At 44.7% G+C, this 144,179-nt stretch overlaps 1 protein-coding gene, 1 long non-coding RNA gene and 1 other non-coding gene across 3 annotated transcripts; 2 read left to right on the plus strand and 1 right to left on the minus strand.

Moving 5' to 3' along the window:
• Positions 1–9,615: 9,615 nt before the first annotated feature.
• LOC142021332 (uncharacterized) lies at positions 9,616–30,194 on the plus strand. The gene is made up of 3 exons (XR_012647665.1): positions 9,616–9,654; positions 12,536–12,657; positions 30,094–30,194. It is a non-coding gene; the product is annotated as an uncharacterized LOC142021332 (long non-coding RNA).
• Positions 30,195–34,320: 4,126 nt separating this feature from the next.
• Positions 34,321–84,428, plus strand: TGFBI (transforming growth factor beta induced). Its single transcript, XM_075009353.1, has 17 exons — positions 34,321–34,484; positions 43,850–43,948; positions 57,183–57,247; positions 59,404–59,561; positions 61,125–61,289; positions 63,672–63,818; positions 64,865–65,006; positions 66,687–66,899; positions 68,510–68,647; positions 69,652–69,797; positions 70,551–70,687; positions 71,855–71,985; positions 75,857–75,981; positions 76,307–76,409; positions 78,968–79,047; positions 81,724–81,748; positions 83,087–84,428. Exons 1-17 carry the CDS (start codon positions 34,363–34,365, stop codon positions 83,125–83,127), a joined length of 2,037 nt encoding a protein of 678 aa, XP_074865454.1. The 5' UTR covers positions 34,321–34,362; the 3' UTR covers positions 83,128–84,428.
• LOC142021419 (small nucleolar RNA SNORA64/SNORA10 family) lies at positions 80,629–80,754 on the minus strand. Its single transcript, XR_012647685.1, has one exon. It is a non-coding gene; the product is annotated as a small nucleolar RNA SNORA64/SNORA10 family (small nucleolar RNA).
• Positions 84,429–144,179: the final 59,751 nt, after the last annotated feature.

Raw genomic sequence — 144,179 nt, forward strand, 5'->3', positions numbered from 1 at the left:
AATTGATCTTCTCTATACTAAAGACAAACCCATAGACAACCCTGCTGGGATTTTAGCGAGTGGGGAACAGAAAAAATACTTCCTCAGTTTCTGAATTGCTGAGCCATCTCTGGTAAGCTTAAACCTTATTGCTTTCAGCTGACTGGCCAATAGTGCAGTTAGCAGTATTTGCATGAAGCCCACTAGTTATGAAAAGTTCCTTCCCATCGAGTAGGCATCCTAACGAGATTTTATTTTAGTTTTTTGTGTCATGTCCAATTTTCAGCTGGCAAAACTGGAAAACTGAATATTTCAGGGCCAACTCTGCATCTGTTTGTGCATTCTCAGCTCCCATTGTTGTCAGGGAGTTGAGGCCCTGCCCTGAGTCCTCTCAGGAACAAACCGGAGCCCATTAATATATTGGTACTCTTTCTTGCACCAAAGCCAGGGCCACAATTCCATTGACTTCAGTAGCCGCTGGATTCCACCATACCTACACCTGGTGACCAGTAATATGTATCCCGAGGCAAGCAGTTATTGTTCTGTGAACTTTCTCATAAGGTAAGCAAATGTGCCCCATCTTGCCTCACCCAACCCCCGCACTAAAGGTTGAAACTCTTCAATCTGGAACTGTCATCCAGTAATGTCCGTAACCTGGCATGATTTTACTTAGCTGAAGCACCACTTGTCATAGGTGTGGTCAAGTTTCCTGTGGTCCCATAAACTTTGTTTACAGCCACCAGTCCTGGTTCTCAGTGTTTTGTGCTATTATTTAGCTCTAATTTACCCCTAAATGTCTTCTGTGAGTCCAGCAAGCAGTGAAAATGTTGGTAATGTGCTGGACAATATTGACATCCCATGGTCTGGCAATTTTTCTCATCTGGCACTGGTCAGGTCCCAATGGTGCCAGACTAGAGAGGTTCAACCTGTTGTAAAAGAGCTGGTTTTGGTGCATGTGTGGAGGGCAACAAGAGGAGGGCACTTGATTTATCCTTTCAGTGGGTAACACACTGCACTTTTACTCATGAAAGCATTATGTCTACTTCAGGAGCAGCAAAGTTAATAGACTTGCTCCAAATTCCTAAAGGTATTAGTGCCAGCAGTATAATAATAGACCCCAGGAGCTTTGACTCATTGTAGTTTCTTGGGGTAAACCATTAGATCACATCATCCTTCTTTCTCTTGCATGTTAAAATTAGGGTACATCTTTGGTAAATGAGTGTCATAGCATAAAGTTATCTGTCAGCACAATGGATATTTAGCTTAGCTAGGTATGGAAGAATTGACATGGATAAAATAAAATCATTCCTTATTCCATGCATTTTTCTAACCAAATCTGAACCAAACCCATTTGGCGCTTGAGAACGTTCAGGTAATTTATTTCCTTCATTGCCCTTCCTCTTTGTTGCCTCACTATTAGTTCGTTGCTCTGATGAGAGCTTGAATTGGGGAAATAAAGGTAGCTATTACTCTGCCAAGCTCTGCCTGTTAACCAGGTTCCATCTCTGGTATGCCGAGGTGAGACGTGCTCAAGGACTCCACATTTGCATCAGTTGTGGAGGTTCTGAAGTTAGTATCATGGAAGGCTGTTCTCGTGGTATTCTCAGTCTGAACAGAAATGAAGGAGACGGCATTCTTGCGGAGGTTCATGCTTAGATTTGCAGACTTAAGAGGCTCATGAAGACTCAGAATCTTGAATGCTGCTGTGATGGGCAATGAACGGGAGCCTAATAATTAACTGCTAAAATGTATAGTCTCTACCAAGCCCTGAGCAACTTCATCAACATGATGCTGGTAGTTAGTGAGTGATTACTTTGTGCTCACAGATTAAAGTGCATACTAGCTATCTCTTTATCAACTGTATCTTAGGTTACATCTTACTTGTGTTTGCCCACGGAATAGAAACCCTGCAGTATGAATACATGAATTAGACTGTCACCTTGTGTAAGAGACTACACTATAATCCTGTTACATTTCTTAATAGAAAATTCAAATCCTAACTCATCTGTAAATATTTTAGCTTAAAAATTGCAAAGCAAAGTTTTCTCTTCTTGGAAAAACCTGCATTTTTTTTTCCACTGTCTGTCTCCTATTACCAATTGGCTGCAGATTATTCATAACAGTTGCAATTAATTGCCTGTATTGAGGCCTATGAAGTGTCTGATTTGCTAGATTGGCTACATTCAGTATGTTTCTCAAAAGCAGTGGCTTAGTCTTTCCGAACAATCTGTTCAAATGTTTACCAGTGATATAATTTCCTCACTTTTGACGCTCATCAGAGGCAGCACATTACAACTAGTTTGGTCTCCTTCATATCCCAGCGGCAGGCTTAGCACACATTTTATCTACTTTAAACAATAGCTATGCTTGCTGTTCAGTGTCCTCAAGCTGGAGGCTCAGATTCATGATATAAATAATATGCACAGTTGGACACCCACATTAAATATGTATGATGAGATCACTTCCAGTAAAATCTTGAAAAACCGTAATGTGAAAAACATCTGCTTGTGCATTTGATTCAAACTTGGAAAACTTGGACAAAGGGACTATATACTTATTAATATGGGCTGTGTTTTATTGAGAGTTCCATTAAATTTACTTATTGCACATCAAATGCAGAAACTTCTGTGACCTAGTTCAAAAGAATTAGCTATAATATCCAGCTTTGAAACATCTTCTAATTTAGTCCTGAGATTCTCCTTCCTACGTACTCGAAATAGAATCTATCCATAGATGGAATGACCTGCTAATAGTAGTGAGCGATGTTTCCTGTGAGCTGGGTGCTTATGTGACTGCTCAGGAGAGATTCAGATACCAAACAGAGGATTAGCAGAGTGCCCACAGCTAAGTTTTTGTTTCTACTGGTGGTGGATATGCACATATCTTGGTGCATATAAAAATTAATTCCACCCATGTATGGAAAAAATCTGCACACGCATGAAAAAGATTAGATGGAATGTTGGTAGTTAACAGTGTTCCCTCCAATTTTTTTCATCCACAGGCAGAATATGTTAAGTGCACCAAGGCATGTGTGGATGTGCACCAACAATAGAAACATACGATGCCTTTTGTGGGTGGCTATAGTGCTCCGTTAATCAGCCAGGCAGCACTTGAATTTCTCCTGAGTGGCCGTCCAAGTGCTCAGCTCACAGGGAATATGGTAAAGTAACAGGTGTCAGCTAGAGGTACCCCTTATAGGCAGGGTCAGCTTCAGCCACTTGGCACATGATTCTTGATTTCAGTGAACCAGTACTTGAGCTAGATTTTGCCCACTGTATATGGAAGACATATGAAACAAATGAAATATTTTTGGTGAATACCACACATATGGAAAAATCTCTGGAGAAAAATATCCTGACTATAATTGCTTGGAAAAGGTATTTGGAAAGGCGCTTCCCAGGCTATCATGTGTTGTGTACATGTAGCTAGTTTTCGCTAAGGTGCTTGTACACAAATGCAAGAAGCCTGGAAAACAAACAGAAGGAGCTAGAGGCCCTGTCACAGTCTAAGAAATATGATGTGGTTGGAATAACAGAGATTTGGTGGGATGATTCACATAACTAGAACACAGTCACGGAAGGGTAATAACTGTTTAGGAAGGACAGGCAGGGGAGAAAAGGAGGACGAGCTGTGCTCTATGTGAGGGAGCATTTTGATTGCTCAGAGCTCCAATATAAGGAGGGAGAAAAGCCAGTTGCGCGTCTTTGGGTTGAGCTTAGAGGTGGAAGCAGTAGAGGTGATGTTGTAGTTGGTGTCTGTTATAGACTGCCAGATCAGGGAGATGAGGCAAATGAGGATTTCTTCAGACAGCTAAGAGAAGCTTTCAAATTACAGGCCCTGGTTCTCATGGGAGACTTTAATTATTCAGACATTTGTAGGGAGATCAATACAGCAGCACACAGACAATCCAGGAAGTTTTTGGAGCATGTTGGGGATAACTTCCTGGTACAAGTGCTAATAGAGCCAACCAGGGGCTGTGCACAACTTGACTTGTTGCTTGCAAACAGGGAAGAACTAGCAGGAGAAACAGAAGTGGGTGGCAGCCTGAGCTGCAGTGATCACAAGATGGTAGATTTCAGGATCCTTAAAGAAAGAAAGAAAGCTGAGCAGTAAATTACAGACCCTTGATTTCAAAAAAGCAGACTTTGACTCCCTGAGAGAACTGATAGGTGGGATCCCCTGGCAAATGAAGATGAAGGGGAAATGAGTGCAGGAGAACTGGCAGTATTTTAAAGAAGTCTTGCTGAAGGCATAGGAACAAACAATCCCGCTGTATTGTAAAAAATACAAATATGGTAGGCAACCAGCTTGGCTTAACAGGAAATCCTTGCTCAGCTTAAACTCAAAAAGGATGCATGTAAGAAGTGGAAACTGGACAGATGACTAAGGAGGAGCATAAATATGCATCTGGAAAATGCTGGTGAGTAATCAGGACAGCAAAGGCACAATTGGAATCGCAGCTGGCAAGGGATGTGAAGGGTAACAAGAAGGGTTTCTACAGGCATGTTAACAATAAGAGGGTTATCAGGGAAGATGTGAGGCCATTACTGGATTGAGAGAGGTAACCTAGTGACAGATGATGTAGGAAAAGCTGAAGTACTCAATGCTTTTTTTGCCTCAGTCTTCACGGACAAGGACTGCTCCCACATTACGGTACTAGACAATGCAGGATGGGAAGGTGGAGGGCAGCCCTTGGTGGGGAAGGAATGAGTTAAGAGCTACTTAGAAAAACTAGATGTACACAAATCCATGGGTCTGGATTTAATGCGCCCAAGGGTACAGAGGGAATTGGCAGGCATCATTGCTGAGCCTTTGGCCATTACCTTTGAAGACTCTTGGAGACCCGAAGAAATTCCAGATGATTAGAAAAAGGCAAATGTAGTGCCCATCTTTAGGAAAGGAAAGAAGGACAATCCATGGAACTATAGACCAGTCAGCCTTACCTCAGTACATGGAAAAATAATGGAAGGGATCCTCAAGGAATCCATTTTGGAGCACTTGGGAAAGGGGAAAGTGATCAAAAGCAGTCAGCATGGGTTCACTAAGGGCAAGTCGTGCATGACCAATCTGATTAGCTTCTATGATGAGGTAACAAGCTCTGTGGACATGGGGAAGTCAGTGGATGTGATATACCTTGACTTTAGAAAAGCTTTTGATAGTCTTCCACAACATTGTTGCCCATAAGTTAAGGAAGTATGGATTGGATACATGGGCAAGATGGATTGAAAGCTGCCTTGATGGTCAGGCTCAACGGGTAGTGGTCAATGGCTCAATATCTGGATGGTGGTCTGTTTCAAGTGGAGTGCTCTAAGGCTCAGTTCTGGGGCTTATGTTGTTCAACATCTTCTTTAATGACCTAGATGGGGGCTTGGATTGCACCCTCAGCAAGTCTGTAGATGACACCAAGTTAGGGGGAGAGGTAGATACATTGGAGGGTAGAGATAGTATCCAGAGTGACCTGGATAAATTGGAGGATTGGGCCAAAAGAAATCTGATGCAGTTCAACAAGGAGAAGTGTAGAGTCTTGCACATGGGATGGAAGAATCCCAAGCATTGTTATAGGCTGGGGACTGACTGACTAAGCAGCAGTACAGTGGAAGGGGATCTAAGAGTTAATGGTGGGTGAAAGGCTGGATATGAGTAAACAGTGTTCTCTTGTAAACAAAAAGGCCAACAACGTATTGGGCTGCATTAGGAGGAGCATTTTGAGCAGATCTAGAGAAATTGTTGTTCCCCTCTATTCGGCACTGGTGAGGCCTCATCTGGAGTATTACATCCAGTTTTGGGCCCCCCAGTATAGAAAGGACGTGGATGTGCTGGAGCAGGTTCGGCAGAGGGCTACGAAAATGATTAAGGAACTGGAACACATGACCTATGAGAAGAGGCTGAGGGATTTGGGCTTATTTAGTTTGCAGAAAAGAAGAGTGAGGGGTGATTTGATAGCAGCTTTCAACTTCCTGAAGGAGTGCTCTAAAGAGGTTGGAGAGAAACTTTTCTCAGTAGCAACAGAAGGCAGAACAAGGAGCAATGGTCTGAAGTTACAGGAGAGGAGTAGGTTGGATACTAGTAAAAACTACTTCACCAGGAGGGTGGTGAAGCACTGGAATGCATTGCCCAGACAGATGGTGGAATCTCCATCCCTCGAGGTTTTGAAGTCCTCACTTGACATAGTCCTGGCTGGGATGACTTAGTTGGGGTTGATCCTGCTTGAAGCAGGGGGCTGGACTGGATGACCTCTTGAGGTCCCTTGCAGCCCTATGATTCTATGATGAGTGGAACAAAGGAACAGGCATTGGTTCAGTCTTCTCCTTCCTATCAAAAGATCTGTCTGGATTGTTTTCCCTTTCTTCTAGTTTCCATAGGGAGAACTCTCAGAGATGCTTCAAGCTTGTTCTACACTGTGCAAGTAAGCTGATAGTAGATACTTAGTCCTAGCTACGGCAGTTGCATTGCTAAAAATGACTTATTTGCAATTGACTTCCCTCGCCAACTTCAGAGAGGGAGGTTGATGGGAGAGGATCTCCTGTCAACCTCCCTTACTCCTCCTGAGAGTGAGGAGCATAGGGGTCAACAGCCCCTCCTCCCCAGATAATTTGATTTCACGTGTCTCTAGCGAGCACAAGAAATTGAACTCCAGAAGACTGATCCTGACCAGGTTAATCTTTCATGTAGTCTGGATGTATCCTTACTTTGGAGAAGGCGTTATGGTCCCTTTGTAGGGTGACTAGATTGCAAGTGTGAAAAATCAGAACAGGGAGTGATGATTAAGGGTCTGGAGCACAAGACCTATGAGGATAGGCTGAGGGATTTGGGCTTGTTTAGTTTACAGAAGAGAAGACTTAGGGGTGATTTCATAGCAGACTTCAACTTTCTGAAGGGGAGCTCTAAAGAGGAGGGTGAGAAACTGTTCTCTGTGGTGTCAGATGGCAGAACAAGGAGTAATGGTCAGAAGTTGAAGAGGGAAAGGTGTAGGTTAGATATTAGGAAAAACTTCTTCACCAGGCGGGTGGTGAAGCATTGGAATGCGTTGCCTAGAGAGGTGGTGGATTCTCCATCCCTTGAGGTTTTTGAGTCCCAGCTGGACAAGGTCCTGGCTGGGATGACTTAGTAGGGGTTGATCCTGCTTGAAGCAGGGGGCTGGACTAGATGACCTCCTGAGGTCCCTTCCAGCCCTATGATTCTGTGATTCTGTGAGTGTGGTGGGTAAGAAGAACATACGTGAGACAAAACCCTGAATATCAGAACTGTCTCTATAAAATTGGGACAACCCTATCACTTCGTCTCTGTAGAGATAAATTATTTAGAAATAGTTGTGAGCACAAGCAGCCCTTCCCCCCATGCACCCTGCCTGCAAATCAGCCTGTCCCAGGACTAAATGGAGCATTTTCAGTGCCTTTCATGGTACACATGAGCCTTGTCTCTGGAAATCACTACATGAGAAACAAGTGTTTGGAAGAAGCTCAACCTGGAGAAAAGAGCTGGTAAGTGAGGAAAAGACCAACTTTGGCAGTTCCTCTGGGAGAGGGAATGGTCTGCATATCTCTCCAGCAGCCCTCTGTGACTGAAGAAGGTGCATATATAAGATCCAGAGGGAGCAAGTCATCTCCACAGAAGTGAAGGTTATTGGTGATGTGGGACTCAGATTGTGGGAACAGGAGAAATGCAGGCAGTCTGTGTCTTTTCACCCAAATACATCTAGAAATTGTTTTATCCACTAAACATGTTCTGTGTCTATGATCTATATGTGTCTTCCCCTGTGCTTCATCATTTTCTTCTGTTTGTAGATTATTTATAACCTATTCCTGATGCCTTCAGAATGCATGTTAGAAGCATGAGTGAATGCTGCTGCAGGTGTCTCCATGTAGTATTTCTCATTCTCCAGAGCTGCGTCTACACGTGCACGCTACTTCAAAGTAGAGGCAGTAACTTCGAAATAGCGCCCGTCACGGCTACACGTGTTGGGCGCTATTTCGAAGTTGAAATCGACGTTAGGCGGCGAGATGTCGAAGTTGCTAACCCCATGAGGGGATGGGAATAGCGCCCTACTTCGACGTTCAACATCGAAGTAGGGACGTGTAGACGATCCGCGTCCCGCAACATCGAAATAGCGGGGTCCTCCATGGCGGCCATCAGCTGGGGGGTTGAGAGATACTCTCTCTCCAGCCGTTGCGGGGCTCTGTGGTCACCGTGTGCAGCAGCCCTTAGCCCAGGGCTTCTGGCTGCTGCTGCTGCAGCTGGGGGTCCGTGCTGCATATACAGGGTCTGCAACTAGTTGTTGGCTCTGTGTATCTTGCACTGTTTAATGAAAGTGTGTCTGGGAGGGGCCCTTTAAGGGAGCGACTTGCTGTTGAGTCCGCCCCGTGACCCTGTCTGCAGCTGTGCCTGGCTCCCTTATTTCGATGTGTGCTACTTTGGCGTGTAGACGTTCCCTCGCTGTGCCTATTTCGATGTTGGGCTGAGCAACGTCGAAGTTCAACATCGACGTTGCCGGCCCTGGAGGACGTGTAGACGTTATTCATCGAAATAGCCTATTTCGATGTCGCAACATCGAAATAAGCTATTTCAAAGTTGGGTGCACGTGTAGACGTAGCCCAGGACACAAATTTCATTGTCTAATAGATAAGGCTTCAGACTAGTGAGAAATTAGCTAGTATCTCAACAGCTGCTCAACAAGACTCATTCTATGTGAGTAGACTTGTTGGGTGTGTTCAGAAGTCTTAGAGCAGTTGACTTCAAAGAGAAAGAGGTCAGCTAATGCTAGGGGCTAATCATTGCTGTATTTTTCCTGCAACATGACCACCTTTTCCTGATGTCCGCTGCGTATATATTGAGTGCAGCGGGGAGGTTATCAGCTAATCTTGCTTGTTTCTCCACATTATCTGTGGCTTCGCTTTGTATTTCTCTCCCTCAATAACTTACTTTATTTCTCCTTTTCTCCCAATTTATTCCCCTTTCTCTTCCTTGCACTTTGTTGTCTCTCTCTATTCCTTTTCATTTTATTTTGTCACCCCCATTTCCCTTCCCTGCACTACAGGGAAGATCAGCCTGGCCACAGTCAATCTTCTGTAGTTCTATTTAGTGTGTCTAGTGGGGACACACTAAAAAAATTTACAGAGTGCCTTTGTCAGGTAGCAGAAATTGCTCACCTTAATTCGACCTTCCCCTGTAGTGTAGACCTGCCCTCATTCCTTCTTTCTCCACTTTTCATTCAGATTTGTTCGTTTGTATGCCTTTTTCATGGGCCAGCGTCATGCCTGGGGTAATTAACCTGAATTCAGCAGAGTCATGTAACAGATGAATATAGTGCTGTCTCTGGGAAGGAAGTGTTCAAAGGAACTATATTAATGCAGTCAATATGGTGCTTGTTTTCTGTCTTCAGAACAAACAACCAACAGTATGAGAAAGCAAAGCAGCAATGCAGTACATTAGTTACCATGGCAGTGATGCTGTTCAGCAAATTGCGTAAAGGAAAATTCTGCTTAAAGGGAGAAAGACATGAATTAAAGCTGTCCCTTGGCAGGCTTCACTTAGAAACTGTGTTTTAAAAACTGTCTCTCTGTATAGCTCTAGTTTTTCATTTCTCAGCTGACTGCCCCTTCTGAAATGTGGAAAATGTTTGGAGATGGTGCCATGCTGCCCAGCCCTACTTGAAGGCCTACTTACAGCTCTTCTGAGGTAATTCTCCCGCATATAAAACAAACCATATCGTTTAAGACTGCGTTGTGCCAGGTCTCTGAGAGCTGCCCAGAAGTCTGTCCTTTAGATTTGTGCCGCTCTGTGCAGGGAAGGGGGCAGCTGGGGAGTGGGCTGTGGGGGCAGGAGCAGGGCAGGGCAGTATCAGAGTGGGAACTGCTGCAGCACACCCACATTTTACATGGGTTCCTGGCTGCCACCTGTCACTCCACTGCCCATCCTGCAGCTGCCCTGAGCCTCGTCCCTCAGTGCTGTCTGGGTCGTCCTCTCCTGGAGACATGGCCCTGCTCCCGGCCCCAGAGAGGCACAGTGGGTGAGCAGCCACTGGGCCCATCCCATGATGGAAGTGGGGAATGGGGCTGACCACTGGAACTGGTGCTGCCTGCACCTTGCTGTCCCATCCTGGGAGCGGTGGTTCTAGGCTTAAGCAGCACACAGCTGTATGCCCCAAACCTAGTGGTAACATAAGTGGCTATGTATTCTGCTTATGCTAAAGCATGGCTCTGGCTGCACTAAGAATCAGCCCCCCACCCACCCCAATACATGCCTGGTGCTGTAACTGTATCTGACTCCTAAATAACAATATTCTCTCGACTCCTACAAACTGTACACCCTGAAAGCAGAACCAGGTTAGCTTTCACTTGGCTTATTTCACAACTGCAATCTCACCCCATTTCCCAGCAAAGGTTTAGCAGATATGCATTAGGCTAGTCTTTGTTTGCTCTGAACCTTCATTAGTCCTACAGATTAAACAGCAGTACATTACTCATGTGCACTGAAATAATTTAACCTAACCCTTTCCCACACAAATTATAGATGAACCCTTATTTCAGAGCCAATATTTGGTAAGCTGGGAGATTCCCAGCTTGTGGCTTTGGCCCAGTTCTGATGGAAAGAAAGTACAATTTGTGATTAAAGCATCCAGGATTTTTTTAACAGGTTTGTCCACATGCTTGAGCATTTACGCTGTGGAAAAATCCTGAATCTCCTAATCCTTTGTGACAATCACTGGGAGGCTATGGAATTTGGCATAACAGGAATGAAGAAACCATGATTGGATCCTTTTTGTTATATACCTTGTCATTTGGCCTAGGGAAGTACTGCAGCATTTAAATTGGAAGACTGGGCTGCAAGAAATCTGATGAGGTTCAATAAGGACAAGTGCAGAGTCCTGCACTTGGGCCAGAAGAATCCCAAGCATTGTTGCAGGCTGGGGTCCAACTGGCTCAGTAGTAGTTCTGCAGAAAAGGACCTGGGAGTTGTAGTGGATGAGATGCTGGGCATGAGTCAACAGTGTGCCATTGTAGCCAGGAAGGCTAATGGCATATTAGGTTGCATCAAGAGGAGCGTTGCCAATTGATCCAGAGAAGTGATTGTTCCTTTTCATTCAGCTTTGGTGAGGCCGTATCTGGAGTACTGTTTCCCATTCTGGGCCCCCAATTATAGGAAGGATGTGGATACACTGGAGAGGGTCCAGCGGAGGGCGACCAAAATAATTAGGGGGCTGGAGCATATGACCTCTGAAGAAAGGTTGAGGGATTTGGGACTGGTTAGTCTGTAGAAGAGAAGACTGAGGGGGGACTTGATAACAGCCTTCAGCTTACTGAAGGGAGGTTGCAAAGAGGCTGGAGAGAGGCTGTTCACAGTGGTCACAGATGGCAGAACACAGAACAATGGTCTCAAGTTGCGGTTGGGAAGGTCCAGGTTGAACATTAGGAAAAACTTTTTCACTAGGAGGGTGGTGAAGCTTTGGAATGGTCTACCCAGGGAAGTAGTGGAGTCTCCATCCCTGGAGGTGTTTAAGTCTCACCTTGAGAAAGCCCTGTCTGGGCTGATCTGGTGGGTTTGGTCCTGCATAGGGCAGGGGGCTGGACTTGATGGCTTTTTTAGGTCTCTTCCAGCTCTATTGTTCTATGATTCTGTGATATGATTCTATGATTTATCTATTCGCCTTGGAGATTCATCACCTGAAACCTAGGTCTCCATGTGTGGCCACCTTGTAAGTCCTCATCTAGATTTGTGGTGGGGCCAGTAATACCCACTTCTCAGAGCTTCAGAATGTCTTGTTTCCTCCCTTTTGAGAACTTTGGAGGTACTGATACTGGATGTCCTCAGTGATTCATGTGTCTGTGTAGAATGTGGGCCTCTGGGGCTTCCAAACAGGCTGTTTTGAAGTGAGCTGTGTAAAACTGTGAAAAGAGAGAAATGCAAAAATGTATGGGTGGAAAGAAAGTCCACGAGGACAGCTATGAAATGACAAGGCTCTCAGTTGGAAACTTTCATTTCCTGGGTAGCAGCATAGGTACTGTTGCAGAATTAATGCAGTCAGAGGCAAGTTATATTTTCTTATAAATTCAAGAAGATTTAAAGAAGAATAAGAAATTTCTTATTCTTTTTGCTTAAAAAATGACAAGAAAAGGCAATATATGGGCATATCCCAATCTTTGTTGAGATCCATTGGCGCTTCTCCAGTGGCACAAAAGGAACTTAAAAAAATCTTCCCTCAACGGGCAATTGAAGATTCATGGGGAAATGTTCTGATGGTGTAGCTGGCTCCCTGCCACCTCTTCCTGATTATCCCAGTTTACTGGGAGAGGAGGGTGTACGTTGGAGGTGTCAACTGGCATGGCTAGAGTATATTCTGCTTTAGTAATTCTTGCATGCATAACAGCCTCTAGAAAGATGTAAGAAGTCATTGTTTAGACTGTTAAAAATTCTGCTGAGGTCAGAACTAGCTGGACCCAGCCACGTTCAGCCCCTTTATACCCTTGTCCCTTCACAGGAAGTGAGCCCACAGTTTCCATATGCAGATATCTTAGGGCTCACAATCCATCCACTGATGGTGTTTATGACATCTGTTTAGATGCAATAAATCAATCTCCAGGCACTCTCCTGTTGACTGCAGTATTCTACCAGGACAAGAAGAGTAGGCAGAATTGATGGGAGAACAACTTCAACTGCCTTTACCACATGGAAGACGCTACAGTACGTACATCGACTTCAGCTGTGCTATTTGTGTAGCTGAAGTTGCATATCTTAGATCGATGAAGGCTGACGAATGTAGCCTAGGCCTTAGTGGTTGTCAGAAATTTTACAGCAGAATGTCTGTTCATCTGAAAACGTTCATTCATTGAAACTGGTTGTAAGAAAAGTTTGGCTTCAATGAATTTTCAAATTCCATTTTTTGACAAAATAATTGAAATTGTCAAAATGTCTCCCTTTGGCATTTTCAAAATTCACAGATATGGGAGTTATTCTTCTAAATTCTTTTTTTATTCAAAATATTAGTTAATTTATTCTAAAAAGATTAATCATTTTAAAGGTCTACATTGAAACAAAATGACTTGATTAATTCGTCTCCTTTTTTTCAGATTAGTAATGTGTGACAATTGTCAAGATTTTGACTTTTCATCCCAATTCAGGAGAAGAAAGTTTTTTCAAATCTTGGAAACTCTTACAGGATGGAAACTCTTACATTTTTCCCCTAGATTTATTTTTACTCCTAAATAGATCTATTGTTACAGATGAATTTAGCAATATGCTTTTTTACAATTATACTATTATAAATGTAAGCACTTTTGTGTTTGCTAAAAACAAACAAACAAAAAACCTACTACAACAAACCCCAAGAAATGCAGGCCACATGAAGTCTGAGCGTCTTCCAGAAATTACTGTGCAGTGCATTTCCTCTTTCTCACTATTTCCATATGAGTTTGTTTCCAAGTTCTGTGCATAATACTGACAGAGTTAAGATTGTAGAATATGATGTAGCTTTTTTATTGTAATTTATGTTCCAGAGGAGCACAATTAACTGATTTTATGCTAATCTACAGCCTAGCTTGGGACTAATCAGCAATTGCATTATCATCAAGGAGTACAAAAAAGAAACGAATCTAATCAACCACATTTAAACTGTTTCTGTAGAATTATGAACCTAGTCAACCTCCTTCTTGCTGCTTTTAAAGGATCTGGATATACTTACCACTGCGAAGTACTGTATATTGTACCAAATAGGAGAAGTGAGACTTTGGTATTACTTCCTAATATATTATATTTCTATATTCTTGAGTCTGATCTTAAATCAGTACTTTTTTTTTTTCTTACTTGCTTTCCCCAAACCTTAGATCCAATCATGCAAACCCGTTGTATGTGGAAGTCCTCACTGGCACCACTAAGATTCCTTCACACAGTCATTTTCCAGTCAAAGATCTGAAAAGGGGCTACCATTCAGAAGTCTTCAGTACGGGTTGCAAAATGTTTCATTGGAGCTGTGCAAGATTCTAAACAAACTGTGATTTATACTTCCCCATAAATGAGGATTTCCAGTGATGTGCACTGGAAGAGTACAGTAATTCCATGTAAACTAGTTGGTAAGTCTGTGAACCACAAAAAGGTTGAGAAAACTTAACATGCTGGTTTGGCAGACAAATTACTGGTGATCAGTAACTGGAAAATATTTCTCCAACCAAACTGTCTGCATGCTGAGTCTGACTCATCTAAAAGCAGACTACTAAGACAAGTCACCTCTCAGAATCAAAGACCTGGCTAGCCTAACACACAAATGTTCTTTTCAAGTAGCCACATTACTATATGCATAAGGCATGTTCTTCTAAGCCTGCTGTGGGTCATTTTCCATGAAGGCACAACCAAGGCATGATAATCCCAGCTACTACATAATATCTGCTCTACATTTTCATGTGATTTAAGTTAACTTACTGCAAACTATATATAAATGGATGGTAGGCATAGTTAAAATGCCAGCCTCCTATAAAACAACAACAAAAAAATAATTCTGCTTCTTGCTATAATGCAATCCAAACTGCTATGTTCCTTTCAAAAGCTATTTTGTGAGCTAAAAATATCGACACCCAACTTTGAGATATGAAAGACCTGGGGCCAGATGAAGGCCTAGTTCACACTATGGATCAGAGTTGATCCCAGACACATATCTAGAACTGACATATCAGGATCGACTTTGTTCCCTGGTGTAGATCAGGGATATTGGTGCTCGAGCTGATGTTCCTTACTTCGTGCTTCAGCGTGTGGAGTACCAGGGTCAGCAGCTGAGCCCAGAGAGATCAATTTTGCCGCCTCTTCAAACACACAGCAAAATCGATCCCCAGCAGATCAATCACAATGCGCTGACCGACACACACCCCTTCCCCCCCCCGTAAGCATAGACATACCCGAATACTGAGTAGCATTTTACTCCCTGACTTACGGATGCATTTCGGTGGGGCTGAAGTGCTACTCAGTATCATTAACCATATCAGAGTATTTATCTTTTCCATTAAGTTACCTGATTTAGTCTTGGACACTCAGGAACCTCTGATTATTTTGGGGCTTATAGGGTGTGGCAGACCAGAAGTTGCAGCTGGCAAATACCTGATGGAGGGTGAACATATTGGGTATTGGAGGAACTCCTTTTTGTTCCCCTCTTAAGTTCCCAGAGGGTGCAGACTTGTAGGCTGGATAGGCAGCTGGGGCTTTTTAGGAATCAGCCAGCCACTGCTTGCAATCAAGCACCTGCTACCAGTTAAGGTCTTCAGACTCCCTATAAAAGGTTTTCCCTAGGCAACGGGGAGAGGAGAGCGATGCCCAGAGAGGAGGCTGGAGGGCTGAGAGAAGGGCAGCGCAAAATAAGTCTGAGTGAAGCCGAAGAATGCCAGCCACAAGGTACCAGAGGGAAGTGGTGGGTGCAGAGGCCCAGGGAAAGGTCGCTGCTGTGTGGTAGTGGTGGAAGGCCTGCTAGCTCCCTCCCTTCCTAGGGTCCCTGGGCCGGAGTCCAGGGCAGTGGGTGGGACTGGACTCCCCCACCCTTCCCCTTGAGGGGTACCCAACTTGGGCCAAACTGGGGTGGCCCGAGACCAGTGGAGAGGGTCTTACTCCACCCCCACTCAAGACTGGCCTGTGATGAAAATGGCTTGGTAAAGGGAGACCCTTGCTTTTGGGAAACCCCAGGGCAACAAAGGGGCCTCTCTGAGGCACACAAGGAGCCACCTGGAAGCACAGGACCCCTAAGAAACAGATGAGGGGTCTGTTACAAGGGGGTTATAAAAATGAAAAAAATGAGGAATAAGGGTTATTTTAAAAATGAGGGCTTTTCCAAAGGAACTGCATCTACACGGCTGTTTTTGCTGTCGGAAAAGTCTCTTCCAGAAACACAATTGCGTGAGATTATTCAAATAAAGGGTGAGATTTGTAAATCAGCACTTAATTTGCATTTTCACTCTCCCTCATTTGCATTCCTCCTCCAAAAGGGTAATGTAGTATAGACATGGCCAAAATATGTATTGAAATAGCCCTCAGCTACTTTGACATACAGCAGCTACACTGGTTGGCACCCTGTGTAGGTCTGGAGGGCCCCTATTTTGAAATAGACCCTATTGTCTGTCTATACAACCCCCATTCCAAATCTCTTCTTCAGAATAGGCACTATTCTTCATAGAATGAGGTTTATACAGCTCAAAATAAGCTGTCCGCTATTCCCAAATTATTTCAAAATAGCTGTTTTGCTGTGTAGACGTTCACAAAGTTATTTTGGAACAGCAACCATTATTCCAAAATAAGTTTGTTGTGTAGCCACGCCTGTAGCTCCATTAACTTCTGTAGAGCCATGCCATTTGACTCATACATCATGTCTCACTACCTGCCTTGAATGCTTCTGTGGGGATGTTGTCTCAACCAGCTGCTTTTCAACTTTTCAGATGGGCAAAGGCTTTTCTGATTGCTTCTTTTTTAGGTCTATTGCTGTTAATTTGCAGCGGGTATACTTGCAGGGGGTAACTCTACAGATTCCATGTGGGCAGGGTGGTTTAGTAACTCTTCAAAGTGTACCTTATATCTAGTGAGCTGCTCACTTGAGTTTAACAACACATGCACCTACTTATCTTGTACTGGCTGATCCACCATATCCCATAACCCAGCCAGCTTCTGTGTGATGTCATACAGCTCTTTCAGGATTCTCTGTCCTGCAGCTTGTTCTGCTTGTTGTGCAAGGTTTTCCACAAAGTTCTTCTTGTCCCATTTTAAAGGCTTTTAACTTCTCTTTTGGCTTTCTGAGTACAGCCTCCAAGCTTCCGCTTTGGCTCCTCTTGTTTTGTTGTTATTAACGATGCTTTTCTGTCCTTTCATTCTGTTACCTTTCTCAGAGTTTCTGCTGTGATCCACTCTTTGTAATGCCTTGCCCTCTTTCCTAATGTTTTATCATAGGTCTGTTTCCAGGCTGCTTTGGTGTCTTCCCAAATTTGTTCCATGCAAACATCTTTTGGGGTGAGGTTGTCAGAAGTGCATATCTGTTGGACAGCTCCATTTGGAAACTGGGTCTTGTCTCAGTATCTTCCAGCTGCTCCGTGTTGAATCCCAGTCCTGGCTTGGTGGCTTTTGTGGTGTACCTCTTGAACTTAAACTTGAGTTTTATCATGACCAGATTGTGGTCTGAACCTACCTCTGTTTCTCTGCTAGTGTGGATGTCCTGCATCAATCTTCTGAAAGAACTGCTGATACAGATGTGATCAACCTGCATCCCCCTGCATAAAATTGGAATAATACTTATATTCCTCAAAAGGATATTGTAACAGCATTCCTTAATGTTTGTTAGGCCTTTGACATATTTGAATGGGAGGTGCTATATAAATACAAAGTGTGATGAAGTTTATATCGTAACTAAACTGTTGTGATTTTTTCTCTTCCTGGTTTCCATACCATTAATGTTAACTAGTTTTTTTCTGATACGACACTCTTAAATGCAATGCAAACAGCATCTCAGTCTCATGTTGCGTCCTAGATGTCTCCACTTTGGGATGAAAATTAAAAGCAGCCTTGCCAGACAGACTTCAGTAACAGCAAGATGTCACCAGTAGGTGCTCAAATGGATTTGAATCACATCCTGCAATTGTGCTATGCTCTACAATATGTTTCTCATTTTTGTTAGCAAGGTATTTATTAGGCAATAGCGCAGTGTGGTCTATGCTGAAAGGCAAGAAAGTAGAAGGGACTCTTAGAAGGTGGAGTAACAGGAGGAAAGAGTGTCCTTGTTTAGTGAGAGACCTTCTTTACAATTCAGTCTCCTCACTGATTTTCCTGGTTGGATCAATTTTATGTTACAATTTTTTGCTTTTGCTCCCATTAAACTGATTGGGGCCTTCCACTGTAAAGTGGTCTGTTAGTTAACTATTATTCTTCGTTTAAAAACTTGGACAGTGAGTGGCATTTAACTAATCAGATTTTTTAAAGACACCTTAATTATTATATGCAGGCACATGCCTGATATCAGTGAGGGAGCCCAGATGCTTATTTGGAACATGTTAGCAGCTCTTTTTATGAGTTAATTTCCTGGCAAACACTCAAAGTGGATGTAAATCTTTGTACCATGATTTAGGCCTAGTAATGCTGCTGGGAGAGAGGCCTACCTCCACATTAGAGCAGGGCCAGCTTTTTGCAGTGAACAATGTATGGAGTTTATTTTATTTACCTTATGATAATAGTATCTGGATGCTACAACTGAGAGCAGAGCTCCATTATGCTAGTCATGTAATTGTCCTTGCCCTGAAGAGGTTACAGTCTAAACTTGGAAGCCAGATGAAATATGGGAAGGGGGGGTGTTATATCCATTCTCCCCATGGGGGGAAGCTGAAGCACAGAAATTCAGTGACTTCTCCAAGGTCACCTAAAAAGCCTGTGACACCTCCATAAATTGACTCCAGATCTCCTGATTCCCAGGTCAGTGCCTTACGCACAAAACTAAACTTCCCCTGGATGAATCACAGAACCATAGTCCTAGGAAGGATTCTGAGAGGTTATCCCACCCATATACTCATGGCAGGACTAAATATTATCTGTGACAGGTATTTGTCTAACTTGCTTTTACAAATCCCCACTGTGCCTGGTTTTTTGTTTGCAATTTATCCATGACTAGGCAGACTTTTACAAATGTATATGTTATTCTAAGTTACTCAGAGAGTGACTTATGTGTACATATTCTGCCTCCAGATTGTTTGTTTATCAACTATTATTCACCATGACCATTACAATAAGTATTTGCTATTTTTAATTTGTGTTGTGTCACATGAAATTGTTTCTCCTCCATGGATAACTCACAAAACCCAGATTGCTTCATAGATGGCTGTGCTAAAATTCCCATCCTGAATGCAAATACATGATCATTCATAACTCTGCCACTTTCCCAGGACCTTTTAAAAAATCACAGCAGAAGATTCATGGAAAGTGAAACACGAACTTCCAAGTACTCTCAAATCCAAAATTCATGAAGGATTATTTCCACTCTACTCCATTCTTTTATTTCTCAGATGTTATTCATAGATGGTTTATGTCTTTTTGTCCAAACTTGCTTCGAAAATTGGGATTTATACTCCGAGTACAATGATTTTCTGGGGCAAAAGTCAGATATTCTGGGTAATTCAGAAAGGAGAAAATTATGTATTTTCATAGCCATTGCAGTAGAAACTCGTTCTCTGGCCTCACTTTCCTGCATGACCACGCAAAACAGGGTCAGTCTCCAGTTCTGACGTATTTTTATCTCAAACATTTTTCCTCAAGATTTATTCAAATTTTTCTCCCCTCCAAATACTGTATTACTCCCCACAGTCCAGCAGGTTGGGATTACTCATAACTCACATAATCAGCGATAAACTGAGCGGCCGTGTCTTTGTACGATTGTGCTGTTATTTTTTTTTTCTTGATTATTTCTCCAGCTTCCTCCCAATCCATCAGAACCAGTCACCTCAGAATCTTTGCATCCCCATGAGGTACAAACTCTACTCTAAATCATGAAGGTTGAGCTGAAATCACACACACACACACACCCCTCTCTCCCCCATTATAAGGTACACCTAAAACAGTTAACAGCACTACTCAGCTTTGGCCCTAATTCACCAGATCATTCATATTGAGGCACACATTTAAGCATGAAGTTAAGCTTGAAGTTAAGCACATGTTCCAGTGCTTGATTGAATAGGGATGGGCATGGACACAGCTATAATTAGCCTTTGTCATTACAAAGGGAAAATTTGGTAGCAGGCATTAAGATTAACTTTCTAACTGTCAGGGTGGTTAAGCTCTGGAATAACTGGCCTAGGAAGGTTATGGAATCTCCATCATTGGATATTTTTAAGCGCAGGTTACACATACTTCTGTCTGGGAAGATCTATATGGTGTTTGGTCCCGCTATGTGGCAGGGGATGGGACATGTTGACCTCTTGGTGTTCCCTCCAGTTTTGCTCTTCTATGATTCTATGACTAAGGCCACCATCATTTGTAGGCAGGGCATGGATTTGGCTGGTATGGGGTAATATAGAATACTCAATCCCCTCTCAAACTGCATTCTTGGCCCCCAGAACCCCAGCTGTCCTTTAAACTCCCCCATTAAATCCTTAGGTGTTATGGTTGTGTAAAAAGTCTCTCAACCATGAACGCAGTATAACCAGTGCTGTGAAGAGCTTGGGAAAATGGCTCTAAGAGATGTGAACAAGGTGTCTAGGAAAGGCCCAGGACCTTTTAAATACAAATATTATGAACTTTTTAATTCCTCATAAAAGAAAGGAGCCAGAGGATCACAGAGCTGCACAATTTACTGTAAATGATGTGTCTTTTGGGTGCCACATGTGTGTGGCATTTGGGTGAGGTGACACCATTTCCTTTTTTCTCAATAGGAAAAGAGCCACATCCCCTGGGCCCCTTTTGGCTCCCCAAAGTACAGGGCCTGGGGCAGGTGCCCCTCAACCAACAGGACAGTTCTGACAGCTGCTGGCCCTCAGCCTCTTCCTGCCATGGCACTGTGGGACACATGGCCCTTCATGCCCCTCCCACTCATGCACTTCTTCAAGTCTCACTGAAGGGGAGCCAAAGCTAAACAGATCAGTAGGGCATAGAGAACACACCCAATCAGCTGTCTTACTTGTTACTGAAATATCTTCAGCCTTTCAGATCTTGCAGAACTTTCTGACTGCAGTGGTGGCTCCTCTGACTCTTCTTTTTATGTCATCTTCACAATTCCCATCCTTCACTGCTAGCCCTCCAAGGTATACACATTTTCCCACTTATTCTAGTTCTTTGTCCAACCTCTTTGTCTTGTCCTCTAGTTGCTACATTTTTTGTTTTCTGTGTTGATGGTCTGAGTTTTTGATTCTCCTGCTCTACCTTATTATTTTATGCTCTTGCAAAGCTGCCACAATGCTCGTATGTGATGGAACAAAGTTTGAAATGGCTTTCAAAAGTCAAAGGACACAGGAAAAAATCTTTCCAAGCAGAACACTAACTTCATGATAATGAGCAACATGGCCATTAAAAGAACTTTTTAAAAAGACTTTGGCACAAGCCTTAGTTTGGCATGTCAGACCAACATCTGTGCCAATGTAGGATGAACTACTACTGATTATCACTTTTTTTCATCTCATGTGGTGGTGGTAGTAATGTGTGGGGAGTGAGCCAAATGGATTTTACATCCATCCCGCGGGCCACCTGGCCAAAGAACAAGATTATACTTCTCTGTGGATGAAACCATTTATCCTTACTGTCAAGACAAATGGTTTTCAACTATACCTGTTAACTAAGGAAAAAACAGAAACGTAATGCATTTTAATATTGTTTGGCATTTATAGCCCAAGGTTATTTTGATCCAGAAGTGCTAGAATGTACTGAATTGCTAAAGCGAAACCAAAATGGTGACACATTGCAGGTAAGCAATGCAGCTCAGATTTCAAATAACACTAGATTGATCAAAATTTACTATGCTTTTCATCTAATAATTTTTGAATAATGAAACAATTTAAGAGAATGGTAATACATCTGCAGGTCTTCCACAAGCAGAAAAAGAAGTGAAATTCATCAAGAAAATATGTACCATGAATAATTCTCTCATCTCTACGAGTCAGCTCCATAACCACGAAGGTGTCTTACAATTCAATCAAAAGAGTATAATGCCGTTGGTATAACAGGTTCACTAAATACAGGCAATAAATAAACTTCTGGAGACATGCTTCTCCTAAACAACCTGTTGCCTGGATGCTGATTCAAATCAGTGCTGAACTCCCGTCCATTATAACCTATGTGAAAATGTCAGTCCAGGTTTTCCTGTGAGTAAAACAGTTTTGCTCACCGTGCTGACTCTCCCTATGTAACAGATTATCTATGTCAGTGAATACCGTACACATGCAGCTAAGTAGCTAAGTATACGGTGGGACAAAACTCTCTCCCATTGTTGTGTGTAATTCCAATTAACGTGCATGAAAGTTGTACCTGGAAAAATATTTTTGTCAAATATCCCACTGTCTTTATTGAGGCAAAATTCCCATCAAAACCTCTGGCAGCCTTACCTGGGTAAGGATTGTAGCATTTGTCCCATACAAAAGAATATTCTGCACTCTGTTAACGTGTGGTAGCTAACTAATATGGATCTATTGTTTTCAAACAGGTATTAAAACCTTAAAATTTTCCACAGCAAAATAGCTTATTTATCCAGGACATCTTGGGTCTTTGGGGTCAACAGTCTTTCTCCAAAGATGAGATATTTAAACTTAGTAACAATACAGTCTAAATTTTTCACTTGCTGGTGGGGTTCAATTAATAATAAAGCAGAAGGAAGAAATGTTCCCTGCAGTATTACTTTAGAAAAATTACCGGAGTGGAAGAAAATCTCTCTCTCTCTCTGTGTTCTGCCAGGAAACAGTAGCTGTCATTAATGAACAGGGAACAACTTGTCAGTAGCTTACATCAAACATGATATGTTTGCTGCTGCAGACATCTGGATATAGTTTAGTAGAAAGGAGGCATTAAGGTCTGCTCCTTGTGATACTGCTTCTCTCCCCCCACCCCCCTTTGAATCATCAATTCACATCCCACAGTTTGACTTTGAACACAAATATTGAAAATAAAGGACCCTGATAGAAAGTTTATAAACCACCCAATTTTGGAGCATTTTTTTATCGGCAGAGTGTGGAACGACTGTCATAATGAAGTAAAAAAGCTGCTGAAGCTATGCAGAGGGAATTGAAAACTGGCTTTGGGTAGCTGGCTCTGTGTCACCTGTTCTTGGCCACATCTCCTTTTGAATTCTTTTGCTCCAGCTTTTCTCAGCGAGGAGAAGAGCTGCCTGGGCGCTGTTACTGGCTGTGTAAGCTCAGGCATCCACAAAGCTGTTTGTAGTGCTCATCTGATACAGTGGATGACAGCTACATAAAATCCTAAGCTAGAATCTTCGGCTGTCAAAATCATAGGACTGGAAGTGACCTTGCAGTCGTGGCAAGTGAATGTATTATCTGGACCAGGGATTCTCAAAAACTATTTCCTTCAACAAAACTTTTATTTTTAAGTGATTTTTTTTTTTCAATTTAATAAAAATCCATTTTCTGTCGAAGTTTTGGTAGAAAAGTTTCAGCCTACCCTAGTGCTGACTTTCTGCCCTTTAGATGATCCCTTCTGCTCTATGGTGGTGAGCAAATACTCCTCCGGATCCTTTGCTCTACAACTTTGTGTGTCCATGGCCTTGCTCCCAGTCAAAGGCTTGGGTCTGCATATCTGTAAATCCTGACTCACTCTACCCAATCACCATTGAATGGCTGGTAACTGGAGGCACTATTTTGTGTACTAGCAGCAAACTTAGCCTGTAGGAAAGTACATGTGATGATGAAAAACCAATAACTTTGTCCCGGGAGATGTTTTTCACCTTGCTTTAAAGATTAAACCCATAAGGTTTACAAGACAGTCTGGTAAATCTTTACCCCTCCTAGTATAGGAAATGCCTTACGGCTGCCATTTACTGGCAAGGAAAACATATCCTCACTGGTTTTGCTATGGCTGTATTGGTGTTTAGCCAGACCAAATGGATTCTGAGCATAAAAGTACACTACAATGGGGAGTCTACCCAGCAGGGATCAATCCACAGGGCATTGATTTATTGCATCACTGAAGATGCAATAAACTGATTTCTGAGTGTGCTCCCATCAACATCAGTACTCCAGCAAAATGAGAAGTGTAGCCAGAGTTGACAGGAACGCAGCCCACATCGACCTTACCATGTAGAAGACACCTGAATGTCGTCTACTCCATTTGCTTACCAATAGTAAGACAAGGCCTGAGTCAGAACATCCCTGAAGTATAATAGACCCAGAAACAAAACAGTTCCACCTGTGTATTTAAGAGTCAGACAAGGGTAAGGGTTGAAGATGCCAAATCGTGGTGAAAAGCAAACTCTGAAGAATAAAAATAATAATAGAAAATCAGTCTGTCTTGATCTTGCTACAAAATACAACTAATTCTACTGGAATGGTACCAGATTAGAGCAACAGTTGACCGCTTGCTTTCTAAATGTATCAATGGAAACAGCTTGTTCCTTGGTTTTAAGAGCTCCTTACATGTTTCGAGATGTGGCTTGATTTGCTTGTCAGATTTCTAATTGCTTTGAACTAATTTAGGATACTAGGACTTGATGTTAATCTAAAGAAGTACAAGGTTCTTTGACTATATGTGTACCTACATCGACCCTTGGGAAGTTTAAATGGGTAAAGCTGTGCCTGCCTTACTCAAATAAACAATAGGACTCAATAGGGGTACTTGCCTGAATAAGAAGAGGAGGATTTGCTCCAACATGTCCTGTTGTGGCATGTGCTGGATCTTGTTTAAAAGCTTGAATGGTTCCAGATTCTGTCTCTGTCTTTGGAGTCTGCCAAAGTCTGGGTTGGAGCTTTGTCATCATCCAGGCATTGCCCTCTTATTATCCTATCTGTGGCAAAGGCTAGAGCCTCAATTCAGCAGAGCAGTTAAGGTCATACTTACCTTTCAATACAGAAGTGCTTCACTGAGTAGGCATGGACTGAGGTGTATGCTTAACGTTACGTGCATGCTGAGGTGCTTTGCTGAAACAGGGTCTTGAAGTTTTCCAAGGCTCCTTGGAAGCATCAGGCTCATGTTCAGGAATTTCAGGGGGCAGGGTAGGTTGGGCAGATGCTGTTTTTGGAAATGTGGACCTCGATTTTTTTTTAATATAAATGAGTTCAAAATAGCCATGCAATAAGTGTACACAAGAGAGGTTAATGAAAAATCTGAGTGGAAACAGTGCATGTAAAATGATTTTGTTATAATAAACATGTATACAGTAATAAAGGTTTTATACAAATTACCTTCTGGGATCTTGCTGTAATATGGTAAGTGAAAAACAGTATCCCCTTGTCCCCGTCCCTTTTCTGTTGCGAATGGCCAAGGGCATGTTGGGAAATGTAGACCCTTTTCTGCTCCATGGCCAGCTCTCTAGGCATGGAGCTGGCAAAGGAACTACTGCTCCCAAGATGCCTTGGGTTACCCCATCATGCTCTGCAGGCTCCCCCCAGCACAGTGCAGCAAGGAGGAAGGGAGAGAAAACAGACTGGGTGACGGGGTTTTGTTCACACCTTTCACTATCCGCCTGCATACAGGCTTGAGCATTTACTGCATTGCAAATTTAGACCCGAAAACTAGCAACTGGCTTTCCCACAAGGAAGAAGGGGCTTAGCAATTCTATACCCATGACATAGTCATAGACGAGTGCTAAGTACAGCTAGGAATATACTGAGCTACACTGAAGATGTCGCAATGACAAAACCACACATCTTGAAAGCATGAAGGGATTACATGATTTAGATAGGTAATCCTTGCACTGAGAATCCAGCTGACAGAGAAATACACATGGACTTTTTATGTTGGCTCACAATGAAGCCCCTCTAGGACCGATAAGCTACACGGATCCAGGTGTTTCTGGAAACAGCTTTATCACTGTATGTTAAGCATATACAATGAAGAAAATAATTTCTTCATTACATTTTCTTTACATATAAAGCTGCCAGATTACTTCATAGGTAGGCATCCTTCAGTCTGCATAGACTATGGATCGCGCCCTTTAAAGTTTCAGTTGAGGACTTCATTTACAGCGTCTATTGTGACTATGAAGACCCACACGAGAGTGACAGTCCTTGCTGCATCTCTTGCAGATGTAGTGGGTGTCTGGCAAGTCCTTATTGTGCTTTCTGTGCGCTCGCTTCTGCTCTGCTAGCTGTCTGATCTTCAACTTGCCCTTCTGAAGGCCCTTGTGTAACCCCTGCCTCCATTTGCTGCGGTCATCTGCTAGTTCTTCCCAGTTGTCCAGCTCGATGTCTAACTCTCTGAGGTCTCTCTTGCAGACATCTTTGTAGTGCAACTGGGGGCGTCCAGGAGGTCTTTTGCCAGAGGCTAGCCCACCATACAGGATGTCTTTTGGAATCCTTCTATCATTCATCCTGTGGACGTGGCCAAGCCAGTGGAGCCAACGCTGCCTGAGGAGGGTGTGCATGGTTGGGATTCCAGCTTGCTCGAGGACGGCAGTGTTGGTCACTCTGTCCTTCCATGATATTCCAAGGATGCGCCTGAGGCAGCACAAGTGGAAGGCGTTCAGCCTCTTTTCCTGGCGGGCATACAGGGTCCAAGTCTCGCTGCCATAAAGGAGGGTGCTGAGGATGCAGGCTCTGTAGACTTGCATTTTGGTGTGAGTGTACAGCTTGTTGTTATTCCACACTCTCTTGCTGAGTCTGGACAGAGTTGTGGCCGCTTTTCCGATCCTCCTATTTAGCTCAGTGTCCAATGACAGGGTGTCAGTGATGGTGGACCCGAGGTAAACGAACTCGTGGACAACCTCTAACGTATAGTTGTCAATGCTGATGGGGATTCAGCAACATCCTGACCGAGTACGTTTGTCTTCTTTAGGCTGATGGTAAGCCCAAAGTCCTTTCATGCTTTGGAGAACTGATCCAGTAGTTCTGAAGCTGGTCTTCTGTGTGAGACACTACAGCAGCATCGTCTGCAAACAGCATGTCTCTGATGAGGACTTCTCGCACCTTAGACTTAGCTTTCAGCCTTGCAAGGTTAAACAGTTTCCCATCAGATCTTGTGTGCAGCAAGATGCCCTCTGTTGAAGATCCAAAGGCATGCTTCAGGAGGAGTGCAAAGAAGATCCTGAACAATGTCGGAGCAAGCACGCATCCTTGTTTATGCCGCTCCTGATTCTGAAAACGTCCGATAATGCGCCGTCATATTGGATGGTTCCTTTCATGTCTTCGTGGAATGACTGGATCATCTTGAGTAACCGTGGAGGACAGCCTATCTTGTGGAGCAGTTTGAACAGACCATCCCTGCTGACCAAGTCAAAGGCCTTGGTCAGGCTGATGAAGGCTATGTAGAGTGGCTCCCTCTGCTCCCTGCACTTCTCCTGCAGCTGCCTTAGAGAGAAGACCATGTCAACGGTAGACCTCTCTGCACGGAATCCGCACTGCGATTCGGGGTACACCCTCTCAGCAATCTTCTGGAGTCTGCCAAGGATGACGCGAGTGAACAGTTTACCAGTGACACTTAGGAGGGAGATTCCACGGTAGTTGTTGCAGTCGCTTCTGTCTCCTTTGTTCTTATACAATGTTACAATGTTAGCGTCGCGCATATGCTGTGGAACCTCACCCTCTTTCCAGCACAGGCACAGTAGCTCATGTAGGGGTTCCAGGAGTGTCCCCACGGCACACTTGACTACCTCTGGTGGTATACCATCCTGGCCAGGGGCCTTTCCTGCTGCAATGGTGTCGATGGCTCTCTCCAGTTCATCTACAGTCGGTTCTTGAGATTACTTCATAAATATACTCATAATAGATGAATACACAGTAGGGAATACACTCTTGCTCTGGCAAAAGTATAGACTAGAAAAACTATTAGATTTTCACCAACTCTAACTTCAGTAAGGAGACAGGTGATTGTGAAGATGTCTTGTGACCATTCAGTAATTAGGAACCAAATCATTTTAGATTTCCAGCTACTGAGATAAGTTAACACAGAACAACCAGGATGGTGGTGGATGAAAGGTGGTGAAGCACTGGAATGTGTTACCTAGAGAGGTGGTGGAATCTCCATCCCTAGAGCTTTTAAGTCAAAAGTCCTGGCTGGAATGATTTAGTTAGAGTTGGCCCTGCTTTGAGCAGGGGCCTGGACTCAATGACCTCCTGAGGTCTCTTCGAGCCCTACAATTCAATGCTTCTATGGTGGAGGCCCTCGTGGTTTTGGAAAGGTCATATGTGAACATAGGGTGGAGCTGGGGAAAAACTTTTATATGTAGCACTGTCACTCAACAACCCACACACAAATTCTTGAATGAAACATGGAGTCCTTTCTCTGGAGGTTTACTCTGGAGTCCCAGCCTGGCCACATAGGATGAAATCCTGGCCCCACTGAATTCAACGGGATTTTGCCATGGATTCAGAGGTGTCAGGATTCCACTCACGACTAGCAGGAGCGCAGAAGCAGTGCCCTGGCTAAAGCCCATTTCTAGCTATCATACATGTTATTGATATGGAATGGTCATGTATCTTTTTGGCAGGAAATAGCTATTCTCCTTGTACTTCAGAAGAATCTTCCGCTTTTTGTAGTTTAATTAGAGCTAATTAATGTCATTTTTCCCAGGGAAATAACACTAGATCATTATAAAGTAAAAAAAATCAGATTTCAAAGTGTATCCTCCCAAAATACCACTCTTTTACACTTTGGCTCAGGCAACTGGAAAATTTACTCTATACTCCATTACAAATTGGCCTACAGCCAACCACAGCAGATTAGTGCACTAACCTTAGGCATCTATCAAACTTTTAAATCAGTTGAAGTTGGCCAGAAAAATCTTTCTTTGATCCATTTTAAAGTCTGAAAACTTCACTCTCAAAGTGGTATTCTCTGCCTTGGTCCTGTGCAGTTCTTCAACGGTTGTGCTGATAGGCCTAAATGCAAATAAATACAGTGATTTAGGGTAATATTGGCTGTGTATTTTCCTTAGGTTCTTGATAGTCTGTTTATTGAGATGTGTATGGAGAGGACTGAATCAGAAATAAAAGAAAACTAATGAACCCTAGAAATGCTTGGTAAGAACTATTCTCAGTCTTGTTCTGTCTTCCTCCCTAATCCTATATAGGGTTAGGTGGGTAAATAGCCCTGTTGCATCTGAATGGAGCTTGAGTACCGTGACGTTACATTGCTAAATAACTTTAATGTATCACCGCATTCAGATAATGAGGAAAAATAGAAAACAGATAAACGACCAGATTATTAAAGGGAAATCAGCCTCACTGCTACATTCGTGTAATATTAGAAAATACAAAGGCATCTTTCACTGGCATTAAATTAACTAAACAAAATACACTTCACTTTGGTTTGTAGTTTGGGTTCAGTTTTATTCCCCACTTTTCATTCTACAGTTACATACCTGTCTGACCAAAACTGCAAATGGCTTGATTTATTAGTCTGTAACATTTTGTAATGACATTAATAAAATGTCTCCTTCAAATAACAGGTTACATTTTTTGTACATGAGGTTATTCTGCAGACTTGGCAGAGTTTGTAGAGAAAGCTAATATTGTTATGCCCATACTGAGCAAATATCTGATGCGGGTAGTATTCTATGTAATAGTACTTTACACTTACACAGTGCTTCACAGCCATGGATTTGACAGACATTGGGGCATAAACCTGGTCAATTCCCCCTTTGCAGCAGCCTGTACATGTCTGGGGCTTGCAGAAGGAAATTAGGATTAGATTGTTTCCTCTTTCAGCAAACTCTGGATACATCACAGAGAGTTGGCTGGAAAGAGAAATTTACTAGGATTATATGATCCTAATCAGTTCCCTTTTATAGATGGATCCATGTGTAAAGGCAAAAGTTTGGTGCAGAAAAGTATCTATAATATTTTTAACACATGGAGCCAGGAAAGCAGGCACAAAGGAGTGGGTCTGTCTGTGTCTGCTTCTATGCACGCATTTTTATGGTTGAGAGAGGGAAAGTTTAAAAAGACATAAAAAGGAAAGGAAAAGGGATGGGGGCCTAAAAAGGGGGATATTTACATTGAAAACAGAAGAGAAAGAGAGACAGGAGCAGGGAGAACAGAAGGACAAGACATTCATTGTCAAATACTGAAAATAAATATTAATGATTTGAATATTTTACTTAACTTTCTTCTGGGAAATATCTGGGGCTTGGATTTTTAAAGAGAGGGCCAAATATTGTTTCTCCTCATTCAGACAGATGGCCTTATTGGTGTCTGTGACCCACATCCTCAGATATATTTAGGTATTCAGTGGGAGGATATGGGTATTTGTGCCTGATCAAATTCTGTTAAAGTCAATAGGAGTCTTTCCAGTAACTTTAAAGGGCTTTGGATCAGGCCTCATTATACCCATCAAGTGGATAACGGATTAAGTAGGTTAATGGTGAGTGTGCTAGAAATTAGAGCATCAGACACTTCACCCTACTTAAGGCAACATCACATGACATGAGCCTTTGAACAATAAATGGTTTAGGGTCCAATCCATCAAATACTTAGTAGATAGAGAGCCTAATGCTGCGAATTGTTCCATTGACTTGAACCTAATTATTTGCAGGATCAGGCCCATGGTACATTGCTCAGTTGGCTGTGCACGCTGTTCAGTCTGATCTTCTGCCATCCACAAAGACTTTGTCTTGTTAAAGGAACAGGCCCAGGAACTAGAAGTTCAACAACTGCTCTACGTTTCCTGAAATAACAGAACTAAGCCTGAACTTGTGGCTGGCATCATCTCTCTCCAGCACAGGCATTCTGCTGGCATGATGACCTACACAGTCAGCTCTCTATGGAATGATGAGTATGGCACGGTCTCCTGTGTCTACCATCTGTAAGGGGACCATGTGCAGATAAAAAAGCTGAGAAAGACGTATGGAGATGAGGCATTGGCCAAGGGCAAACGTAGCCCCCAAGTCTGTTTGCTTGTCCTATGTGGAGCTTCCCAAGTGAATAAAGTGAGCAGGGTTTGGTTCCCATGACCTTATGGTGGTTGTATTATGATACTAGAGGCCAGAGCTCAGCTTATTTAAATCAGAATTGCTCCATTATGCTGATTTAAATCAGCTGCCATTTTTCTCCCACGGCTTTACTTGATCCTCCCAGGTGCTGAATTCCCAGCTCCTGCATTTCACGGGTTGGAGTCTCTTTATTCGTAAGCTACTGGTTAACTTGTGTATTATCAGAAACCTGCTTTACAAAAACAGCTGTCTCAATGTTTAGGTAAGTGCAGTACAAAAATAGCAAACAACTAAAAAGTAAATCCCTATGTTTTTATTTGGCTGTTTTAATTTTTGGCTGTAACCAAAACTTGTTTGCTTCATCTGCAAAGATGCTCTGGTGTTTTCTAACTTTTACTGTCACCTGTTGATGGTGATGAGAATTTTCTCTGATTTTACAAATGTTAAAGGAATAAAATGAATGAAAGACTATTTAGTGGCCTTCCGCATCAATTTGGTCATTTGTTAGGATGTAGTCTCCCATTGTTAAAACAAGCAGAGGCTGAAAAATGCTCAAGCAATCTTCAGTGCCACTATGAAAAATGAGCTCTGTATCGAAAGTTGAGGGTAATCCGGAAAAACATAGCACTTGATAGCAGCACTACTCCCAACAAAGATTAAAGTGGGATTAAATACTTTCTGGAAATGAATGTGGCTGTGTCGACTGTTTACAGGGATGGCAACAGATTTCACCAGGCCCTGGACAATGTGTCTCTGTGGGGGAAGACCTGGTTCTGGGCCTCCCAGAAGGGATGTACCTCAGGCAGAAGGGGCGGACCTAGAGCTGGCATCCCCCAGCCAGGCCTCTGTCAGCGGTGGATTAACATAAGGGCAAAAGGGACAGTTCTCCCAGGGCCCCCAGGAGTGAGAGGCCCCAAGTATCCATAACTCCATTTTGGTTCAACAATTTGCTTTATTGGAATAAAAGAAACGTGTCATGTCATTCTTGTTTTAAAATTAAAGTGTAATTTTATTATGCATCGGGAGCAATAATAAGCATGAATTGATTTTATAGCATAAATAATGATGTCACATTACTATTTTAATACATTTGGGGGTCCCTAGTAACTGTGTTGGCCCAGGGTCCCACCTGTCTTTAATCCGCCCCAGCCTCAGTGCCTGCTGAGGCTCCTGCAGCATTTTAAAGGGCTCAGGGCTCTGGCCACTCCTGCTGCCATGGTAGCAGTAGTGGACACCCAGAGTCCCAGGACCTTTTAAATCACTGGTCCCCAAGGCAGCTGTCCCCTTCAATCTCCCATCAGCAGCCCTTTACTGTATATGCTTTAAAAGTACTGACTATTGAAAATAATTATGGCCAACCATGTATTACTTGTCATTTCTATGCTGTTGATAGAATCAAAGCATGCTAGGACTGGAAGGGACCTTGAGAGGTCATCAAGTCCACCCCCCTCGCCTCGTGGCAGGACCAAGTAAATTGATCTAAATTAAGTATTTTCCATTTCAGTTTCTCCAGAAATCTGTTGAGTTAGTTAGATCAACATAGAAATAACAAGTAATACATGACTGGCCACTGGCCTTCTGCTTTTCCTCCGCAGCTCATACAAAAATGTCAATATTTATGACTTAAAGAGTTTGACCCTTTCGGCCTTCGGAGTTGTTTACCACAGAAAAAGCTCTCCAAATACTGTCTTCGTTATTGCTAAAGGCTTCTTCTCTTTGGCTTGGCGTTACTCCTTGAGATACAGTAGATTCCTCTTGCCTATTTAAGCAGTGGCCATTTCTGGTGGCTGCTTAGTCGAAAAACACGTATGAAAGCCCTTGGGTGAGTGCAGGTTCAGATATGACTGTTTCAGGGGTACTCATGTGAGTGTGTGGCAAACCAACTGGGAATGTATTTCCATTTAACCTTAACATCTCTCTGCATGCTTAAAAGCAAAAGGTAAAAGAAGCTCAAGACCGAATGGTGGTAAATCAAAAATAACACCCTGCCCCCGAGGCGATTCTGCAGCTGGGGCTCGTGGGGGCATGGGGGAGTGCTGGTCATTTCTTTGTTCTCTGTGAGGAAGGCTCAGGAGTTGAATGTAGGAGGAACCATTCTACACTTACCCTCACGCATGGGGAGCTGCAAAAGGGGTGGCTATGCTGGCTTTGCACAAGTCAGGCTATAGCTATACTAGGCAATGTAAGTTGATTGCAGATATGCAATCCTAGCTACAGTAATTGCATAGCTTGAATCAACTTATCTGTGCTCAGCTTACTTGGCTGGCCCTATTGTCCTTGGCTTTCTGTCCCTTACTTGTCCCATTTTGCGAGATCGATTTTGCACATCCCCAGCAGACGCATGAACGCAAACCCAGAAAGCGGGTCGGTCTTCCAGGCTCATGTAGAGTTGGCCTCATAATTAGTAATGTGTAATAGGCTATGTCCACACTACAAAATTGTTGACCTCACTTATATTGGCATACAGCCAGCCCTGTTATTAAATCCCTTGTGTGTGCACGCACTTGGCTCTTTGTGTCGGGGTGCACATATGGATTGTATTGTCAGTGTGGGGTATTGCGGACAGCTCCCAGGCAGCAGGAACAGTTGGCATAAGCTATGTTGTCACTGTGTTGACTGCCCAGGGAGGTGGTGTTACTAAGTCGGCAGAGAGAGGCCTTGATGTCAGCAGGAGACAAATTTCTGTCTGTGTCAATGTTGCATGTTTTTCAATGATCCTCTTTAATATAACAAGGTCAAAATAAGTAAAGTTGAAGAATTGTGTTCGCACAGCCACAACATTGCACAAGGAGAGTTCACATTAGACCCTAAACGGTATGTGATGATACTTCCACGCCTAGGTTGATGCCAGGTGGTTTATGCTGACCTAACCATGTAGTGCAGACCACATCAAAGAGGCTTCAAACTTCAGCTTCCATATGTGAAAAAGGAAACCTGGAAAAATTGATGAGAAACAAAATCACATGCCAGTCTGGTCTGAAAGTCACTGGAAAAAGAGGCCTTTTGCTGCGTGTAAAACAGATCCATGCTCTGCCTGGCACTATGTCATCTAAGAAAGAAGATGCCCCGATTCACTCAGCTAGTCCCAGGAGGAAGTGCTCCAGCAGGTGAGATATGATCCCTATGTGTGGGTTTTGGCTTTCTTATCACTTGTTATTTTTCTCCCCTTACTGCCAAGCCAGACCAGGATTCTCATACCTAGAGGTAGGTTTATTTTGCTGCAGATCTGCAACCCTGTTCTCATCCAGCTTCCCAACTCCTCCCCCCCCCATTATTTCCCTTTCTCTGCTCCCCTCCAGCCCCATGGGAGGGTAGAGACCGGGTGGTAGCTTTGATCTGAGCAGAAAGGGTGACAAGATCTGGGTGGGGGAGGAAGCGCAACTTAGGGCATTCAGGACTAAGGAGCAGAGGAGGAGACAGAGTGCAGGCAAGATCTGAGGGGAGGGAGAGAGGGTGGGGGTTTAGATCCTGGTTCTCCCCCTCTTCGGGCTGGGTGGGAGCAGGACTCCCACACAGCTCCCGCCGCTTGGGCTGCCGTGTGAACGCTCCCGTTCCGGTTTCACTCCGCCGCCGGGGGAGGATTCTGAGCTTGAGCAGCGGGCGCCTTGCAGTGTCCCATCGGCCAGAGGCACAGGGGGCTGGCGAGGTAGCAGCCGGCTCCCCTCAGCCTCTGCAGGCGGCGCGGGCAAAGGGCAGGGCGAGGGCTGTAGCTCCCGCGGGCGGGGGGGGGCAGCTGTTTGTGTCCCGGGGACCGCGATCTGTAGCCGGCCGTCCCCGCCCCCTGCCCAGCCCAGCCCCGCTGCGTCCCGTACTTAACCGCGGCCGGCCGCTGCGCCGGGCTCTCCCTTCCCGGGCTCTCCCCGCGGCGCGCCATGGAGCGCGGCGTGCTGCTGCTGGCGCTGGCGGGCGCCCTGGCGCTGACCCTGTGCGGGGCCGCTCGCTCCCCCTACCAGCAGGTCCTGCAGCACAGCCGCCTGCGCGGCCGGCAGCACGGGTAAGGCGAGAACCAGCGCTCCGCTGGCCGTGGGGGGACGCGCGTCTGCAGCCCGCCCGCTCCGGGCTGGGCGGGGGGCCCCGCTGCGTGCTCTGCCCCAGGGTAGCCTCATGCAAACGGTAACCATCGGCCCTGGGCGCTTCAGACCCAGGGCTTCTTTATCCCCCCCCTCCCGTGCTTGCAAGTACTGCGGGAGGCGGTGTTAAGGCTGGTCTGCCCTTTGTTTTGGGACACGCAGACTGAGCCCCAGCCAATGCAATAGGTGAGGGAGATGCTGCCCGTGATCAGGACTAGCAGGGTGTGTGTGCACGCCCATCCAGGACAGGTCCTGTGAGACTTTGTGCCCTTGTGTACATAGGCGCTGGAATCAGACTCCTAGGGCTGGAAGGGACCTCCAGAGCTCATGGAGTCCAGCCCCCTGCTTCAGGCAGGATCAACTCCAACTAAGTGATCCCAGCCAGGACCTTGTCAAGCTGGGACTTAAAAACCTCTAGGGATGGAAATTCAACCACCTCTCTAGGCAACGCATTCCAGTGATTCCCCACCCTCGTGGTGAAGTAGTTTAAAGGTGCACCCCTGTCTTGAAATGCTTTCTGTTAGATCCAGGTTTTCCAGTTGGGTTCAACAGCTCTCAGCACCCCACTATAAAAATTGTGCTCGCATCCCTGTATGTGTGAATAGTAACAGAGAGCTAGCCGTGTTAGTCTATGTACTATCAAAACACAAAAGCAGTCCAGCAGCACTTTAAAGACTAACAAAATAATTTATTAGGTGTTGAGCTTTCATGGGACAGACCCACTTCTTCAGATCACAGCCATATGGAAGAAGTGGGTCTGTCCCACGAAAGCTCATCACCTAATAATTATCTTGTTAGTCTTTAAAGTGCTACTGGACTGCTTCCCTATATGTGTGTATGTGTTTTCACGTGCTTTGAAACTTAGAGCACCCTGGGATAAAGGCAGCAGTTGCATCCTGGAATAGTGGTAGAGGATACCAAAATTCAGCTTCTCTCCAGTCTGGTCAATGTCAGACTACTGGGGGATGTACTGTCCTCAACCAAAGATGAGTTTAACCTTTCTGGGCTTTGAAGAAGGAAAGAAAAATGTTGGGAAAAATTGACCAGGATGCCATTTCAATGGGAAAACAAAAAAATTCCAAATTTTGCCAGCCCCCTTCATTTCGCACCTAATGTCTCTTCAGTAGCTTTATTAGTGGCTGTAAGCAGCGTTCCTTCCGATGCTTTGCATCTCTGGGTGGAATAAAGTTTGTTCTGTGCACTGAGGCATGGGTGCACGTGCACCACCAGTAGAAACACACACTGTCGGCTGTGGATGCTCTACTAATCATCTGGGCAGCTTCTGAATCTCTCCTGCACAGCCACCCAAGCGCTCAGTTTGCAGGGGACGCTAGTTGCAAGGCACCCTGAGCTGCATGGGTAGAAAGTGCTTGCATAAAAGCATAGATAAAGAAATACTGTTACAAGGAACAAATGCTGGCAAAAGTAATAACGTTTGACGGGTGGACAATCACTTTTGTGGGGGAGCACTCCAAGATTTTGGTAAGTGGTGAAGGGCTGCACTTATCTTTGGAGGGGGTGCAAAGTCTGGGATGGAGGTTGGGTGCAGAATAGGGTGTGAGGTCTGAGGGGGATTTTGGGAGATGGAGAGAGTTGTGGCCTGGGGCAGGATCTCGGAGGTGTATGGCCCAGGGGAGGGGATGTAGGAGCAAGTGCAGAGGCTGGGAAGGAGCTGGGGTGTGGTACCAGGGACAGACAGGCTCTGGCTGGGAGGCACTTACCTAAGCAGTTCTTGGTTAGCAGCACTCTCAGGCAGACTTCCCTGCCTGCCAGCAGCCCCAGACCACTGGCTGTTCCAGGGTTCAGCAACCCCCGGCATGGGGGCCCAGTGTGGCATGTGAGTCGATTTTCATTGCCACCCGAGGCAGGAGCTCAGCCCCACCCATCCTGCCCCAGGCATCTGGAGCTTGCTCAAACCCATGCTGCCTGTGGGTTAACAAAAGCCCAGCTAATGCTTCCAACCACCACCTAAACGGTAAAGCTCTGCATCTTCGTTTATTAATGACGCTGTCGTAAGTAGAACTATTAGTGACTTTGAAAAGTATCACTGGCACTCGGACTGTACATAGAGGTCAAAATGTCAAATTCAGCACCCCCACCTCGGAAAGGTTGCTGACCCCCGGCTATTCCATGTGTGTCTGTGCTTGGGGGAGGGGAGAAGGGCTTTGGGCACTGCTCCCACCCCCAGCAAAAAATCTTGGCTCCTATTGTCTGGAAATCAGCAAATTGGAGCTGGCAATTTGTGCTCTGCCCCCAAACTGCACACTTGCCAGGCTGGGGGTGGGGGCGCAGAGCGGGACTGGCTGCTGGACTCAGCTTGAATAACCAGCACATTTTATTATCCAGCATCCCTGGTTCCCTGGGGAAGCCAGATAATAAAGCTTATACTGTACTCTGAAGTAAAGTCAGACATGTTTTTAACTAATTTTTCCCCAACTCCACGGTAGTGTTTCACGCAAACTGTTTCAGTAGATCTTGAAAGCCTTCTTGACGCAAGTGATGAGTTTTTTTCAGTTGTGTGTTTTCCAAAGAACATCCAAAAATGAACGTAGACACCTTCTCCTGGACACATTATTAGAAACACAGTCCTGATGCTGGTTCTGTTGGCACAGAAGCATCGTTAACTATAATGCTAATTGTGAAATCTGTGGTTTGTGACACTGACTCACATGCAGGCCTGCCAATGGGGTGGGGTTGGGGAACGGGGAGACAAAGAAAGAAACTGCCCTGGGGCCCAGCAAATTGAAAGCAGACGGGGCTCCCAGCTGCCACTGCTGCTGCTGTGGTAGCAGCAGGGGCCAGAGCCCTAGGCCCTTTAAATTGCCCGTAGAGTCCTGTGCGGTGCATTCTGGCCAGCACTGGGGTAGCATGGGGGAGCCCAGGTGGCAGCAGAGGGATGGCTGTGCCAGTCCAGCCCTGTCTGCCCAAGGCCTCACCCCTTCTGGGAACACAGAGCTGCTCCCTCCTCTCCCATGCACATCTTGCCTACGGGTCCCACAAGTCTGTCAGCAGGTTTGTATGCACCTCTCTTCAGCTTTGACCGGGACATGCATAGAACCTTGAAATGGACACAGAATTCAAATGGCTCATGAGCCTTAGCAGCTTGATGTTGATTAGTGAAACTTAGGTCAGAAGGGTGGTGAGACCCAAAACCCAAAAAATATATTTTGTCTCCTTTTTTTTTTTTCATTAAAAATGGAGAAATATTGCAAACAATGTCACCTGGAAGCTAGAAGAAAGTGCTCAGATTGGGCTGGGGTAACTTACCTATCATACATGAAATGAGTGTATTTCTCATAAGACTATTGATTTCTGGACACAGAGGAGAATGTTACTGCCAATAAAACCAACAGAAGTAGAGGTAAACTTCTGCCACTGCTTTGTTAGCACCACTGGCATCTGTGATCTTGTGAGAACACATTTTAAGAAGAGTTTTTACAGAGGAAGTGATTCTCATGCTGCTATCAGTCACGGGCTACGTCTACACTAGCCAAAAACTTCGAAATGGCCATGCAAATGGCCATTTTGAAGTTTTTGGCTAGTGTAGATGCGGCCACGCTGATGTAAATCCGATGTAGTTGAAAGCTGAATTTGGTCCCCTAGTCCCTTTCTGGTGGACCGATCTTTATAAAAGCAGTTCTGTTTTGTCAGCATCAAGTAAGAGCAAACGACCTACAGGTTGAACCTCTCTAGTCCAGCACCCTCAGGACCTGACTGGTCCCTGAAGAGAGGATTTGCCAGACTACAGGAGGTCAATATTGTCTAGCACACTCCCAACACTTCTACTGCTTACTGGGCTCTTAGAATATATTTAGGGATAAATAAGAGCTAAATAACTGCACAGAACACTGAGAGCCAGGACTGGTGGCTTTAAACAAACCTTATGGGACTGTGGGAAATTTGGCGACTCCCATGACAAGTGGTCGTCCAGCTAACTAAAATGATGCCGCATTACAGATGTTGCCAGATGAGAGAGTTCTGGATTAGACAGGCTCAGTCTGTGTTTGGATAGATGTGTCAAACAGATGCATCCGTAGAGAAACAGCCAAAGGATTCTTGGAGGTAAAGAACACTTATTTATCACTAGTAGAGAACTTAGCAGGGTCAGATTCTAGTTATACTTACTTGTGCTGTTTACCTCCTTGTTCCAGGAGTAGTCCTATTGAAGCTAATTGTACTACAGTCGAATCTCACATTTACAGTCACCTGACTTGTGAACTGGTCAGGCAACCACACACCTCATTTGGAGCTGGAGGTACACAATCAGGCAGCAGCAGAGGCCCTCTCTCCCCCCAGTAAATACAGTACTGTGTTAAACGACTTAAAGAAGCAGCATTTTGCCTCTGAAGAGTAAAGTTTCAAAGCTGTACTATGCCAATGTTCCTTTGTAAACATTTGTTTAGAAGTATTATTCAGAATTATGAATGACCTCCAGTCCTAAGGTGTTTGTAACTCAGCGGTTCCATTGTAAGTGCATGAAAAGATATTACTCAATAGGCGTGAAGAAGGCAGAACTGGAGTTAGAACAGGGGAGGCCAGTAAAAAGAAGTGATGGCCTGCCAGGGTTGGTGCCTGGCAGGCTGCTGCTGGTATATTTATTTGTGTCTCTGCAGGTATTGGGCAATCATAGCTCTCATTGGCTGTGAATCGCCATTCGTGGCCAGTGGAAAGCCGTGGGGACTGGGACAATGCTTTCTGCTGCTCCCATTGGCTGTGAACAGTGATCCTTGGCCAATGAGAACTGCTGTTGCCTGATACCTGTGGAGGCACTGGTAAATACAGAGGCGGAGCCTCCCAAGGACTAACCCTGGTGGACCAGATCCTGCCTGTGGGCCAGTATTTGTCCACCCATGAGCTAGAGTAATAAGCAGAGCTGGAAAAAGTAACCCACAAGTTACTTGAGTAAAAATACAGCTGCAGGGGGGCGGGGGTGGAGTGTACTTAAGTACAAGTCACCAATGTCCCTTTGGAAAACTACTTAGTGAAAGTGCACATGCATGCACACACGAAGGTCACATCTTTATTGTACTCAAGTATCCAGAAGTGAAAGCAGCCACACTTTTACTCAAGTAATTGGGCATACTTTTTCCACCTCTGGTAATAAGTGACAACTTAGGAACATTTTTAAAATGGGAGCATGAGGCAGATCTGTGAGTAGGGTTGCAGCCAAGAAATGGAGAAGGTAAATTAACACCAACACAGAAATATTTGTTTGGAAAAAAGTATTGAGTGCCAGTAATGCATTTCCACTGTCATGAAATAAGTGGTGACTTACTCCATTGAAGGCAGGGTGGTAAATCATTATGATCAAAATACCTGCTTTATTTTTTCAGACGTATCCACTATGTGTGTGGGTTTTTCCAAATTTTCAAGGACAGTCCCTGTACCAGGAATATTAGTTAGGAACCTATGGGCGAGCAATAAGTGTTAGCCAAAAGGAAACAAAATATATCAACTTGTTTCATTGCAAACTCTTGCACGGCTTAGGTAGAGGACTTAAGTGTAGAATGCCAACAGATATATTTAAACCGAGACTGGTCAGAACACTAAACCGTACATTGCCCAGTTTTGTTGAGGGCAGGGTCAGATTAAATCTTCTGGGGGCCTATGGCTATTAGATTTTGTGGGACTCTCCAAGGTGCCAGGGAGAGGAGGGGGTTGAGGCAGGTGTAGAAGGGGGTGTGGGATCTGGGGTGGGGCTGAAGTGTTGGAGGTGTAGGAGTGGGCTCCAGGCTGTGTTAGAATTCAGAATGCCGGGTCTGGACAGGAATTGGGTATTAGAGCAGGCTCAGGGCTGAAGATGGGGTTGGGGTGCAGGGGCATTTACCTGGAAGAACTCCCCCTTGATGGGCAGGGGGATGCTGCTGACCCCACCTGCTGCCCCGTGCTTGCCTGCAGGCACCACCTCTTGCAGTGGTCATTAGCCTCGATCCCCAGTGCTTGCAATAATGCAGCTGTAGCCTAGCAGGAAGGAACGGCAACATGTGAAGCTGCCCTCCCTGGCCAAGCAGGGCTGGATATCGCATGGTCATGCAGGGACTTCAGTGGCTTCAGCCCTGTGCTAAGGAGATGTCAAAAGAATACCTGAACTTTTGGCAGAGCAGAGATATTTTTTTCAGAGTCCCCCTTAGCCTGGGGCCCTGGGCTGAAGCCCCTAAAGGCCCTTGCTGAATCCAGCCCTGGCTCTGGGGGTCACTGAAAGCCCAGAGAAGTATTTTTTCCTTGCTGGGCCTTAACCTGAAGCTGCACAGCATTGTGTTGATAAATCAAAGCCTGAACAGCCCCAGCGTGTGGCTTCGGTATTTTAGCTTTAAAAGGATAATTGTTTAATATGAAAACAGTACTCAGAGCACAAAGTATTACTTCAGCAGCCTCTTAACAAGCAGGGAACAATTACAAAGGATGCAAAAGAAATGCTAAAACTAGTTCTCCAGCAGCCAGACATGTGGAAGATGAGTACTGGAGGGGCTGTCTACAACCGATCAAATGCGCTGTAATCAAGGAGCAATTCGGTTGACATGTGTAGTAACCAGACTTGCTCACTGCAGTACAGGTTGAACCTCTCTAATTTGGCAAAAGAGAGATTTTGCTGGACCACAGGAGGTCAATATTTTCTAGCCCATTGCCAGCACTTCTGCTTCTTACTGGGCTCTTAGAAGAGCTTTAGAGGTAAGTTACAACTGAATAACAAGACAGAACACTCAGAGCCAGGACTGGTGGCTGTAAACAAACTTTACGGGATTGCTGGAAATTTGGCCATACCCATGATAAGTGGTTGTCCAGCTAACTAAAATCATGCCAGATTACAGATTTTTCCAAACTAGAGAGTTCCGCATTTGAGCGGTTCAACCTGTGCAGGGTAGCCTGAGTCAGAAGATGCTGGGATATTGGGGGGTTATACTTTCAGGGATGGATCCTCTACTGCTAGTCAGTGGCACAGCTGCAGTGAAGTCAGTGTGGGTAGACCAAATTATGCCCTCTGAAGAGCTGGTAGTCTGATTTAGTTTTAGTAGACTTTAATTTCCCACCACCCTGCATCCCTAACACCTTAGATGTAAAGTGCATGGAATGCTCTGAAGCAGAAAGGCACTGTTTTTATTGGAAGTGTCAGTCATGATGGAAACTGTGAGCTCAGCTCTGCAAGGCACAGAGGAGCCACAACTTCCACTGACTTCACTAATTCGTATTAAAGACAGGGAGACCAACCATTGTGGAGAACTGTGTTTTTGTGTGATAGTGGGAACAGGAAGCACACCTGTGGCAGGAGGACAAATCAATACCAGACTACAAAATCTCTTGTGTTAAACTGGACAAGTAAGCATTGTTTAAAATTCCTCAGAGTGTAAGTGCAAACAAGGCCATAGTATATTTTCCTGAGTAACATGAGATCACTGTGGTGTGTCCTCCCTTCCCTGACCCTCCCCATATGCACACCAGCTTTGTGGCTCAGTGAACTAAAGCTCAGCTGATTCGTGCAAGGTACAGAGCACTTCTAGGGAAAGAAACTGACTTTCAGTGGTCTGCAGGAGAAGGCCATTAGTAGGCTGCTGCTGGAATTCTTGCAAACCGATGACTGACAAAAGCGAACAATGTGTTTGAGCAGGATACATTGTGGGCTTGATTTTGCCTGGTCCTGAGTAGTTTCAGCTCCTCTTAGCTTAGATCTGAGTTGTGGGTGTTCACTATGTCTACAGATCAGGACGGGGGCTGTAGTTTGTGGAGCAGACATCCCATCCCTAATGACAAAAGACTTACCATGCTTTTGTCCATTTCCTACTACTCCTGAAATCAGCATGGCTTAAGGTACAGAATTACATATGAAACTATTCTTCAGTTAGCAGAGACTTTCTGGAATGTGCTCATTCCTGTGAGCTACTGAGCACCTTGGTCCTGATACCTTGACTTCAGCAGGACTATTTATGTGCTTAAAGTTAAACATATGCTCAAGTGATTTTCAGGAATGGGACCAGAGTCTTCACATTAATTCAGACTATGAAAAAATTACTGTGTTGAAAGAGTAGCACAAGCTCATTATTAGTAACACAACAATTCTAATTTTATGAGCAAATTAGTTCGTCTAGTCCAGTACTGATATTTTTAATTTAAAAAGTTATTTTAGATACATTTATTTAAGTATCTTCACTATACTGTCAGTCTAGTCTTTATCTGGATCTTGTTTTCCCAAGTATCTGTCCATAAGAACATAAGAATGGTCATACTGGGTCAGACCAAAGGTCCATCCAGCCCAGTATCCCGTCTGCCGACAGTGGCCAATGCCAGGTGCCCCAGAGAAGGAGAACAGAAGACAAGTGATTTATCTCCTGCCATCCATCTCCTGCCCTTGTACTGAAGGCTAGGGCACCATACTTTACCCCTGGCTAATAGCCATTTATGGACCTAACCTGCAAAAATTTATCGAGCTCTTTTTTAAACCCTAATAGAGTCCTGGCCTTCACAGCCTCCTCCGGCAAGGAGTTCCACAGGTTGACTGTGTGCTGTGTGAAGAAAAATTTCCTTTTATTAGGTTTGAACCTACTACCCATCAATTTCATTTGGTGTCCCCTAGTTCTTGTATTATGGGAAAAAGTAAATAATTTTTCTGTATTCACTTTCTCCACACCATTCATGATTTTATATACCTCTATCATATCGCCCCTCAATCGCCTCTTTTCCAGACTGAAAAGTCCCAGTCTCTCTAGCCTCTCCCCATATGGGACCCGTTCCAAACCCCTAATCATCTTAGTTGCCCTTTTCTGAACCTTTTCTAATGCCAGTATATCTTTTTTGAGGTGAGGAGACCACATCTGCACGCAGTACTCAAGATGTGGGCGTACCATAGTTTTATATAGGGGAAGTATGATATCTTTTGTCTTATTATCTATCCCTTTTTTAATAATTCCTAACACCCTATTTGCTTTACTAACTGCTGCTGCACACTGCGTGGATGTCTTCAGAGAACTATCCACTATAACTCCAAGATCCCTTTCCTGATCTGTGGAAAGTGGAAGCATGAGGCAACTGTAATTTTAGCTGTCATTTTTTATTGCTGAGGTGTATGTGAAAAAAGTCAGCATTCAGAAAAGAAAAAAATCTTTCTCAGTTTAGTTTAATTTATAGTAGTCATTATACATTCTGATGTCTTAGGTAAATTGCAGCTATAAAATATTCCTTCTTCGTAAAAATCAAAGTACTGCTTTCAGACCTACGAATGATGGTGTAACTCTTTTCATGTTATCGTCTGAATGACAGAGAAAGTTACACTGTTTCTTCTGTCTTTCTTTATCTATAGCCCCAATGTGTGTGCGGTGCAGAAACTTACTGGAACAAACAGGAAATACTACACAAACTGCAAACAGTGGTACCAGAGAAAAGTCTGTGGAAAATCAACGTAAGTACTTGAAAGGTATCCAGAAATCTCCTTAAAAGCTTCAATGTGGATACATGCATCAGTCTTTTTTGGCTTAAAGTGAAGTGTTGTTATGAGAAAGAAACAACTCTGGACAGCAGATTGCAGGGGAGGGCTTCTCGTTTATAAGCACTTGAGAGCAGTTCAATGGAATGCAGCCAACCTCATTCTAATTGATTTTTAAGCAGTACATTTTGGGGTAGGGCACTCATACTTACCCAACATCTTCTCATTTGATAATTGGAATGAAAGACAAACTCCCGCTAGACACAAACTCCTGCTAGAATTCTCAAGAGTTGGGAAATATTGGACAGGTTAAGGGGTACTGGTGCTGAGACCTTAAAGGGGATGTATGTTGTGTCATAGTGTTGGTACTGATACATTAATTTCATTCTAGGTGAATCAGGCATGTTGACCAGAAGGAAAGGGGGGCACAACTGCTCTTTAAATCACCACTGGAGCCCTGAGCAGGGGCTCTGGGTGATGTTCCTGGCTGGTTCCAAAGTTAGGCGGGGTGGCAAGGTGCAGCTTGTACCGCACTGAGGACTAGCTGGCCCCAGCCTGGTCCCCTCTACCCAAGACCCTGTGTCTTCTGGGAGCCCAAAGGTATCCTCCCCACCTTGCCCACGAGCTGGGCAATTTTATTAGCCCCCCTCTCTGGTGAATAAAACCATGGGGGAGCCTCTCATTTTTTATGCATTCTATGTTGAGTGTTCAGCATTCACTTGCTCCCAAAGAAATCTTTGAACCTCATGATTTCCCATCTGTAAAAAGTTGATAATGAACCTCAAGCACTTTGATATAAAGCCCAATTAATTATTAAAAATGGTGGGAGGCATTTTTCTGTGCTTACAGAGCTCTCAGTGATGTAATGGAGTATGTACAGAAATAAGAACCTAACTGTTCCTCTCTCAGACCTAGACTCCATATTGCTTCTCTATAAAGAAGCAGCTCAGAGCTGATGGATGTTGGGAGCCCCATAAAATGTGTTTATATATTTAGCTATTTCAGTGAAGGAGAAAAACCAAAGTGAGAGGGGGCATTCAGTTTAAGGTAATAGTTTTCTGATCAGTCTTCCAGGAAGAATTAATTAGGCTTTCAGATCAGTTCTATGCCCAAGCCTGCAAATATTTAATATTTAAGTGGCATAAAGTAATCCATATAACCAACCTCAGCACAGTCGTTTGAAAGGTGCAATCTTTACGTATTTAAAGATATGTGTGCCACGGGGTGGGAACCTTTTTTTGGGTTGGGGCACCACTGAGCCATAGAAAAATTGAATTGGTCAGGTGGGCCACATGGAAGCGAGAGGAAAAAAAGTAAAACTTAACCCCGAGAGGTGAGCACATACACACAAACCCACCAAACACTCTTTTAGGGTGATATCCTTTTTTCAGGTAGTATTTTAGTGTGTTGTCTGTGTTTGCTTTTCCTTGCTGAGCCTTGTTATGTCAGCTGGAACTGAAAACGTAGCTATTCATAACTGGTTTTCCAGAGTCACATCTGTCAATTTGGCATACAGGCAGTTCTTAGCAAGAGAAAGCTTCAAAAAAAAAGCTGCTTGTAGATGCATGAAGTGCCAAATGTTGATGCGATTTTCAGTACATGTCTCTTCACATTTGGAAATTTATCAACACCTATATAGAGTCCAAAGAATCAGAGCAGAGGGAGATTGTTGTATTAGCCATAAGTTCACCATTGGTTTGCATTTCCATAAGTTCATGTTGAAAGGCTTCAGTAGGGTGACCATACCTCCCATGGCCACATACGGGATGGGGGAGGGGGTGCTCCCAGTCCTCCTTCCCTGAGCTTTGGGGAAGTGGCAGGAAGGGACCAACCAGGCAACACCCCCCTCACCGCACCTTCCCCAAGCCTTGGGGAAGCAGCAGAGGGACAGAGCAGCCAGGGCGCTCCCCCTCCACCAAGCCTCGGGGAAGGGGACAGTAGCTAACCTGCTGGCGCCCTCTGTTGTGGAGAGCACATACTGATGCACAGTACGTGCTCTCTGGCAGGCAGCTGCGCCTGTGCAGCAAATACAGGACAATTAGTCCCTTTTATAAAATAAGTCGGGACACCTTTTTGGCATCCCAAATACGGGCCTGTCCTACTGAAAACAGGACAGACAGTCATCTTAGCCTTCTGGTGCATCGAGTACTTCTACATACAACAGTCTGGAAAAATGTGAATTCCAGTTCCTTTGATCACAGGTCTTGAAAATCAGACACAAGATTTGTGAGGTAAAGATGAGCACTCCTGGTGTATTCTACTGTAGATGCAGGTGGTTGTTCCTGAAGTGTAATGTGCCAAGTGGCCCTTTTCAGTTGCACTTGCCACAATGTTAATTTAGCTTTTAACGAATTGTTGTTTGAAAGAAGGGTAGTAAGAACCTGGTTAGTCCTTTGCAGTTTGACGTGGCGCTTTGACAAGTGTTGAGAAATGTTGACGGTGAATGACAGGTTCACACAGCCACTTGGGGTCATTCAGCTCAGCCACAGGTTTTCCCTTCCTCTCCATGAAACGTGTCACGTCATTCCTCAATTCATAAAACTGCATCAGCCTACTCCCTGGGCTCAGCCCTTGTACTTCACAATGATAAACTTACTCACCAGACTCTGCTTCAAGGTCTTTCAGTCGCTCTTTAAACTGATGGTCATTTAACCCTTTATCTTTGATAGACTTAATGCTTGATACGGCTGTGGACATTATGTTGTTCAGTCACATGGGCTGTGCACACAGATTGTCTTGGTGAATGATTCAATGACACTCAATTGTTGCTTGGCTCAAGACCAACACGATCCATTTCTTTCATGAGCAAGGCTACTAATCCCTTCTGAGACTAATGGGGCAGCAAGACCACTCAATTATTCAAATCGTAACTGAACTCTGTGCGTTGCGAGTGTCTTCACCTCTGATGGTATCATGTATTGGTAGTAAGGAAAGTAAATGCTCTTCAGTCTCAAAACCTGGTGTGATTCCTTGCAGGAAAGTAAACTACGGGGCTGCATTTGTTATGTCTGTTTTCTCTTCAACAGCCAGAGCATAGAACTCAAAATCAGCTGCAGAATCTTTAAGACATTTCAATCTCCTGAGCCATATAATTCATTCTATCTGACACTGTTGACGCAAGATAAATTCACGCTGTCAAATAATCTGAGTTTCTCTGGTGCCAGTAAAGCTGCAGCAAGGCATTCCTTTGCAAACTCACCAAGTGACTGAGCCAAACTTGTTTTTTTTTCCCAGTAAGATCACTCAGTGCATAACTTGTTTGCATAACACTGTCTATCTCCTTTCATGGTTTTGTAAAAATTGTTTGCTTCATTTACAAATGCTTTTTGAGTTCTTTAATTTTGTCAGCATGCAGCTGTCCATGATCATCTTCATATTCGGTATGCTTTGTGTTATGGTGTCTTTCTAGGCTTGACATTTTTTTTCCAAGACAGAAATTGCTTCTCCCCCAATCAGGCAAATGGTCTTGCATTTCACCTTCTAAAAAAGTAGTCATTTGTTCATTTTTCATTAAAAACATGATGATCCATGTCTATATTTCTTCTTTTGCTCAAAGAAGCCATTTTTAATTTGAAAAGGGTGGGAATCTTTATCTGCAAGCAGTCACCTGCACCATCAACTTGGGTGCAATGAAGAAAGCCAGTATGTGCTCAAAATGCTATTACAAGAAGTTTAAAAAAAACCTGTTGCAGCTGCCTCAGCCAGAGTTGTGGGTCAGAGGCTTGCCCATCTGTGTTGTCTTCCACTTGCTGTCTTTTTCCTAGCACCCACCCTGGAAAGGGATTTGGAGTTCCCCTTCCCTTCCCACACAATTACCGGCACAAAGGGGGAATCCAGGCACATCAGTAGTTTAAAATGCAGTAGCACTACTATATTAGGGTCCACTTGAGCAAACACTACAGGTTGAACCTCTCTAATCTGGCACCCTTGGGACATGACCAATGCTAGGTGAGAGAATTTGCCGGACCACGGGAGGTCCGTATTGTCTAGCAGTATCACCAACAGTTCCACTGCTTACTGGGCTCTTAGACATTTGTGGTAAATTACAATTAAACAACAGCACAGAACACTAAGAGTCAAGACTGGTGGCTGGAAACAAACTTCATTGGACCATGGGAGACTTGGCCACACCTATAAGTGGTCATCCAGCTAATTAAAATCATGCCGGATTATGGATGTTGCTGGATGAGCGAGTTCCCAGGTTAGAGAGGTTCAGTCTGTAATGAGGATTGTCTCGTAGCTAGTAAGAGACTAGTTATGGTAAGGAGCAGCTACTGGATAGTATGTTTTTGTAGGCTTGGATACTTAAATCATATCATTTTGGACCATTGCTGCAAAATACCTTAGTGTTTGTACAGTACAAACAATTGTCTCTGATGAATAATAATGGATATTTCAACACGTAGATTAAATGTGACTCCAGCCATCTTGTCTGCTTTGTTGGTGTTCTTTGCTAAAAAAAAATGGATTGTGCTGCTTGGAGGAAATTAGATTATGTGGGATATGACAGTGGGCAAGATGTTTAGTATTACTTTGATTTAATGAGCGAGAGCTTAGCTTTGGCAATTACACAATTTTCCACTTTTGGTTATGTAGTTAATCCAAAAGCAAAAGTGTATTTTATTTCTTTCTCTGTTTAGACTTTCCTAAATCTGATGACAGCAGTATTGGATCCTTAAGCTTTTTGAATCATGAACATAAGACAAAAGTAAGGAGTTTAATTAGGAAGAGACAGAGAGCCTTTAAAAATCATTGGCCTGAACACTTGTTCCTGGGCTGAATTAACATTCTTCTTTTGTCTGTTGTGATTTCTCCAGCTCAGGGAAGAACAGCTCTCTGGTTCACTTTATAAAGCAAAACATATGGGGTTAATTGCAGGAAATTATTATAAATGGATCTTTATTTGGTAATGTGTGCTTCAGCTTCATGTTATTACTTTGAAAAATACACTTAAATTTTAATTTTGGACCCTAAGAACACAACAGTGCAAAACAAAGGCTAGTAAATATGGGGAAGCTCTGTAATTTTACTGCTTATTGAATTTTACAGCATAGTCTCGTGAAACTGAAATCTGACTGAATAACTCTAAAGCGTTTACTTGAAACTACTTGACTGGGAGGGCAGGAAATTGTGGTCAGAAGGCATTACAGAATGTATGACAAACGCTCTTTGTATGAGGGCATTCTGACGGGCTTGCTTATTTAACCTGCATAGTTGGCACGAGCCTTGCTGAGATGTAATGATCTGTAACCAGTGATCAGACATCATAAACATGCACTGAATTTGGCCAATTCAACTGCTGTTAAGTAGCATACCACCAGGTTGTTCTGTAAATTGTGAAGTGTATTTCATGGTTTTTGTTGTACACTATGTAACATGTAGCCCTATAAGAACAAAACCATAACTGAATGCTTACACTGGTTATAAACACTCCTATAGACTCATTTTGGATTATGGTCATAATGGGCAAACCTCTGCCTAAATCATAGAATCCTAGAATGCTAGGACTGGAAGGGACCTTGAGAGGTCATCTTGTCCAGCCCCCTGCCCTCGTGGCAGGACCAAGTACTATCTAAACCATCCCTGATAGACGCTTATCTAACCTGTTCTTAAGTATCTCCAGAGATGGAGATTCCACAACCTCCCTAGGCAATTTATTCCAGTGTTTGACCATATGTGGGTTTGAATGGGGGTGGGTTGCATGAGTATAACAGTGGGCAGAATTTTACCTTGTGTCTGGAGCTTTTCATTTGCTAGAAATGTCACTAAAAACTCTTGTGTTACAGTTGTCTTTCTGCAGTTTGATCTGCTTGACATGAACAGTATAGCTATCAACAACTGTTGTATAGATTAGCATGGGCACTTTTTTCCCCACTCTGAGCCAGTGTCTCCTGTTTGTTGAGGAAGGGAATAGCTCACTGGTTAGATTACTGGCCTTGTAAACCCAGGGTTGTGAGTTCATCTGTCAGGGTTAGGTGATAGGTCCTGCTATGGGGGTATTGGACTGGATTTGATGGGCTCTTGAGGTTTCTTCCAGTTCTATGATAGCGTGATGTATTAGAGTTTCCTCCCTTGCCAGCCTGACACACTGTAGTTTCTGTTTCCTGGTGGCCTCTGTCAAGTGTGACGCCCCTGTCCACTGAAGGAAAGACCTCTAACCGAGAGAGAAGAGACACAGATCCCATCCAGTGTATGGCACTAAGTGGGTTAAATCTTTATCTTTGTTTAGGGGTTGTTACATCAAGTTTTTGCTCTACGCGGGTCACAGCTAGCTGTGGGCCAACATGACTGGCTTAAGTGAGTTAGCAGAGCTTAGCTGGAAGACTGCCCAGGGATTTGAAAATGCAGCTTACCTGAGGTGGAAGCAAATTACATCACTGTGCTGAGCGGCAGGGAGGTCTTGGAAAGCCCTTACTGCTAAGTGCCCATCGGTCTGCTGTGCAGGCAGAGCAAAAGTTTTGGGAACAGCCCAAGAGGGTGTTATTTTCAGGTCTAGCTGCAAAAGACCAGAGATCACTTGGTCTAGTCCTTCCTTGGGGTAACTCCACTGAGGTCAGTGCAGGTTGAACTTCTCTTGTCTGGCACCCTCGGGACCTGATCGGTGCCAGATGAGACGATTTGGTGGACCATGTGAGCTCAATATTGTCTAGCAGCATTCCCAACCCTTCCACTGCTTACTGGGCTCTTGGAAGATATTTATGGGTAAATTAGAGATACAGAGCACTGACAGCCAGGACTAGTGGCTGTAAACAAACTTTATGGGACCATGGGAAACTTTGCCATACCCAGAAGTGGTCATCTGGCAAATTAAAATCAAGATGGATTATGGATGAGAGAGTTCCAAATTAGAGAGGTTCAACCTGTAGTGTTACTCCAGCAATGGACTGAACCCACATTTTTTTTACTGCCTTTTAAAATGTACTTCTGTGGAAGCTCTAAGCCGAGGCACAAACATTCAAATTGGAGATCTCATTAACAAGCAAATCATGTGTAACATCCCCCCTCTCCTGGACTGCTCCCTTCATCTCCACTGCTCACCCCATTGGCAGAAGCTGGAGGAAGTAATCAATCTGATTCCATGCCCTGAAGCACAGAATCTGAGTCTGATGGATTAGGAGAGCCAGTTTGCTGTCTGGAGCCTTCCTCCTAAGAATTCCTCTTCCTGCTTGCAGCACCTAGCTGTTTAAAGCCAAGGCAAGTTAGCTGATCTCAGCTGCTACAGTCATAAGCTACCTTCTCTGACCTCCCCACAAGGCAGACTTCCAGTAGCCAGTATTTAAACCCTTTAGGGCTTTTATAGATGAAAATCAACACCTTGGATTGCTCCAGAACCAACAGCTCTTAGGGGCAGCTCTGGAGGAGAAGTGCTACATCCTACAGCTTTTAATATTAAACGGCCCACCTTCTGTACTGACTGAAGCATCTAAGAATGTGTTGTGGCATCCTAGATAGCAAATTCCATGTTGGAGAGGAGGCTTATACTGCATTTTTTTCTCTTCCAGCTGATACGGAGATGGCCACTCTACCACAGAAGGTCAAAACTCTGTCCCTGATAGTTGGGATTGGTAGCATGTTTGAGGCTATCATCCATTGGCCAGTGGAAGTATTTGGTGCCCTCTGATTGGCTGCTGATGGGGAAGTTCCTTCTACAGTCCCAGCCCGGTCTCCCCTGGGAAGACGTTATGTCAGCAATTTAAAAATTCAGTATTTGACACAGCTGGTGCCTCACAGCTGAGGGGTGGCCCTGGCTGGTAGAGTTGGCCATTCACATCAGCCAGACACAAGAAAGGATGGTGGCTGGGGAGAGATAGGGATACTCCATTTTTTAAACTGAACATGAGGTACTGAAGGAAAGCAGTCAGGAGACGGACAGCAAGGTGGGAGCACAATTGTCTTTAGCAGAGAGTGGCTTCTCCAGTCACGTGGATCTGATAAGTGATGCCTTCCTACAGCTGCAGGGCTACTTGACCTGGAAAAGAGGCTGGTAGACAGTGGTACTGTAGGCACCGCCACTAAAGCCATTAGCAAATTCCAGCAGTGCCATCCTGGGGCAGGGGGAGTGGGACAACCTCCCAGTGCTCCAGGTTTGGGGCCCAAACAGTCCTTCCCCACTCCAGCCCCACCCTGCCCCCTTACCTCCTCCCCAACCGACTGGCCTGGGGATTACCTGAGTCAGGGTGTGGCAGCAGGCGACAGCAGCAGCAGGGGGGTCGCCTCTCCTCAGGCTGCTCCCCGCACTCACCACATGGCGTGAGTGGCGGCCTGCTCCCCTCTGCTCCCCACTTACCCTCCTGGCCTGTTGAGGCCTGGTTCCCTGCAGACAACAGGGAGCGGAGGCCACGTCCCGCTGCCAGGGAGAAGCGGAGCTCAGCAGGCAGGGAGGGAGCGGCATGGCAGAGCGAAGCAGAGCTGGCTGCCACTGGCACTGAGAGGTGAGTGCAGAGGGACTGGGGGGAGGTGACCTGTGCCGCTTCCGCACCCTGCCCCAGCTAATCCTCCCCCGTCCAATCCATAGGATGCTGGGGCTGCCACCGTGGGGCCCTCACAATGGAGGGGCCAGAGGCAGCCGTCCCACCTTGTCCTATGGATGGGACAGCTCTGCATTCCAGTTGACTGTTTGACTCTTGAGGAGCCCAGTGGTCCTCTCCCTTGTGGGAAAGAGGCTCCAGCCTTTATTTGCTGATACATCTTCACCACCTTCAACAGCCTTTCCCTTGCTGGAGGCAGCCTCCAGCCGTGTTACCCTCGGATGCATTTAGACCACATTCTGCGATGTGCAGCAGTGGCTTCCCGTGGTTAGCCATAGCTCGTTTGTCGGTAACCAATCGGTAACTAACCCTTTTAACGACTACGTCAGAGCTCCGAAATCAGCCGTGGTGTGCTTGGAATGCTTTCTGTCGAATCAGGTCCCTGCTTTGGATTACAGTCTGAACTGAGGAAGTGTTCTAGACTTGAGTCAGTTTCTTTGGTGGAAAAAGAGAAATCAGAGTTAGGTGGTGTTACGGGGGCAGGGAGACGGGGCGGAAGAGTGTGTGTTACTAATGAGCATGGCCAGTAGGATAGCTGAGAAGTGGAACAGCTGGGTGTTAGGATCCCAAGCAGTCAAAGGAAAGGATTGCTTTAAGCAAATTCTTTCTCACCTGGAATATGTAATGTCTAGACAATCGGTCTGGATTTGCTTTGTAATGTGGCTAGGAAACCGTGACACACTATGTATTTGCTGCTCCCACGGAAGTGCAGGTATTTGTTTCATTTACTGACTCCTAATTACCCAAAGGAATTCTGTTTAAATTCAAAGCATTTTTGCTGTTGTTGCTGGTTTTTTTTTTTTGGCCGGGGGGTGCGGGGGGGAGTTGTTTTCAGTTTGTTTTTTTGTTAACACTGTTCAAAGTACAGCAAAGGCTGAGGGCTTTGGATTTTCCCTTTTTTGAACCCAGCCCTTGGAGGTGCAATGTCAGACTTGTAGAGCTGGTCTTTGGGCTGACGAGCCAGGTGGTCACCCAGGGCCACCGCTTTCAAGGGGCCGCCAAAAAGCCGGTCCTGCAAGTTGGTCTGGGCTACTGTCTCAGCAGCCAGCTTTCCCCGGGCTGCACACTCCTGAGCAGGCACTCTGCTCCCAAGCCAGCTACCGCTGTGCTGCCTGCACTACCGGGTAGCCCCTACCACGCTGCTGGCGCTCCATTCTGGGCCGGACCCCAACATGCTGCGCGCTCCAGGATTGGGCCGGCTGCTGGGTGCGGCGCTGGGATGGAGCACTGGGTTATTGTGTTATTGTGGGGGCTGCCATTTTCAAGGGGCTGCCAAAATTTGCCCGGAGCTGCCAATTAGGTAGGACTGTCCCAGCAGACTTGCCTCCAATCCAATTATATTATGACATTCAGGAGACTGGGAAAGAGTCTGCTAAGAGAAGTGTCTGTTGTTCTTTGCTCTGGTGCCACTAAGATCAAATTGGTTTGTCCCCTTCAAACAGCTGCAAAGGTAAACTAAAACAAATAGGTAAATTCTGTTCTGATTTTTACCCCTGTTAACATAGAGACACGTTTTCGAAAGGGTCCAGATCTGAAAAATAAGGCTTCTGCCTGAACTTAATTCTTATACTGTAAATAAGTGGCAGATTCCCAGGTTGATGTTAATTGCTGTCAGTCAGTGTAATGTCTTGATTAACAGCCAGTGATGTGAGGATCTGACCCGTTGGTGGGTTTTGTTTTGAGCAACTCGGCAGGGAGTAAGTAGATGGCAGTTAAATGAAATCAACAGTTCTGTGATCAGTCAGGGGTTCAGTCCTTGCTATAAATCCTTGGAACTTGACCAATTGCTACCGGTGACTAGTGCACATATTGCAGTAATTTACATAACAGTTGCAGATGTAAGTTAGACATTTCCGATGATTCTTCTGGCGCCTTTTCTCCACATGAGTAAAATATTGCAGACTCCCCTTCCTGCTCATTGTAAATAGCTGCAGTCAACGAACACATTGGCTCTGCCTGTTAACAAAGTTCCAGAGCTCTGGGTGAAACCAAAAGCTTTCGTTGAAGCTTGGTGTGAAGGGAAGAGTGAGGCTGACGACAGGGCTGAGAGAAACCTGGAGGCTGCTTGGATAAGGTAAACCTAACAGAACCGCTGTGTGATATTCAGGCAATGATTAAACATGGTGTACAATCCCAGGAGGTACCCAAAGAGTTTGTCTGAATGTGCTAAAGTAAACTGGCATGTACAGCTTCATTCCTTACCAACTAGGCACCAGGGACTGCTGCTCAGTGCTCCAAATGTTGTTTGAGACGTAACTCCAAGCCAAACCAAGTAGTTAAAACTAAACTAAAACCTAATACGTTTTCCTCTGCCTCAAATGTGTTGTATTACCGTACGGTGTCAATCAACTTATACTTTTTCCTGCTATAGAGGAAAATAGAATTCAGCTGTGGGCTTTATAGGAGAGGAATAGTCGAAACAATTGTTGTTACTTCTTGGATGCATGGCCTCACCTCTTGCGAGGAAGCAACACTGCATGGAGACTTTTGTTGCCAGAGCGTAGTGTAGTTGTAATGATTTTGGGGTTCATTAAATAACAAACCAATGAATGAGAAACGAGTAAAACAGCAACCTTTTGGAGGCAGGGTGCCAAAATTAGACCTTTGCCCTCTATGTACAGTCTGAGTGCCAGTGATACTTTTTAAAGTCACTAATAGTCCTACTTAAGACAGCTTCATTAATAAATAAATGAAGATGCAGAGCTTTACTGTTTGGGTGGAGGTTGGTAGCATTAGCTGGTCTTCTGTTAACCACAGGTGGCATGGATTTGAGCAAGCTCCCGGCTGAATGTGGGAGGAGTGGTGGGGCTGAGCTCCTGCCTCGCATGCTGATGGAAATTGGCTCATATGCCACTCTTTTTTACCCGTGCTGGGGGTTGCTGACCCTTGGAATAGAACAAACTGGCAAGTGTCTTCAATGAATTGCAGTAGCATTGTGGTGTTCCCAGGCTGCCCCCAGTCTTCAGGGACAGCATTGATGGAGTGTTTCTATAATCTTCTACAAACATATCTCTATGCTAACAGAGAAATAGCCATGCTAGTCTCTATACTAGTTAGTATTGCATGTATCTACCACCTGTGCTCTGTGTGGTGGTTTAGGATGTGTTACTTTGATCTAAAAGTGGGGAGCTGGGTTAGGCTGTAGCTTCACAAAAACACAAGCAGTCCTGTAGCACCTTGAAGACTAACACATTTATTCATTTGGTAATGAACTTTTGTGGGTAAGACCCACTTCTTCTAAAAGGGGCATCTTGTATAGTGCACGTTAATGCATTTGGCATTGCATGAGGAAGGAGTGAAGGACTTACATGAGGAGGAGAGAAGTGAATATATAATGGCTGTAGAGTGCAATCTGTTGAATAAAAGGGTATTGACACTCCTTTGCAGCTAATCCACAGTGCATGCCATGGCCTTAACGAATATGAGGGGAGAAACTGGCTGTTAAGCTGTAAGCCAAAGATTAATCAATGCCTGTTTGCCAACCTTCATTTCCTTTTAGTAATTCCATTGTTATGACCCGGCAAGCAACTGAAATCCACCAGACCTCTTAACAATGAACAATTCACAGAGAAGGGGTTTTGTCAGTTTCAGCCCCCTGCTGTAAGCCCAGTAGGAGCTGGCAAGGAGATCAGATAGAGTGTACAGTGTGAATGCACCGGCTTCCAGCACGGTAACATACACCTAATATGATGCAGACAAAGCCAAGTCCAGCTGGCTACAAGAATGGGGTAAACCAAACCCAGGTCTGGTCAAGCACAATACAGGTTCAGCCTCTGTAGTTTGGCCTTGCATACTCTGGCAACATTTGTGGTCTGGCATTCCCCTGGGCTGGAGCACTCCCAAGGAAGAGTCCAGTCCAGCAACTCCTCCGCCACGCTCCCAGAGCTCCAGAAATAGCTTATTTGCGGCATTCAAGCTCAGAGAGGAAAGGAGAGGAGTGGGGATAGGGGAGACTCTCAGTAGAAGAGGCAGGGCTGCTGCAGAGCCCAGCTGGGAGTGCAACCCCATAACTGTGGGACTCACTGCCTCTTCCCTGCAAGTGCCTCCCTCAGCAGCGGACCCGATAAGCTGTGCTCTTGGGAGGCCACCCAGGAGAGGTTCACATGTTGCCCAGCTGGTTAGCAGAGAGCCTACAGCTAGGTTTTTTTGTTTCCAGTGGTGGTGCACATTTGCATAGGTGTTAGTGCACATAAAATTATTTCTCACATGAAAGGAAAAAAATCCACACACGGATGGAAAAGATTAGAAGGAACATTGGTCTACACTATAGACTTATATAAACTATCCATATAGCTGAGTGGTGTATTTAGACTCTCCTAACTGCTGGTCTAGACAGCACTGTGTTAGGATTCTCCCATCGTCATAGCCACCAGCTCTCATGCCAATGGGAGGACATCTCCCATCAGGGTAGAAGTGATTTCACTTGAGCACTACATCAGCACAGCTGCAGCAATGTACGTGCCCTCGTGTAGCATTGGAAGTGTAGACTGTGCCCAAAGAATAGCTAGTTATTTCACCAGGAATGATCTACTTTAGACCCTCCGCACAAGGTGTGTTGGAAGTGTAGACAAATGTAGCGAACAGCAGTTGTGCCTCCATGGTGATCTTGGTCTGCCTGAATAGAAGCTGCAAAGATTAAGAAAGTATTTGTCCTTATCTGTTGTGTCTGTGTCCTATTACAGAGTGATCAGCTACGAATGCTGCCCTGGATACGAAAAAGTACCCGGAGAAAAAGGCTGCCCAGCTGGTAAAAATGTGTTCTATTTATATAGCTGCTTTATAATTCTACAGCTTGAGCAGGGACAGTTGTGCAAAGTGAAATTGATTTCTATGCATTGTGTATGATTTTGTGCACTCATCTCCACCAAACGAAGAACAATGTTATGGATCACATTAGCTACAGTATATGCAAAGTTGCAGAGGCATAGCAGTGTTAGTCTGTTTCACCATAAACAACAAGGAGTCACGTGGCACCTTAAAGACTAAAAAATGTATTTGGGCTTAATCTTTCGTGGGCTCTAACCCACTTTGTCAGATGCAACGTGCAAAGTTGTGAGAAAATGGTCTGTCCACTTAAAACTATTGAACACAATGTTTCTAAGTATAGTTTGGCTGTTAGAAACTACTCATTCCAAGGAGTACTGTAACTCATCTGGAGATCTAATACAAAACTATCTACAGTAACGCACAATTCAGGCATGCTTATTATTTTGATGAGTATGCATTTAGCAAAATATTTGATGAGAAGGTACATTTTAGTGACTTCAAAACAGAGGTGGGAAATCCACTGGATGCAGTAAAAGGAAAATGTTTCTGCTTTCTCATCTTCTTGGAGTCATTCCTAAATGGTGGGAGTTGTAGTATTTCGTCTGAACATAGTAGATCAAATTTGCTGCTGGTACAAATTGGAGAAGCTCCTCAGAAATCAGTGATGCTCTGCCAAAGAGTCAGCCCCTGTGGAATTGGAGGCTCATGAGAGAGAGGGAGGGTGCTTGCATTAGATTCAGACAGCTGTATGCATTGGTCTGTCCTACTGGAAGTAAGTTTAGCTGATCCCGTGTTGCAGCAGCACAAGCTTGTGCAGTCTCCATATTAATAAGAGTGCCAGCAGTTAACTCTGGAAATGGACAGTGTTTGCCCAGAGTTGGTGTGTTTAGACTAGCAGAGGGTGCATTCATTCAGTATATCCCATAGACAGCTTCTGTGGGAGTTAAGGAGTCCTGAGGGAGTCCAAGTGGAGATTAGAGCAGCTCAAAGAGAAGATGGTCTCGCCACTCTCCAGAAAGATACCCCCTGGGATGCAGTGTGCCACCAGTTGCAAGGAGGTATATTTTACATCTCCTAAGACCAAAACTTATGAAATTGAAACTCCTGAATTTGAACCCACATCTCTAAATGTGAGCTTATGGGGGAAATGTGAAACCTTGGGCCTGATGACAGACCTAGGCTATGTCTACACTACAGAGATCTTTCAAAATAAGTCCTTCTGGAAGATCTCCTCTTTCGAAAGAGTGCATCCACACACACAAAAATGGATCAAAAGAGTGATCTGCTCTTTCAAAAGAGAGCGTCCACACGGACGCCTCTCTTACGAAAGAACAGGCCAGGGATTGAAAAATCAGGCGTCATGAGGACTGCTCTTTCGAAAACAAAAGTGTCCACAGAGCCCCTCCACGCATTTTTCTTTAGAAGGAAGCTTTTGAAAGATGGTGCTGTTCCTGAAATGGGAGTGGAAGAGCACTTTTGAAAGGAGTGCCGCATTCTTTCAATTTAGTTTCGAAAGAACGCTTTTTCTGTGTAGATGCTCTGCTGGATGTTGCGAAAGAGCCCCCTTCTTCCCAAAAATATTTCAAAAGAACTTGCTAGTGTAGACGCGGCCATCGTGAAACTGTTAAACCTCTTTTGGTGCTTCAATTTATAACTCCAGTTACCTCCGGCTGGATTTGCACTCTAGTTTTCCACCAATGTAAATCCAAAGTTCTCCACTTAAGGTTGTCATTTCTGGATTTATGCTGCCGTAATCAAGATCAGATTCTGTCTCTGTTTTAGGACCTCAGTGAAGGATAAATTGATATTCTACTACCCGTATATATGTGTCGGACAGGGACAACATGTCAGAAAAAAATTCCAGGATGGAGGATGAAGCTGTGCCAGCGAACAGACCATTGTGTGATTTATATTACATCTCAATATGTCTAAGAGGGGATGAGCTATAGCATGGGAAAGAATGGAGCAGACAGACCTGTATCAAACGATTCTCCTGCTGTCTGAGCTCGCTGATGTGTTTCATTTCTAGATATATTTTGGCCAGCAGCTGTTTTGATTTAAGCTGTGTGCAATGAGGTAGGAATGGATGCATGCCAGAAATACTATGTTATCAAATTGGATACTTTCTTCTTTCAGCATTGCCACTATCAAACATCTATGATACCTTGGGGATTGTGGGAGCGTCCACCACCCAACTGTATTCTGACAGCTCAAACCTGAGGCAAGAGATTGAAGGACCTGGAAGTTTTACATTCTTTGCCCCAAACAATGAGGCCTGGGCTGCTTTACCTGCTGTAAGATTAAATCCATGTTCCTTTTCGGTGTCTCGCCAGCTGTTCTAGATTTTCAGCACAGTCCTCAGTCTGCACCAGGGGTACAATTCTGAGAGAGGCAGTGTTAAGATTTCAGCATAGGAATTACTCTACGGGATCAGAGCTCAGTCCATCTAGTCCTGCATCGGATAACAGATCTCTCCTTTTTTCCCTTGTTAGGTCTCATGATAATTTCTAACAGATACTGTCTTAAGCTCTGTAGCATGAGTGTTAATATCCCTCCCATGGCTTTTTGTAGATTTTTAATTAAGATAACTCAGGATATTCTTGTTAAACATATAAATGTCCAATCTCTTGTTTTGAGTTCTTGACCTCAACAACTTCATGTGACAGCGAGTTCCAGTGTGTGCATCAACCCTGAGCCAGAGAGACCATGCATAGCAAGGGTTGCCAGCCTGCGGCTCTTTGAGCCATTAAATATGGCTCCTCCTCGGAGCCACGCTCCAGAAGTGCCGCCCGCCACTCTGTGCACGCACCCAACGCTTGGTGGGAGAAGCTCGTGGCTGCAATGGTGGTGGTGTCATTGTCATGAAGTTGGAGCAGGGGGCTGAGGGTGCCTGTCTCTGGGGGAGGGGGAAGTTCTTGAGTTAGAGCAGCGGGAGGGGCTGGGGGAGCCTGGCTCTCGAGGAAGGGGAGGTCATTGAGTTATCGCGGGGCAGCTGGGGGATGCCTGTCTCAGAGAGGGGGAGGGCATTGAGTTAGAGCCAGGGAAGGGGCTGGGGTACCTGGCTTTCGAGGAGGGGCAGGTTATTGAGTTAGAGTGGTGGGCCTGGGGGTGCCTGGCTCTGGGAGAGGGGGAGGGCATAGAGTTACATGTTATATATTTATCTATCTACAAATAAATATGTAATATGTGGTTTTTTTGCATTCTGTCCACGTGGGTCTTAGTCCCTAACTGGGTGGCCAGCCCATTCTCTTGCGATCTTTTTTCGATCATGTGCACCTATTGTACCTAGTGCAGTGGAGTTCCAGTCCTTTGTTTGTAGATTTTCTAGGCATTGTCGCAACATAAAGGAGGATTGTACATGACAGGTTATTGCTAGCCACGTTCAAAGTTATGTCTACTTTTACATGAAAACTGGGCTTTCAAGTCCAAGACAAATATGTTCCTTAGATTTGCACAACTTTCATTTTAAAGCCAATGTTTGAAGGGTTAATTTGCTGCCATCTATTAAGATCAGTATTTTTCCTCAAAAGTTTGATTAAACAAATTACTTAAATGTGTTTCCAAGGAACTTTACACTGACATGGGGTGCTGTAGAAACCTATTTGGGAGTAAGGATTCATGCTGGCAGATCATTGTGCAAAATCAGGTCTGCTTCTGTTGAATAAATTTGATTTACACTAAATTTAATGGTATCAGAGGGGTAGCCCTGTTAGTCTGTAGCTTCACAAATGGCAAGCAGTCCTGTGGCACCTTAGAGAGAAATGAATTCATAGGGTGATGAGCTTTCATGCATAATACCCACATTTTTAGTGGTGCAAAGTAATTTTCAGGAAATATTTGATTTTGCTTATTTTCAGGAAATGTTAGATTCTTTGGTCAGTAATGTTAATATTGAACTACTTAACGCTCTTCGCTATCACATGGTGAACAAACGGATCCTAACAGATGATCTGAAACATGGCACATCTCTTCCTTCAATGTACCAGAATATTGATCTCCAGATCCATCACTATCCAAACGGGGTAAGTGAATTACACATGCTACTGTAACAATGGGGGCCAAATCCTTAAATGGAGTACATGGATGCAAGTAACATTCTGTTACCCCAGAATGTTGATAGTGTTTTTTACCGGTTTGTTTTTTTGTTTGCTTGTTTGTTTAGTTATTATTGTTTGTTGTTTTTTTGGGGGGGGGGCGGTGGGGGAAACATTAATGATAAATAGAGCAAAAACTCTGAGGAAGAGATTCTGATTCAGGAATCAACTCCCATTGATCACAATGAGAATTGAAGGCCCTTCTGCATCTCACAGGATTGAGCCCCAAATTAAGTGAGTGTACTAGCTACAACCTGTAGTAGATTCAGCTTGATTCTGTTCTGTTGTGGAGCTCTATTTAGTGCAATGTGGGATGGAGTGAAGGAGCCGATTCTGAGTAGAATTTAGCAGCCTGGACTGACAGAAATATGAACAGGTAGAAGGGTGTGTGTGTGTGTGTGTGTGTGTGTGTGTGTGTGTGTGTGTGTGTGTGTGTGTGTGTGAGAGAGAGAGAGAGAGAGAGAGAGAGAGAGAGAGAGAGAGAGAGAGAAAATAATACCTGGTTCGGTATGTATGGGAGCTTGTACAGAGTTTTTATACACAGAGACTTCCGTAGATGATGATGCAGTAATGTTATACTTGGGCACACATGGTAATGTTTATGTATTTATATGTACTCCATACTATAGTGAGAGTGGTTTTGCTGCAGTATAATTATGTCAAATAGGGTTTAAGCTTTTGGTCACAGAACTAAATTCCAGGTGCATTATTAAAGCATAATTTCAGTCATTACTGTATTAAATATAAATTTAAAGAGGAGTTAGATTCATTATGTAGCTACCCTTCTAGCAAGTATGAATTAGTGGTACCTAAAGGTATCTGAAAGCAGAATCACACTGCAGTTATAAAGGATGACAATATATTTGAGAAAGTCTGTTTGTCTGTTCAAGAACTCCTCCTAAATGGTAAAAGTTAGGGCCATCACATCTGGCATGCAGCTTCCTCTTACTTACTTAAAGCAAGGTCAGGGGTTGTGCTAAGACAATGGGATGTGCCTGGGATGGGATTGCTTTTTACAAAATCATACAGAAAAGAAATGGAATCACCAGACAGGTGAAAGGGGCTGGCTGCCCCCTCCTCACGTCTCCCCATCTGGGACTGGCCCAGCCTCAAGGTATCCTTCCAGGAGGGCAGGGGGGAGGCTGAAACTCCCCACCCTCCACCTCCCCATCCTCCGATTTGTACAGCAACTTTGCTGTCTGTTCACCTTCATCAGGGAGCTATGGGAAGGTGCACAGTTTGCTGCACTCCTCTCTCTGGCTGGGAAGCACAAAGGACAGATGACACTGGACCTGCCCAAGCCAGGGGCTATACACCCCTTCCCCAGGTGTTGGCCTGGCCCCAAGCTACTGCACAGAAAGAGGGATGAGGTAGTCATTTCTCCACAGGGCAGCCTGTATACTGAACCTCTCCTCCCTACCTCCACCCCAGAGCAATGATTTAAAGGAAGCATGTGCCTTTTCATTTTATTGTCCATAATAATAAAGGAATCAAGCAATGCTGGGTAAATCTTCCTGCTCAAAATATAAATGAATGGCATCATTCTAAATACATTAAACTCTTTTTTTATATCGGGCAGCCCCAAAAGCTGGAGGTTTCTGGATATTCTGGATAATAGAGAGATATACTTAGCAATGCATGATACTAAAGAAAAACAAGATTAGATATTAAGAAACAAGCAAAAATGTATGCAGAGTACTTTATTTACCAACAGCAGTAGTATTGTGCACTGTGAACTTACGCTGCAGTTGCTGCATTTGTCTGTATTTACTTTCACTATACTGTATTTGTAGGAAATGTAACTGAAATTTACATATGGTTAAAATGCCGGTTATCTGAGAGTTGGGGATGATAGAATGCTGGATATGAAAGAGTTTACTATATAGACTTTGATCCTGCAACCCTTATTCACCGGCCTAATTCTTGTGTACAGGCAAACCGCAGTCACTGGATTGTTCACTCGAGGAAGGTTGGGGCCTATAGTACAGTACAATGTTAGCTCAGCCTATAATGTTTTGTATGTCCTGTACATGGGACTGGTGAACCATGCTGCCTGTTGTTGGGCTTCAGAGGCAACAAACAGTAGAGTTACCCTATGGAAGAATGGCTTGTAATGTAATGGGTCCTAAGAGCAGTTGCACAGAAGGACATTGTTGCCTCTTGATGATTAGTAGCTTGGCATCCTCTTTGAAACAAAAGATTACACTGATTCCATTACCTCCTGGTATTAATGCCGTTGGTATGCTGTGATTTTTTTTTTTTCCTTTTAATGAACTGAACTCGATCCTGTCTGGATCATCTCGTCTGCAGATTGTGACGGTGAACTGTGCCAGACTGTTGAAGGCGGACCATCATGCCACCAATGGAGTGGTCCATCTGATAGATAAGGTCATCACCACCACGACAAACTCTATTCAGCACATCGTTGAGACTGAGGAGAGACTTGAAACTCTTCGGGTGAGTTCATCTCAAGTGTTCACAGTGTGATAGTGGATGATTTCAAAGGTATCCAACTCCATTGGATTTCAGTGAAACGTACGTCACCAAAGACTTGGCTGCACTTTGAAGTTTTACTGCTTTAACTTTGTCAGCAAAGTTCTTATGCTGATATAGATTCCAAATTAGAATAAGTGAGGCCACTATAAAGCATCATACATTGGTATAGCTGTATCTACACTGAAGCTTTTACTGGTACAGGCTGAACATCTTTAGTCCAGCACCCTGAGGACCTGACCGGTGCTGAACGAGAGAATTTAACGGACCACGGGAGGTCAATATTGTCTAGCACATTACCAACACCTCTGCTGCTTACTGGGATCTGAGAAGACATTTGGTGTAAATTACAGCTAAATAATAGCACAGAACACTGAAAGCCAGGACTGGTGACTGGAAACAAACTTTATCAGTCTGTGGAGAAACTTGGCCGCATCCATACATGGTTGTCCAGCCAACTAAAATTGTCCTGGATTATGGATGTCACTGAACTAGAGAGGTTCAATCTGTATAACTGACAGTAACAAGTTGCACCTCTTGCTGACAGTTACATGGGTAGAACTTTTTAAATGCATGCCAGGCCTCCCGCTTGTTTTCTTGTGAAAATCCTGGCATTAGATGTTACTGTTCAGAAACAATGACCCAAATGATTTAATAAATGCCAAACCAAAGTACTGGTTCTTAATGTACATCTCATACAGTGAGTTTTAACTTTTAAACACTGGCACTTCCCAATTAACCAGGTTAAGGAGTTGAGCCAGTGCTGTTTGAAATCATCAGGACCCTCCTGAAACTGATGTGTTCCAAAGATTGCCTGCCTGAAGGGCAAGACACTGCTAAGTATGTAGGGCCAGTTTTTGTAAAGGTATTTAAGGGCCTACAAATGCAGATAAGCACCAGATGCTTTCAAAGGTCTGGTCCTTCACCCAGTCTGAGCAAAAACTGTGAGTTTTCCTTCTTTGTGCTCTTGTTGAGGGTATTCTAGCCTCTCACTTCCCATTTCTCTCAAGGCTGCAGTGGCTGCTTCTGGTCTTAATACCTTGTTAGAAAATGACAGTCAGTACACACTGTTGGCACCAACCAATGAAGCCTTTGAGAAGATCCCACAGGAAAGCCTGAACAGGATCCTGGGGGACCCAGAAGCTCTCAAAGGTAAGTGACCATTTATCAAGGGTGTCGAGAGAGAGAATCATTTTTGATGCTCAAGTAGGTGAGAAAATTGACCTGTGATATGCTCTGACATAGACTGGAATAATCCCCTTGAAATTGTTTTTTTATGTAAATGTGGGATGGCACAGCCTTATCTTTAGGCCAAAACACAGGGAACTGTCCCCACACTGCACCCAGCTGTGTGTTAGCAAGGCACAGGAGAACACCAGGGGGAAAAGAAATGACGCAATGCATTCCCCACAGCAAGCAGCTGGTTCACAGGGCAACTGAGGATGGGATTTCCGAAGTTGTTAGGGAGTTTGGCTCCTTTAGAGATCTCTGCATGAGTGGGGACAGGATCAGAAGTCACAGGAAGCAACTCATCCTTCAGCTCTACCATACTGCTACAGAGCCAGTGTGTGTGATTGTACTGGGAACTCTGCTTTAGGGCATTCAGAGGACACAAATGCTCTGCCATCCATCTCTGCCCGCACTGCATAATGGATCTACAGCTCTTCTGCTGTATAGTAGACCCTGTGCCCCAGGATTTGGGCCAGAAAGAATGACTGTCTTCAGATGACAACAAACGCATTTGTTGGGCCACAGTGTAGAGGTGATATAGGGTTTCTCTTGCTGTAAACATCCAGGTTGCGATTTTTAGGATTTTTTTAGCTTTGCTCATGTAATCAGTTCCACAGCTACTAGGCCATCTAAATGGCCATGTCGATGCAGATCTTTGGACCCAACCAAGCTCGGCATAGTGTAGGTTCTGGGGCATGGGCTGAGTCACCTTTGCACTGCCTCCAGCTTGTGGCTGCTTCGGTCCCAGGTGTAAGTTAGAGCAGTCTCTGAGCTGCTTCTGATGGCCCCTTAGGAACTGTTATGTGGCCAGGGATTGCATGCCAGCCACCAATTTCATCTAAGATTGAGAGGAAGTCACATTAAGCCTAGTTGGGGGAAATCTCTACCTGCATCTCTTTGGGATACCAGGGTAGCGCAAAGAGGAAGTACACAGGGGCTGGTGTCTGGCCTTTATCTATCTCCAGCAGAAGATCATCAGGTTTTTACTAGAGAAATTTTATTTCTACGGCCAAATCTTACCCTCAAATAGGGTACAGTAAATCTGGAGAAAGTCACTGAAGTCAATATAACTCCTCCCAAGTTTCCATTGTTACAGCTCTGGATGGTGTTTAGACCCTTACCTTAGACAAGAATGAAGCCTCTGCTATACTTAATTACTTCCTTAGCAGCTTTGAGTTGAGTGGCCTCAAAAAGAGGGGGGCTTCTGTTAAATTTAATTACAGTTGCCTGCATCTTACACGCTCAAGATTCCACTTCTAACCCCGATGGTAATGGCTGTTTGTTTACATGCATAGATGGAGAATTAAATTCTAAATCTTCACTAATGTAGCAGAAACTAGAGCGTATTCTATATAAAAACTCCAGAGTATTGTCAGTTACTCCTTTTTTGCAGAGTTCGTCCCTTGCAGTGGTCTTAGTCCATAGGCTGTAAAATCTTACCAGTTATTGCAGGCTTTGTTGTATGAAGACCTGTCCCAAGCCCTAGCACAGTGGGGTCCTGGTCCTGGTCCTTGATATGACTTGTAGGCACTGTCAATAATAATTTCCAAGCTGGCTTTCCAAACCTCTGTTGGGCGTTTCATGGGCGTTTTCTCTCTACAGACCTGTTGAACAATCACATAGTGAAATCAGCCATGTGTGCTGAAGCCATTATTGCTGGCTTGTCCATGGAGACTCTAGAAGGTACCATGCTGGAAGTAGGCTGCATTGGTGATGTCCTCACCCTGAATGGAAGGCCTATCGTTGCGGAGAAGGATATCCTAGCGACCAATGGTGTGGTACACTTGGTTAATGAGCTGCTGATTCCAGACTCAGGTAAAATCACTGGTCTCTATGTGTGTGTGTGTGTGTGTGTGTGTGTGTGTGTGTGTGTGTGTTGGGGGGGCTGGAATATTTGGAGTGTTTTTAATGTGTAGTAGGGCTTTAATATATTTTGTGATTCGAATTTGAACTCATTTCATGTAATTTGATGTAACAGACATCCCCATCTAGCAACAAATGTCTGCCTCCCCAGGCTGTTTTCCCTCTCTTTTTTGACAACCAGGTTCAGAATAAATTTTGTTACATGCACCAAGGCATGCGGGGATGTGCACCACAAATAAAAACACATGCTGCTGGCTGTGGGTGCTCTAGTAATCAGCTTAGCAGCACCCGAATCTCTCCTGGGTGTCTGCCCACATGCTCGGCATACAGGGAACACTGTATGTAAGCCTGTACAGTAGACCCCCGACTTACACAATTTCAACTTGTGCACTTCTTGGAATAACACAAGTCGAAATCAACAATTACTGCCTGGCTGCTGTGGCCTCCTGCCAGGTCCGGCTGCACCGCCACTGCCTACAGCGCACCCCAGACGTCCTTCCCTCCCGCCGGGCCTTGCTGTACCCCAGGCCCCTCTTCTCAAAGCTGCCCATCTGAAAAATTCAGGGGCTCAGCAGCTGCAGTGAAGATGGTGGCAGCTCTGTGCCTCCCACAAGCTGGCGTGGCCATGCCGCTAATAGCGCTCACCCTGCTGTTCTCACTGCCCTGGTCCTGCTTCATGGCTCCCTACGCCAGCTGGCAGGTGCCAGGAGCCACAAAATTGCAAACCAGGGCAGCTATTGCAACAGGGTGAGTGCTGTGAGCAGCGCCGTACCAGTTGGTGGGTGCATAGAGGCACCACTATCTTAGCTGTGGCTGCCAAGCCCCTCTGCCTCTCGCAGCCCAGGCCCAGGGGGATCTGAAGGCAGCAGGACACTCTGCTCCCTGGGCTAGCTCTTTGCCCATCCCCATCCCAACCTACACAGAGTTGCCCAGGAACTCAACCTGCATGTGAGTCAAGGTTTTACTGTATTTGTACATATAAATTAGGTAACTATATGTGTCAAGGGGTAATTAGGTTCCAAATTACCTGATTTGCATGTGCAAATACAAGGTTCTTCGAGATCTTTAAGGGAGGTTTACATTGGTGACTTCCTTATACTCCTCCTGTCCAACTCTGCTTTGGAAATCTGTTTTTTGATAGAATTTGATATCCTTACAGTTTAAATGGGATGTCTTATTTCAAGTTCTAAGGTTCTTTGATGAAGGACTCAATGGAAATAACTGAACAGAGGGCAAAGGGAAGATGGTATTCTCATCAGTCAAAAAACCAAGGCTGGAATTTCCAGACATGCCTAAGACATTTGGGACATTCACCTCCCATTGAAATCCAGTGTCTAACTCCCTTGGGTTGCTCTGGAAATCCCCGCTCAGACATGTTGGAAATCAGTAGCACTCCTGAATGATCACTTTTGTATCCAGTTGCTCTCCTGCAATAGTCACAGCTCACAAGAATGTGTGTGTAGGGGCAAACAGGCACTGCTTCTGCTGACACACATTGTTAAAGCGTTCACCATTGTTTTTAACACAGCTTTTCTGTTCTTTTTTCTTTCCCCTCCTCTTAGCTAAAACTTTGTTTGAGCTGGGTAAAGAATCTGATGTTTCAACGTCTATTGAACTTTTTAGACAAGCTGGTCTCAGCGCTCATCTCACTGGGAAAGAGCATGTGACGCTTCTTGCCCCAATAAACACTGTGTTCAAAGGTAAAACTTTGGTGATCTTCAATATGTTCCATTGATACTGGTCACAGACCTATTTCAGGGAGGAACCAGAGTTATACGTACAGATTTTTCTCATAGCTTTCCTCATGGAGGTCTCTGCACATATACACACAGCGGGGCCAATAGCCACCTGGGCCCCAGGGCAAGGTGGGAGGGGGGGCTCAGCTCCACACCCTGGAAGAGGTGGGGCCAATGGCAGAAGGGGCGGGGCTTAAGGCAGTCAACCCTAGCACTGCTCAGGCTGTGGTGTCATCCTCTCCTGCCCCCTAAGTGACACAGACTGGCAGAGCAGTGCTGTCATGGCATGCCAAAGGAGCTGAGGCCAGAATTCTGGGTCCCTTTGAAACTCTGGGCCCCTGTGCAACTGCCCCATTTACTCCCTCAGCGGCAGGCCTGTGTACACATCACCCTCTTTCACACTTAAGCTGCTTCTGTTGGGGCACTCACTGACTACAGCTACACTAGTGAGTTTTGCCAACAAAACCCCAGTTTTGTCAACAAAACTGGTGGAACGTCCACACGCAAAATGTGTTTTGTCGACAGTCTGTTGACAAAAGTCGGAACTTCTGCAGACAACCTTCTGCCTCTCCCAGATCAGGAAAACTGCCTTTGTTGACGGGTTCTGTCTACAAGAAAGCTGTGTAGATGCTCTGGTGGGGCCTTCTCTCGACAGACAGGGCATCCAGGTCAACGGGCAGTCCTGTCTGCTCTGCTTCCCGGTGCCTGTTTTGTCAACAGTCCGGCTGCTCTGTTAACAAAGCGGAGCGCTCTTCCGATTTGGCTTTTGTGTGTGGCTGCACTCTATCAACAGAAGTTTTGTTGTGGAATCTCTTCCAGTGGCGACTTCTGTCAACAGAGCGCTGTAGTGTAACAGTAGCCAGCATGTTCTTGAGACTGAAAAGTGATACAGCTTTGTTTATGTCCTTGTAGTGCCTTGTGATACTGTTAAAATGAATCACTGTGTGTTGAAATGCTTTTATCTACAGATGGGACTCCTCCTATCAATAGCAACCTGAAGAATTTGCTTCTAGATCACATTCTTAAAGAACAGCTTTCTTCTAAATATCTTTACCATGGACAGAAGCTAGAAACTCTGGGTGGCAAAGAACTGAGAGTTTTTGTATACCGGAACGTGAGTCCCGATTTAACTCACTTTCTTCATTTGACACAGTATTGTTGCTCTATAAGGGCAGGTGCTCAGTGAAATAGGATCAGTGGAGTTCCAGGTTTATAGAGTTCACTGATAACACATCAGGAGTGAAACCCTGGGTGCTATTGAAGTCATTGGGATGTTTGCCATTGAATTCAATGGGGCCAGAATTTTAACACAGATCTGCATACTCATTTTAGGGTCTGAAATTCAGGCTATGTCTACACTAGTCTAGAAGATCGACCCACTCAGAGTTACTCTTCCAGGGTTTGATTTTTTTCTGTCTGGTAGCTATGTGCAAAATTGACCTCTCAGGGTCACAGTTGACCCCTGTACTCCTTGCATGACATAAGGAACGAAAAAGGTCAATTGGAGAAACTCTCCCCTCGACTTTCTTCAGTAAGGATGGCAAACTAAGCTGAGCGCAGATACATTGATTCTAGCTATGCAATTGCTGTAGCTAGTATTGAGTATTTGCAGTCAACTTACTTTGCCTAGTGTAGATATAGCTTCAGGTTCTGTCCTGCCTTTCCGACCCATAATCGTCTATAAGAAAGATTCTGGAGGCCTCATGGTGCCCTCAGTTATGTCTGTTAAGGGGTAATTTATATAATAATAGGAAAAAAGGCAACCTGCATGAAGTGTCAAGGTGAAAAATACAACCAAATAACATAATTAAAATATTCTACTCCTCGAACTCATTGTAATTTCTTTTGTCTTAATTTATATTTTCAGAACCTCTGCATTGAAAATACCTGCATTGCTGCCCATGACAGGCGAGGAAGGTTTGGCTCCTTGTTTACAGTGGACAGAATGTTGACTCCCCCAGTAGGAACAGTTATGGATGTTCTAAAAGCAGACCAGCGCTTCAGGTGTGTGCTCCCATTGCTGCATGCACCTTCTGGAAAGTGCTTAGATACTACAGAGATGAGCACAATATAAGAACCCCTATAGAACAGACCATGTGAATTGTTGTTCTTGATGTTAGCCTTACAATAGCAGCAGAACCATCAAAGCAATTTGTTTTACAGATTTGTAGTCATTACTATATATAATCTCTTGTTAATTTAAAACCCTCACTCTCTGGGTCATCACCTTGTTGTGATGAGTGGGCTTGTGTGTTCCAATGAACCTGAGAACAATGCCAAAGGGAGACTTATGCTCCCAGCAGGGTCACCCATGACAGCAAGGTCAAAGGGAGGGTCTAGATGAAGAATGATCCCAAAAGTCCTCTATGGCAGAAGAAGCAGAGGCTAGCAAGGGTGATGTTACAATGGTTGTGAAGGTAGCTCAAGGCAGCAGTGGACAGGAGACTTCTAGTCCGCATGGATCCCAGTCCATTGGACCTGAGCCTTCTATCCGTCAAGAACCGTGTGGTGGCTGCAGTGCAACAGTCCCCCATGTTAAAAGAAATCACGTGCAGGCGTCTTCCTCTACATACTACTCTCCTAAAATTTAAAACCATCTATCTGCATGTCTTCCGCAATTAAAAGCTGCAGAACTTTATGTAAAAAAGGGCTTAAAATTTCATTTAAGTGTCAAGTGAGTGCAGAATATGTCTATTGCATCCCCTTTTTGTTTCATGTTTCAAATGATCAAAGGGCCCCAGGCCAGCTCAGTGGGAGCTGAATGGGAATCTACAGGAGGAATCCCCTGTATGTTCACACAGTTCGAGTGTGACTCAGAGCCCCAGGGAAAGACTGCTATTGACTGTAGCAGACTGTATATTAGACCATAGCTTCTTGTCAACAACTTTTCAATTCAAGTATTTGCCAGAAGCTTTAATTTCATAACTCTTAGAATAGTTACTCTCCAGCTGAATGCATCTGCTATTAGGCGAATGATAAATGTAGGTTTAAGTAAATGAACTCTACAACCAGAACATGATTTGAGACCTGCCACCTGTTTGCTTGGCAGTTCATTACTCTGACACATCTGGCTGCATCAGTTATGAATATACAAAAATTGCTTGAGCCCCAACACCTCCTTTACAACACAGTAAGCAGTGCCTACAACCGTGTGTTTGGTATGTCTTTCAGTACGTTGGTAGCTGCCATCCAGTCTGCAGGTCTTATGGAGACATTAAATAGACCAGGTACCTTCACAGTGTTTGCTCCAACCAATGAAGCTTTCCGAGCTATGCCACAAGGGGAGCTGAACAAGCTTATGGGTAAATATCCATAGATTTGACTTTTAATGTTGTTTTAATGCTGAAATTACTCTGAAGGACTGACCAGCGTAACTATGCCTTTAATACTGCATTCTTTGAGATTTAAAATTCATATGCCTCCTTATCCATTGAAAGCTGCCCATCTGCATAACCATCTCATACATGCCATGCACCAATGGAGAGCTTGGGATCTGTGCACCCAGTGTCAAAAAGTGGCTTTAAATTTTCCAAAGAAGCAGATAGAAAGCCTCCAGGAACATTGAGAACACAATGGCATCTGTAATATTTTGTTCAGAGTAGGGATGTAAAATCCCACTTAATTGGTTAACCAGTTAAAAGTTGTAGAGTCATACAGTCATAGAATACTAGAATGCAAAGGGATCTCAAGAGGTCATCAAATCGAGCCCCCTGCCCTCGTGGCAAGTCCAAGCACTGTCTAGATCACCCCGTTCAATGTTTATCTAACCTGCCTTTGAATATCTCCAGTGATGGAGATTCCAGAACCTCCCTAGAGAATTTATTCTAGTGTTTAACCACCCTGACAGCTAGGAATTTTTTCTTAATGTCCAACCTAAACATCCTTTGCTGCAGTTTAACCCCATTGTTAAGTTTAAATGGTTAACTAAGTAAACGGTGGCGGAGGGAAAGCTGGAGGGTTGCTCCAGCCCCTACCAGTTAAACATTAACATTTCTCATTGAGAGTGTGTAGTATACAGTCGCCTGCCAGGTCTCAGCCCTGCTGGGCAGGTATAGGTTGCCTGGAAACCACAATTGCCTCACCTCCTCCATATTTCTAGCAATGCTGTTGTCACTTGAGGTCTCTGGTCCTCACCGGCCAGCAGTTCCAGGACTGTCAACCTGCCTGAAGTCAGCTTACCTAGTTCCTGTGTGGTGAATGTCTGTGGCAGAAGGCTCATTGTGCCCTCTTCTCATGGGCTTTGTATGTCCATGCAGAACTTGACTCTTTAAGGCAAGTGTTTAACATTACAGATGGAAATTAAAATTTCTGTTCAAGTATTTGTCATGCAGAGTCCTACCCCAAATTGAGTGAAATGGAATTGTTACTCCATGGCTCAAGACATATATATACATCCATCTTAAGTGCATGTAACAATATAGTGAGGAAAGAGGAAAACTGGACTGGCCATAAGAAAGAGGCCAATATTCTGGACTAGGATCAGATGAAGATGAAGAGAAGACCAATCTCCTATAAAGCACAGACTTCTCAGACATGACATGGAAAAAGGATGGGAATTTTTACAGCCATCTTCTGCATAAGCAATAGGATGTTGTCACTTTTGGGGTTGAAAAATGGATGTAGTTTGGAAAGAATGCCCGGTATTCATCATAATATCCTTTTAAAAATAAACCAAACACTGACATCATCATCTGCATATGGTCGCGGGCTATCTTTAAGTGTCTGCAGCAGTAATCTATTACATCACCCTGCACAGTCATTCCAGTGTATAAATATTTCACAGCTTTTTTTGCAACTACTGTGACTGGCTCCATGGATGAGATACCCCAGATATGAGTGCTTGAAATATTCTTGTTTTTTTCTAGGCAAATATTTAGCTTCTGGTTCTGAAGGTGAAATGAATCATGCCGGCAAGCTTATACAGAGTGAACTGACTCAGATGGACCACAGAGAAAAATACTTGCTGCTTCTTGAGATGAAATATGCATCTCCCTAAATGAGCTGCTTTCATTTTGGAGCAAGACACAGATTTTTCAAAAGATTTAGGTGCCTACCTCCTATTATGTCAGTGGAAGTTAGGAGCCTAAACACCATGACACGTCTGGTCCTCAACCTCCCATGGGCTTATTTAGTCTACAGAAGAGAAGAGTGAGCAGGAGAGTTGATAGCAGCCTTCAACTACCTGAAGGAAGTTCTAAAGGAGATGAATAAAGGCTGTTGTCAGTGGTGACAGATGCCAGAACAAGAGACAATGGTCTCAAACTGTTGGGGGAGAGGGGAACAGGTCTAGGATTATTAGAAAAAACTATTTCACTAGGAGGCTGGTGAAGCACTGAAATGGGATACCTAGGGAAGTGGTGAGATCTCCATCCCTAAAGGTCTTTAAGTACGAGCTTGACAAAGCCCTGACTGAGATGATTTAGTACTGGTCCTGCTTTGAGCAGGGTGTTGGACTTGACCTTCTGAGGTCTTTTACAACCCTATGATTCTATCCCATGTTCTCTCTGATCTTGAGTTCATTTGTTGGCACTGACATCTCTAAGGAGACAATCAGAGATACTGATACCTGCTATTGCTGAACCCTCTGGCTACCAGGAAATAGATTGCGAGGGATACACCAACTTCATTCTTCCAAGGCCTGATCCAAACCCCAGGGAGAGACTCCTGTTTGATGTCTGTGGGGTTTGGATCAGAATTTCAGTGAGATCAATTTCTGTAAATTGTTGTAGCGCTCTACCAGGTTCCCCCATGCCACAGTTAATCTCATTATAAGCAAGATTTGCACATATTTAAAAATAATATTTGTAGCTCCTGCAATGTTAATCTAGCAGACAAGACTCTGAGTTCCTATATTTTTTTAAACCCAACCACTACCAGGAAATGAAGGAACTAACAAAAATGAAGTTTTTCATCATGCCCCTCAGTCTTTTCTAAGGCCAGAACTACACTAGGCATTAAAGTAGATTGTAGATACACAATCTAGCTATGGCAATTGCACAGATAGAATTGACTTATCTGTAATCGACTTATCTAGCTGTCCCTACAGAGGGAGTTTGACAGGAGAAAGTCTCCCATCTCTTACTCCTCATGCTATTGAGGAGTACAGATGTCTTCTGTGGAACCCAGGTAGTTCAATTTTGCATGTCCCTAGTAGGCGTGCAAAATCGAACCCCGGAAGATGGACCCTGACCGGGTCAATCTTCCGCATAATGAAGACATACCCTAAGTGACTGGATGTGGCTCTGAGTTGTGATCTGGTTAGATTTCATAAGCTGAGCAGGGTTGGGACTGAATGGACAACCAATTGGAAGCACTGAGTATTGACTCACTACCTCAGCATGTGGTTCAAGGTCACCGCACTGCTGGAGCAGAGGTCTTCTGGACAACAGACCAGTTAGTCCTGGGTGATATTTTCCAGCGAAAACTTTTTTTTGAAACACTTCATTAGTTTATGTTGATTCACTGAACTGTTGAGGTAAAAAGATATTTTTCAACTTTTTAAAAAAAATTAAAACATGTAGCTTTTTCAACTCAGAACAAAGTTTTGTTTAGACTTTTACTCCAATTTTTATTTTAAAAAGTTTTGTAAAACTTCCAATGAACTTACACTTGGTTTTGGACCAAGTAAAACACTTTGATCTGAAGTTAATATTTTTTTAAAAAAGTTGGTTAAAATGTTTTAGGGTTGGTTGGTTAGTTTGTTTGTTTGTTTCATTTTGTCACCAAAAATATTTTTTAGATTATTTTCCCCTGTTCCCCACCACCAGCTTTGGCCAGCAAACTGAAAAAATCAGTTATTTTCACAGCTCCGGGCCTTCGTGTTTGTGCTTGTTAAAGATCTCTGGATGCTTTGTGAACATACTTGTGTTAACCCTAAAGTTCTAACCAGACTCAGCTTGTGTATTTGCTTTTTACCTCCCTGAATTATCTCTGTACTTTGAGCTATTGATATTTTCCATTTGATGCCAGAGGTGACTGGATTTCAGTAGACAGTGAAGTGACTTTACATGCATATGCAGTGTTCAGCCATGTTGTTCCTGATCTTGGAAAGACCAGGTGTATACACCTATACATCCACATGTAAATGCATATGGTATTTATCTCTTAAATCTTTGATGGTTTGTAGGGAATGATCTGTAACATTGTTCCATAATTATTTGTGTCTTCTGCCAGGTAATGCTAAAGAACTTGCTACCGCTCTGAAATATCATATTGGGGATGAAATCTTGGTCAGTGGAGCAATTGGAGCTCTTGTGCGAATAAAATCTCTGCAGGGTGATAAAATTGAAGTTAGCGCTGTAAGTTTTTGTGTGTGTATTTCTGGGGATTTCTTTGGGGATTTTTATTTTCTAGTGTGCATCAATAATATTTTTCTGATCACTTGGAGAATGTCAGAAGAGCAACCTCGTGGACACATACTGCCATCCCACTCCATGGCATTGCTGTGTCCTAGTAGAGAGCTGTATAACCTCAGGAAGCCGAGAGACTTGAAATAATAACTTCTGTATTGAAATCTCCAGAAAAGTCTTGTGTTCTCCCTGAAAAAAAAAACAACTCACTACTAGAGATTTGGGGGGTTTGTCCATCCATTAAATGTTTATTTCACTTTTCCTCCCACTCTAGAAAAATAATGTAGTAAATGTCAACAAGGAACCAGTTGCTGAAAGTGATATCATGGCCACTAATGGTGTGATTTATGCCGTGAACACGGTCTTACAGCCTCCAGGTGGGTCAGGATTTCTAAATATGGGAAGCTGCATGGGTTGCTGGGTGGGAATTTCAGCTGTCTTTTGCACTGTTTATAAAACAAAATACATTTTCTCAGCAGAAAGTAGAAGAATGGGTATGCTGTGCAGGCCTCCTAGGAAGCAAAATTTGTGTAGGAGTATTTGCTGTAGGAAATACGGAAGTTCTATAAGTTCTACTAGCAAAATAGGTATAGTTATCACCAGGGGGGCCAATAGCCTTATCGGACCCCTGGTCTTGGTGTGGGGGGGTGCTGGGATCTACTGTCCCAGAAGGGGTGGGGGTGGGGGCAGCCAGTCTTCAACTCTCGTCAGAGCATGTCATGTGCCACCCCCACCCAGCCCTTAGTGTTGCTCAGAGCATGCTGTGCAGTGCTCCAGTGGCAATTGAAAGGACCCACGGTTCTTGCCACTGCTGCTGCCACAGCAGCAGCAGCTGGGAGCCCTGGGCCTTTTTGAATCACAGGCCTGTTTGAATTTGCAGGCCTCAAAGCAACTGCTCCCTCCCTGACATCAGCCGGCCTGGTTATTACCTTTGAACACTTTTTTTCTGAGCAGCTGTGCAATGTACCATCAGTCACAGTCTACTCATTACATTATAGTGCATCATTATCTAGGGATTTTTAATGTATTTTTACCACATATGGTGTCACTGTTGAAACTGTTCATTTGGGTCCTGTTCAGGCTTACAGTTAAGTGGGGTACCTGTTCAGCAAGCTACGTGAGCACGTGCCTGGCTTTTAACATATAAGCAGTCCTGCTGAAGTCAGTGGAACTTGAGCATTTGCTTAACTTTAAGGACACCTCCAAATGCTGCCCTGACTGGGGATGAATGAGAGCCTTTATATACTGTGCTCCTGCTCAGAAGGAGCTAATGGTAATGTAGTGACTGTGCTCAACTATCAGCTACAGTGAGCAATTTGTAAAGGACGGTTGGACCATCCGGTTATTTTGTACTCATTATGAAGTAACATAGATGGGCTCATACTCTGGTATGAGCCCATCTATGTTACTTCATAATGAGTACAAAATAACTCTGGTAAACAATGGGCTGTCAGGCCGGCTCTGTGTTACACAGTTAGGTTGACATAATCAGGTTGATGTAAACTACTTTATGTCATAGTCTGCACCACAGCCTTGTCCCACCCATGTAAGTGCTGCACTACACTAACAAAACAACTCCATCTCCCTGAGAGGCGCAGGACTTACATCAGTGTAGTTGGGGTGATGCAGTGTCTGTGTAGGAGAATAGTGGACAACCTGTAGTCCATCAGGGTTCTGTGGGTGGCATATGAGACATTTTTGTTTACCATTGCCCAAGTGTAGTGTTGCCAGATTCTGCTGGTTTCCATCCACGTGGGTTTTTTCCTACTTGTATTACCGTCTGAACCTCTCTAGTCCGGCACTCTGTCATTTGGCAGCATCTGTAATCTGGCATGATTTCAGTTAGCCAGATGACTACTTATCATGGGTGTGGCCAAGTTTTCCATTGTCCCATAAAGTTTGTTTACAGCCACCAGTCTTTGCTCTCACTGTTCTGTGCTGTTATTTAGCTGTAATTTGCCCTGAAATGTCTTCTAAGAGCCCAGTAAGCAGTGGCAGTGTTGGTCATGCTGCTAGACAATATTAACCTCCTGTGGTCTGGCAAATTCTCTCATTTGGTTCTGGTCCTGAGGGTGCTGGACTAGAGAGATTCAACCTGTACTGAAATAACACACACATAAAGAAAGGACACAGGAAGAGAAGGGTGTGCTGATTGCGTACAACGTTGACTGTGAGAGCTGTGTGCTCCTTCTGCATCCAGTCAAAGCGCTGCTATGGTTCAATGGGCACACCCCACAGATTCTAGGTATGCAATCATAGTTAACAAAATTACCATATCCCAGGAGACCAGCTTGCTTACAAAAATCTTGCATCACACTGAGCTGCAGGAGGGCCACTCATGCAGTCCACTCAGTAGTCTGCAATGCTGGTTGCTGGTATAGACACTGTGTCAGTTACACTAGCTGTTAGCCCTTTTGTCAATTTCCTGGTGCCTGTTGAGCTGTGATATTGACAAGAAAGTTGGGCACCTACAGCCAGCTGCCCCTGCTCTCTTGGAGAGCTAGATGGCTGGACTCTGCTCCTAGCTGAGCTGAAAATGGAACTTATTCCTTGCTGGGAGCTGGGGTGAGAAGCCTGAGCAGCTGGATTATCGTGGGCCAGCTGCCCACTAGGAATGGTGGCTGTCTGATCAATTTCAGGGCTCCCTGCTGGCTGGAGCTATGAAACTGACAAGGCTGCCCTTCCTGGGAGAAAAAGGGGTAGGGAGCTGCCCAGAAACCAGGGAAGCTGAACTCTACTCCTTGGGGTGGTCCAAAAGACCCAGACCCTGTTTCCAACAGAGAACAGAGCAGCAGAGGTGCAGGTGCAGCCCACTGGCACCCCAAAAGCCTAAAAGGTAGCTGAGTGCCAGCCAGAAAGCTGCCAGTGGAACTAAGAGATCTGGGAGCAGGAAATATTTTTCAAGTCTCTAAGGCTGTTTGAATTGTTTCATCAGCTTTTTGGCCTCAAGAAAGACGAGATGAGCCTGCAGATCCTGCGCTCGAGATCTTCAAACAGGCATCTGGATTATCCAAGGTAACCAAAATTTACCTCACATATCAGAACACTCCTGAAATAACGGACCTATTAACAACTTTTAAGTATAATTAGGTATATTAACTTCCATTTTTGACTGAACGCTCTGGGCTGTCAGCAGTTTTCTCTTTCTTACGTATAATTAAAAAATACATTTTATAACACGTAGTAGATAAAATCACAGTGCTGTAAGGTTCATGCCAAGCCTCAACAGTGCATGTTGTATTTGAGTTTCATTCCTATATCATTTCCCTCCTTCCTTTATTCACATTCAGTAAGTTCACTACTGCAGGGAGCTTCCCCTCTGCATTTGTGTGTAATGTGCCAACCACGCCGAGAGAGTTTTAACTATAGAAGCAACAACTAGAATGGAATGTGTTTTAATTTGACCAACTGTGGAAGTAGAAAATTCTTACCTACCATGAAACTATGTGTCATACCCCATACCTGCCTCAAGCCTAGCACATGACTTGGAGAGTAGATTGACCTGACACTGTTCCTGACTGCCAACAGATCCAGGAACTTTTAGAGCACTGGAACAAGGGAGTTGCAGAACTGTGGGACTCTCCCAGGGGCAAAAGTAACTTAAATTTCTAACAAGTACTATTGTATAGCCACCCAGGGGCAGGGGCGTCAAGGCAGGACGTTGAGGTAGGGAGGGTGAGATAGGACAGTACCTGTAAGAAATGTAAGTGGGGGGTGGAATGCAAGGGGCTTGGGGAAGAGGGTGAGGATGTGAAGGGTACAGGAGTCAGGGTTGGGGGTGTGAGGAGGGGCTCAGGGCAGAGTGCTGGGGCAGTGCAGGAGTCAGGATTGAGGTGTGAGGAGGGGTTCAGGAGTTGAGTGTAGGTATGGGGGGTTCAGGGAAGAAGGTTTGGATGAGAGGGCTGCAGGAGTCGGGTTTGGGGGGCATGAGGAGGGGCTCAGGGTTGGGATGTGTGTGGGAGGTGCAGGAATTGGTAGGGGGAGTGGGTGCATGGGAGGGCAGAGGGCAAGTATGCCATTTAGGGAAGGCAGAGGGCTGAATCTGCCCCCCCATTCCTACTAATGCTGCTTGTCGCTTGCTGCGTCCCTGTGTTGCTGTCAGAAACATCCCGCCTTCCTCTCCCTCCTGGTTGGTGCAGGCAGGGTGCAGAGGTGTGACCGACCCACACTGTGAGCTTTCCCCTTGCTCCCTGACAGTGACAAGCAAACAACAAGCAATGTGGATAGAAATGGGTGGGGAGGGTCAACCCCTCCCAGCCTCCTAAAACCCTCCCGAGGCCGGGGGAGTAGGACAGTCCCAGACCAGTGTGGGGGAGGCGCATCTCCAACCAGCCCCTTTAACCTGCCTGCTGCTTAGCATGGCAGCTTGCAGGAAAGCCCTGGGAGCCAGGCTGGGTGTGCACCTTGCCTCCTTCTGCAACAGAGAACCCCAGCCGGCCAGTTCCATTTTACTAGAGCAGCATCCCGGGTACAGTAAACCCTTGATTTACCCGGGGGGTTGTGTTCCTGCAACCCCTGCATAACTCACATTTTTGCACAAGTCAAGGAGTGGTGGTGGATGGGAACCAGGCTGCCACTTGGTTCCCAGCTCCCCTCTGCTTGCATACCCAGGAAAGTGACCAGCCCACCAGGGCTGGTCAGTTTCCTGGCTGCTTCTCCCTGCCTTCCCCAGCAGCACGGCTGTCAGGGTGACAGCCGCGCAGCTGTGGGAATTGGGAGGGAAGGGGCTACAGAACAGCATCCAGTTGTACTTAACTTAAAGCAAGTTCTGTGCAACATGAAGCCACCTGTGTTGAGGGTTTACTGTACACTGACTTATTTTCACCTCTGGATACTCCATGGAGACTGACTTTTCACCAGCTTCTTGAGGGCATGCTCTAAAAACTTTACCTCCCCAGCTGATCTTAGCAGCCCCCGTGGTACACACATGGAGAGGTCTCAGGTGAGCAGGACCCAAATCACATGGGACTTTAATGTTTGGTCCAAAAAAGGCCAGTGCTTGACATGGTGAACAATCACCCGCTGAAGGCACAGCATATACAGTTAAGTACAGCCAGGATTGTGATCATAGAACTCATAGCCAATACCTTCACAGTACCCAAACCCAAGGTCAGCACTGTATTTGAACAACTAATGTAAAATGCTTTCTCCCCCACCCCCGCCCTGAGCGCAGGCTGCAGTGGTATCTTCTGTAGGCATGAGGAAACCTTTGTCAGGTCCCGCTTTTTGTCCCTTCAATTAGCAGGGCTCCCCCAACCTGTCTAATGTCATGCAAACCGACGGCAGTTTCAGTTATGTTCATATGGAAACAAAAAACCTTTCAGCACATGTCAGACAGTAAGTCTGCAGAATTTGTGAGTTGGTATATAAATGTGAATACAAACAATAACAGATTGCAACATTTTTAAGGAGAGGGATGAACCTGAGACCCAGCAGCTGATCATGCAGCATCCTTATGAAATTTCATGCCTCCCCGAGGGGACCTGCCCCCCACTTTGCTCACTCCTGCTCTAGCTCTTGGCTACTGCACTGACTTTGCTATTAGACGCAGTTTAAAAAAATGGTTTATATTTGTCAACAAATCCCTTTTATTTGCTATCCATTTGAAATATTTTGAACCACGTTTGTTCAGTACGTTCAGAAAATGTTGATAACAGTCATAATTATTTTTAAAATACTCTTTTCTTACAGATTTCCCAAAGGAATGCTCGGCTAGGTAAATAAAACCTCTTACTTTCTGCCTTGTATTCTCTGGTATATTTCCAGTTTTACTAGCCTTTGTCACCTCTTTTTTTTAACCAACAGAATAGCCTTCACTTTTATGAGTCAAATTAAATTACTGTTTGTTCTTGCACCCGCTGAGCTCTGTCACCAGCTTTCACTGATCACTGTAAATCAATCCCCCTCTCAGTAGACATGCACTATTAGGCTGCCTTTAATCTCGTTCATAAGTGCTGAATAAAATACCCGTGGGGAACCTGCAGTTGGAGTTGCACAATCGTCTAAGGGGATACATGGTATTTTCTGACCCAGCCTGATGGTGGTGTGTAGTCACAGACAGCGGGGGGTTACAAGGCCAGACTTTCTGTTAGCATCCGTTTTATTGCACAGCGTTTAAGGCCAGATGGAACCACTAAATCATCTCATTTGACCTTGTGTATATCAAAGGCCATTTAAATTTCACCCGGTTGCACTTTAATGAAGTCTAATAACTTGGGTTTAAACTGAAGCATTTTGGTCCTCTGGAGACTAAATTTATTTGTGTGCCAGAGGACCAGGCCCTCCAGTGGGTGAGGGGAGGGCAAAGGGGCAGCTGCACAGGGGCCTGGCCTTTCAAGGGAGCCCAGAGCTCCAACTGCAATCGCTGCTGAAATCGCGGTAGTAGCGGGAGCTCTGAGCCCCTTTGAAGTACTGGTAGCACTGTTCGGACACTCTGCTCAGCTGTGAGGGGCCCTGCACCATGGTCCTGGCTTAGCTAAGGGTGACTACCCTTGGTTCCGTCCCTCCCACCTTTGGTCCTGCCCCTTTGACTCATTTGGGGGCACAGAGCCAGACCATTCTTCCACTTTGCCCTGGAGCCAATAGTGGCTCTCAGCCCTGTTGCACAGGAGAAACCAAGGTGTCATCACAAACTTGCAAGCGTAGTGTTAATGAGCCAGTAGACGGGAAATGCAGATCAGAAACAGAACCTCCTTTTATGGGCCATGTCTTGGACTTAAAGGACCAGATCCTTGAGAGGCTCTGAACCCCTGCAGCTCCCTGTGCCATCGGTGGAAGCTGTCAGTGCTCAATGGCTCTCAGGAGCCAGCCCAAAACAGGCACTCTGAGTGCAACCCGGACCCTATTAAAATCAGCGGGAGTCCTTCCACCGACTTTCAACCAAACCACATGAGCACGGTGCAAAAGCAGTTACAAATGTGGACGGCTGGCTACTGGTTTCCATCAAAGTGAGATTTATTATGTTGCCTGACTATGTTGTGGGGGAAATGGTATTAAATGTTGCTGTGTGTTGTATTTTTCACATCTGCATTTTTTTCTTCCTTCCTCTTTTCAGCGCCTGTATATTCCAGGTTGTTAGCAAGGATGAAACAGTAAAGTGAAGAACATTCAGAAGAACTGTCAGCTTTCACTGTCCTTTTAAGGGAAGGGCAATTGCTTTTAAAAAACCAAATAACACACTTAAACTTATTTTGTTTCCACTCAAATGGACAGGAGAAAAAGCCATATTTTTAAACTGTTTTTTGCTTATTTTTGATGTTTTAGGGCCTTTGCATTAAGGCTAATGCTTTTCAAAAGTAACCACTGATTCCAGAAGCTTGAAATTCCAGTCTCTGGCCGATGTGGGCCTTGTTTTTCAGCAGTGCAACAGCAAGTGCTGAGTTGCAGCTTGGGTTGATCTTAAGTGTGTATTTGGTTCAGTCCCTGTTCAGGTGGCAGTGGTTGAGGGCTGTTCTGAACAGGGATACTTTCTTGAATCAAGACCACTCTTCACTTCTGACTTCAGCTGCAGTTTTGGATCCTAAGCACCTCTGCAAATCAAGGTCAAAAATATGGTCTCTGTGCAGAAAAACCCAACATCCAAAGTCTGGGCCACCTTTTGAAAATATTCACACTAATGACCTGCCTGTAATACAGGTTGAATCTCTCTCACCCAGCTTCCTGGGGACCCTGACTGGTGCCGGATGAGAAAATTTGCCGGGCACGAGTTAAATGTTGTTTAATGTTACCAACGCTCCCACTTGTTACTGTGCTCTTAAGACAGTTAGGGGTAAATAACATCAGAGCACACTGAGAGCCAGGACTGATGGCTGTGAACAAACTTTATGGGACCGCAGGAAATTTGGCCACACCAAGTGATCATCCGACTAACTAAAATCGTGCCAGATTATGGATGTTGCCAGACAAGAGTTCTGGATTAGAGAGGTTCAACCTGGAGTACAAATCCACTTTTCAAGTAACTAGGTCCCATAGGTCTCAAGCATACAGTTCGTTACACTATAATTATTTTAAAGATCATACATTTGTTGAATTCATGAAAAGCTTCCAGAGCAATACTGTTCTTTAAACCAAAGAATACATCTTTTCTCTCTCCCACCCCCTCTGTGTTTTGAAAGTCTTTCATGCAAGTCTAATCTTTGGGGTTTGTTTGTTTTTTTTAAAGCACATTGATATTAGGGAAATTGCATAATATAATCTATGGTCTAAACTGTTCTATTTTTGTTTGGTTTTGTTTACACATATGGATTGAACTTTTCAGTCTTTTCATAAACCGAGACAGCAGAAGCCTCAAATCTGTAATAAGAATTCTCCTTCTCTGAAGCCTTCAAATAAATGATTCATTTTTTAATAACTGTTGGTTTTTAAAAAAAAATACAATAAAATCAGAAACATATGACTAATGACAGCAGCGTGATTTTTATTGCTCGAGGGCACAGATTGACGTAGGACTCACTGGGACCCTAGGCTATATTAGGCCTGGTGTACAGCATGTGCCGAATTATAGCTGCATTAGAGTGGTGGAGAAGAATAAGAGTCCCTTCCTCTCTTGTTCCATCATGGAAGTTCTCTCCTCGGCTACGTCTACACTAGAGAGTTATGCTGACAAAACCAGGATTTTGCTGACAAAACTCAGTGTGTCTACACACAAAATGTGTTTTGTTGACAGTCTGTCAGCAAAACTCGGCACGTCTGCCAGTAGCGTTCTGCCGCACTCCAATGAAGAAAAACACCTCTGTTGACAGTGTCTGTTGACAAAAAAGCCATGTGGATGCTCCAGGTTGACAGACAGAGCTTCCGGGTCACTGGTTCTGCTGAGCTTCTGGTTGGCCTTTCTGTTCTGAGAGTGGCAACTGTCTGGGTGCTCTCTGTGAACAGAGCAGATTGATCTTCCAGTCCATTTTTGTGTGTGGATGTGATCTGTTGACTGAAGTTTTGCCAGAAGATCTCTTCTTGCAGTGACACCTGTCGACAGATCACTATAAGGTAGACGTAGACCCTAAATCCTGAGGAATGGAAAGGACAGTGGGGGTAGTCCTTTCTGGCTGTAGCAGTAATGGTCTCTGTGTTAAGGGTGCAGACTTGGCCATCAGTGGCAGGACAGTGTTGTTTAGTGCTGAATGTAAAGAAAGGAGAAAACACAATCTGTTTGGGCACTCGCACTCATTTCTATCTATTGTGTGATCTTGTTCCTCTTTACAGGTGACTTGCTGACAGGGAAAAAGCAGTCAAGTGGCACTTTAAAGACTGAAAAAGTAATTTATTAGGTGATGAGCTTTCGTGGGGCAGAACCATTTCTTTGGATCTGGAGACAGTGCTGTGCTGGAAATGTTGCTGGAAGTGAATTGGCGTGATGGTTTTATAACACAGAGGCTGTGGTCACTCTAGCCCCCCCCTTCAGAAGGAGTGTGCTAATGAGGGATTTCGGCAGATGCTAATGAGGCGCTGCCCAGAATATCCAGCACCTCATTAGCATAATGGCAGCTGTGTGTGATTCAAAAGTGCTGCTTTCGAAACACACGCCACCTGTGCAGCTGGGGGCCTTTCGAAAGGACTCGCTGATTTCAAAGCCCTTTCTTCCTATCTGGTTTTAGGAAGAAGCGGCTTTCAAAATCAGTGGGTCCTTTCAAAAGGCCCCCAGCGACAGAGGTGCTGTGCGTTTTGAAAGCAACATGTCCGAATTGCATGCAGCTGCCATTATGCTAACGAAGCGCTGCATATTCATGGCAGTGCCTCATTGGCATCTGCCAAAATCCCTCATTACCATGCCCCTTCCAAAGGGACATGGCTAATGTGGCCACAGCCAGAGATACAAAAAAATAGAAATAAATCGGATACATAGTACAAAGGGGGGAGTGGGGAAAGAATAAGTGTCCTGCCTGAGATCACTACAGATATCAAAGACGGGGAAGTAGTCTTTGTAATGTGTAAGGTAATTGCTATCTCTGTTAACGCTACATGTCAAAGTATTGAATTGGAGCATAAATTGCAGTTCAGATGTTTTCCTTTGTAATCTGCTGTTAAAGTCTCTTTGTTTTAAAATGCACATTCTCAGGTCTTTCACCGTATGGCCCACTCGATTGAAATGCTCACTGACAGGCTTACGTGTATTCAGACTCCTAATGTCTGCTTTGTGTCCATTCATTCTTTGGTGCACTGGTTGCCCAGTCCGTCCAACATACGTGGCAGAGGGGCATTGCCGACACATGATGGCGTACATTACATTGGTTGAGTTACAGGAGTAGGAGCCCCTGATCCTGTAACTAAAGTGATTAGGTCCAGTGATGGTGTCTCCGGAATGAATACGTGGACAAAGCTGGCAACAGGGTTTGTGGCAAAGAAAAGTTCCAGGATTATTATTTCTGTTGCATGGCATGTTGACAGATCATTATAGGGTAGACATAGACCTGACGTTTGTGCTTCTCTGGAGAGATCATCTTGCAGGCTTCTCATTCCAGGTCTCAAGCCTCCTCCAACTGGCTCCACTTCAAAAAGCAGCATGGTGTTGAAGGGCTGCAGTCCCATACACACAGGAAGTGGGATGCCTCCATACCTAAGATTCGTAGCTGTTTGTGTATGTGGGAGTTGGACAGATGGCTTACGACCTTGTGAGCGGCTTCAGAGGCTAGTCTTCTACATTGCCACCAGGTGTCAATCCTGAGGGAAACAGGACATCTCTCTGCAAGGCTCTGATGACCTTGAAACCTCTGCAAGCTCTGACAGGAACACAGCTGTGGCCACCACACTGTGTTTAAAGTCTTTGGAGTTGGCTTGACAGGCTGGGGAGGGAGCTCATCTCTTTCATGCTTGCTACTGAGTGTTAATATGTCCAAAGACCATTTAAAAGAGAATGATCTCTGACCTCGCTATATAACAGTCAGAAATACTCCACAGACCTCCCCGTTCGTGTGCGATAGCCAGTGTCTTCACACTCCATCCAATAATCTATCTGGAAAAAAATAGGAAACAAGTATAAATAACAGGGAAATTACCCTTACTGCCTACAGGCCTCTAGGTGTTCAACGAGTATCAGATGAATCTCCTCATACTTTGAAGACTGGGGAAGCAGACGTGGCTGCCTTTCCTGCTGGCGTTCTGCTACATTTTTCGAAACATCTGCAATTCAGCTCACTCACACCAGGATGCCAGGAGTGTTCATTTGCTGAGTTATAGCCTTTATAGTCCCTGTTGGGCCAATCTATTAGCCTGTACACAAGGAATAAGGCAAAAGTATAAACATTTCCCTTCAAGAATATTAGATCTAGGCTTCTCTAGGTGGGGAAAGTTGCTGATATGTTTTTCTTGCATTAAAAGCAAAAGGAGTTGCCATACACTAAGCCACCAGTACAGTAAAAAGCTCAGTCTCTTTTTGCCTGAGTCCGTGCACATCTTACTTTTCTGCAGTATGCCCTTGACTGCATGAGCTGCATCTTCTGCAAGCAGGGTGGTGACATGGAACTTCTCAAACCTATACTCAGGAGCCTGTGAGGCAGAGGCTCATGGGGCCCTGAGCCTGCCTGATAGTGCTCACCACAAAAACTTTCACCTCAGTGGAAATAGAGGGACCACAGGCGTATGGCCAGATTTTACTGGGGTGTTGGTGAACAAAAGCTTTAAAAAATCAGCCAGTGATAGGCAAAGATAGCAGGAGATCCTGTGCTCTCTATATTGATCAGTCAAGCTGGCCCATAGCTTGAGACGGAGGTAACTAATTCTAGGGAGGCCCAGGGAAAACCTGCTCAGAGAACTTTTACTTATAATGAGGCCACCGAGGCTCTTTTTAATGTTTTGTTTTCACCTCCACACAGCTTGATCATGGTACTACCAGCATTCTGTGAGGAATACTCACGTTTATAGTGCTGTGGTGTAGGTGAGAGCCCAAGTCATGCAGCAGGACTACAGCGTACTACATCCCCTACAAACCATGAACAAAGAGATGGTCCGTCCTCCAAAGAGTTAACAGCCTGGCAAGAGGTCATAACAGACATGGGTGGGGGAGCACAAGAAAACAATCAGACAGTACTGGATGGAATCATCTCTGCACAGCGGTGGTCTGGCTACTCAGTTTTTTTGTAGGCATCATGGCAAAGGAGAAATTTAAAGGAGGCCCATGAGGTGGTTTTGTGGGTGTTTTGAGGCACAGGAAGCAAAATGGAAGAAAGTATAAAGGTAACCGTGAAAATGTTACAAGTGGGCAAGGGAAGTCAGCCACGTTAGTTGATTCAAGATGGGACTTCACAGCTTGCTGGGGGATGAGAAATGTGAGGTAGGGTGAGGCCAGGCTGTGAGGCACCTTTCAAGTGAAGCCAAGACATTTGTGTGTGATGCACTGAAGAAAGGGAGCCAGCTGCTTGATGCAGCGACAGGTGTGCTGACACCAAAGCAACAAGCTCCTTTTTCTACAGAACCAAAAATACAGTAGTGAATTGTCAGTTTTCCATTTCAGATCTCGCCTTTCCCATCTGTCACTTACCTTGAGCTCCTGATTGTTGCATATTGGATTCTGTCATTGCAAACTCCTGTGCTCTTGAATGACCTACATTATATTTAAAACTGAGAAAACGTGCCTCTTAGTCACCTCTGTCCTTTGGAAAATACCATCCCTCAATTCCCTTTGCCTTTTTTTGGTCCCTTAACCAGGGAGATCTCTTCCTCTTTCACATTTTTGTCAGCTTTCTCCCTCTCTCCTGCCCCTCAGTCTTTTCCTCCACTCTCCGGCTGTTCTTCCTCCTCTCTCCATCCCTCTGTGTAAGCCTTGTAACCCCCCACTCCTCCTGCTATAGCCTCTTTACTGCACTGCATAGCCATAAAACCCCTCTTGCTTCATGATTGTGCCTAGAAGGTGGCCTGAAAGAATAAAGACATTGCTCTGGTTAGCACCAGCATCATCAAAAAGGTGGGCAAGATGTTTCCTTTTTGGTTCTCCTCTTGTCACAGCTGAGAGCAATCACGTCCTCAGCTTAAAGAGCTGAGAGGCTGCAGCTGAGGGGGGAAGGGTTTCACAGGTAGCATTTTTGTGAGGCTTTAGAAATTTTTAGAGCAGTGTTGCCCTTTCTTGCCTGCTTCTTCTATCTCTATAGCCAGAGGGGGAATTCAGGCTAACCCCAGAGGTGGTGTGGGGAGGAAGGGGCTGAAGGGAGTGGGGCTCCCCTCAGAGGTGGTGTGGGAGGGAAAGGGGACAGGGGAAAGTGGGGCTCCCTCAGAGTGGTGTGAGGGGGGTAAGGGTTGGGCCAACTAAGGCTCCTTCCAGGGATGTGGTGGGGAGAAGGCTCTGGTTAGAAAAACTAAAGCACAGCCTCAGGAGAGTCTTACCCATATTCCATTAACCTTATTTCTGAGTTTTTAACATCCATTACATTTCTGGGTGTGTTGCTCCTCATAAAAATGAGCAATGACTCCATCTCCTTATCTGCCTCCTAGAGAGTCTTACCATGGCAGATGTCGGAAGGGAAGGGTGTTATGGGCAGGGGGCAGACCCAATGAGGTAGGATGGGATTTTATTCACAGCATGTTCCTTAGATTTCTGAGGAGGTTCAGGAGGCGGGAGTGGAACTGCACAGCAGCTGGTGCCACAGAGAGAGCTGAGCTAAAGGATTTTGAACTCTTTGTTTTCTAAAGAGAAATCATTGCCTAATCTGGGTAAATAAGGAAGAGAAAGGACAAGCTTCAGAAGAGGGAACTGCTGCTTGCTGAGAACGTAACTCCCTGAAGGAAGTACAAGCTTAAGAGCAGAGGACTCCCACCACGACAAGGTCAAGTGACTGACCCTAATAAGTTACACTGGAAAAACAAACTGACAAACAACTGAGAAATGGACTGGAATATAAAAGAGGCCAGTCCAAGGTAACCACTTTCTATTCCTGTCAGCTAAGCAATAGGAACCCAGCTTGTTAGTTTTTGTATTAACATTCGTATTAGATATCTGTTTTATGCAAGTGCAGTTAAACTACTACAGCATAGTGAAGTATGTTCACTGCAGTAGTAGGTGAGGGGGCAATGGGTGAGCAAAGACAACCACAGGCTCTTACCCACGTTACTGCAAACACCCTCCCATCCACCTACCCACGCCTCTCACCAGAGTTAAGTGGTGCTTTCAGCCTAGGCTAGTTCCACCTGGCTGGAGACAGGGGTTGGAGCCCAAGATCCACTTTCACTCTGACTGATGCTAAATCTCCCATTTTGCAGTGGGGAAGCAGGTTAAATCACTCACCTGCTGCTAGCATTGGTCCCTCTAATTTTTCCAGCTGTGTGGAATAAATTTTGTTATGTGCACCAAGACATGTGCACTACCAATAGAAGCACATGCTGCAGGCTGTGGGTGCTCTGCCAATTAGCTGAGCAGCACCTGAATCTCTCCCAGGCAGCTGCTCAAGTGCTCAGCTTACAGGGAACACTAGCTGCTAGTCACCTAGTGCCTACCCACAATTCCTCTACCATTCCCAGGAGAGAGAATTATCCCAGAATTTGGTGGGAAAGAATCATAGAGCTGCTCAGCTTACTGCTGCATAAAGAGCCCTGGTTGTGCCACCAGCTGGGTTAGCTGCAGGCACAGGTGAAAATTACATCAGTGAGGACCCAGTATCTCCGTTGCATTTGTGCAGTGAGGCTGTTCACACCCAGCGTAGGTTAGTCTGTATTCTGTGATTGACATACTCAACAAAGTTCAAGCCAATGACAGAAGGGAAAAAGGGGGAACAGCTAAAAAAGAGGAATAGATGCAACTGCACACAACTCAATACGTTTCAAAAGCAAAAAAATCTTGCTGCAAGAGTCATCTGAAAAGAAAAGTGAACTAAGATGAAAGAAAGGTAAGTATCTGCTCTCCCCTCCTTCTCCAGATGAGTTTTCTTATTGATGTTACTAATACTAGGCTTTTACCCGTAGTTTTGAAAAATATTTTATACTCCTTTGGCTCAAGCTAGTCTCGGCCCAATGGCTCTCAAACAGTGGAGTCCTTCAAATGATGAAGTAGTCCAAGCTGCAGGCTGTGGGTTACAAGTCTTTTGTTTTTTAGAAAGCTGGGTTCAACTCCAAACCAGAGCTGGCATGATTAAAAACTATCAGCTAACAACGGTTGAGTAACCCATGTGGAATGGAATGGTGGTTTCAGTGCAAAGTCAAAGGAAAGATCCATTACAGAAAAAAAATCCCAATTCTTGTTCTTGTGATGGGCCATGTTAAGAGAGAGGCCCCAGGAGATTCACTCAAGCTTGACCTGATGTGACCAGGGAAGTAGTTATCTACCAAAGGCTTTTGTGCATCTCCTCTGAAGCAACTGCCACTGGCCCCTTGAATCAGGGCGTTGAATTGGATGGACCATAGGTCTTCAGCCCAGTGGTATTTCCTAAGTTTGTAAGGCTCAGACACATTGGCACTGCAAAGTAGAGAAGCTAGTTTAGCAGCTGATTATGTATTGCCCATTCTGTGGACTTTGTTCTTTGAGGCAACAACAAACTCAATAAGATGTCATCTCCTCGCCCTGTGATGATAGGACAAGAATCAATGGGCTTAAATTGCAGTGAGGAAGGTTTATGATGGACATTAGGAAAAAATTCCTACCTGTTAGGGTATTTAAGTACTGGAGTAAATTGCCTAGGGGGGTTGTAGAATCTCCATCATTGGAAATATATAAGAACAGGTTGGATAAATATGTGGCAGGGATGATCTGGATGGTGCTTGGCCCTGTGGTGAGGGCAGGGAACTGCATTTGCTGATCTCTTGATGTTCCTTCTAGTCCTCGTATTCTGTGATTCAAGGGTTAATAGTCACTCTAGACAATAGGATATTTTAGAACAATCAGGGAAACAGCCTAAACTTCAGATCTGAGCCATGTTGGTTTTAAGATGATAATTGGAGGTCAGGAATCTTGGACTGGCCCTTCAATGCATAACATCCCCCCTACGCTACCCACTGTGTCGTGACATCTACAGAGGCTCCAAATTTCACCACAAAGAGAGGATATAAATCCATTACCCCATTCACCACAGGGAGAGGCTATAAAGCCCTCAATGCATGCAGTGAGCTCTCTATTATCCCTATGTCACAGCCCTCACAGTAAATTCCCATTAGCTCCATTGGGAGTTACACACACGTAAAGGCTGAGCCAACAGGAAAAAGAATGCGGTTTGCTCAGCCTGCCCCCTGCCATTCTCTCCTCTGTAAAAGGAAGTAACTGTTCCCCCAGAGCCTCTCCCTGCCAAGTTCAGCACCACTGCGGGCTCCATGCTGGTGAAATACTTCTCTCCTGGCACAGCTACCTGTCAGGGTTGTCCATCAGAACGCTGTGATGGAATCTGTTTCATCCCCAGAAAAGGAATTAACTTACACAGTCACTGTATCGGTCTCAGACACAGTGATATATTGCCTATTCCCTTTTCCCGTGTTCTTTTAAGACAACTGACTGGACCATGGAAAACTTCTGCCTGTGAGCTAGGTAGCAGATACCCATCTTCTTGGGTGCTTAATTGAAGAGGCTCTGCATGAGCGGAGGCAGAAGATAGTGTAATTCAGTGGTGCCAGGTTTCTGATTTGTTGCACGCTTAAGCAAGCTTCATTGGTGAAAATCTGATCGTATCTTAGTCATTTGCACACAGGAAAAAGTCCTTGCATGATGCTGTTGTTTAACAATTACCATGGAAGCCTGCTGGGCTGGAAAGTGAAAATCATCAGCTAGAATATGCATTTGCTTCCAGATGCTGATGAGATGTTACGTCAATGAGCAGTATGAGGTTTTTCATTTCCCTGTTGTGAAATCAAAGATCCCTCAGAACTCAAGGTTTCCCTCCTGCTAGTTAATCAGATGCTCTAAAAGGGACAAGGTTTATCTGAAAAAATTAAGAGCAAGTTGAAATACCCTTTTGAGAACACTTTTGGAGGGAAAGTATTTTCACACTGAAAGTATGCAAAAATGTGCAGTTTCACGTCATGTGTCTTTTCTGTAAAACTAGCCAGTCAGTTCAGGAAAACACTTGCCCCTATTCATCTGTGTTCAAAGCCAGCTCTTTGGCTAAATGTACTAGCTGCTATGCCCTGCCATGAGGCTTAGGTACATGCTTAAATTTAAGCACAGAATAGGGATGAATTCCTGCACCAAGACCATGGAAAATAAGAAAATATGCAATGGGTTGGAACTTGTACACAACATTTTTTTTAAGGTGAAGTGATTCATACAGGAAAGGCAAACAGTATTTTTGCCCATTTGGATTTTGAAATGATCTACCAGCAGCTTCAGAGACACTATTTCCTTCTAAAAAATTCGTTCCTTTAAGCCTGGTCTTCTGCAAATATATTTTGTATAGAGCAAAAAACAACACTTGCTTTATTTGGGGAAAAAAATCTGCCCATTGTGGAAAATGTGTGCTTATTCAACAGCACAGAAACCTGGGAGCATTGTTTCACTACTTTGCAAAGAGAACTTGAAGCCGACTTGACCCATGTGCTAATTTTTGGGTAGTCAGCCTAAAACAGGGGTCTGCAACCTTTCTGAGGCAGAGTGCCAACATTTGCCCTTTTCACCTCTATGTACTGTCCAAGTGCCAGTGATACTTTATAAAGTCACTAAAGAGTGCGGCTACAAGTAGAAACTGTTATCGAAGTTAACTTCAATGTTAGGCACTACATTGAAGTAGCCAGCGGAGAGTCTACACGCATTTTCCCTTACTTTGAAGTTAACTTCCAAGTAGGCAGCCCAACTTCAAACTCCTTATTCCATTCCCAGGAATGGAATAGTGTCCTACTTCAAAGTTGAACTTTGAAGTAGGGTGTGTGTAGATGCTCTACGTAGAAGTTGTACTTCTAAGTAAGCAACTTCAAAGTTATATTTGTAGTGTAGACACAGCCTAAAGTCCTATTTACAACAGCTTCATTAATTAAATAAAAAATAAATCGGATGCAAAGCTTTACTGTGCAGGTGGTGGTTGGTGGCATTTGCTGGTCTTTTGTTAATCCACAGGCGGCATGGCATGGCTTTTGGCAAGCTCCCTGCTGCATAGGGGAGGCTACACGGGGAAGGCAGAGTGGGCAGAGCTCCTGCCTTGTGCCAATGAAAATCTGCTTGCATGCCACTACTGGCACCTGTGCCTGGGGTTGCTGACCCCTGGTCTAAAATAACATCATCCATTTGACAAATGCAGGAGCATTAGTGACTTGTATATGCATCTCATTAAGGGCTTCCACAGATGCACCAAGGAAGGGCCTTTCAACAGCTGTAGCTAAAGCCAGAGGTGAAACCATTCACACGCCATCGGAGGGAAAAAAAACTACATTCCATAGTTTAGCTACATATGTATTTTAATTGCTAGAAATGAGTTGTGTAAAACAGTTGTGCCTGTTCAATTTTAATTTGCGGGAATAAGAAAGGTCAGTTTCTTATGGGAAAAGAGTTCATTCAGCTTGTGCTGTTTAGCTGTAGTGCAGGCAAAACCTTGGCTTGATTTAGCTCTATTTTTAGTGACAAAACTGAGAGTTTTGATGAGTCTTATCAATTCCCAAGGAAAGGTACTTGAGCTGAAGTTTCTACTTGGGCCAGAGCGGTATTACTTTTTATGGAATGTCATCTGAGCAAGTATTTTGCAAAGAATCAGAAGAAGTCATTTGGCAAAGGAAGAAGGTATTAGAGATTTAGCAAATAATGCAGCAAGGAGTAAAGCAGGTCATCTTAAGTTATACTAATTTTCTTGAGGGTCCATCAATGGCTATGAGCCAGAAGGGGCAGGAATGGTGACCCTAAACTCCTTTTGTCAGTAGCTGGGAATGGGTGACAGGGAATGGATCACTTGATGATTACCTGTTCTGTTCATTGTCTCTGGGGCACCTGGCATTGGCTGCAGTCAAAAGACAGGTTGCTGGGCTACAGGGACCTTTGCTCTGACCCAATATGGCTGTTCTTATAAGGGTTACTCGTGTACTCTTGAAAAGAATGAGGTGAAAGGGGATATGGCTGTGGGCCCTCAGCCCCTGAGATCCGTGAGCAGCAGCTGGATGCACTTTGCTGCAGACTTCAGGCTTAAAGCCACCTGTCTTGGCCCACTTTGTGGAAGCTCTTTGTGCTCCCAGGCACCAGCTAAGAATCAGGGCCATGGATTTCCACTCTTGGCTTGAACTGAGTTGGGGCTGAGGACTTGTATGCAGCTAGCTTTGTCTTCAGGCTGTATAAGTATGTTCCTCTTTGTGTTCTGTCCCCGGTGGGGGGAAATCAGTTGAGTTAGAGGAAGGAGGGAAAAAAGAAGTTGACCCATAATGGGACCAAACAATTTGTCTTTTTAACCAAGAACCCATAGACATCTTCTGGATGGAATCCTTCGCAGTTAAGGTATGGGCTGCCAGCCTGCTTTGCAACTGAGATTGAGAAAGCAATCAAGCCTGGCCTTTGTCAGCATTAATTATGAGATGAACAGCAGAAAGCTAATGAGCAGCATTGCTAGAATCACCCTTTACAAGCTTCTAATAAAGCAAATTAGTCGTTTGGTCCTGGAAGTTTTATTTACGTAAGTAACTGGTACTCCCGGCTTTGGTCCATTTGACTCCAAAGAACACCATGGGGTTATTCAAGACAGTGACTTAAGGGCCTGTGGGTTTCAGGATAGTGCTCCTATAGTGTTATAAATCATTCCAAGCCATGCATTACTCACACAGGACAAAGGAAACTCTGGTGTTGGGTAACACTCACTAGTGTTGGGGCAAAAGTTTCCTTTGAAACGATCTGAAAACAACTATGAGTTACAAGGACTATTAGCAGAAGGTGGTCAGAGTAAGAGCAGCTGTTTGTATTTTAAATACAGGAAATGCAATCAGAGTTTCTTATTAAAAAAAAAAAAGTTAAGTGAGCGTGACAGGAAATGGATCAGGGAAGTGCCTGTGCAATTAATAGGGGTTGTTAGTTACTCTGACAGCATTTTTTTCCCCTGCCCCATGAAAACTGCAAATGAGGAACTTAAGAGCCTTACTTTAAAAAGTGCATTTTCCAGTGCAGAATTGTTTGGTGTCTTTCTTTCTCTTGTGCCTATTTCACCTTAGTATCTGGTTTCTGTTTCACTAAAGCAGATGAAACAGGCAAACATTTCCTCAGCCTTTTCTGAATAAATAATAATAAGCCAAGCCTGCGTAAGGAAGTATTTTGAATTGGGCTAGATAGTGCAATAAACTGGACTTACACTGGGCACTCAGCACTGGATGTGGCTGTGTCTTTCTGACTGCAAAAGGCAGAGTGAGTGGATATGTCCACTTGGCAACAGTGGAACAACCAGGGTTTATCTCAGAGTGATCCTTAGCCTTGTACTGGATTTTATTTATAGTAGTGATTTCAAATATATATATTGAGGTGTTTCTAATCATGGTCACCCAATGGCCTGGATTTCCCACTTATTCAGGGGGAAAACACAGTAGGAGTGCATCACGTGGGAAGAAAAAAAGCAGTCCTGTAGCACTTTAAAAAATAATTTATTGGGTAATGGGCTTTTGTGGGACAGACCCACTTCTTCAGACCTTGAAAAATACAGACTGACATGGCTGCCTCTCTGTGACTATTCAAAGGTTTCCCTTCCAGAGTTTCTGAGTTTGGCACAGCACAAGCTTTGCTACTGCCCTTAGGAAGGGGATATGGATTTCAGAGACAGTCCTGCCTCTCCCACAGACCTGTCAGGGATGCTCTGGATAGTGCTTGGTCCTGCCTTGAGTGCAGGAGACTGGACTGGATGACCTCTTGAGGTCCCTTCCACTCCCTATGATTCTTACTTGCAGACCTCGGGCAGGAAGTGTCAGGAAGCAGAACCTGTGGCACAGCCAGCCCTGGAAACCTGATGCCCACAGCTGGCCTTAGAAGGCTGCCTTATTGGCTAACCTGCCTGATTGGTTGGATAAGTCAACAGATGGACTCAAGTTCAGCAGTTCACTGATTGCTCAAAGTATTTCCACCATGGCTGCAATGGTGCCTCTAGTAAAAGCATGTGCATGTGGAACTCTCACTCATTCATCTCTCCCTGTTCCACATTTGTAGAAGAGTGCCAAGTTCTCTAGGGCACCTGAGCACAGCATCACTCCCCAGGTGTAGGGGCTGCTGGGGAAATGGTCAGGGATTCTTAGAAGGGGTGGCTTTTTTTTTTTTGGTTTTTTTTTTTTTGAATGACTTATAGCTGGTGTGTATCTGAACTGAGCAGGCCACTTCCTTGTGGAGGCACCACAGTCGCTTGGCATTAATTGGTCTCTGACTTTCTATTGTAGGTATTCATAAAGGCCCAGCTCATCCAAGGGATTCTGGCACCCAGTCCCATTGATTTAGATGATAAAGACAGAGGCTTAGTCTGTATCTAAGCCTGCAGGCCAAGCAGTGAGAGTGCAGACGCTGACTTCCCATGGTGCTTTGGGCAAAGCACTCAACCTCTGTGCCTCAGTTTACATATTTGTCAAATAGGCGTGTTCCTTCCCGCCTCCTGGGAGGGCAGGTGAGTGTTCAACAGCTACAGTTTGTAAAACACTTTGTGGGTGGGAACACTTCTGTGTTTTTATTTTGGGTGATGACGGCAGCAGAGGGAAGACTGGCTGAAGGGCTGCAGCAAACCCCTCTCTTCGCTCTAGGAGTTGCTGCTCCTGACAGCCTCTTCCTCCTGCACCGTAACGAATGCTGAATGACAAAAGAGGCTGGGGCGAAAGGAAGAACTAAGCAGAATTTTTTTTTTTTTTAAGAGAGAACAGAGATCCCTTGCTGGTATCCTGCTTCCCCAGCCCTCAGCCACCTTCATGCCTGTCTAGATGAGAGACTTGGAGGCCTGTGCATCTATGCTGATTTAAAAGAAGGGAGAGAGGCCCATGAACATCCCTGTGGCACCTCAAGTCCACCCCAGCCATCTGCAATAGATGCAGCAGTTGGCAGATAGGGAAGGAGCTATGAACTACAGATGGCAGCTTATAGACTAACAGAAAAGTTTTGAGCATGAGCTTTCGTGAGCACAGACTCACTTCATCAGATGCTGGTCTTGGAAATCTGCAGGGCCAGGTATAAATAAGCCAGAGCAAGGGTGGGGATAACAAGGTTAGCTCAGTCAGCAAGGGTGAGGCTTACTACCAGCAGTTGATCTGGAGGTGTGAACACCAAGGGAGGGGAAGCCGCTTCTGTATTTAGCCAGCCATTCGCAGTCTTTGTTTAAGCCTGAGCTGAGGGCGTCAAACTTGCAGATGAATTGTAGCTCAGAAATTTCTCTTTGGAGTCTGGTCCTGAAATTTCTTTGCTGTAGGATAGCTACTTTTAAGTCTGCTACTGTGTGCCCTGGGAGATTGAAGTGTTCTCCTACGGGTTTTTGTATATTGCCATTTCTGATATCTGATTTGTGTGCATTTATTCTTTTACGTAGAGACTGTCCAGTTTGTCTGATGTATATAGCAGAGGGGCATTGGTGGAACATGATGGCATAAATTATATTGGTAGATGTGCAGCTGAATGAACCCACGATGGTGTTGCTGGTGTAGATATGTGGGCAGAGCTGGCAATGAGGTTTGTTGCATGGATGGGTCCCTGAGTTAGAGTGACTGTGGTGCGGTGTATAGTTGCTGGTTAGGATTTGCTTCAGGTTGGCAGGTTGTCTGTGGGCAAGGACTGGTCTGCCTCCCAAGGCCTGTGAAAGTGGGGGTCATTGTCCAGGATGGGTTGTAAATCCCTGATGATGCGCTGTAGAGGTTTTAGCTGAGGACTGTAGGTGATAACTAGTGGTGTTCTGTTGTTTTCTCTCTTGGGCTTGTCCTGTAGTAAGAGGCTTTGTGGCACACGTCTGACCCTTTGTTGCTGTTACAGATCCAGACTAACACGGCTACTCCTCCGATACTGAACTACAGATGGTGGCTCCATGTCTATTGTAGTAGCTCTTTGCCAAGGGGGCTGTTGAGAGCTGAATGAATGAATGTAGCACAATGGGATATAATTCCTAAGGCAACTCTATATGCCTCTTCTACAAGGGGCAGAGAGTGAGAGCCATCAGCATCTCATCTCCTAGGCTGCAATAGCAGTCATGAAAGGGGGCTTCAGCTTCTCAGGCTTGGTCTATAGTAAGCAGGTAAGTCAACTGCAGATACGCAACTGTAGCTCTGGCAATTGCATAGCTAGAATCGATGTATCTGCAATCAACTTGCCTGGCCATCTTCACAGAGCGAGGTCAACCTCCCTTACTGGTCATGATAGCGGGAATCAACTGCCAACTCCCGATTGTTCTATTTCATGTGTCTCCACTGGGCATGCAAAATTGAATTTCAGAAGATCGGCCCTGATTGGGTTGATCTTCATTGTAGTCTAGCTGTACCCTGAGCGTTGTCTCTCTCAATCTCAGTTCCTCAAGCTTTCAGCAAGATGTGGAGTTCCCTTGCAGGAACAGCAGTTTATCCAGATCAAAGTCTGCAGTGCAGAGCTGAGGACAGCTCTGCCACTCGATTAAAAGCTATAACTCTCCTATGGAATGAATACTCAATAGTTTGCTCAGCTGGGATATAATGAGGGAGAAGGGTGTACAGATGCGCGAGGATTGTAGTGAACAAAGGGAGGGAACAGAGTAGCCAGCACTAAGGAAACTTAGAAAACACAGAGGACATTGATGCTGTACTGCACTGGAAGGAGAATAGAATGTCTAATATGCAGGGTGGGTGGTCTTCTCCATGCCTACCAAATGTTCTTTCGCAACTACTGTCTCCAGATACTACAAATGAGCACTGTAGCTTTCCTGTTTAAAATTTGCCTCTTCAACTGTAATCTGTTCATGCATGTTTTCCAGCTGTTACGAATGCAGGGCAGTAAACTGTAAGCCCCTTTATTCTCTCGAGCACTCTTTTCCTCATGGATCTGCTCCACAAGGAAGACTTGTTCCTCAGAGTGAGGGTTTCCTGCCTTGAGCCCATCCCCCTTTTAATGGCAACCAGATTTCCTCTAGAGAGTCTATTGAAATATTTATAAATCATGTCGAAAGCAGCTGTTTATTCCAAACAGGATATTTTAAAATGAACAAATATTTCTGTCTAAGTGGGGAAAGTAAACTGGAGTATACAATCAATAAATAAAGTGCAAAGTATATCAGTTCGGATTTGACCTGTCACAGCGTTACACAGTGTAGCTTTTCTATGCAGGTCACGCTACCTGTTGGGAAAGCGTGGCTGGGCAATGGTAAGAAAAAGGCTTCTGTTGTAAATGGGAAGTAGTCTGAATTAAAGAGTATTTGAGAGGTCAATGTGCAGTAGATTTTAAATTTGGGCATGTTAGCTGAGAAGTACAGAGAAGCTTTAGTTGACGTGGCTTGTTCTGATCATGGGTACAGAGATCCAGGCTGTGTGTTTCAGGAAGTCTGCACCTTGAAGTGTTTGGTTTTCTAACCAGTGGAGCAGGGGAATAGCCAAACCCAGAGCAAAATCCAGTGCAAACTATAGGCCAAATGTAGCCTTGGTGTCAGCAGAGTGAAGCTGCATCCCTTGCACGCGTAATGAATTTACCCTGTTATGTCTGGAATTCCATTTTGCTGAAGGTTTTTCCCTAGAAGTCCTTGTTTTATGTTGATGTAGTATTCTTGGAGAGGAGGCTGACTGAACTACAACATGCAGATCCAAAGTGTTATTTTAAACTGGCGTGGAATTATCTGTGATCATTTTAAAAAACAAAAAGACACGACTGAATCCAGGATATTTTTTCCTTTTCTATGAAGTAACAGTATTTCTCCAAAACTGATTGTAAAAGCAGATGAATCTCAGAGGAGCTATCAAAGTGTCAAAGGGATGAGGTAAGGCAAACTCATACATTATAAGCACCATTGTAACCATTTAGTCAGACCTCCTGACTAACACAGCCATAGGACTTGCCTGTAATAATTCCTGCTGAAACAAGAGCAGATCTTTTTAAAGATCTTTTTTTAAAAACATCCAGTCTTGCTTTTAAAATCACCAGTGATGGAGATCTCACCACCCTCCATTGTTGTACCAGTGGGTTATTGCCTTCCCTCCCTTTTTCTCCCCCGTTAAAAACTTGCACCTCTCTTCCAGTTTCGTCTTCCAGCCACTGGCTCTTTTTATACTGTTAGCAGCTAGATTGTTTCCGAGGCACACACTTCTAGACTGTGACTGAGGGCTTGTGTACACTTGGCGCCATGTCAACATGCTGGAGGTCAATCTTCCGGAGTTCGATTTAGTGGTCTAGCAAGGACTCGCTAAATCAAATGGTGAGGGGACAGCCCCATCAAGCCAAGTGCTTCTTGCAGCCACAAAATTCTCCCATCAACCTTGCATGTGAGGCTGGGGAAGAAATTCGACCTGAGGTACATAGGCTCCAGCTATGCTATTTTGAATATCTTAGGTCAATTTTCTCCTCTAATGTAGACCTGTCCATAGTCAACCCCTTAACCTCCTCTTTGTTAAGCTAAATAAGTTAATCGCCTTGAATCTACTGCTCAGCAGGCACATTTTCTAATCCCTTAATCATTCCCTTGCTCACCTCTAAATTCTGCCTCTCTTGCTGTAATTTCAATTTTGTAATTCTCGATTCTTCTTCATCTCAAACTTGTGAGAAACAAGGTGAAGATATGCAGTTCTATAACCTGCAAGCTTTGAAAAAAGTAGGATTTACAAATGAGCTGTGTACTTTGGGCCATATAAGTAAAAGAGCAAAATCCAGAAGCTACTATTTTGGTTCTTGCATGCACATTTTCCTGAAGGGTTCAGCAACCAACATGCTGAACATCTTTTTAAAAAAAGAGCTAGATAAATTCCTGTATGATAGCTCAATCGATGGCTATTAGCCAGGATGGGAGGGAATGGTGCCCTTGGCTTCTGTTTGTCAAAATCTGGTAATGGACGACATGGGGTGGCTCACTTGATGACTACCTGTTCTGTTCATTCCCTCTGGGACATCTGGCATTGGCCACTGTCAGAAAGCCAGCCAACAGGTCAACTTCACCCTGAACCCTGTTGGTTGACCTGTTTGCCTGAAACCTGAAAGCAAGGCTGGCCACCAGATCAACCAATACGCTCCAACAGGTTGGTATGCTGGCTAGCCCTGCTTCTGGAACAATAGGTTGAACAAGTCAACCCGTAGGCTCCTATGGGTTGACCTGTTGGCCCATATGCATATTGGGTAGCAGGACCCCGCCTACTTCCCATGAGCTCATAGGAATATGGGGACTTCGAAGTAGCTGGAGTCTTTTCGAAAAGGAGCCCCGTCTGGACGAGACGCGCGGCGGCAAGCCGCGTCAATTTCAAAGCGCTGCGGCTGCCCGCATGCTAATGAAGCACTGAATATGCATTTCAGCGCTTCATTAGTAAACTTCGAAATGACCATTTGCGTGGCCATTTTGAAGTTTGGGGCGCGTGTAGACACGGCCTGGGAGTTACAAAGAGTTTCCATGCACAGTTTACAGAACATTTTATCTATAAACAACAAGTCCTTTGAAGAGTGCAGTCCTCAACACCGATGTATGAAGTGATATCTCATCACTAATATTCCACACGAAGACGGATTACAAGTGATCAGGAATACCGTCCCTGATGTCACCACAGCCAATCTGGTGTCTGACCTCTGTAACTTTGTTCTCACCCGCAATTATTTCCAATTTGGGGACAATTTATACTTCCAGATTAGTGGAATTGCTATGGGCACCCACACGGCCCCACAATATGCTAATATATTTATGGCTGACCTGGAACAACGATTCCTCAGCTCTCTTCCCCTATTACCCGTCCTCTACTTAACATATATTGATGACATATTTATGGTTTGGACCCATGGTATAGAGACTCTAGAAGAATTCCACAGAGACTTTAACAATCTACATCCCACCATCAACTTATGCCTCAATTACTCCACACGAGAGAGACATTTCCTGGACACTACAGTACAAATCAAGGATAGCCTGATCAGTACCACACTGTACCAGAAACCCACTGATCTCTGTACTTACTTACATGCTTCTAGCTTCCATCCTGCACACACAACTAGATCCATTGTTTACAGTCAAGCCCTTAGGTACAATTGCATTTGCTCTGATCCTGCTTACAGAGACCAAAAAATACAAGATCTTTACCGAATATTCATAAACCTGAATTACCCACCAGGAGAAATAAAAAAAAAAAACAAAACAAATTGACAGGGCCAAATGTATTCTCAGACACCAGCTACTCCAAGATAGGCCCAAAAAAGCCAAGAACAGAACACCACTGGTCATCACCTACAGTCCCCAATTCAAATCACTGTAACAAATTATTAAAGACCTACAACCTATCCTTAATCAGGATGCCACACTCCAGAAGGCCCTAGATGACAGGCCTGTTCTCCTGCAGAGAACCTCCCAACCTTATGAGGAGTCTCACCAACAGTCAGTCTATACCGCAGGAACACCAGTCCTGGGACTTTTCCTTGAAACAAAGCCCGCTGCCAGCTTTGTCCACATATCTTTCCTGGAGATACCTTCACTGGACCTAACCAGAGCAACGAGGGGTCCTATGGCACCTTATAGACTAACAGAAATGTATGATCATAATCTTCCATGGGTAAGGACCCACTTCGTCAGATGCAGGACCTAACCAGATTATTCACAGAATCACGGGCACATTCTCATGTTCCTCAACTAACATCATATATGCTATCATGTGCCAACAATGTCCAGATGCTTTGTATATTGGACAGACTTCAAACTCTCTTAGACAAAGAGTTAATGGGCACAAAACAGGCATAAAAACACTCCTGATCCACAAACCTGTTAGCCAGCATTTTAATGGAGTGGGCCATTCTGTTAATGACTTCAGAGTATGCGTGTTACTGAAGAGGAATTTTCACAGCACTCTTCAAAGAGAGGCTGCTGAACTCTCTTTTATATTCACATTCTTGTCGGAGAAGCCACTTTCCCCTGGGGTACAGTGTTCCCCAAAGGTCCGAGGCTGGAGGTCAAAGCAGTGAGGCAAGAGTGAGATCTAAAAGGAAAGGTTATTTGCATATATGCAGGCTGCCAACTTCCAGAGAAGTGGAAGCCCTGAGAATCAGTTTTCAGGCCTTTTTATACAGTTTGTTTAGATAGTTTGGTAATTAATTGTCTTCTTTAACATACCAAAGTCTCAGCCAAGTTATCCTGAGATCTGTCTGCAAACACCAGCTCTGCTAACTTCAGTTTACCCTACAAAGGTACATGATAACAAAAACAAAGGGGTCTACATGGTAAATTGTCTCTAGGTGACAAGGTAACAACTTCAAAGAGGTGCAGATGACCCCCTAATTTCCTCTCACAGAGTGGGGTCTGGTTATTGTGGAAAAGTAAAAATTTTAACCCCTACAGCAGTTTTTCTTTTTCCTTTTTCCCCCACATTCAACACATTAACACTTGGTTTGAACTGAAATTGGAATTTTCTGGGTTACTACAGGGGCTCATTTGGATACTTGACTTAATTCTTCGCACCCTCTCCCCCCACCCCCCGCCCCTCTACTCTCTGGTTTACTCACCTTGATCATTTTTTTTTCTGATTTGTCGACCTTGATTACTATTTTTGGTTCTCTGTGCCTTAACTATTGAGTCTGTTCTGGTATGGCTATGGTCTGAAGAAGCAGGTCTGTCCCATAAAAGCTCACCTAATAAATTATTTTGTTAGTCTTTTAAAGTGCTACTTGACCGCTTTTTTGTTTTGACTGTCATACACTGATGTGTAAAGCTGTGATGTCTCCAGTGATGTCTCGTCTGGCATCCTGATGTAATCTTTGCATGGACGTGATCATTCGTGTTATCTCTACAGAATCAAAGTGAGTGGGCAATGCAGAATTAAAGCAGAAGTTACTGAAAGAATCATGTCAGTGGCTCTTTAACTACAGTCCAATTACCCTCTCCTGGAATGTGGCTGCCTAGGGACTTATTTACATCAACTGGGAGGCCCTTCTCAGATGGCTTGGGTGGGTAGGCTTAACAGACTCCATTTTGGAACAGTGGTTCTTAGCAAATATCATGGCCTACTTCAGAATTTTAATCTATATATTTATTATGGTGCCTTAATAGCAGGGAAGAGAGATCTTGAAAATCTGACCCCAGTTGTGGGTGCTGATCTTATTTGGAATGTGGTTGTAGGTGCCAAATTCCAACTCCCTTCACCAGCGTGAAACATCCCCTTGACTTCAATAGTACACATTGCATGAGAGGGGTGACTAGGATTTGGCTCTGGATACATGTGTACCAACTTGTCCGTGTGCTGAGCCAGCAGCACATATATTAAGATGGGGGTAGGAGTGGGGATTCTTTAAGGTAATGAATTGCCAAGCTTCTTGGGAATTTATGCTGCTTCTCCACTTTTTCTATTGCAATAAAAAACTTTGTGAGGTCCCAAAAGTATAAATCTTTCTAGTTTATTCATAGCACTTGCTACTTACTTGAATGGAGTCTGCTTGGATTATCTCTGTTCACAAAATAAGGCAAGCAATGCATCAGCTGAGCTATGGCTTCTTGATTTAAGACTGGAGAGCCCATGAGGAAAGGAGGACAGGTTTTGTACCGTGCCCAGGAATAACAAGCAATATTTATGTCCGGTCATAGGGATGCCAGCTGTGCATCCGCATGCTCCCAGACAACATTGCTGAACAATCTATATTGGTTCTCCTGAATTGCTGTGAACTTAATGTTCTGAAATTTACAACTCCGCAAAATGTAAATAACTTTCATGTTAGAAATTCATCTTTCCAGTCCATTGGTGAGCCTCTGCATAGGAGGCTGCAGAATGTTCCTTATGGCTTTTGGTATCAGTCTCTCTTGGAGCCAAAGCAATTGAACAGCTGCTGGGAGTAAGTGAGCATTGGACTGTCCAGGTTGCTGGGCAGTGTGCCATTCACAAATGGTGCTGCAGACTGGGATGAGGACAGGGCTTTTAGTGCATTCCTGTGCTGCTTCCATGTCTCATACAGGGTAATAGTATGAGGTTCACACTGTCCTGCCTTGGTAGCTGGGCACTAGTGCCTTTCCAGTGGTGGTGAATCTTACCCTGAGCACAGGGAAGCTATACCTATGCAATCTGATCTTCCATGTACCAATGAATGGACTTTAAGCCCAGTATCTTTAAGACACTTCCATTCCCCTCATTGTGCTGTCTTGCAGCTGCTGTATTGAAAATAAGGCACCAGGGAGCACAGAAATATCTCAAGATCTAGAAATTCCCATTATGGTACTGAGATACCAGGGCACGTGGAGTCCAAAACTGAGGTCTTTCCAGGCCTGCTGGTGTAGGAGGAAGGAGTGCAAAGGAGCAGTTGTCCCAGGACCTGGACTTTCAAGGGGACCAAGAGCTCCAGCTGCCACTACTACTTTAGTAGCAGCTTTGGATGGAGTTCCCAGGCCCCTTGGAATTGCTGGTAGTGCTGCTTCATTGCTCCATGCAACTGTGGGGCACACAGTGCCGTGGTCCTGGTGGGGCTTATGGTGATTGGCCTTGGCTCGACCCATTTTGGAGGCACAGACCAGGGTTTCCCTCCCACTGGGTCTTTCACTAGTGCCCACATTACTTTTTCTTAATTAAAAATAGGTCTACACAGATTAGCACCCTAAAGGTTGAACTTCTCTTGTCCGGCACCCTTGGGACCTGACTAGTGCTGAACCAGAGAATTTGCCGAATCACAGGAGGCCAATATTGTCTAGCAACATTACCAACACATGGCTGCTTACTGGGCTCTTAGAAGATATTTAGGGGTAAATTAGATCTAAATAACAGTTAATAAATGTCCATTTCTGGGACCCACATTTCAGGAATGAGGTGGGCAAATTGGAGGAAAGTCCATGAAAAGGCTAAAAAAAAAATCTTGTAAAGGTTTAGAAGACATGACCTGTGAGGCGAAAACTGAAAGAACTGGTCTTGTGTAGTTTGGGAAAGAGAAGACTGAGGGGGACATAAACGGTTGTTAGATAGGAGGGAGAAAAATTACTCTCCTTAGCCTTTGTTGATAGGACAAGAAGCAATGGGTTTAAAATGCAGGAAGGAAAATTTAAGTTGGATGTTAACAAAAACTTCCCACTGTCAGGGTGGTTAACCACTGGAATAAACTTTTCTAGGGAGGTTGTAGAATCTCGATCATTGAAGGTTCATCTAACTTCTTAGACATTTGTCAGGGCTGATTTGATGGGGTTTGTCCCTTTCATGACTGCAGGCGACTGGATGTGATCACTTGCAAAGTTCCTTCCAGTCCTGTGATTCTATCTTATAGATGAAAAACGCAAGCACAAGAGAAAATGGAAATTGGGTTGGAAATTCCAGAAGAACACAAAGGTGTATGTTTTGGGGGCAAGAAGGAATCTCTGATTGCCAGCCAGGCCAAGAGCTGAAGGACACTAACTCCAGGAATGACAGAGAGCAAGACTCCGTGTTCTAGAGGAGGCACCACATTCAGGAGGGAAGCCGAAAGAGGAAGGATCTTGGCCTTTGGTCAAAGTCTTCTAAGAACTCTGAAGAATGCCCGTGAGTGGTGAGGAAGCTGAGGCAAGTAAAGTAGTTCTTATGGTTTTGCCTAGCCCTGTGTATCTGTTGTGCTGCAAAGTATAATTGTTTTGTAGACTTTGAAAGAAGATTTTTTTGCTTCAACTGTCATGTGCTCCCCACTGCCCCAGGGAAAACTACACACTAGCGTGTGCACAGACTGGGGAGTTGGGAATCAATAGAGGTAAGCTAGTTGGATGATCTGGAGTGATGCGGAGGGTCAGCACTGGTTCTGGGGGTGTTGGGTAGCTGGGCTGTGAGGTCTCACTTCCGTTAAGAGGTAACAGGCTTACAGCCTATGTCTGGGAAGTGGGCCAGAGAGGCTGGAGGCTACTCCACCAAGAGAAGAGTAAAAGCACATTGGTTCAGGACTGGGATCCTGATCTAGCTGCCAGTGAGAGCCCAGCAAGAGATGCTTAACCAGAGCTGTGACCAGCCCAGTATCTCAAACTGTAGGGTGCATGGGCTTTGTTTTGGTCTATTTTATAGTTTATCAGTATGTGCTCCTGTAAGGCCTGTAATTAGTGAATCTAAAAGAATAGGATCCTGATCAGGAGTTCCTGGGCTAGGTCAAAGTTGTGGACTTAATTAGCTTTGCCCTAGCTATGTTGCCATTGAAAGCTTAAGCTACCAGTGAAAGCAATCTCCCATGTAGATTGGGTGCTAATTGATGGTCCCACACCCAAAGGACCCCATGACTTACAAAAGGGGTCCACCAGTACCCATCCGGAATCTGGCTTATCAGTGGGTTGAGGTGGAACATCAGTTTATCTTTGTGTCTCCTCCCCCTCCTTACCCCCTGATTTTTTTTGAATTACTTTTGGGTTTTTTTGTGCTTTTATTTTTAAAAAGGGAGAAATAAAATACGAAAATTGTAATTTGACTGTAGAGGAACATTGCATTGCATTAAAATGAGGATCTTGTCAAGATCACCGGAATAACGTGACTCTCCTTGAATGCAGTGTGGTTATAGCAGTAGTGGGTGGGTCACAGAGTGTCCACCACAGAGTTAAAGCCATGTTTGATGCTCAATATTAGAGCAGGGGTCAGCAACCTTTCTGAGTTGGAGTCCCAGTGCTGGTGATCCTTTTTAAAGTCACTAGTAGTCCTACTTAAAACAGCTTAATCGTTTTATGTGGTGGTTGGTAGCATTAGCTGGGCTTTTGTTAATCCACAGGCAGCATGGCTTTGAGCAAGCTTCCACCTGTAGGGGGGAGGCGGGGCAGGGCTGAGCGCCTGCCTCTCATGCTGATGAAAATTGGCTCTCATGCCACTCTTGGCACCAGTGCCAGGGGTGCTTGTTCCCTGTATTAAAAAGACAGGGCAGGTGAAGTATCTTTTATTGAGCAATTATCTGCTGGTGGGAGCAACAAGCTTACTCAGCTATATACTTTTCCTATAACATGCACAGGCACAAGGGCCAGTTCTGCTCTTCTACGACTGTCCATCTACAGTGTTATTTTTGGAGGTAGCCTTATAGTCGATGGGAGTTTTACTGTTGACTTCAGCAGAATCAGAACTGACTCGTGCTGCTCTAACTGTGAGGAGAGTGTGGCTCTCACAGAAAGCTAAAATTGCCTTAGCTGATGCTGTCAGCATCCAAATGTGTCTGACCGTTCAAGGAAGCTTTGTTTAACCCCCTCCTGCAAATACTGCACACAAGCGATAGTCAATGACCCTATAAATATCTAACAGTTCTAGTCCTATGCAGCCTGTAAATACATTAAAGTGGATATGCAAATTTTAAAACTGTGTAAGCATAATTTTGTGTAATACACAGAATTCTGTGTAAGCATAATAACATGCCTCCTGTTACAACGCGCACATGGGGTGCAAATTCCACCCAGTTTTGATCATGTTTATTCCAAGAATTCTAAAGCCTGTTGTTAAAATTTACCATTTTTACCACTTTGTTACACAGCCTTCATGTAATGTTGTATTACATTTTTATGAGCCCTCCTAGAACATTCAGCACCCTGCAGCACATTAATTATGTTACCTTCTTTGCAATAAACTCAAGCCACATTTTTCTCTTCCTAACAACCTGCTTATGGAGACCAGGCCTTGACTATTTTACCAGTCATGTACATTGTGACTGTAGAGCTTCGTGCCATAAATTGTAATCCCCTAATTGAATTATACTAGAAGCTGAACTATTGTTGCTTAAGAACAAGATTGCATCTCTGCTATCACAAGACAAACGTAATTAGAACAACCTGCATAATATAGAACCCAGGAGTCTTTTTGGCCTGAGCTGATTTGGGTGAGTAGGTTCATACAACTGCTGATCGGGAGTAATCATAAAGTCTATTTTCCATTATTTTTCCATTAATCATTGCCAGCTTGCTGCATGGGAGGCAGGAGGGAATTTCAGAAGCGAACATGTGGTTTTGATAAATTTAGAGCCATGTTGCATAAACTTTTTGAGACCACAGAACACCTATGAAAACTTTCTTCAAAAGAAAAGTTGTCAGACCAAAACAAAACAAAACAAAAAAACAAAACAAAACAAAACAAAAAGCCACATACACAGCAAAACCAAAATGAAGTACTTTAATCAGGTATCAAAGCAATGAAGAGGTAACACTGCATCTGGTTATCATCGTAAAATGGTTATTTACTGCGAAACTTTGAATTATTTTTCCCGAATGCTCATGGCACACCTGCAAGCTGTTCAGGGAACACCAGTGTTCCATGGAACATAGTTTAAGAAACACTGGTCTAGAGGATGCTTAGGTATCTTCCTTCTACTTCTGCATTCATGAAATACTGGGGAAGGGAGGGTAGAGGTAGAGAATTTTGGAATTTTTTTTAATATAAAGCATGCTAAGAAAGGAAAATGATACATTTCATTAAAAATGAGAACCCCTACCCCAGCAGCTATGTAAAGCATACAGGTCACAGAAGGGAACATTCTCACTGTCCAAACTTCCTACAATCCCAGCTCCTTCCCCATCCATTTCTCTTATCAAAACAAAAGAGCAGTCAAGTAGCACTTTAAAGACTAACAAAATAATTTATTAGGTGAGCTTTCTGAAGAAGTGGGTCTGTCCCACGAAAGCTCACCTAATAAATTATTTTGTTAGTCTTTAAAGTGCTACTTGACTGCTCTTTTGTTTTGATACCATATAGACAAACACGGCTCCTCCTCTGTTACTACTCATTTCTCTTATGTTTGAATAGCAGATGATACTGGAAAAAGTCCAAGCCACTTCTGACTTTTTGCATTCTCCATATTGACATCTCTTTAACCATGGAGCCTTTCCTGTGGAGCAGCTCTATGGTGAATGAACCTCAGTTCTCCTAAGGTCAGTGGGATACCTGGAACATTTGGGTAACTGGGGAAGTGAAGCCAGCAGGGTCCCCTGACCAAAGACATCAAAGCCCTTGGCAGCTTCCCAGATTGTAGAGTTGCCTGGCTTCCTCGGTAGAATTCCTCTGAAAGTTTTAGAACTGTGATCCAGCGCTGAACCAGAGGCCCTTTTGAATCTTGGAAAGTCAGCCAAGCTAAGGCTCAAAGCGTCACACATATGAAACCACCTTATATTGAAAATAGACTCCTTTCCATAGCTATACTAGGTGCATGGCCTTGATTTGGATAAGAGTTTCAGGTGTAGTCAGTGAAGTTAGGTTAACTGAGATTGCCCCATACCTATTTAATTTACTCAGCAACCAGCAAATGTTTCCTCTCTCTTTGATTCACTTTTCTATCCTCTTTGTTCCTTATCTTCTCTTTATATGGTCTTGCTTTGCTTGTTAATTGTACAATTGTTGTTAATGCCTAGAGTTCTATCCCATGCCATCTCTGTATCTACCTCTTCACAGCCGTTTCCTACTGCTTCATTGTCTAGAGGTTGAACCTCTCTAATCTGGCACCATAGAGACCTGACTGGTATTGGACAAGAGAACTTGCCAGATCACTGAAAGTCAATATTGTCTAACAGCATTACCAACACTTCCACTGCTTACTGGGTGCGTTGAAGACATTTAGTGGTAAATTACAGGTAAATAACAGCACAGAACATTGAGAGCCAGGACTGGTGGTAGGAAACAAACTTTATGGGAAACTTGTCCATAAAGTGGTCACCCATGATAAGTGGTCATCCAGCTAACTAAAATCATGCTGGATTATGGATATTCCTGGATGAGAGAGTTCCAGATTTGAGAGGTTCAACCCGTATTACTTTTTAACCCTTTTCTGTTGGACACCATTAGAGGTCCTATTTCTTCATTCTTTCCATCATCCACATATGTGTTTCTTGCTTAATTCCAGTGTTTCAGATGTTTAAAGTGTGATCTCTGTATGCATGACTTCTGCATGAGAAACACCTGTGTGTGCCATTTTTGTGGACTATCCCATTCGTGGACAAGACACAGAATTCACACATCATTTTGAACAAGAGGGTTTCAAGTGTGGAAGCTGAGATTGGCTGAGGGAATTGTGCTCCCGATATCTGTTAAAATGAATGAGAATTGGGATGCAAAATCACTTAGGTGGTTTTCAAAAGCACATCCATAAGTGGTGTTGTCACTGTAGGTGCAGACAATAGCACTTAAGATTCACAGAAACAACGTTGGTCATGTACAGATGCTGAGAAAAATCTTTTTTAAAAATTTGCTTTGGTACGCCAAGTGTCCAGAAACAATTTGGGGTTACAGCCATCTGTAGTCCAGCCTAAAATGGCATTTTTGCTGGTTGACCTTTTGCTATTAGCAAAACCAGATCCTTTTCTAAATGCTAGTTTCCACTAGTTAATGCTTTTTCCGGACCCTAGATATTCATAGACAATACATCTTTTATAAGACTTCAGTGGCTTTCTCCTCCCCTTACACTACTGTCCTTAAACATAATCTTTATAGTGGGTCTTTGACATCTTAATGGTTTCTTCTAGATTCATGTCTCCAGCGAATAAGAGTAAATTATTTGGACAAAGTATATGCAGTCAAAATTATTTTGCTAAGAGATTGGGTATGTTTTCAAATCTGACAGGCTCATAGATTTAACATACCACTATAAATCAGACATCCAAATACACAACGTAATACTAATATGGAACAGGAGACAGACTTTCCGAGATACAAGCGTGTCATTCTTCTGGGCTGCGTGGACAACTTCTATGTAGCTTTGGCTGTGGTTTCCACTTTTGATATTAAAGTTTAGACTTTTTTCCTTTCTCTTCTAAGCCAATATTCCTTCCATAATCTGTCTGCTATTTCACTAGAGGGACACTTAAAATTAACCTAGAAAAAAAGCCCGGTCTTTATATTTTCCTCCTCCTTTCTCTGTTCCCCCCATCTTTTTTCTGACTTTCTGCCAGTCAGTATCAAAACAGATGCCTTTAAACTGATTCCTGTGACTTCTGCCTGCAGCCTTTGACCTCTTGCTGTACCAGTAGATCTCATCTTGTCAGTTCCATAGAATCATAGAAGATTAGGGTTGGAAGAGACCTCAAGAGGTCATCTAGCCTAACGGCCTGCTCAAAGCAGGACCAACCCCAACTAAATTATCCCAGCCAGGACTTTGCCAAGCCTTGTATCACAAACCTCTAAGGACGGTAATTCCACCACCACCTTAGGTAACCCATCCCAGTGCTTCACCACCATCCTAGTGAAATAGTTTTTTCCTAATATCCAACCTAGACCTAGTTGCAACTTCAGACCATTTCTCCTTGTTCTGTCACCTGCCACCACTGAGACCAGCATAGCTCCAATCTCTTTGTAGCCCTCCTTCAGAAAATTGAAGGTTGCCTTCAAATCCTTCCCCCCACCCCCACACTTTTATCTTCTGCAGACTAAATAAGTCCAGTTCCTTCAGCCTCTCCTCATAGATCGCATGCTGCAGCTGCCTAATCATTTTTGCTGCCGTCTGCTGGACTCTCTCCAATTTGTCCATATCCTTCTCGTAGTTGGATGACCAAAACTGGACACAATACTCCAGATGTGGCCTTCTACAATTCTCATGGCTGTTCTCTTTCCTCCTTCTCTTTAATTCATCCCAGCATGTTCAGAGTGAGGATGATTATTATCAATCCAATGGTCTCTGCAATATGTTCCCACCCCTCCACCTCCCACACACTTCTTCAGTCCCACAAACTTCCAGTTTATCTTTGAATGGTTTAAGATCCTAGTTCTATTCTCTACATTACTGGTCTGACATGCTTTACTATCACAGACGTACTTATCGGCTTTCTTCTCATGATCTCCATTCCTTTAGTATATTCCTATTTCCTGTGCTCTTTTCTTGCTCCTTTTCTACTCTCTTGCTCATCAGTAGACTTTGGGTTCTAGCCTATCTTCATGCAATTACCTTCCTTCATTTTCCGTCTCCTCCTTCTTTCTCTTGCTTTTCTCCTCTGTGCAAATCCAGTGTTAGTCACTCACAAGAACAGCCACACTGGATCAGACTAAAGCTCCATCTAGCCCAGTATCTTGTCTTCCAACAGTGGTCAATGCCAGGTACTCCACGCGGAATGAACAGATCAGGAAAACATCAAGTGACCCAATCCGTTGCCAATGCCCAGCTTCAGGCAAAGAAGAGACTATGGACACCACCCCTGCCCATCCTGGCTGATAGCCATTGATGGATTCATCCTCTATGAATTTATCTAGTCCCTTTTTAATCCTGTTAAAATCCTAGCCTGAACAACAACCTCTAGCAAGGAGCTCACAGGTTGACTCGAGGAGATGTTTAATTTTCCGTACCCTCAAAACCCCCCTCTGGAGTCAGAATCCCTGAAGAATCAAAATTATTACTATTTTAGTGTCTCTTCTTACCTATTCCCTTTCTTTTCCCATATAATTTTACAAAGAAATTGTTGATGGTAACAATTTTTAATCATAAAAATGCGCTAACAAAAGGCATTCCTGTTAAACAAAATATTAGCCATAAAAGAGGATTCTCCTATGTAAAGTTTCTTCAGGCCTCTGAATTTTTTGAAGCAAGCTCTTTCCACAACTGTTTTAAATGGTTCAGACTCAACTCAGACAGGCCAGGGATTTCAGAAATCATTTCCTTGCATTTACTGCCTGCCCAAACTTCCATACTGTATGTAGCATTCTGTCCTCAGTTTTCTTTTGCAGGCTACTGCCATCTGTAGTTATTTAAATGGTGGCTATTATGTCTTATCCCATTTCCTCAAGAAAGAACATTCTGTATTAAGTAGAGAAAGGGCTTTAACCAAGACTTATAGAACTAGAACTGGTTTGTGCTGGGCCTCGATCCAAGAGCTTTCAATCCCAAACCACCCACCTTTTAGGGAGCTCTTGTTGTCATTTTAAATATTGTCACCTTCTGTGAATGAACTAGCCAGACCGGCTTTCCTTAAGGTTGTGCGGCCGATTTCTTCAGGAGTGTTCTCAGATGCGTTATGTATGTGATGCTCCACTGGCTTAATAGTTGGTTTGCTTTGCTGTTAAAGGGAAGTCAGTGTGGCCTTTCAGCTGCTTGTCCTGACTCAGCCATGGCTTGTGTGGTTTGGGGCAAGTCCTTTTACCTCTCTGCACGAGGGACATAATTGTAGTCCTCCAAAATCTTTGCTTCTTTTGGGGCAGTGGGGTTGAGGATTAATTAACTAATGCTTGTCCATGTCTTTGAAGACATAACTGAGCAGGGTGCTGTGTAGAAAGTGGGCTATACCATACAAACTCATCCCTTTCCTAAAGCGTCTGTGACCTTCAGTACTGAACCTGCAAAGTCCTCGGCATTCTTCCTGTTCCCCATCCTATGTGTGGTCACCTGGCTTTGCATGGCTCCACTTACTTTCTGTGTCTGCATCTTCTTTGGAACACTTTGTTTCTTGTGGGAATTGGCTTTGTAACGTTCCCTATGCCTCCCACGTGAGGGCTGGCCAGAATCTAGCCCTAAGTGGCCGACAGCTCCATGCATGTGAAAGCTTGTGGGATTGGACCCTCCAACCACAATTAGATACACTACAAAAACCCCTCCCCCAGTCCCCCCTTTTTTCCCCTCATAACATGATCTCAGATTTTATAATGTGCTTGAATAGTCCAAATGCTTTCAAAGCTTCCCTCTGTGATGTGAAAAACACACTGACAGCAATGAAAACTTGCTTCATTTCTAGGGGAGTTATTGCTTCAGCCTTGGTGCCATTGTAAGTTCTGGCACGCTCGGGAGGTGAAGGCGTCTGGAGTTTGGGTTACCGAACAAAAACAACAATGACTTTACAAGTGACTGATGAGAGGGGCTTTGTTTTCCTTAGCTCCAAACAAATGGAAGTGGAAAAATCCTCTGAAATGAAAAGAGATGTCTCTAGTCGCCTAGGAAATAATTTATAGCATTATAAAAGCAACCCTGTTTGATTAGAAAGAAACAATCAGGAAAGAGGTGCCGTATTTTTAAAAAATACACTACGTTGGCTAAGGAGATTTCTTTGACAGAATGCTGAATTAGTGTTTTAGAGCAGTGTTTCCCAATTTTATATGGCCCTGGAACCCTTTTTAACTGGAAAGAATTTTGTGGAACCCCATTCCTGGCTGTACCCCCCTTGATCCCTAAATCTACCACCCATCTCCAGGTTTTACCTGCTTAAGCCCTCAGCTCCCAAACCTGCCCCCTATTCCCAAGTTTTACCCCTCATCCCCACGCTTAACCTGCCTCAGCCCCAAACCAGCCACTGGGACTAACCCATCCATGGTCCTAGCTGGGAAGCCTATGCTGGGTGGCCATGTGTGCCCAGCAGAAGGAAGGCTGGTGGGAAGGTATTCCACTGGTGTGGGTGAGCCAAGCCATGCCCACTGGGAGGGTGTGGCTGCTTGGATAGTGGGTTGAGTGAGGGGCTCTCTGAGGCTCCCTGCCCCGCCACCACTGAAATAGTGGAACTAAATATACTTGGTTTACTGGCTGGATCCCTCCTGCTGCCTTGCCAGCCATTAAACCAATTAAATTAAGTTCTACTGTTTCAGCAGTGGCAGGGCAGGGAGCGGCAGAGGAAGTTTCTTGCAGAACCCTTATTTTCACTTCACAAAACACCAACTGGGAAGCACTGGCCTGGAGTCAGAAATAGGAGAGGTCCCCTGCTACCTAAACTCTTTTCTTCTAGATGTCAGTATTTTGAGGTGTCCCCTTTAAAATAACCCCCCCCCCCAAAATAAAACTGTGCCAATACTCTCTACCTCCCAGCCTTGCTTGTAAAAATCTCTCTCTCGAATATAGGGGTCCTGTTTGAAAATGAATCAGTTAGGATCATGGGACCAAATGAATAAGTGCCAGGACTGGAAGTGAGAGACCTGGACTGGCTTCCCAGCTTTGCTACTGTCTTGCTGAATGTCTTTGGGCAGCTGCCTTTGCCTCTCTGCGTATGTTTCCCCATCAGGAAAAATGAGGGATAACAGTAACTACGACTTACTTCGTAATGTACTTTTGAGACTAGAAAAAAAAGGAGACTAAGGGGCAGGGGATACGATAGTTGAGAAAATCATGGAAAAAAGTGAATAAGGAGAAGTTATTTATTTCTTCCCATAACATAAGAAAGTGGGGTCACCAGCTGAAATTAATGGATAGCAGGTTTAAAACTAGCAAGAGGACATTTTTCTTCACTCAGTGCATAGTGTGCTTGTGGAACTCCTTGCCAGAGGATATTGTGAAGACCAGGACTTTAACAGGGTTCAAAAAAGAACTAGAAAAATTCATGGGGAGTGGGTCCATCAATGGTTATTAGCCATGATGGGCAGGAATGGCAGCTGGAACCTCTGTTTGTCAGAGGTTGGAAATGGATGACAGGAGAGGGATCTCTTTGATTATCTGTTTTGTTCTCTCCTTCTGGAGCATCTGGCATTGGCTACTGTCAGAAGATAGGGTACTGGGCTAGATGGACCTTTAGTCTGGCTCAGTATGGCCATTCTTATAAGACCTATTGGATGGAAAATATTGTCTGAGATTCATTTTGTAATGATTATCATTGTGTGGTAGCTGATAGTACGGGGTGATTTTATATAATGGAAGCCACTGTATTATTACTCTTAAAAACGTCTTTAATGTTCATTCTCATCTATATTGTCCTCTTTGGCCTATGTCAGACATAAATCCAGCAGGGAGATAGGGCAACCAATGGCATCGGTGGAGCTGGGACTGGAAAAAGAAGCAGGTAGTTGGCAGGAAATGTATCAGCATTCCAGACCCCTGTTGTAGTGGGAACATAGGCCATTTATATTACCTGGAACATAGTCCATCTACATTACCTGGAAGATCAAGCCACTCAGGGTCAATCTTCTGGGGTTTGATTTTGCACACCTGGTAGAAATGCATGAAATCAATCAGTCAGGAGTTGGCAGTGACCCCATACCCTTTGCTATCAGGAGGAGGAAGGGAGGTCGACAGGAGAAACTCTCCCATCGATTGTCCTCAGTGAGGATGGACAGGTAAGTCAATTGCAGATAAGTTGATTCTAGCTATTGCAATTGCTGTAGTTAGAATCGACTTATCTGCAATTGACTTACCTACCTAGTATAGACCAAGCCATAGTGATGCACAGGCTTCTCCACTTCAGATTGTGAAGCCAGTCTAGCTCTTCAAAGGGGAATGCAGAGAGTTCACCATAAGAGCACAAGAACAAGGCCCTCTCACTAAACATGAGGAGGCTCGTGTTTCTCAGGTGAACTACAGTGCAGGTAGCATGGACACACAACGCAGCTGAGCAGAGCAGCATGCTGGGTCACCACATGGATAAACAAGAAAAAGACAATGTCCTGTTCTTGTGTATCCTACTCCAGTCCTGGTACTGTCAAGGAGAGAGGCCTGCTGTAACGACATACATGCATGAGTATTTGGGGAACTAATTTTTCAAACTATGGAGGCCCCTGACTCTCCCCACAATGAACACAGACACATAACTGCTGTTCTGGCTAAATAGTGCCCTATTGTGTGCACATGTAGTCAGAACATACTAGTGAATTTCATGCCTTTAAAGATATACCATAATAATGTGATGGAGCATTATAATTGTGTCAGGTGTCTTTTAACTCACCTACTTACTGGGATTTAATAATGTGCCTATGCAAAATGGTCTAACTTAGGCAGTACTTCCCGTACTGAATTCTCTTCACTTCTCTGCATTGGGCTGTCATTCCTTAAATGACCAGGTGGCTGTCATTGGATGCAATAAGATGCACATGAGTGAAGAAGAGACAAATGGAGAGGAAGAGAGGGGCACAGATCCAATTAAGTAAAGAGGGAGGTACTTTGTTAAGGATGGAGGGCATGATTCAGGGTGCTTAGATACCACAGTCATGAGGCCACAGACAGGTGGAATTCTTTACCTAAACCTCAATGGCAAGATAAATGCTTTGCAGGAAGGAAGTTTAACCTGGCTCCATGGGAAAATGACTCAGGCAGAAATTACGTACATTTGTTCATTATCTTCTGGACAGCCGAGCCTTGTCATTTTTGAGGGCCCGATATAGGTCCCAGCAGAGTCAGTTCATTGGTTTCAATAGGAATTGCATTTGACACTAAGGAGCTCATATTTTTCACTTCTATAATTTAGACTGCTATATCTTCCTTTCATGCAAGGCCACTGAGCATTAATCAGAGAAGGCTCAAGGTGAAGCTACTGTGAAGAAGCCAAATATAATTGTTTGTTATCTTTGTCCTTCATGATTGATTCATGGGAAAATCCTAGTTAGGAGAAACTCAAGTGGCTGGGAATGCAAATGAGGATTCTGAAGCAGATGTGTACGGCCTGCTGTATCCAGGCCGCCTTTCGATATTCCATGGCTTAACAGTCGATGGACACAGCATCGGCCTGTCACACTGCTATGGGAAAGTGCTGGAGACTTTAATTTGTGTGATCAGCAGTGGGGAGAGGAGCAAGGGGTTCAGGAAGAAAATTAGCAACATGGAGAGGTTGACTCATCTCCCGCAGTGAGCTGTGAAGAAGTGGAGAGTCTCTTTTGCCAGAAATTGGAAAAACTAAGCAAATAGTTTAGTACTAGGGCTGCTAATTAGCAGGGAGGCAGGCTGGCTTCCTCGCCCTTCCAGGAGAACAGTGGAGTGACTCCTTTTAGTTTTGCTCTGGGGAGCAGTTTTGAAGCCAATGTAGGCCCCAGGGTGAGGATGCGGGGGGGCAGCTCCACATGCCAGAAGGAGTGGGCAAGGGACCAGGACTGCACCGCTGCTCCCCCTTCCCCTCAGAGCCTCATGCAGCTTGCAGCATTGCGATGAGATCAGGAGCTGCAGGCCCCCTTGAAACACTGGCCCAAGGGCTGACTGCTGCCTTTCCCTCTCCCCATCGGTACTGGGCTATATAATCAACGCTGTGTGAACAATGGCCAGTCACAGTCAGAGGGAGCTTGAGTTAAGGAATATCTTTAGGGGCATGCCTGGTCTTCTGGCTTGTTAGCTGTGGAGAGCAGAGCGGCCTGCTTGTTCCCATAAATGACTTGTGCTGCTAATGTTCCATTACTGAATTGTACGTGCCTGTCCACTTGTAACTCAGAGATGGGATAAGTTTTTAGAACAAGGAGGGATATTAAGAACTGCACAGGCAGCTGTCTGTAAACTTGCAGATATAAACCATAAATCTGCACCTCGCTTAGAACCGTCATGATTCTGAACTCACGGGCTTTGTTTCCCGTCAGTGCTGAAACTGCTTGCTTGGTGCTGAGCTTGATTATGCAAGGGTGTAACACCATCCACAAAGCATGTAGAATGGTTGTAATCTGTGGTCTATGGCAGGATTACAGAGGTTTTTTAATTGCCATCACAGCCAATTAGAGAGAATTGTATTGACTCACCCTTGTGGGCAACTCAGACTTTGGGATTTTAAATTGAATATGAAGTACCCAGATGTCACAGCAAGGGGGTCCGTATGGTCACTGACTAAAATGCAGGTGCTTTGTGTCCAACAGGAGCACTACAGCAGACTGGAGCTTAGCATATTCAGGGCACAAAGCAAAGCCCATAAATAACAGAGCAGGCAGGACAGGTAGCTTGTCCACTGGGAAAATTAAGAACAAGGGGAAGGTGGAGGAATTTGGTCCTACTTTGGATAGCACTCACTGTGATTCTGAGCCCTGTGCAAGGGTGAACTTTGTCCTTAGGCAGAAGGCCAGTATGTGGCCTATGCATACTTCAATCCCCCTTAAGCAGCTAGAGGGACATAGATCTGGTGTCGGCCTTTTGCAATGAAGTAATCTCCACCCACGGTGCGTGGAGCCAGATCCTACAAAGTACTGATATCCCACTGAAATCACTGGGAGTTTAGGTCACTCAGAAATGTTCCCTCTAATTTTTTCCTTGCCTGTGAGGAATAAATTTTATTGTGTGTGCTGAGGTATATGCAGACATGCACCATCAGCAGAAATGCACCAGCTATGGGCGCTCTGCTAATCAGCTGGGCAGCATTTGAATCTCTCCTGGGTGGCCGTCCAAGCATTTAACTTACAGGGAATGCTGGCACTCAGACCTTCGCAGACTCAGACCCCCAAGACATGATGGTGTTGGAAAATCAGACTGATACTGGTAGAAACTGGGCCTTCATAGTATAAGACTGAAGACAACACAAACATTATTCAGCTACAGGTTTCCTTTTGTGTCAGTTCCTGCTGTAATTAGTCAGTTGATACTATTAGCAGATAGGTGAAGGAATAACTTACCCAAGTGCAACAGTTTCATCTGATTAAATATTTCTAACGCTACCAGTATGGCTGTGTTAATAATAGAGAGCAATGCAAATGGAACAGGTGCAGAAATGTATTGGGTAATGAACAAAATATGTGTGTGAGACACAGTGCACATGTAACATTACAGCACATAGTCAGTGTTGTAATGATGGGGAGAATCGGAGTCAGAATTCCCCAGGGTTGGTATCTTGTCAGGTCCACTTGTATTCTTGGTGAGAACTCAGAAGTGCAAAGTCAAGAGAAAGTTAAAAGCCACGTATGTAATGGAGGCAGAGGGTACTAGAAGTAGATGGGGTCTCAAACCAGAGTACACTTGGAGTCTCTGGGAAAGGTCCTGGTATGTGGGGGAGGGTTTTTATAGAGCTAGGTCACCCACCTTGAGTCGTATGGTGGTGTAATGCAGCGCTGTCTCCTGCAGTTCTGGTGCTCTGCTCACAGCACAACTCCACCACGGGCATGGGCAAAATGAAACTTTCCTGCTTCCGATCTCCACTGCACTGGGTACCTGGCACAAAGCAACTTTCTCTTTGTTACCTGCAGAGCTGGCCAAAAAATGGGATGATTTTTTCATTAAAAAAAACCCAAAAAACAGCCAAAGTCTTCATTTTTTCCTGCCGAACGTATTGGTTTTCTAGATATTTTTAACCAGGGAATTATTTACCTCCAGAGCAAACAGCTGAATTAAAAGCTGCAGAAGAAGCACAAGACAGAGAGACTGGAAGGCTGAGGATGACCACATGTGTAAACAGACACAGACAGACGGCACAGAACAGGTAGGAGAGACGCAAAGCAGAAGTGGATGAGGAAAAGACCAGGAGGGTGATTCTTCAGAGGCGTTTGAAGTAGGGCTATTCCATTTCTTTTTTGCTAGCTTCCATGGTCAGAGGGGACTAGTTGGAGGATTCCATGAGGGGCATGTGCCTCTCCCTCACCCCACCCATGCTCCACCCTTCCATGGCCATGCTCCATCCCCTTACCGGGCCTGCCCCACCCATGGTCTGCCTGAGCTGCTCCAGGGAAGAGGTAGAATTGCTTCCACGAACACCAGAAGCGGTGTGGCACTGACAGTGAGTGCCGGAGGCAAAACGATGCTTGGGGTGCATGTGGGCTGCTGTTCACCCCCTCACGTGTCCCCTCTGTTCACGATCCTTTTTCTGACATCACCAGCAGGATAAGCGCCAGAGCTGAGGAGCCAATGGGGCGGGAGAAACAACAGCAAAGATACAGCTGTAATTTAATTCCTGGTAACAATGCTGAGGGCGTATTCTGGCTCAAGCTTGTGCAGAGGCCACAACAACCAAAAAATAGTTGGGTGCAACCACTGGCAACAGCACCCACAATATTTTGAAGATCCCTAAAGCATGTGACAAAAATCTCCACAATAGGAAAGTTTGTTTAAAATTACGACATGGACATTGATGTAAAAATATCCTGAACTACTCAAGAGATCAGTCCTGTTATCAGCTCTAATTCTAAAGGAAAAGTGCTTCTCCATTGCTGTTTTTTTCTTCTTGTTTATGGTTTATTTTGGTTGATTAAATAAAAAAAAGACCAAAAAAGGCTCAGACAAATCTTTGAGACCACACTGCCCCTTTAAGTAGTAATATTGTCAAACTGCCCAACAGTATCAGGTGCAGAATGCCATGTATTCTGTGCCAAATATACTGGGGTTTTTTTTTTTCCAACTAAGTCACTTGTTTCCCATTTGAAGAAATGGTTCAAGGGAGAAAAAAAAAGAAAAGAGAGAGAGATTCAGCTTCTTAGCATAAATTAAATGTTTCCAGTTCTCAAAGGTTTTCCCATATAGTGGCCTTTGTGCGGACATAAGTTGGATCCCAGGCTGCTTGATGGAATGCACAGATGGGCTGTTAAGTAAGTAGAGATTCCACCTCTTTAATCCAGCACTCTGTAGTCCAGCAGCATCTACTGAACGGCATGGTTGTAGTTAGCCAGATGATCGCTTATGATGGGTGTGGCCAAGTTTCGCATGATCCCATAAAGTTTGTTTAGGGCCACAAATCCTGGCTCTTGGTGTTCTGTGCTATTATTTAGCTGTAATTTACCCTTAAATGTGTTCTTAGAGCCCAGTAAGCACAGAAAGTGTTGGTAATGTGCAAGACAATATTGACCTCCCGTGGTCCAGCAATTTTCTCATCCAGCACTGGTTTGAGAGTGCCGGACTAGAGAAGTTCAACCTGTAGGGAGTTCTCTTTTGGGATTAGTTCTGTACACCTCTTGAGAGCAATGGCACAGGCGGCAGAGGCTGAGGGGTGGCTTTACACCATATTTGCACCATGCGGGCTGTTACATTTGATTTGCTTTGGCTCTAATAAGACCATGTCTACACGGAGTACTTTGCAGGTGTATTTATATTGATGTACTTGACCGGTAATACGCTCCTAGTGTGGACACAGCTTATGCCAGCAAAACTGTATTTTTATTTGTAGAGCTTACTCCATTGGTCCCCCAAACAAAACAAGCGGTAATGGTAAAGCACCGTTTTGCCAGTGTAATTGTGTCTACCCAAGCAGTTTCTGCCAGCACAGCTATGTTGGCTGAGGTTCACCTCTTTCCGACCCTGATCAACATCGTTGTGCCCTCAGAGGTCTGCAGTGAAGATGCTGTTTAACTTTATGTTAACAGCACAGAGCAGGCCAGGAGATGCTCCAGCACTCAGGCCTGGTCTACACTAGGGATCAAAGTTGATCCCAGATATGCAATTCTAGCCACGCCATTCGCGTAGCTAGAATCAATGTATCAGGATCGACTTTGCACTCCAGTATAGATCAGGGCTCTTCAGGCTCACGACAACATCCATTACTCTGAGACAGTGTGGAGTATCAGGTTTGATGGCCAAGCCCAGAGAGACCTATTTTGCCGCATCTTCACTGACGCAGCAAAATTGAACTCTGGAAGATCAGTCACAGTGCATTGAAACCCACCCCCTCCCCATCCCTCGGTAAGTATAGACATACCCTCAATTATACCCTAATTCCCAGACTTACAGCCTGGGAAGGGCAGCCTGGAGCTGCTGCCTGTGGTTGCACTCTGCTCTTGTGCCAGGAGTATTCGCTGATCCAAAGCAGAAGATGGGGTCTGGAATGAGGGTATAAGTGGGGCCCCTTTTGTCAGCAACCCACAGATACATACTCTTCTGTTGAGAAGTATCTCCCAAGGCACAAATATGAAGGAGACTGGCCAGAAACTACTATCACTTATGTTGCAGATGAACCAAAGAAACATTACAAAAGTTTGCAGTTGGCATTGTTAGCACTGCCACCTGCAGGTGAAGTGAGTGTGTGGGCGAGATCTCATTCGATGTGTTACAAAGCGGGGACAGTAATAAACTGTTTCTGTTCTGCTGATCTCCAGAAACACTATATCGGGATGAAATTCAGTCTGCCTTTCAAATACCTCTGTTATATGTGCCATTACTGGAAAAGGTTCAGAAAAGGGCAGGAAAAGAGGTGGTTTGAAAGAGGTGCACATAAAGCGAGATTAAAAAAGACACCTACAACTTTTCAGCTTAGAAAAGAGGAGACTAAAGGGATGTGATAAATGTCTATAGGATCATGTCAGGTATGGAGCAAGTGAATAAGGAAAAGTTATGTACCCGTTCTCATAACATAGGCGCCCCAAATGAAATTAATGGGTAGCAGGTTTAAAATGAACAAAGGGGAGTATTTTGTAACATAGTGCACTTGCCAGAGGACGCTGTGAAAACCGGGACTTTACCAGGGTTCAAAAAAGCACTCGGTAAATTCATGGAGGTTAGATCCATCATTACTTATTAGCCAGGATGGGTAGGAATGGTGTCCTTAGCTTCTGTTTGTCGGAGACTGGAAATGGATGACAGGAGAGGGATCACTCAATGACTACCTCTTCTGTTCACTCCCTGTGGGGCTTCAGGCATTGGCCACAAGTCAGAAGACAGGATACTGGGCTAGATGGACCACTGGTCTGACAGCTCCATCAAAAGGAACAGGATGAGAGAGCTGAAGCTGGCACCTCATGATCATATGATCCCATGACTTCCAGGGCACAAAATAAAACACTGATTGCTACCCTAATGATTGCAAAATAAGAGTCTGAAACGGGTATTGTGACTACTCCTGAGTATTCCTGCAGAGAGGCTGTGCAGGTACTACAGTTCCTGCCTCTCCACCCCACACAACCTGGGCCAAGTGTGACTAACTTTTCCTCCCCCTTGCCCGTGTTGGGACCGGCTGCAGGTTGGTCATCAATGGTAGGAGGCTGGTTTTGAATCTTTGCTTGTTTGTATGCAGCCCTTCCCAAGGCCTTGGTCCTGCAAGCCCTTTCACACATGTCTGGCCCTTGCTTGTGCAATCAGCCCATTTAATTTCAGGGGATCTTCTGATCAGTGAGGGAGCGTGAGCCCCAGTGTAACAATGAGGCAGCTAATGTTTTGGTTGCTGGGGAATTAACCATGAAAAGGTCAAATTATTTTTAATAAAAAATGTCTTATACAGAGACAAGAAAACCCAACCATGAAACTGATTTAGAACTGAACAAAAAGGCCTATTGATATAACACAAAGCATCTGTTGAAATCCTACCAGGAGGACAAAAAACATCAACACGAAATCCCGGCTTCATGTATTTCAAATTCTCCCATTGTCCTTTCTTTCCTCCATCTTAGGCCAGGGTGGTTCGTATCTCTGTTTGCCATAGTGCTAAGCAGGCTGAGGTCTCTCTATATTCACCCAGCCCTTGTTGAATGGGGCTCAATGCTGGACAGGATGGTGACTGGGTTATGTAAACATCTTTTGACCCATTTACTTCATCTAAATTAATACGAGAGCCTGTCTGAGTTACTCAGTGGACCCCACTTCCTAGAATGACTCTGCCATTGACCTAGGCCCACCAATGGGAGGGCAAAGGGGCAGTTGCCCCTGGGTTGAGTACTTCAAAGGGGCCCAGAACACCAGCCGCTACTGATGCTACTTTGTCAGTAACGTCAGCCAAAACTCCAGGCCCCTTTGAAGTGCCATGGCAGTGCTGCTCTGGGGAAATAGGGATGGCAGCACTGTGGTCTGGGTGGTGCTGACAGCTGCCCACTCTTGGCCCAGCCCCTTCCAGTGCACAGAACCAGGCCCCTTCCCATCTTGCCTGGATGCTCACAGCAGCTGTCAGCACTTCTGTGTTGAACTGGAATGAAGGCCAGGCAAAGGCTGAGTGCTGTGCACTGCTGCAGCTCTGCAGAAGGAGCGACTGGTGCGCCAGGCTGCGATGTGACATGAGTGATGTTGTTCACAAGCCTTTTCCGAGTGGCTTGCAGGTGCATGCGGGCATGAAAGGCCCACTGGGCATTGCTCAACCCACTTCCTGCTGCTTCGCCGCCCTAAACGAAGTGATCAAACCTCTCATCGTAGTTCTAATGGCTTGTACAATTCTTATATATGCTGCTGTCCATGGGATAGCAATGGCTGTCTCCTTGCACGATCTCCACACATCGGAATGACACCCTCCATGGCTGTGGAGGTCAGTGCCTGTCAAGATCCTATTGGGTGTGCAATTTTTGCACAGACCCAGACAGCTGGAGCAATCCAGCCTTCTTGATCTGTACAGCCTACTCAGAGGTGACTGGTCAAGGAGGAATCTGGCAGGGGGGCACTGGCCATGTGACAGCCCCCAACCTGTAACAACCCTCCTCCACCCAGGCCCTGCCCCACCTCTTCCCCCAACTAAAGCAGCCCCTGCGGACTAACAGGGCCAATTTCAGAAACAGGGGTCCATCCACATGAGCAGTTTCTGTCAGCCCAGCTACGTTAACAGGGTTTGCACCTCTTCCCATCCTGACTGGCATAGCCATGCTGCCAGACATCTGTGAGGGCAGGAGAGCAAAGAGCAGGGCCAACTTGCTCCGTTTACCCCAGCAGCTGCCAGTCAGTGGTCAGGGGAAAAGATCTTTCCTGCAGATGCCAGCCCCACCCCCACCCTGGTCTCCTTGATGGATGCTGTCCAGCCTGCTAGTCCACAGCATTTAGGATGCAAGTGCCCCCACCCCCCTACTCCTGAGCCTAGTCCTGCTTACAGAGGCACGAGGGTGACCAGCCTCTGCACAAGCCAGCCCCAAGCTCATTCCTGAGCACAAGCAGCTGCTAGCCCTGCACTAGTCAGCCCAAGGGTGTTGGAGGGGACAGGGATGCACCCTGTCCCCACTGACTGGTGACCAAGAGGCACATGTGTTATTTGTAGGGCCTACCAAATTCATGGTCCATTTTGATCCATGTCACAGTCCTGAGATTGTGGAATATGTGATTTTTTTAAAAATTTCCGCAGGGGTCCTTTTCGAGGGGACCCCTCCAACTATGAGCAGATAGAAATAAGGGGATTTCGAAGTTGGAGGGGTCCTTTCGAGAAGGACACTCACCTGGACGAGCCACGCAGCAGCGAGACGGGGCAATTTTGCCCAGCTGCCAGAATGCTAATGAGGCGCTGAATTTGCATGGCCATTTTGAAGATTTGGGCTAGTGTAGACACGGCCAAACTGGGCCAATGCCTTAAAGCACAAGGATTTGGTTATTTTATTTTATTTTATTTTATTTTATTTATTTGGATAATGAACTACAAGCAGCCCAACTGGAAAAAACAAGTGAAATTAATGAAGTGAGTGAGTTGGTGCCAATTCTTTGCTGGATGATACTTTCCATTCCCTAATATATTGCACCCACTTTACAAGCAAGCAATGAGACTACCTCAACTGCACAGGCACATGTGGCATAAACTGGGACCAGCTGAGAGGAAAGGGAGCATTGTGTCAATATATCCATTGCAGGCATGTCGGAACCACCTCCCTTTTCATAGGTCTAACCTAGAGGTCCATCTAGTGGTGAGTTGTTTTTGAGCATTAATGTTCAGACCGTTGGATTGCTGTTCATTTGTATTCACCACCTCCTCTACACAGGCCAAGAAGAAACAAACCCTTCCTTTGGGCTGTTTGTTACAAGTTCCTTCTTCAAAACCTCTTTTAATCCAGCCTACCAAACCCTGCTCCTGGGCATGGTGAGTTGGGAAAGGCTGGACCCACCCTTACTTTGTGTCTGGTGTTGCTGCACAGTTATGTAGCAACTCTCTATCTCAGACCTGCTGCTCTGGGAGATCACATTATCGATGTAGGATGCTCCTTTTATCCCTGGAAGGTTTAACTTTGTGGTTTCCCCATTTCATAGGGGTGGTTAGTTTCCTCTGAGAAGGAAACTGCAGACCAGACCATCCTTCATAGGTAGCTCTCTACAGCTCTGCTACCACCACCAAACCTCATCTTTCTAAGCACAGCAACCAGTGCTTCCTGGTACCTCTCAGCTTTGCAGTTCATATCTCCGACACCTCTGGGCTGGCTGCCTCCATTGCAGATGTTAAAAAAATTGCTTGAGCCCTTGGTACTGGTTGAATATGGATGGCAATAGTAAAGCCCACCACTTGGCAGCGGCCTTCACTTCATTACACATGCACACTGTTTCCCAACACAATGGGAGCTATGGAAGTATAAGAGTTACATTGTAAAAAATCACACTATGATACAATGTTGCTTCTGAGCTCAAGAAGGGGAAGTTATGTTGATGCTGTGTGTAGGAATGTAGGGTGGGTTTGGATGGAGCCAGGTGTGCCTGGGAAAGCAGGAACCAAAGCAGTAGGTGCTAGACGGTAATTAATTAAGGTAACCAGAGAGTCATAAACAGGAGACTGCTGAAGGTGCTGTGGAAATGAAAATACGTGACTGGTCTCAGGGGCTATGTGGTGTGTGTGTGTGTGTGTGTCTGGTTTTTCTTTGTTTATTAACTTGCCTTCTTTTGTCTGTATAAATTGAGAGACCTGAGCCCGAGGTGGGGGGGCTCACCTTTTTCTGACTCTATTAGCAGAGCAGCTTTGCTAATAAACAGAGTGGTCTGACAAACTGTGAGTCTCCAGTCTAACTTTGACAATTTGGAGGTTCCACCGAGATGGTAAACATCTTCGCTGAGGCTGTGTGATCCCTGACTGCTTTGCGGGATGACCATGGCAGCCGGTGCCCGGACATTTAGTCCGAGCGGTCCTCCAGAAGATGGAAAGGTGTACAACCTCAGTGCGGTCTACGCCATTGAACTTGTTGGTTCCTACTCTGTTCTGGTAGGGGTCCCGGGCTCTGATGTCCTGATCAGGTAATTATTCTTTCTGGGTTTTGACCAGTCTGAGGACCATCCTGTCTCTGTGTTTATCCGTCCTCCCTGTGGTGTACTTGAGTCTGGGCGCCGTCTCCGTCCGGGGACCGGCTGACCAAGGGGTTCCCATCCCCGCGGTCCAGATAAGTGAAATCTGCACAATTGCAGCCGCACCACACCTTGGGTATAACCCCTGGTGTGAAAGCAAGGGCGATTGAGGCAGTAGCCTGTGGGCTCCTTTCTGTGTGTTGCACCGGGTACTGCTCTGACAAGCCTGAATTTCCTTCTTGTGTGAGTGGTGTGTGACATCCTCCGGTATGGGTATCCAGACGTCTAAGGTAGAACAGTTCCCTAAGAGGACACCAGCTCATTTTATGTATTTTAGAAAGGGTCCAGACTCTTGTAGGTTTCTGGAGAAATGGTCTAAACTGAACCTGGAGGACCCCAAATTGCAGTGGCCACTGTTAGGTTCTTGGGACAAGGACCAAGTGAACGCCTTAAAAGACAAACTTGTCCTCCCAAAAACTAAATTGGCTAAAGGAGAGGTAGACTGCTGCATGCAGTGGTGGGAAGGGGCAAATCATAGATGCACTGAATCAAAGCTCACCTCTCTTAGAAATTCTAATGATAAATTGAAAGCCCAATTGGATGCAGTCTCTCCCACCACCAGTCTGAGCGCTCCCCTTTGCCCAGTTCTGTGTAATGATCTGGATCAAACCCGACCCCCACCGTGCTCCTGCCCTAGTAAAGGAAAAGGGAAAGAAATGCCCTCGGTAACTACTGATGATGAGAGTGGTGCTGAGAATGAGGAAGATACCCTCTTTGGCTTTGCAGTCCTGCAAAATGTTATGAAAAGACAACCCAAATCAGACCGCAAAAATTCTCCTGATCTCGCCACCTGGACAAGAGAATCTGATGGGAGGTTGAAAAAGGACTCTGATGAAAACATTGTGGCACCTTTACAGGTCCTTAAGATGGAAGGAAGTGAGCCCGTATGGAATTATAAACCCTGGACCCATACAGAACTTTTGTCTATTGTTAAAAGTTTTCCTATGCCACAGGAAAATCCTATCAAATTTGCTGAGGAGTTTCTGTTTATCTGTGAAACCTATGAACTCTCTGAGACAGGCCTCCTCCAAATGTGTAAACTGTTAGCCTCTACCAGTCAGTATGAAAAACGGTTGACTGCCGCAGACTGGCCATCTGAGGCTGGCCATTCAACCATGAAAAGTACTGGCCGAGATACTGCATATAGAGACCAGTGTAGGGCTCTTTGGAGCTGCCTGTATGAAGCCATTCCTAAAGTGTGGTCCCCTAAAACAAACTGGACAGCCATATGCTGCTATAAACAAGGGCAAGAAGAGAGCCCAGGAGACGATTGGACCCAGCTAACTGATATTTTCCCACAACATTCAGGAATACAACAGCCTGATGTAAATGGACAGGGAGCCCTGGCACATGCATTTGTTGATGGCCTTCTCCCTGCTATAGGCAGTATGTCAAAACAAATAAGTGTCCGGTGGGAGACTACCATGGGCAAATTGCAGGCAGTAGCAGAGTGTTGCTACCGCACTTTAAAGGGAAAAGAGGAACAGTCCTCCCAAAGGTTAATGGCTCTGCAAATGCAGCACTACTCAGGGCAGAGCAGGCAGCACCGGGGATGGGATGCGGTCGCGGGGGAGGACCATGGGGCTGGACTTTCGGGGGTTTGTAATTACTGTAAGCAGCCAGGACACTGGAAGAACGAGTGTCCAAGCCAACCTAGTAACCACGTGGGAAACCAGCTAAACTCTCTGCTGGTCCTGTCAGCTAATCCCCAACCCTACTTTGCACCGCAACAATGACAGGATGCTGGGGAACCTCAGGAAACGTTAGCTCCCTTATTACCTCTACCCCTACTGGGGAATGTGTCCTGACTATTAATGATCTTTCTCTCCCTTTCCTTGTTGATACTGGAGCTTCTCTTTCTACAGTCCGTACCACTGACCTACCTGAGGTTCCCCGATCTGGAAAAACTGTGTCTGGTGTGTGCATTACGGGAATCCCTACCTCTTTTCCCTTTTCAAAACCTTTATTGGTTCAGGTTGGCCCCTTCTCTGAGGACCATGTATTCCTTCTGTCTGATTCCACTCCTGTAAATCTTCTGGATCGGGATTTGCTATGTAAACTTGGCTGTACTATTTACTGTTCTCCAGATGGTGTCTATCTACAAATTCCTCAGTGTTCCCTGTGTGATTCTGCAGCCTCCCTGCTGTCCGAAACTTCCCTTTCCACACCAGTTCCTTGTTGCCCCTTAGTCCCATCCCTCGAACGCCTAATTTCACAGATTCCATCCTATCTATGGCCATCACATGCATCTGAAGTGGGCTGATTAAACACTGACCTTGTTCGCATTACTGTAGACAATTCCAAACCTCTGCCTCGCCTATCTCAGTACCCTTTAAATCCTCAAGCAGAGGCTGGTATTGCTCCAGTTATAACTGCACTGAAAGAACAAGGCATTATTGTTCCCTTTCCAGCCCCTGTAACACCCCTATCTTCCCAGTTCGAAAGGCTGATGGTAAATCGTGGCGGTTTGTTCACGATCTCCGCGCTATTAATTGCATTGTCATACTCACTTTTCCAGTAGTCCCTAATCCAGCCACAATACTGGCTTCTATTCCACCAGATGCAACCCATTTTACTGTTGTGGATTTGTGTTCTGCTTTCTTCTCTGTCCCAGTTCACTCCGAGTCCCAGTATCTTTTTGCCTTTTCTTATAAGGGTCAGCAATACACATGGACTGCGCTTCCCCAGGGGTATACAGAGAGCCCATCTTACTTCTCCCAAGCCCTAGCCAGGGATCTTGCTGATCTGGTTTTCCCATCAGGATCTACAATGATCCAATATGTAGATGACTTACTCCTCTGTTCCCCTTCATTGTCTGCCTCAGCAACTGATTCGTTGGTACTCCTTACTGCTTTAGCAAACAAGGGCCATAAGGATTCCCACTCTAAATTGCAGTTCTGCCAAACCTCTGTCACGTACCTTGGCGTTCTTCTTTCCCAGGGCTCCTGTACACTTTCTCCCACCCAGGTTCAAGCCATCCTTAGCTTCCCCCACCCTTGCTCTCCACGCCAGGTCAGAAAGTTTTTAGGCATGACAGGTTTCTGCAGGCAATGGATTCCCCAATATGCTTCTCTTGCTAAACCGCTCCAGGAGCTTGCTTGGTTCTCTGTGCCTGACCCCATGCTGTGGTTCCCAGAAGCAAACACTGCCTTTACTTCTCTTAAACAGAGCTCAGCTTCTGCCCCTGCCTTAGGATTACCTGACTATTGCAAGCCTTTCACCCTTGTCTGTGATGAACAATCTGCTTGTGCACTTGGGGTCCTTACCCAAGAGCATGGCGACAAAAATCGCCCAGTAGCTTATTTCTCTGCCACCTTGGATCCTGTTGCCCAGGGTTTACCCCGCTGCCTGCACACTGTAGCCACCACAGCTTGCCTTGGAACCCTGGTGGAAGGGTCCATACCAGGTACTGCTCATTACCCAGACAGCTGTAAAGCTCTCTGGCATCGCAGCATGGATTTACGCTTCACAGTGTTAGCAAGCACCATCACCAGTGGACCAAGCACTACCTCAGGACCCTGCGGAGCCAATTTTGGCTCCAGAAGAAGATGCAGAGGAACAGCCTGCAATACCTTACAACCTACACTCCCGTAAGTGTTGCCAAAAGCAAACGGTAAGCAGATGGAAGGACCCGAGAAGAAGCAGTAGTGAGCCTAGCACCTGCTGCCTGGTGGACATAAAGCCGTGACTGCGGTTCCGTCGAGAGAGGTTGTCAGAACCAGAAAGGGTCGTGTCTCCAACACGTGTCCCTGGTGGAACCTAATCCTCGGCTACTGGTGTCTTAAGGTCTGGGAGTCCAAAGTGACAATGACAATTCTTTTATTCAGCAGCAAGTGTGGATAGCTCAGACTCTCAATATCTCTAATTGCTGGGTCTGCAGCCACATCCCAGCTCACTCACAAGCTAGCATCCCCGTCATAGCAATTCCTCTTAATTCCTCAGACCTCACCAGAGGACCTCATCTACTTGAAAAGACGTGGAAAAGAAATGACACTTGGGGATTGGTGAGAACAAATGCTTCTAAATGGATAAGTGTGGTGGAGGGAAAGGGCCACTGGTGCTGGGTATGTAATGGGACAGGGCTGAATTTAGGGAGGAGCAGCTGTCTCCAATATATTGTGACCCATGGTATATGGGACTATTCAAATAAGATTGGAGAATGGCAAACCAGTATGGGGATATGAATTTTTTCTCAACCTGGGGTCAAACAGGAAAATCAATCTCTTGCTCCCCCTACAGCCTCCCTGAGAAAAACAATACAATCTTTCAATGCCATGCAAATGTTACTGCTCCCCACAAGGAAGATTATCCTGTGCCCTTCAAGGGATATTACTCCTTTTCTATAGACGCCGATATGTCGAATAGATGCAGCCAACCTTTCCTGGCTTTAATAGGGCATCATTGGGTCTGTGGGACAAAAGCTTATACCACATTACCAGCTAACTGGTCGGGTATCTGTTATCCTGCTCAGCTTTTCCTGCAATTCCGTGTGCTTCAATCCCTCCCATGAAATCGCCTCCATAATTTTAGGCAAAAAAGAAGAGATTTGTCAGCTGCCCAATGGTACATGGATAACATAAGCCCTTTGACCTGGGAAGAAGCTATTGGTGGTTCCTTCATCCCAATTGGAGGAGAAATGCACCATGCAAAACGGCTTTTAAGGTTACAAGCGGTAGCTGAAATCATGGCAAATTAAACTGGAGAAAGTCTAAAGGCTTTGGCAAAACAAAAACAAAAAAATAGGAGCAGTCTGACAAGTGGCCATCCAAAATCATCAGGCTTTAGACATAATACTAGCAGCAAAAGGAGGGACCTGCACCCTCATTGGAACAGAATGCTGTGTATACATACCTGATGATAATACCTACGATGTAATAAATCGCGCTAGCCACTTGGAGCAAATTGCATACCCTCCCCACAAAGAGCCAAGTTCCTTGTTGAAATGGCTAAGTAGCTTATTTAATTTCTCTAGCCTAGGAAACTGGTTGTTTCAAGGAATTCTGACTATCTTATTTGGAATTTTAATGATTTTTGTATGTTTCCAATTAATCTCTTGTTGTATCCAAAGCTGCGCTAGACACACCTCCAGCAGGTTACCCCTAACCAGAGTGCTAACCTGATTGTTTTCAATATCACTGATGAAAGGAATGAAAAGGAAAGGTTAATGTATGTAGCCCAGTAATTGTTGGTCATAGGCGTAGCTTGACCAAAAGGAGGGATTGTGGAAGTATAAGAGTTACATTGTAAAAACCACACTATGATACATTGTTGCTTCTGAGCTCAAGAAGGGGAAGTTATGTTGATGCTGTGTGTAGGAATGTAGGGTGGGTTTGGATGGAGCCAGGTGTGCCTGGGAAAGCAGGAACCAAAGCAGTAGGTGCTAGACGGTAATTAATTAAGGCAACCAGAGAGTCATAAACAGGAGACTGCTGAAGGTGCTATGGAAATGAAAATACGTTACTGGTCTCAGGAGCTATGTGGGGGGTGTGTGTGTGTCTGGTTTTTCTTTGTTTGTTAACTTGCCTTCTTTTGTCTGTATAAATTGAGAGACCTGAGCCCTAGGTGGGGGGGGCTCACCTTTTTCGGAATGTATTAGCAGAGCAGCTTTGCTAATAAACAGAGTGGTCTGACAAATTGGCCGTGTCTACACTAGTCAATTTCGAAGTGCCGCGGCCACCCGCGTCCTAATGAAGTGCTGAATATGCATTTCAGCGCTTCATTGGTAAATTTCAAAATGGCCATTTGCGTGGCCATTTCAAAGTTTGGGGCTAGTGTAGACGTAGCCATTGTGAGTCTCGAGTCTAACTTTGACAGAGCCCAACAAAGAAGCTCTGAAATGGGTAACCAAGTAGTTCTCCCTCATAAAGCCAGCCGTCAGGGAAGAGATAAGAAAGCATGTAACTGAATAGGGACAGGATTTTCAAGAGCAAGCTGCCTTGGACTGACTTGACTTCCTCCGAACCCCAGAGAAATACACTCAATAGGGCAGAGCTTCCACTGGTATAAGCTGTCATGGCTCAGAGTTTTATCTACACTACCACGGAAGATGGACCCACTCAGGGTCACTCTTCCAGGGTTTGATTTTGATTTTGCACAGGTGGTTTGGACATGCGAAATCGAGCTCTGAGGGCTCACAGTTGACCCCTGCACTCGAGGAGTCAGGGAGGTCGAAGGGAGAAACTCTCCAGTTGACCTTCTCCTGTAAACACAGGCAAGTTAGCCGAGCTCAGATACGTCAATATTAGCTATGCAATTGGTGTAGCTAAAACTGTGTATCTGCGGTCGACTTTCTATGTCCAGTATAGACCCAGCCTCAGGTGACTGTGGAAGCAAGGGCAATTTGCACCAGCAGAGTGAAACTTCCCATAGGCTTCACGGGGAGCAGAGTTAGGCCACTACTGGAACGTTCTCACCAGGGGAGCCAGCAGCCTCTGTGGGACCCTGGGAAAGGTGCAGGGAGTGGCTCTGTGCTCACAGAAGGGATGGGGCCTCAGGCAGAAGAGGGTGCGAGTAGGAGCAGCCTACTCTGTGCCACCTGCAGTGCGGCACTTCCCCTCCCCCACCAGCCCTCAGAGCCACAAGACGAGCGTGGCCCAGGGCTCCACCAGTGACTTAAAGAGCCTGGGGCTTCCAGCCACTGCTGCTGACACAGTAAAAGCAGCAGCGGCAACCAGGAGCCCCCGGCCCCTTTGAATCACTAGGCCCCAGGGCAACTGCTCTCTTTGTGCCATCCTGCCCCCATCAGTTGGCCTGGTTTGCCCCCTGTGTGTCTTTTAGTCCCGTTGCCTTTGGTAACCAAAAGTATAAAATGGAATGTCTGACGCCGGGGAAGGCCCCGAGCCAGCAGGGCAGAGCAAGCCAGCAGGGCACAGCAATTTGCTTTCACACGTCTTAGGAGCAACCGCAGATCACGGGAAAAATACTGAAACCAAATATTGATTTACAGACTCAGATGTTTTCCATCCACACCGTGCTGGGGGGATGGGGGGAAGAAACCCATCTCTGCTTATCTCAGAAGCCCAGCATCACTTGAGCTGTGGAGTGTCTTCCCTTCCTTATAAACTGTTTATATTCTCCTGTGATGTCCCCACCCTTGATTCAGTGCCTTGGCAGCACTGGCAAGTGAAGGCAGCCCTGTGTATTTGGGTGGGAATACTCCTCCAGGACAATGAAAACACAGTGGTATCCAAATGTTCACAGGAGTCCAAGGTCAGCTATTGTTTCAAGTACATATAAATAGCCACATGCTAGTGGTAAAGAAAACTAAGACTTACTTTTTAATTAGCTCTCCTTTTCCTTTTTAGGTCTGAGGTAAGGAAAGCAAAAGAAACTATAATGTGGCATAAAAGTAGGAAAGATACCAAGCCCTTGTCTCCAGTCAAAGCTCGATTTATATATATTAAAAAACAAAAAAGTTCTGTAAATTGGGTCTTGGGTCCAATAGGCAGAACCAAAATTGCTAGACCTGATCTGAGAAATCTGTCAAAAGGACAAAGAGAAATGTTGCATGCTTTAGATGAGCTGTAAGCTTTTTTAAGCTAGAAAAGCACGTGATGGAGAAATACTTTCTAAAGCATAATGTAAATTCAGATTTTAAAAAATTCAGCGGAAGAGCCAAGTAGCTGTATTGAGAAGCCTGTCTAGGTACAGAGCTGTAAACGCTTTGGGAATAGGTTTAAATGTTTATGTTGTCTGTTCAAACACACTTGTGATCAGGGCTTCATGACTCTGGGTTTTAATAATAGAGGTTGTGCCTCTCTAGTCCGGCACTCTCTGATCCTTGGTCTGTCATGCGTTTAGTTAGCTGGATGCACAATTATCATGGGTAAGACCATGTTTCCCAGGGTCCCATAAAGTTTGTTTAAAGCCACCAGTTCTGGCCCTCAGTGTTCTGTGCTGTTATATAGCTGTAATTTACCTCTAAGGCTATGCTAACACTACAGTGATCTGTCGACAGATGTTACTGTCAGAAGATATCTGCCAGCAAAACTGTCAACAGATTGTGGTCACACACGAAAGTGGATTGCTCTGCCAACAGTGAGCGGCCAGACTGCCTGGCTGCTCTCCTGACAGAACGGCCAACTGGAAGCTCAGCAGAAGGGCTGCCCAGTGACCCAGAAGCCCTGTCTGTTGATAGGGGACCCCCCAGAGTGTCCACATGGCTTTTTTGATGACAGAGTCTGTCAAGAAAGGTGTTATGCCTCATGGGGGAGAGGCAAGAAGGCTATGGGCAAAAGTGCCAAGCTCTTGCAAAAGTGTATTTTTAGTGTGGACACTCTGTGGGTTTTGTCGACAAAACCCGCTGGCGTAGATATGGCGTAATGTCTTCTAAGAGCCCAGTAAGCAGCGGAAATGTTGCTAATGTTGCTAGATGATATTGACCACTCGAGGTTTGGCAAATTCTCTGATTTGGCACCGATCCAGTCCCAAGGGAGCCTGACTAAAGAGGTTTAATTGGTACAATGTGGATCTACTGTCTTCTAGATACACATTCAAATCCAGCTGAGGTTGTTTGTAATAACTGTGTCTGCCACTATCTAGTGGCTTTTTTTATGATCTCTTCCTGTATGTGCATTACCGCAAATGATTTATGGTTGCAACCCAATTCCTGCTGACCAAATCACTACTTGCACTGACAGAGTGTCTTTCTTAATCATATGGGCCCGGATAGCATCAAGACAGATGAATCCTTCATTGCCTATATGACATGCTACACAAATAATCACTAACATTGCATTACAGAGAGGCCACATCTACGCTTCAGAAAGACCAATGCTGCTGCAGTCAATCTTTCAAAGTTTGATTTTACGTGCCTGATAGGGACCTGCTAAATCGAACTTACAGGGCACCCACATCAGCGCCAGTACATCTGCCACTTGTTAGGAGTAAGGGAAGTTGATGGGAGCATTCCCTCCCATTGTCCTCCCTTAGTGGAAGTGGCATGGAAGCCTAAATTAAGGTACATTGACTCCAGCTGTGTAATTAACAAAGCTGGAACTGTGTATCTTAATTTGACTTTCCATTGGAGTGTAGCCCTGCCCTAAGATGACCATTGAGGAAGTTGTGATGACTCAGGACTATTAAATGCACTTTTCTTCTATGAAGCTAGACAGTGCCTGCAAGGCACATATATAAGGCAGGGTGAAGAAGCTTTCAGTTCCATTATCAAGGACATGCCTTTTCTTTAGCAGGTGAGGAGAAAAACATGAAAATCGGTGAGGGATTCGGATGCTGTAGCAATGGAGTGGAATAACTACCTAAGCGACTTCAAAGGGAATAAAATTAAGCTACGGGTGCTGTGGCTCAAATCTTCAAAGGCACATAGGCGTCTAAAGACTTGTGGGGTTTTGGACCCATGTATTAATTGGTATATAGCTAAGTAAATCAGGCACCTTGCATCAGCAGGGATTTGGCTAAGAAAAACATAGTTTAAAAAAACTGCATCCAGATGCTTTGCAAAACTAAGGGCATGTCTATGCCTACTGGGAGATCGACTTGGTCAAGGTCGAACTTCTGGGGTTCAATTTTGTGCACCTAGTGGGGATGTGTGAAATTGAACTATCAGGGCTTGATGGTTGACTCCTGTTCTCCTCATTATCGTGAGGAGTAAGGGAGGAAGGTGGGAGGAGTTTCTCCTGTTGACCTCACACTGTGAGGATGGCCAAATGTCAGTCCTAGATAAGTTGATTCCAGCTATGCCATGATCATAGCTGGAACTGCATATCTAGGACTGACTTTCAGGTCTAGTGTAGACCTGACCTGACAGCTGTGTTATTTCACACAGAACCTGTTCCTCACTAGCACATCTGCAAACCCTACACTCAGAACCTTGCCTTGTACCCGGGACAATGTTTCTGTCCCACTAACAAATGTATCATTTCCAGTAATTGATTTGTAAAACCAGGTTTGCACTGAATTTTTGTTTATTTAATAAATGGGAAACTGATCGGAATATTTAATTGCCCTCATCTAAGTGAAATGGTTGTGGGGACTGTATATACCATGTGATGACTAGACTATTGTGATCATGTGTTACAAAATATAACAGTGGGATGTTAGTTTTCAGATTTCAAATTAGAGTGAAAATACCTTTAGAATGCTGGCTGATTGCATTAATTAAGCCATTATCTGCCATTATAATATCTTCAGTGAACACTTTAGCTTATGTTTTGCCTTTCACAATCCTATGAACTCAAAAGAGATACAATTACCGCCCATCTTTCCTTTTTAAGCTTCCTGACGAGATATTTTCTGCTTGAAATCATTCGCCTGCCAGTGTGGTCTGTGAAATTTCCTGAGGAAGCAGTTAAATGGTGCTGTAAAAATAGGACTGATTTAGCAAGTAAGTGAAGTCTAACATTGTTTCCAGAGATGCCTGGCATTAAAAGAAATGGAGGCTGAGATGGGTTGGGAAGTTTGTGCTAACAGGTTTCTACCCTCCATCACCCTTTAGCTAACCTGGGCCCCAGGATCCCCCACTCAGTCATTGGAGAGGCTCTGGCACCATTGCTGTGCAGCAACCTACACGGAGAACATGACAAGGTGGAGACAGAAGGAGCAGCGTGTCAAGTGCAAAGGTAGAATCTCTCTCTTCTAACACTGAACAAGGAACTCTGTTAGGGTAAAGGCAGCAGTTCTATCCCCGTAAGCCACTGAACAGCTGTTTTACAGTAGCGCCTCTCCTTCCACCCCTCTCAGCTGCCAGGCCTGCTTGATCTCCATGCTCTGCGACAGAAGCCACCAAAGGCAGAGAATACTGACCCTTGCTATGTGACTGAGAGATCCTTCTGTAGCCCTCTTCTCATGCTGAGTGTGAAGCCAGGCAATAAAGATCCTGGCATGTGGGTGTGTTTCCCTTCTCCTTTCTGGGATGCATATAAGAGAGGTTCCATGGTGGTTAGCGATCTTAGGCGGCAGGGGCGAGCCAAGACACAACCCACCAAGGGTCTGCACGGAGATCCTGCTGGAAGACAGTATGTAGAACTCAGGGCTGCTGGGACTGCCCTGTACTGCCCAGTTAAGGATTTGCTCTTTTGATGAGCCTCTGCTCCCAGGAGAAAGGTGGGAATGCTGCCACCTATTCCTATCATACCCAGCCAGCTTCCCTTCCACTCAGAGGAACCCAGCTCACTTCCCTTCTCCCCATGTGTACCAGATTCAAACTTTAAGAAGAAATGTAGCCTGGAGGCAGTGCTCCTTCCTTTCCAATTGTGAGGGAGGGTCCTTTCTCCCGAGGACAAGTTAGAACCTAGGGAGCCAAATCCTTCAGTTCTAAGTCCAACTGAGTTCCTATCAATGTCAATGTGACAGGACAGTCAGACAGGGCCATTGGTAAAGAGTGTGATGCTACCAAGGCAGGAGTAGAAATAAAGGGCCATGTAGATCACACTTCTTTTCCAGATTACTAGCTGAGGTGCTGTATCCCCACCCTTTCGCTCTCCTTCCTTTTCCACAGACAAATGCTGTAAATATTTCTCATAAACTTTCCCTTTTACAACCCTTTTTGCAGTTCCCAGGGCAGCTTTCCTGTGGGAGGCCACCTTACGGGCTAATCCAGTATTGCAAGTAGGTTTTAACTGTGTTCTGGCAACTCTCTCATTTATTAATATTTACTGACAATGCAGTACATAAGCGAGCGTCTATATTTAGGAAGTGGTGCATGAGAGGAAGCTTTCTGTACTGAATGGGAGATTTGAAATGCAGTGAAGCGTAAAGCAATCGGAGAGTAAACCTTGGTGCAAGAAATGAAAAAGAATAAGAACTCTGGAGCTTGCTGAGTGACAGTGGCAGTGGAACAGGCTGCTGTGCCTTCACAGGCAGAGAACTCTAGGAGAGAAGGTTTTTTTTTTTCTTAAACTCTTTCAGTCCAGTTCTAGAAAGGAACAAGCTGGCTGATAGCACGCAATCACACAATGGTCTCTTATGCATTTTTCCTAATGCACATGCTGTTTTTTCAGCATAATAGGTATTAACTAAGTTACTGAAAACCACACGTTTCATTGTCATGAATTTCTAGGAGCTCAGTAATTCTATTTTGGTAGATTGATATGGCAGTGCCACATACTAATTCCTCCAGAGTGCCATTAGACGCTGTTCATTACCCTTTTTACTTAAAAAGTAGAAGCATAAAGAAAATGATTTTTTGGAGGAAAAAATCAAGACTTAATAAAAGAGCTTTTATTAAACCATGAGGTGCCATCTTCAGGAATTGTCAGTGGGAATTTGTCAGTTTCTCTCCCTGCACAGCGATACAGTCTTTGCAGAGGCTTGATGTGCGACAGAGAAGAGGAACTTGGCATTCAGTGGTCTTTTGCTTCCTCCATGAATTACTCTATTCCCTGAAGCTCTGCTCTTCAAGGCTTTTTTTTTTTTAATAATCCATTGGAAGTGAGTTAATATTTTTTAATATTTTAATTTGTCTAACACTGAAAAGTTAATATCATGGGTCAAACCCTGCCCAGGTCACAAGGAGTCATTGGCACTTTTCCAGGGGAACAGAATTTGGGTTCATATTTCTTGACCTATGAGTTGTGTAATATTTAACACACTCCACTACACAGGAAGAAAGAAATAAAAAGCAGCAACAGAGACAGGGCCCATCTTGAAACCCGGATATGATTTAAAGTCTGTGACCTCAGACTCATCTCAACAATGCACTGATTTGCAATGAATTTCATTATAAGCTTTTCAAAACAATAGTAAGCCAATAAGTTCAGTGTTAACACATGGCCATTCTCCTCTAGCGTCCTGATATGTACAATCTTGGTGAGTCTGCTCTGTAAATATCTCTACATGAGAGATTTGTTCGCCAGCCTCTTCTGCTACCAACTGAATAACTCACCAATTGCCTTTGTTTCTAGCTATATGTAATGCTTAGGAACGGCCAGGTTTTGAATTGCAAACTCTCCCATCGACCTTCCTTGGTGAGGATGGCCAGGTGAGTCGATTGCAGGTAAGTCGATTATAGCTATGCAATTGCCATAGCTAGGATTGTGGGTCTGCAATTGATTTAACTCTCTAGTATAGATCAAGCCTAAGTTACTGTTCACTGTTCTGAATGAGGGTCCTGTGATCTGTCCTGGAATGTCATGGAAGTTTTGTAAATTGTGAAGTAGTTTAAGAGTGGTAAAGATCCTTTCTTGTTTATGAGCTGTAGAAACCTGCAGCTAGGGGATGAAATGTGTTTTAGCAAAAGTGCTACAGATAGTGTTCTATGATGTGAGGAAAAGTGTCTGATGGTGAAGTTCGATGCCTTTATGACAATTGGCTCACTTTCTAACTGCTCTGTGGCTATTTTTGTTATCAACTTGTTTTAAAGAGCCCAACTGATCTGAGAGCAGTCTCTTCCTGCAATAAATTATGCTTCTTCCCAACACACTGATTTGCAAGTGAAAAATATATTTTTAAAATGCAGCCAACTTGCATCTCTCTTGGCACGCTGAGTATGGGCCAGAAGCCAGGACTTGTGTGTAAAGCCTTGCCTGATTGATGCTTTGTTACAGCCATTGCATCTTGTCATTGAGGAGTAGCATTCTAGAATAGTTTGGCTTGGCTTGTGCCCATCAAAACTGCTGCACTTGGCTTAACAATTGGTCATTGAGGAAAAAGTATGTCCATTGCAAAAACCATAGCCCACGTTTTTTTCCATGAAGATCCAAATTAAGGGGTGGGTCCAAATGCTGCCCAGAGACCAAACACAGCCCACTGAGATCTTGGTTGTGTCTGACCGGCTTTGCTGAGCTTTATCACAAGGGCGAGGGGCACTCCAGCAGACACACCCCAATATGCATTTGCCCTAACTTCGATCCCAGTGAGCTGCATTTCTCTGTCAAATTGTGCCAGCTGCAGCTTACTACTTTCCCTTTGTACTCCTGACAAGTACTACCTTTAGCTGAGCAGTTTGTCCTCCCTTGAGCAATGTTAGTTTCATTCAGAGCCCTTGTTTTCCTACTAGATGTCTGACTTTTAAGCACGATTGCCAGTCTCGTTTACCTGCACAAACACTTGGGTTGTGTGCATGAGGGTTCCCTGCAAGCTGGGCACTTGGGCAGCCACTCAGGAGAGATTCAAATGCTGCCCAGTTGATTAGCAGAGCCCTCACAGCTGGCAGCCTGTGTTTCTACTGGTGGTGCACATCTGTACATGCCTTGGTGCACATAGCAAAACTTACTCCGTACAAAGATGGAAAAAGTTAGAGGGAACTTTCTTGTGGATCCATTAGGCAACACACCTAGACAAGCATTGTAATAAGGCATTTGTATAACTGGTGCAATTGCATAGTGACAGAGAGATAGCCGTGTTAGTCTGTACTCCATCAAAACAAAAAAGCAGTCATGTAGCTCTGAAGAAGTGGGTCTGTCCCACGAAAGCTCATCACCTAATAAATTATTCTGTTTGTCTTATAAAGTGCTACATGAGTGCTTTTTTGTTTTGGTGCAGTTGCAACTTGAGTCCACTAGGGGGAGCCAGATAATTGAGCGGTTATACCTGGGACGCAATTGCTTACCTGTGTTGAATCCAGGGATGCACAAAGTGAGGAGAATGAAATTTCAAAAGGAGGGGTGCAGTGTAACTGGCCTCCCCCCCCTCCCCTGCTTCTGCTGCACCCGGTTGATGTGCAGTACATTATTTGCACTAATGCTGCCACCAGGGGATAGGCAATGAATGGCAATTTAAGAGAAAAACGTTTCGCTCAGACCAGGTCTCTCTCATTACTTGCTCCAGAACTAAGTTTTGATTTGAAAGAGTAGGAAAGTAGCTGATGCCAAGGCACACCAGCAGGATGAGTGGCCCCGAGAGCTTC

The sequence above is a fragment of the Carettochelys insculpta genome, chromosome 15, assembly GCF_033958435.1.
Source record: "Carettochelys insculpta isolate YL-2023 chromosome 15, ASM3395843v1, whole genome shotgun sequence".
Taxonomy (NCBI): domain Eukaryota; kingdom Metazoa; phylum Chordata; order Testudines; family Carettochelyidae; genus Carettochelys; species Carettochelys insculpta.

Bases quoted from the DNA above. Each gene is read 5' to 3' on its own strand.
- TGFBI (XM_075009353.1), top strand. From the start codon at position 34,363: ATGGAGCGCGGCGTGCTGCTGCTGGCGCTGGCGGGCGCCCTGGCGCTG. The intron at 59,562-61,124 runs GTAAGATTAAAT...GCTTATTTTCAG, and splicing joins CCTGGGCTGCTTTACCTGCT to GAAATGTTAGATTCTTTGGT. The intron at 69,798-70,550 runs GTGAGTCCCGAT...TTATATTTTCAG, and splicing joins GAGTTTTTGTATACCGGAAC to AACCTCTGCATTGAAAATAC.